This window comes from Cibotium barometz, chromosome 58, assembly GCF_041138505.1.
Source record: "Cibotium barometz isolate CiBa-2024 chromosome 58, ASM4113850v1, whole genome shotgun sequence".
Lineage (NCBI taxonomy): Eukaryota > Viridiplantae > Streptophyta > Polypodiopsida > Cyatheales > Cibotiaceae > Cibotium > Cibotium barometz.
This window is the reverse complement of record NC_141103.1, coordinates 14,906,647-15,050,825: the sequence shown is the minus strand read 5'-3', so window position 1 is coordinate 15,050,825 and position 144,179 is coordinate 14,906,647. Positions and strand designations below refer to the sequence as shown.

The window sequence follows — 144,179 nt, the reverse complement described above, 5'->3', positions numbered from 1 at the left end:
AATGCTTAACCCTATAAGGTGCTTCCTCCAATGGGGATATCTAGTATGCCACCAACTAAGCCAACAATCCATGGCTAGTAAGTTTGCATCAAAGACTTTACCATTTATCCCACCACGATCTAGTATTTCAAGAGCGCCTCTTCTTCACTCAATGCACAACGCCACTCATAGCATAGTTGCTTGTGCTCTTCTTGAAAAATCCTAACTAGATATTATATTGTATGGATGTTTAAGCTTTGTTCCCAATGAAAAAGACAAGAATGCTCATCATGACCTTCCAATATATTCTTTGGTCCATTATTATAGACTATCCTAACTGCCCTCCAATATATTCTTTGGTCCATTATTATAGACTATCCTAACTGCCCTCCAATTGGCTCCAGCCTCATCAACCAAAACATCTGGTTTTTTGGAAAACCTTTTTGTACCATAACATTGTTAATCATTTCCCAGAAAAGATCTTGTGCCACTATGTTCTCCTCTTTCATTTCGCAAGTCGCAATTGTCAGGAGCTCTTGTAGGCTCCATGCCATCATATAAACAGTTAGAAAGTAGTTCAAAATAAGTTCAAAATTTTGAAGAATTTTACAAGACCAAACTATACCTTGGATCAGCAATTGTTATCCATCCCCACACATGCCTGACATGATCAGAACAAACCCAATACCTCCTCAAATCATCGTCTCCCATTTGGCGCATACGGTTCACTAGATCTAAACCTAATGTGGGCCCTATGGTTGACATTTTAAACATATAACATCGCTTTGACTCAAAGCTTGCCCAAGAAAATGACTACCATGGAAGAACTCAAAAGCGCATTGTCTCTTCAATTCTAGGATACTGTTTTTTAAAATCAATTTGGGACTAATTAGATTTGCACTGACTATAGCATTTAAGAATGTTGTATCAAGACATCCATGTGTTGACGCTATCTTGGAACATACACATTATGAGAATACACATCTTAAGTCTCTTTGACATGGGAAGGTCCAAGTGCAATATGTTTTATCTTTCATCATAACTCATATTTTTTTTTTGCCATAAGATGAATGAAGTGGGCTATGTTTCTTTGTCCTTTGTGGACAAAGTGTCTCTCATTAAGGTGCTTGGACTAGCAAATAAAGAAACAATTATGAAGCACACTAGAACCATGAACAAGGCATGGATGGAAAAGCATGCCTCGACATAGAAAAAAAAGGGTCACCCATCTTGGTATAGCTGCTGCGAGCTTCAAAACTTTCCCAAATAAGTCAATATTAAATGAAATGGGAAAAATCCCATTCCCATTAAAAACATGGGCATGCGGTAAATCTTCAAAAGCTTTTATCAAAACCCCCTCATATGGCATATCATTCGAAAGTGCTTGAGGAGTAGAATCTAGATCTTCGATCTCTGACAAATTTGGAGTTTATATGTTTAAGATATAGCAAGAACAAGAATAAAGTGTCATTCCCAAAATGTAGAATTTTTTTCATTTTATCTAATATTGAATTAAATAGTATTCCAGGATGAGTACCTCACAGAGCCACCCGATATTGACCCCCTAGTAGAGAGCTTGCCTGCAAATGAGTTTGAAGAGAAATGGATAATTGTATTTTATAAAGATGAAAGAAAGTGGAGGCATGCTACTAGGCGGGCTGGCGGTGATTGCAAATCTTGCACAAGGAGAAGGTTTCTTTGAGAAAGAAAGCCTACACTCTTCCCTCTTTGTCTATTTGGTAGGCAATGGCATTTTATGGTTTTAACGTTGCGATTTAATTTTGGTGTTGTGTTACAAATAACTAGTGCAAGTTAATTGGGATAAGAAACGAGATTGTTTGACAGAGGGTAGGCTATACAGCTTGGCATCTAGCTCATTGCCAAATGACCAAAAAGCACAAATTTTAGATATTTTGATTAATGGCGATTCGCAGAGGTTGAAGGACTCACAAATCCCTAAAAGTAAGTAATAATTACTTTCTTTTTTTACTTAATATATACAAAGTACTATATTTTATTTAAATAACAATTTCAATGGCAACGCAGTAAATGCAAGTTTAATCAGGGATTGTCTTAGAAGAGAAGTCATATGGCATGAGATTGGAGCACATGGTGTGGCCGTCCTTGTAGGAATATCAGAAAAGTACAAGGTAATTTTTCCATATACATTTTGAAGGACCTCGTTGAACTTAAGAGATTGTATTTTGGGAAGCTGTTCGAGAAAATGGTGGGATCCCTGAAGAAACAAGGCATGGTAGCTTCAAACCCTGTTGTCATCAAAGCTACCAAGCGTGCTGTGTTTAGGTGTGTAACATTCTATAAAGCTTACTTACTACTTTATTATGCTCTTATATTCGTAAACTAAATGGAAACAATTATATGTAGATGGATTCATAAGTACCATGCGGAGATATATTGCAGATGTGCCTGCAATCTTAAATGACTAGCGCAATCCACGACATGAGAGCACTAAGTATACATAGTAGCAACTTTGAGACCTTTGGGATGCAGGGATATACAAGAGATGCCCATTATTCCTTGACTTTACAAGTGGAAAATTTCCCAAGAACGAGAAGGAGATGTATACTCGTGCTTGTAAATCAAAGCACGAGTATATACAAGAGATGCCCATTATTCCTTGACTTTACAAGTGGATATTGTTTCTTATATCTTTTCGAATTAATATTTCTATACTAGAAGTCTACATGACCAATCACATGTTCAAGACAAGGGAAAAGGTCTTATGAAAGATGAAGGGGATGATGAAGATGAAAAGAATGATGAAGAGGATGATGATGATGAAGGGGAAAAAGTGACAAAGAAGGATGCAACGAAGGAAAAGAAAAAAGGAAAGGCACAAGAGGAAGAGGACCACTTTGATGTTCTTGCATCAGAGTATGATGAAAGTGATTCTAAAGGATAGCACTCGAAAGATCGAGGCAACCCCAAAAGTTGCAACAACACAGGCAGCGGGACACTCTTTTACTCAGTGATTCATTAGTTTTATTACATAGTTCGGATACTAATGTAGATGAATAGGTTATGGATCTAGATAAGCTTGGCAAGAGGTGAAAATCCAAATGCACCATTGCAACATAATAATCCACCTAGCCTAGGTGTTATGACCCCAATCCAAATGAATTTGCCAAGTATGATTTTACTCATTAGTAATGATAATGTAGTGTATATGTTTGGTGCATGCACTCACAACAAAATGTACACTTTATAGGTGTATCTCATCGTATGGCCTTGATAGTAGTCCTTGGTGTTCCGAGCGAACATCAAAGTGCTAGTTCCTCTACTGTTATAGAAGCCTCAACGCTGACATATGTAATAACCAATTGTGAACACATATGTAAGGATTATGAAGATGTGTCTTTTATATCATGTAATGACAATTAATGTGTAACTCTTCTCAACATGGTGTAGGAGGACATGATTCTCCAAAGATGATGACATTTGTTGGGAATCCTTTGAAGATAGACCATGCAATTCAGAACCAGGAGTGTCCATAGGAGCTAGTACGTCTTTTTGATATGTTGCATATGGTGAAAGAGGGAAACCAGACCTTTAGCATTAAAGGTGTCAATACACGCACAACATGTGATTGTATTGTAGTGAGGTTGCCCATAGGAGGTTCCGTTTATGGCTACCTCGATGACATTGCCCCACCATGGGAACTTTGTACATATGAGTGATGAGATGATTTTTCCATCATTAAGACCTTAAGTATTGTTGTGTATATGTTAGGTGCAAATTCTCACGTTTTATGTCTATTCCATGTAGATGGAGAGGAGCCTTTATTGCTTCAGATTTGTGAGACTATCCTATCCTTAGATACCCTAGTGAATGTGCGATGTACAACATAGATTGGAAAGGCGTTTGGACAAAGGTAGGCAACACTAACCATAGAGGTTGCCATTAAACATCACTTTTTGTTACAATAAATCATCTCATACTCTTATGTAGACATATACCCTCATCGCTCTGCTACCTTCACAAGCATAGTTGGAGTAAACCATACACAACCTTTCTCACCTGATTGTATCATTGATCCTTGCACACTAGGGAAGACACCCAATAAGTTCTCCAAATTAAGGGTTTTACATTTTTTGTGGAATTAAGAGAGATGTTTTATTTGCAAGTGGATGTCAGCATGGATATGACTTTTCAGATAGCTTATTGAAGGGTCATGCAAAAGAAGGGCAAGTGATAATAGAGCTTTATGCAGGACGCAAAGATTGCGCTATGGTAGCACATAAATTAGGCATGAACATTGTTTTTATTGATCTCGAAGAGAACGTTGTGGAGGGTGTCTTTGATGAAGATTTCACTATAGTGCAATAAACATATTTGTTTGTGAATATTCAAGTGACTTGGTTTAGAAATTGTTTATGATTATGTCATGATCTTATTTTTCATATGAAAAAAGAGAGAAACAGGGCGAGAGCAATGCATGTTCGGGTTTTGCAATAACATATCATGTCGTAAAAAGCAATAAAGAATTGATTTTTTTCTATTGTGTGGATGAATAAGGTAGTGTTAAGTTTCTAGACTCAAAGGATTTGTATGCAAAACATGAGTTAAGTGTACTATGTTGAGAAATGAGGAGAGAGAGAGAGAGAGAGAGAGAGAGAGAGAGAGAGAGAGAGAGAGTGAGCAAAGAGAAGGATAGAGAGAGATGTAGATATAGAGTGCGAGTGAAGAGAGAGAGAGAGAGAGAGAGAGAGAGAGAGAGAGAGGATAGAGATATTGAGTAAAGAGAAGGATAGAGAGAGTGAGATAGAGAGGACAGAGAGAGTGAGCAAAGAGATGGATAGAGAGAGAGGGAGGATAAAGAGAGTGAGCAAAGAGATGGAGAGAGAGAGGGGGGGAGGATAAAGAGAGTGAGCAAAGAGAAGGATAGAGAGAGAGAGAGAGAGACGGAGACGGAGTTGCTTAACGTTGACTTAGAGGGCTATACACCCAATCGACGGAGAGACTTAAACCCGGTGGGTTCATGTCATCCCAAGGGCAATTCCACTAGCCAATCTACCACACTTGGGCGACAGAAAGGTAGTTGGAAATGTCCTCTTTGTACACACACACCCACGGAGATGGAGTCGCTTAACATCGACTTAGAGGGTTATATAGCCAATCGACGGAGAGACTTGAAACTGGGTGGGTTCATGTCATCCCAAGGGCAATTCCACTAGACAATCTACCACACTTGGGTGAGAGAGAGAGAGAGAGAGAGAGAGAGAGAGAGAGAGAGAGAGAGAGAGAAAAGAGAAGGACAAAAAGAGACAGAGGAGGCTATAGAGAGTGAGCAAAAAGATAGAGAGAGAGAGAGAGAGAGAGTGAGCAAAGAGAAGGATAGAGAGAGTGAGAAAAGAGAAGGATAGAGAGAGAGAGAGAGAGAGAGAGAGAGAGAGAGAGAGGAAACAGAGAGTGAGCAAAGAGATAGAAGAGAGAGATAGAGAGGAGGATATAGAGAAAGAAAGAGAAGGAGGATAAGAGGAAAGAGAAGGATAGAGAGAGAAGGAGGATAAGAGGAAAGAGAAGGATAGAGAGAGAGGGATGGTAGTAGATAGAGAGAGTGAGCAAAGAGATAGACATAGAGAGAGAGAAAATGTTACATTCCCGTAACGCCGCTCTACGGGCGTTACCACAAGAGGGGATGGCCTCTGGCTCACCACCCAGCCATAGAGGAAGAACGAGGATTGCCCCTCATCCCCCAGGCTATATAGTGTGTGGCCTGCCGTCCACACTAGCCTGGCCGCCCATGACTACGCATGGGCGTCCTCTCCCACTGAACCCCGAACATGGCCATCCGGTCTGCCGTCGGTCACACAGGCATTACAGCCTACGTGACATTACCCCCCCCTTAAGAAGAGTTTTCGTCCTCGAAAACAAACTGGGGAAACCTTTTGGAAATTACACTACGGCGTTCCCAAGTTGCCACTTCCTCATCCCTATCTGTCCATTTAACAAGTACCTCCTGGTACATTTATGTCGGGTTTGTCTGTCTCGATACCCAAGAATCCTTTCCGGTTCATGTGGTATCTTTGGTGGAGTGATTAATTCCACCAAAATCCTTGGAGAAACTGCGTTCTCTAACCCATGAACTGATTTCTTCAGTTTACTGACATGGAAGACAGGATGGACTTGAGAACTCTCCGGTAACTCAAGTTTATATGCTACGTCCCCAATCTTCTTAAGGATTTTAAAAGGACCACAATATCTCGGAGAAAGTTTATTACACTTTCCCGTTTTCATGGTTTCTGACTGCGCAGGAACCTTGAGGAATACAAAGTCACCTTCTGCAAAGGTCACTTGTCTGCGTCCTTTATAGGCAAATGTTTAGCGCGTTTCTGTGCGCTACGAATGCTCTTGCGTGCAGCTTTGAGCATATCATTCATATCTTCAAGGAACTCCTTGACAGATTGAATCTTCTCCTTTTCCAGGCCTACAGCCATCGGAGATCTCGGCTGGAATCCATACATTAACATGAATGGTGTAAATCCAGTCGCTGAGTGTTTGGAGCTGTTATAGACAAACTCCAATAAGGGCACTCTTTCCAATTAGATTGCTTCTTACTAACATAAGAACGCAACATATCCTCGAGTATTTGGTTAACCCTTTCTGTTTGACCATCAGACTCCGGATGATCTACCATACTCATACTCAGAGTAGTATCCAACTTTTTGAAGATTTCCCTCCAAAAATGACTGTTGAACTTTCTATCTCTATCCGACACTATATCTGCGAGCAGGCCATATAGCTTGTAGAGATGTTCAATAAAGAGTTTTGCCAAATCTGGCGTTTTAACAATTTACTTCGTGGCAATAAACTTTGCCATTTTAGTTAACCTGTCCACTACCACCCACACCGAGTCATTCCCTCGACTCGTCTTGGGTAAACCGGTAATGATATCCATGGAAATGCTTTCCCATTTCCCTTGAGGAATCTCCAGCGGATGGAGTAGTTCTCCAACCTTAAGACGTTCATGTTTATTGACCTGGCACTTACTGCATTTCAGCACATAAGTTTGGACGTTCTTAAACAAACTAGGCCAATAAAACTGTCTTTTTTACTAGTGCATAGGTCTTCTGAATCCCAGGATGACCCGCACCACTTGGACTATCAAAACTATACCCCGAAGGCTCGGCTAGCCTCTCCGGACTAACTCTCGATTCGCTACCCGCCGCACCTACGGCCAGTCTCTCCGGACTAGCATTACGTGCTGGCAAAGAAGGTGGGCGAGGCTATGACAAAGTGCGTGCGCGTACAGCATGCCAGACCTTTGTAAAGACAGGATCATGCTCACACAAGCCATGATCATGTTCACACAAGCCATGATTTGGTATTTCAACCAAAACCTTAAGGCAAATTTCATGCCTTGATTTTGCATCATGTCATTAGCACAAAAGCTAATGTACTGGAGAGCACTCTAGTAGCGCAAGTTCTTAGACTATGCTACTAGATATTTGTAGACTACGCTACCATGTTGCATCACCAACTTGTTAAAACTTCTCCTTGGAAAGCTCTACGGCCATAGGAAATAAACTAGAGCTAATCTAATCATGCATCACAAGGATTAGTTCCAAAGCTGAGAGATATTTTCTCTCTTAGAGTAACATCTTTGCACAAGCATATGCTCTAGAATCTTGTTGAGTTTCTAACTACCATCAATCTACGGATGGTTAAACTCCACTCTAACTCAGAGTAAATGTAAGTTTTGAAAATTTCCATTCAAATATAACAATCAAACTTCCTATCTCTTATGCCATACTATATATGCGGGCAGACCATATAGTATGTGGAGATGTTTGATAAAGATTGTTGCACCACTACGGGTGTCTCGAGTTACATCCAATCACTTACAACTCTGTTGCTATTACCAGACACATCCCTTCAAGTATTGTCTGGACTCACACAACTATTCCAGTTTATGTGATATTTGAGGATATCCCTCCTTTCCCTCAAGAAAGGTTTTTGTCCTCAAAAACTCTACTCTCAAGCGGACTACGCGCTAGTGTCATAGGTCCAAGAACAAATCTAGACCGTGTTTAATATCATATGTTATATTCTTGAGTCCTTCCAAGAAACTTTTAAACATCTTGCAACGAAGATGTGGTATAGTGTCTACGCACATATGGTGGTACTATTGATAAACTGCTTTGCAACAGATCAGTGGTTTCACACTTGTAACAAAGTGCTTCATTGTTGCATATTATTACCCTTCATAAGTGGTTACACACTTATGAATCATTTGGGTGGGTTGTACCATCCATCAAGAAAATTCCAAACTACTAATAACCATATTATCAATCCACAGATAATGACTGAGCTTGCTGCGAAGCCATAGGTTGCTAGATAATTGATGGTAATTACACACGCTCAATGTCTCATTACATCATACATTCAATATAAATGCAAACATCACAGTACTTCGTGATGATGAATTTAGGAATTTCATCCTATCCCTGTTTGGTGTTGGTATGAAGTATAACTATGAGAACATTATTTGTTGCCTCCTCATTATAGCGGCAAAGCTACCTACCCATCACAGGTGGCAATCTCTACCAAGCTATAACCAATGACAAGCAAATAAACGAGTACTCTTGTAAGAACTTCATAACCATATCTCACACCAGACTCATAATCACTACAGATTAAATGCCAGGGCTTGCAAAATTGAATGTTATCTGATAGGTAGAGGGGATCATCAAACTACGGATGACCTCGACAACTCACTAGGGCTAGTGATGTGTAACTTTTAAGTTACTCCACTCTCCTTGCTTATTCCATACCATTGAACAAATCGGTCCCTCGATTTGAGCAACGTCAACATATTTATGAGTACCTCGATACTCATGGATTGTGGTTCGGTAATTTAAAATGTTGATCTAGAGTATCTTTCACTCGAGGATCTTAATTTTATTAGCAGTTATGTATTAGTAGTGAGTAACTACGTACCCACTATCATCACACTAGTAGCTCCATACTAGTCTGTGAGTAACTCCGTACCCAATGGTGTACCTCCCCCGAGTGGGAGTACCATATACTCCCATCTATAACAAGATGCTTAAGTCACTTACTACTAAGAAGTGACTACATAAATTGACCCCTCCATTGCACATTGCAGTACAATTTCTGGTATTACAACACGAATTTTTGGACGTCCTTATCATAGAGGTCAACTTAAAAACTAGTGCATAGGTCTTGTGGAGTCTCGGCTGACCTAACCACACCACTGGTGACTTCCTACAAAAAATGTGGCGCCGAAGTCACCACCTATGTACTTTAACTCCGTAAAGTACATGGTCTTCATTTATCATCTATGGAAAGTTGTAAAACATTCCTGCGATGGATTTTTATCACCCTAAAATTATTGTGCACTATTTTAGTGTGAAGAGCTTTTTTCCTGGGTACCATGGTTCACCCCAAGCTCATCTGTTGCTAAATTCTCCGATTTAACAAAAGATATGTCTGCCTCCGAACACTCCAGTTCAGCCCCAGACGTTGAGTTTACTTCTTAACACTCCGGTTAAGTCAAAACTCACCAGATACAGTAGGATTTACCACTAAGCTCTCCGGCTTAGCCTCCTATCCTAACTTAGCCCGAGTTTATGTACACTTCATATGTCGGATCCGATACTAACAACAACTAGGCTCATCTGGAGTGAGATACTACTCACTATTGCCATGTAAAACCTTATTAAATCCTAGAAATGCTCCACTCATTTCCCAAGGGTCATACGACTTATAGGGTTTACACGCACATGAACTTTGTAAGCAAAATAGCCTGTCATGCAATATTACAATTGCTTATGCAGGAAAGTAATATATTTCCCAAATTCATATGGTAGCAACTAAAATGTGCTCACAGCCGCACACTTATGTTGAACATAGGCAAGACTACGCTTGCAAAATGCTATAGGGCGTCCCCCATGCATGAAACTGTCCAACCAAACTAGTCTTACTGCTAACTTCTAGATTTAGATCACTCTGGAACTAAATCACTCTGTTAGCACTAGTACACCCTCATGGTCTTGCTACCTAGAGCTTCTCCGAACTCTGTAAAACTAGGTTTTATCCCAACTTATGGCTATATTTGGTAATTTGCAAAGTTCAAATTTTATCTTGCACACTTTATCACTACAGACAAGTGTACATACAGACCTGCCAAAGAGTCAAGTTACATGCACAAGCCTTGGCGTCCCATTCCACCAAGACTACAATCGATTCCATGAGAATTTGATGTCCCATACCATCAAATTACCACCAAACCAATTGATGTGACATATAAAAAGGCTCTTTCCCCCCTCGAAAGATCACCACCAACTCTCGAGCAGTGGGATGTCGACGCATGGCAATAAAAAAGAAGAGAAAACCATGCTAGTAAGTTTAAGAACAGTCCTCTTCGATCAAATTCTATAAGGGCATTGAGCATTACATCTCAAGACTATACCCCTTCAGATTTACCTTTGATTTCTACAAATCAATCCTAAATGCTATTATTATCTAGGCGTATGGTAATCCCTCAGATTAGTACTCCTAGATAAACTATTCAATTGAGTACTGCTAGCAGCACTGCTAGCCCCTTTATCCCAAGTAATACATATTTAGGGATTACTTTTACCAGGCAATCACGTGACTAAATCAAAGTAGTCACTACTCTCTAGGCCCAAGTAGTGACACTATTTTGTTACTTTTAACAAGGGCCAGTTTGCCTCTACGGGCCAAAGCTCTCTTATTGCTACAAACAGTAAGCAACTTGTTTGGACACAAGGCATAACCACATCAAGACTACGCTTGTACATGGTTCTCATTTGCCAAAGTTTATCACAATATTCTAGCAACTGTTAAAAGATTGTGAAGGGTTATGAGCACTACGGCTCAATTAGGCTTACCTTGATTTCTCGTTATTAGCTCTTCGTCTAATTTGGGCACAATTGACGCCATTGCCGGTCTACTTAGCCCAAGTAAAACACACCGCAGTTTTAGATTTACACTATAGCCAAACTACGTGACTTTGATGGGTGCTCAATACTAAGTCTATGCTCAGCTTAAATTTAGTCTCTCTGAACCATGTGTGATCACCACATGTGCTACTTTCGAGGCGCTACAGCCATAGACGTGTTCACTAGGCACAACGGCCATAGAACGGCTCTCTCTCGAAGGACTCGGCACTACGGCCGTGGGATTTGTCTCTCTCTTAGCACGCGGCGCTACGGCTACGTGCGATGGGTCTCTTTCGTGGAAAACGGGCACTACGGCCACACGGCACGACGGCCGTGTTGGGTTTGTTTCGTGGGGTATACCGTTGTTTTGTGTTTTTCTTTAAAAAAAAAAAAAAATAACGGGCCAGGCCGGCCCTCGCCGCTTCGGGCGTGGCCGCCCGCCCGTGGGGAGTGTCCTTTTGGCCGAGTCTGGCCATCGCTTGCTGGGCTGGCCGCCCGCTTCATTTTTAATAATGAATAATTTATATATATATATATATATTTATTTATTTTTTTCTTTTCGTGCGCTGGTCGGCTGCCTGATGGTCTGTTGGCTGCCTGGCCGCCGCTGGGCTGGCCGCCTACCTGCCTGGCCGCCTGGGCTGGGCGCCTAAGGTTGGCCACCCGCCTGCCTGGCCGGCTGGCCGCCCGAGCTGGCCGCCTAGCTGGCCGCTGGGTGGCCTGGCTTTTGACTCTTTGCTTTGGAAAGGCAAGCCCATCCCCTTCGCACAATAACCCTCACCGTAGACAGTGAGTCCGTGGGCTTCTGTTCTCTTCGGCGACCGTGCCTCGGGTGTCATTGTGGGCGCTTTCTGTCGGACGGCGCTGGACAACGCGCCCACCTTAAAACACAGTGTTTTCTGGCCATTGTCGTGGGGCTGGTGTCGCCCCCCCCCACACACAGTTCAACGAAATGCTTTTCGTTCCAGAAAAGCTTCAGCGAATTCTTTCGCAGATAAGTTTCATTACCAAACGAAAAATATATTCGCAGATAAGCTTCAACGCAGGGAAAAAAAAACAAGAAGCTTACCTACAATTTGCTTGCTGTGTGTCACGGGGAGAGAGAGAGAGAGAGAGTTCTTAGTGTTACATTCCCGTAACGCCGCTACGGGCGTTACCACAAGAGGGGACGGCCTCTGGCTCACCACCCAGCCATAGAGGAAGAACGAGGATTGCCCCTCATCCCCCAGGCTATATAGTGTGTGGCCTGCCGTCCACACTAGCCTGGCCGCCCATGACTACGCATGGGCATCCTCTCCCACTGAACCCCGGACATGGCCATCCGGTCTGCCGTCGGTCACAGGCATTACAGCCTACGTGACAGAAAAAGAGAGAGAGGGGAGAGTGAGACAAGGAAGAGAGACAAAAGCAACAAAAAGGTGTGAGATCGTTTTGGAGAGAGGAGAGGAGAGGAAGGGAAGATGGTAATAGATAGAGAGAGAAAGGGAGGAGCAAGGTTGGTGGTGGAAGGGGCGGGGGGTGGGCTGGGCTGCTGGGAGGTGGTGGATCGAAGGTGGTGGTGGGAATAGTTAGAGAGAGTGTGTTTGAGTAGAGAGAGAGGGCAACCAAGAAAAGAACCCTCCACCGAGCTCCCTTCGTAACCATCCCCCATCTTGAGATATTCTAACAACTGTTAAGCAATCTCATCCTCTGCCACTTGGCTCATCCTATAAGGTTCTATACTCACAAGCTGAGATCCTGGAAGAAATTCAATCTTATGAACCACTAACCTATTGGGTGGCAAACCATAAGGCAATTCAACAAGAAAGACATCAGCCAAATTCACCTTATTATCTTCTAAAGCACGTGTCTCCCAGCATCCAATTTAGACCGCAAAATCGCCCTTAAGAAAAATCAAAATGATCCTCCATAACAAAGGACATAATATGACCCTTCTAATGAACAAGTACATCATGGCTAAAGAACCATTCCTTTCCTAGAAAAACATCAATCCTATCTAGATTCATAATCAAAAAATCTTGGGGCTCCATTTAAGCTTGGGTATAAAGTGGCAACTGAGAAACCCGTCACACAATGGACATGATCACTTGGCTGCATCTCCACTCTCAACTTCTGCACAAGTTTGGCATTAACAAAGTTTTGAGTACTACCAAGGTAAAAAAGTATGTGCACAGTCTTCCCCAATACCAATCTATACATCTATAAGATCATTAGGATCGAAGACCAACATGTTAAAGTTACATACCATGCAGGCACTAATCTAGAACTCCAGTATCAAAACGAAAGAAATTTTAGGGTTACCTTTTACGTCAGCTACCTTGGGCACTTTCTTCACATGCAAATAACTTGCTCTAATATGGCCCTTTCAGCCAAAATAAAACACCCGATCTTTGAAAGTCCAAAGATCTTGGTGGGTTTTCTTCTCTTTCTTTGGATTGGAATCACCCGAAGCCTCTAGCTTTTATTATGTGAAGCCTTCCCAAACCTAAACTTGAGTTTACATTGGGAAACCATTCAGAAGTGTTTGGAGTGTGAGGTTTCTGAGATACCTGTTCTAAGTCTGGCTACCCGTGGTTTCCTCATGAATCCTAGCATACTTGATGGCATCCTCAAGCATTGTGCTATGGTTATTGGTTATTCCTCATTTGGAGTTTATGATCCTGAACAAGTCCATAGATAAAGAATCCACATAAAGTTGTAGCATCCATGTGCCCTGCTAGAGACAACTCTCTAAACCTTTGTAGATATATGTCAAAAGACATGTTGGCACATATCCAAGTCTATTAACTTGGACACAACGTTGAACGCATCCTCTACTTGGAGTAACTCATCGTAAAATTGCACCTCAAAATCTACCCAAGCAGTGGGTTTGTCCATTCTCTCCACTAAGTAAGGGCCTTCCCTTTCAAGATACCCCTCACCATCTATATCTTCCGGGCATCCAAGAAAGGGTGAAACTCAAAAAAGTGCACATTCTAATAGTTGAGCCAAGAGTCTATAGCCTCATATGTCCATTCCTTGTGCTCGCTCACAAAAAAATCTTGGTGTGAAAGAAAGTTCTATGAAAACTGTGCACAGAGTAGGGGTTGATCCAATCACTGCCCTCAAAAGGAGTAACACCTGCTCCCGCAAGCTCAATATCAAGTTGTTGCAAATCTTCCCAGAGTTTGGCCATTTTCTCCTCAAAGTAAGATTTCTCAACTCCCTCAACCTCCTCTTGCTCGAACATAACAAGCTCCACATCGAGTTGAGGATGCTCCTCATGGTCCGATAGATCGTCATACGAAAGAAAAGTTCGGGCTCCATAGAGGTAGTGAATAAAGATGGTGTTGCAAGAAAATTGTGTACCAATTTTGAATTTCAAAGAGAGAGAGAGAGAGAGAGAGAGAGAGAGAGAGAGAGAGAGAGAGAGAGAGAGAAACACTCTTCTTACGCGAGAAGAATGCGAGAAAGTATATAAAAGTTGCCCACCTACCGATGCTCCAGGCACGAAAGATGGAAATTGTGTTGTGAATCCACATAGCTGGACATTTCCAAAGTTTTGTCACACCCGTCAAAGCAGACTAGGATGAGCTATACCCCCCTTGACCATTGTTTCTATTAGTGAAAAAAACATCACATGTCCTTTCTACTAAAAATGATAGAGCTGTCTTTTTTAATAGAGATATAAGGTATTAATGTCCCCCCTTTCTTTTCACATTTTTCCTTAAAAAATATAGGCCTTTGCTTTTCTAGCACCCACCATGCTTTTGGTTTAAAAAACACACCTCTAAAAAAACATGTTATGCCAGCTTTCCTCTTATTGGTTGCATGTGCATGCTGTGCTGCCCCTCTTGTCTCTTTCTTTTTCCATCACCTTATTGTAGCCAATACCTACCTGCTTATATGATGTATCTGTTGTATGGATAGCAGTATAGCGCATGCACCACCTACACTATTACAGAGTTGTGCTATACTCATTATACAACGAGCAGCTTACAACTGTGTTGATGCCCTCCTTGTACACACTGTCTCTATGCGTTGTTGTAACTCCTATTTCCCTCCCTCGCACACGTATAACTATGTCATCATAACCATGATGAAAAAAATATAATTTGTCAGCAAAGCAATGATGACTACAATGCAACATCAACCAGAGAAAAAAGGGATTTAAGGTTTCTACGCTTTAGGGTTCCTGGGATAGCATACCTCTCCCCACACATATGCATCTCTCTCTCTCTCTCTCTCTCTCTCTCTCTCTCTCTCTCTCTCTCTCTCTCTCTCTCTCTCTCTCTCTCTCTCTTGGAGCTACCTGTGGACAAGTAGTTTTTCATCTATTGGCAACAATCTTAGTAGCATACAATTGGCCAGTTAGCCAGTGTTTCATGCACGAAACAAAACACATAGAGGTCCATTATCACTTTATTAGAGAAAGGTCTTGGCAAAAAATGTTGATCTCCTGTATGTCAACATAAAGCAGCAGGTAGCTGACATTTTCTCCAAGGCCTTGGGAGAGCAGAGAAGCTTCACAGATTTTCCACTATGCTTACATTCTTAGAGATGAAGTTGAGCTTGAGCGGGAGTGTTGAGATGTCAAGATCAACACAACCTAACACTCATGATCCTCCACGTGGGTGACTTTTCAACATTTACACCACTATTGCATTTGGTAGCTGACACAACGGATCTTTGCCAATGATTCTACAACTAGACTACACCTACCTAGTCCAACCGAGTTATGGCATAGTTTTCTTGCTAGCTCACCTACTTGGCATGTTCACATTATGGACCGCGTATACATAGTACTCTAGTACTTATGCTCATTTTCAGAAGAACAAGTAGAAGAAAATTTTAGCCTTCCATCTTTGTGTGTGTTATCCATTGTCGTGTTGTGTGAGTGTGAGTGTGCTTGTTGCAAGAGCTCAAGCTCTCTCTCCTCCCCCAATCTTTTCAGTCCCTAGCTAGCTAATCTCCCAAACACTTTAGTCTTTAGGGTCCCTAGCTAGGTTTTTTTATTCAATCCATGGTGAATAGTTTAATCTCTTAAACACTTTAGTCTATAGGGTCTCTAGCTAGGTTTTTTGATTCAATCCATGGTGAATACTTTAATCTCTCAAACACTTTAGACTATAGGGCCCCTAGCTAGGTAATGTTGCAAATACTTTAGTCTCTATAGGGTCCCTAGCTAGGTTTTTTCCCTTCAAATTATGATGGGATATGCTTTTAGGCTCTACTTCCATTAAATATTATTTTGAGCAAGCCATCTTGTGATGTACCTAGACAGAGGACCCTGACAGATTTCTTTGGCACCAGCACACCAGCAACCCAGCCCACACACCTCCTGATACTTTCTCCATTGGGCCATCAGGGCACCGACCACACTCCCAGGGAGTCACCACTGATAGAATAGTTATCTTATGTCGTGCTCATCGACCACGCCCACCAGGATCCCGACCACGGCATCCTCCACCATTGCCAGATCAGAGCCATTATTGCTCGGCATCGGAGGCACCTACCTCGCTTCTATGACCTCTCCATTCTAGACAGCCCCATGGCGGAGATACTTGATCTAAGGAGAGGGCAACACTTCAACTAATCAGCATACATGGATCTACTTGATATACATTTTTCAGTATTTTCTACTCAGCATCATCTCGGAGTCTTATAGTTCTGTTCTTATAACTGTAGGACAATCAGTTTATTGTACTTTTTAGTCTCATTTAGTTGTTCTCTTTGATGAGAAACCAACTTCAGATGTACTCTCAGTTTTGGTCTCATAGGCAACTATGGCCTCTTAGAGACGTTAATATATCATTTTATTTCATTTCTCTCTCTCTCTCTCTCTCAACTGTAATAGAATGTTCCACTTGTTGCTGAGTGATGTCAATCCAAACTACTACTCTCTATGCATAAAATTCCATCTACCTTATCGATGTGGTACTATTTGTTGAAATTAGAGCAATGTGATGAGCTATGGTGAATCAAATACTAGAATCAACATCATTAACAAAGTGATTAGCAAATAATTAAGATATAATTAGTGATTAGTAAATAATTAAGATGTAATTAGTGAAGAGTAATTAGCTAATAACTTAATGTAGGCATGGATAATCAAAAACCAGCAAATTCTCATTAGGCCAATGCCTCAATTTATAGAGTTTACATCCAAGCATCTAATCCCACTGATTTCTCCTTGATTCACTCCACCTCTCCCTGAATATCTCCACCTCTTTTGCTTGATTCTCTCCACCTCTTCACTTTTCCCAGAATATCTCCACACTTCCTAAATCTTCTCATGCTACCCTTTATTCTCTCCCAGTAGATTCTTCTCACCTTTTCACAGGTTCTTTCACATTTACACATTCTCTTTTACAGCCTCTAACCAAGGGCTTGTTCCCGCACACACCCTATTCACTTGTATATTTCAACACCTCCCCTCAAGTGAATACTCCTAGAACACCTGGACCCTATACAAAGTTTCTCTCTTACTTGATAGTCTGCGACCAGTGTCTAGCACTCCTCTCAAGTTAACTTAGCACACCTGGACCCTGTACCAAGTTTTTCTCTTACTTGATAGCCTGCGACCAGTGCCTCAAGTCCCTAAACTCATATCCTTGACACTCTCTCTCTCTATGTGTCCAAGGCTTACTATAGTTGCCTGTGCGACCTTGACTAAAGTGCTCACACATACATCTATCTACCACGTGGCCTACATCATCGGTGGCTCAAAGGTGGTTTTACTTTGTTGGGGCAGGTTACATTGGGTTGTGAGTCTCTCTCTCTCTCTCTCTCTCTCTCTCTCTCTCTCTGAGATTTTCACATGGCTCCTCACTCTTTGGAGCCTCACATCTTCTCTTTTCTTCAGTCTTCTTGTCGTGGTTGGCAGCTTCTCTCCACGCGTCCATGTCTTTCTCTTCTTTCAGTCTTCTTGGGGCAGCTTCTCTTCTCGTGTCCATGTCTTTCTTCAATGCTTCCTCTAGATCTTCTTGGTGTGGATCTTCTTCTTGGAAAGAGATGTTCTTTTTCTTTCATAGCTGGGGCCATGAGCTTGTATGTCAGGTCTTCTTGCTCCATGTGAGCAACATGTTTCAATGTTTTGCTGATAGTTCTTTTGGGCTTTTGATGTTTATCTTGTATCATTATGCAATGCAAACCCAAATTCATGCGGGAGGTCTTACCTCTTGCCTTATTCTGGACAAGGGCAGTGTCCGATCCCATATTTACACTGATGTAATGTGCCCAATACATAATGCGTATAGCATTCATTCTTATGCACATTCCCAAATGCAACTCTGGCTGTGAATAATCTTGAATTTGAGTGAGATTTACAGGCATTAACCAAGGGTTAAATGCAAAATGATGATTATCACAATTTTATCAGCACAATTTTACCAAAAATTACATTAAATCAAGGGTAACCAATTTGTACGGAATGGTTGGAGTATCAAACCAACTCCGAATTGCAATCTGAAGTTATAGGGATCTGTGTCAGATACCTAATGGTTAATTTGAACCCTCAATTACACCAAAATACAGTGATTAGCACTGATTAATCATTGATTAGCAAATTAAGCCACTATTTTGTGTGCAAAAAATAGAGTATGCGGGGAGTCCAGATCTGGTGCCTTAGACTTTAAATGAGCTCAAATGCTTTAAAGCCATCAATAGCAATGAGTCTAGTAGAGGATTAAGCCAATAAACACAAGATTTGACCAAATATTGAAAGCTTAATCTCTGTTTTACCAAAGTCACCTGCTGCAGATTTGATGAAGAGCTTGGATCTCACCAGCTTGTAGAGCATGCTTGAAAACCCCTGGAGCTATGAGGAATTAGAGCAATTTGATTGGATGAAGCAACAATGTCAAAAACTCCTCAAAAAAATGGCACCTGCTAAAAATGCGATTTCTCCTTCGTTCGCTGGCGGTTTGCGCATCTTTCTTGACTGACTAGAGCACAATGCTTATGGCTAGCTATGGTTAGAAGCACTAGACCTAATTTAAAGTGTGCAAGGAGAATGAACTCCTCCACTGGCTGGGGGTATAGAGGTGAGTTGAAAAATAACTAAAAATTGGATTATTTTCTAATTATCTACTAATCTTGATTAATTAGATAATGGGCTCATAAACCTGATGGATTCTAGGTATGGCTGTGATACCATGTTGAAATTAGAGCAATTTGATGAGCTATGGTGGATCAAATACTAAAATCAACATCATTAACAAAGTGATTAGTAAATAATTAAGATGTAATTAGTGAGTAATTAGCAAATAACTTAATGTAGGCATGGATAATCAAAAACCAGCAAATTCTCATTCGGCCAATGCCTCAATTTATAGAGTTTACATCCAAGCATCTAATCCCACTGATTTCTCCTTGATTCACTCCACCTCTCCCTGAATATCTCCACCTCTTTTGCTTGATTCTCTCCACCTCTTCACTTTTCCCAGAATATCTCCACACTTCCTAAATCTTCTCATGCTACCCTTTATTCTCTCTCCCAGTAGATTTTTCTCACCTTTTCACAGGTTCTTTCACATTTAAACATTCTCTTTTACAGCATCCAACCAAGGGCTTGTTCCCGCACACACCCTATTCACTTGTATATTTCAACACTATTCTCCTTCGAAACCTTCACCCCTCATTTTCTCTTTACTCTCCCCAATCTTGTAGCATTCGTCATCTCTACATCTCACTCCCACTTGCTCAACCAACTGAGAAACTGATAGACAAATGATTGATAGAGCATATGAACTAATGGAATTGTATCTATTTAGATTGCCCCATTCTTGGATGTAAACATTGTTTGAGTGCACTTGCTTGAGATATTTTTCCTATAAACATTAAATGACTAATGTTTCTTATGCTAACTCTTTCCTAAACATGGTATCCATGTACTGCATTCATAGCTTTGCTACTACGGACATGGCTATGGTTGCTAATGCCAACTCTTCCCTAAATAAGGTAGCCATGTATTTCATTCAATAGTTCATCTTTAGCATCACCTGTTGTATCCATGAAATTTAGTTTTCTAACATATTTTTCATTATGGATGGATGCAGATAATATGGAGATTAACCTATAGTAAAGATCTTTGATGTCTTTGTAAATTAAATTCATTTTAAAATGATTTGTGGTGTTCATAGCTTATCAATAGTTATGTTAGTTTAGCAATGCATTTCTAAATTAATACATACAACCTTGTGTCCACATGCCCAAGATTTGTCAATGTATACAATGGATACAAGACCACACCCCCTAATCAAGCAAATATGTAAGACCTCATACTATCTTTGGACCATCTCCCAAAGGAACTCACAACATGGACATGCTTCTCACACATCCAAGAACACTTATTCCAACACACCCTCTCACGTCATGGTTTTGTGAAGCTGATGTAGATATTTTATCGATGTTCATTATTAAGATCTCTCTAGGATCTCTTTATGAGGATCTGCCATATAGATATATACAATCCATGCTCCAAAAGTTTTAATGAAACCAACTCCATGTCTGCCTCAAGTAATATTTTTTGGAACATCACTAGAACTTCTCATCAAATATACCCTAAAACATTCACAAAGATCCCCCTCAATATTTTGATACCACAGTTGGACATGTCACTCTCGGCATGTGCCCCCCAACACCATATCCCTATGCTTACCCAACTCAACCAATCCTCACTCCACCACTGAAGGGTTTAACTACCAGCTTAGGATAGTAATGGAAATAGGGAGGGGAGAGCCATAGGGGTTGTACCAACTTAGGATAGTAATGGAAACAAGGAGGGGGTAGCCGTAGGGGCTATACCATGAGTCTCACATGGAAATAGGGAGGGGATTAGAGCTAAAAGGGGTTTCACCACAAGTTGTTCATGTTGCAATGCCTAAACAACCAATAAGGTTAAACTATTTTGAATTACTAAGGTCATACAAGATTCAAGCTTTAAATTACTAAGCTCATGCAAAGATTCAATGGTATAAGAGATGCATGAAATTTGTGGTCGACTAGACAACAAGTAAAGGTGGTGCCTTTAGCCTCACCATGGAAGTAAAAATTGGATAGTGATTTAGATCACTCAATCTTGCTAAGGATAAGGTGGACTTTAACACCTTAAATATAGCCTTCATGGATATTCCCAATAAAATTGGGTAGTGATTTAGATCACTCAATCTTGCCAAGGATAAGGTGGTCTTTGACGCCTTAAATATAGCCTTCATGAAAGGAACCCGGTGGAATCCTTTAAATATAACCTTCATGGATATTCCCAATAAGGAACCCAATGGAATCCCTTAGATTAGCTCTATCTCATCATGTAAAACAATTACTGAATCCTTCATTACATGAGTGTGATATCACACTCATTACATGAGTGTGATATCTACACTCATGTTGTGTGGATAAAGATAAATTCTCTCATGAGATGCTGACAAGGAGATTCTTAGAAGGAATCCAAGATTCAACTTTGCACACCACATTATACTCAAAAAATCATACATCCATTGAGTCATTTTGTGTCGAAGTGCAATAAACTTTTATGTGATAACTTCATGGAAACTCCCTCAGAGAGCTCCTTGAGTGGACCATGCCAAAAGCATCTTCTAACATAGTACAATCGAAGGCAAGCACAAAAGAGAAGGAGCCACCGACAATACCATCAGTAGAAGAACTTGCTACCCAACGAATGGTGGAGGGTTAGGTTGGGTAGAAGAAATTGGGAATGGTGGAGAGTTGGGTTGGGAAGAGATATAACACGGGCCAACCACATCTATACCCTAGACATGAGTTAGCCTAGTAGCCAATTTTCCACGCTAATCACACATGCACATACTTCCCTGACTTGAAACAAAAACTAGGAGGTCCTTAGTGTGCTCATTACATGAGAATGGGAAATCATGATACAACTCATTGTTACAAGAATCAGCTTATAAGGCAATGCCACTAGCCTTACACATGCCCAAGCAGGGCAACCCTTGGTGTTTCCCTGCTCCACCACAAGACCTTTGATTCCCTGCTACACCATCCTCTCCTAGTGCAATGGACAATGCTTACCTTAACTTGTCGTGGTGGGGAACTTGTTGGCATCTAAGCTCGTATCTCTATAGACTCCAAGCTATTCTAGTGGTAGCTAGCGCCACTCTCTTGCCTCTCCTCAAGTTATCATGAGGTTTTCTTTCTCCATACAAGGACACGCACTCCTCTCTACTCTCACACTCAAGAACATAAGCATAAGAGGAATGTAGCTCTCTCTCTCTCTCTCTCTCTCTCTCTCTCTCTCTCTCTCTCACCATATACACAAGAAACCAAGGAGATAAGACTAGAATCAATTAGCACAAAGGGGGATTGTGTCTTTCATGAGAATGTTGTTATGTATACAACTAGCCCTTATTCACACAGGCACCCAAAACTTAATGAAAGATGAACTAAAAGCTTACAAGATACACAGTTTTGTGGCATTGCTAGCCACTCTCATAATTACAACATTTATAGTGCCATTTCATGACACTTATTATGCTATCTCTCTTATGTAATGGAGAGATGCTAAGTTAACCCACAATGGGGTTAACATCCCTCCCTACCTGATGGAGATTTTATCCTCTCAGAATCTATTGTTGCAGGGTGTGTTGCCCCATGTATTCTTTATAGCGGCTTTTTCTTGTTGGGAGGACACAAAGGGTTTGGAAAAGAAAGTGTAGTGACCTCTAGAAGTTTGTATCAATCATGTCTTCAAAGGTGGTATGCATATGGCAAAGCAGTGGTCACAATTATTCACATTCATTCAACTAAGCATGTTTCTGGTCTTTTTCTAGGAATCCTTTTCCTGTTCAAAATGTACCCCAAGATTTTATTTTTTGAGAACCTAGACATATACTTCATAGTTCTAAAGTTAATTATGTTCGTGATTTCTCTTTTTGATTAAAAATTTATCCATGATTTCTTGATGCATTTCCATGAATATTTTCTCAATGCACCCCTATGAATATTTTCACCTTCTTTTCTCTATTTTTCTAAAATGAATTATCATGGAAATTCCTCTTTTAGCATAGACTTCAGAGAATCACAGAGGCTCAAGAAAGAGAGGCTACTACCAGACATGCCCACAGGAGGATGTAACAAGGCGCTTTAAGGAGTTGGATGTTACACGGATGGTCCGCGAAATAGCCATATCAAACGTCCTCAGGACCAATGACTCCCATCTACAAGAATTGGAATGCCAGTTGGCAATATAAGACCGCAGTCAAAGATAAGAGCCTACGGATGAAATGTGCCTACTCCTTGAGCGAGCCTCAGAGATGGGTCAATTGGCGAGTAACCCCTCGGGACCCTCCTCAAACTCTTACTCTATTTTTGTCTACACTAACCCTCTCCTTACTTTAATATGATATAAATCTATCTGAGGACCTAGGCCTAGGTGAACTAACCCTCATTAACCAAAATAATAAGCGTGATGCTAACCCCACTATCATAATGGGAATTTTGCAGGGGAGATATAGTATTAACTAATCCACATGATATGTACTTTTACCCATTACACCCTATTGTGTTAAACCTTTGTAGTTGGTGTCGGGTATTACAAAACTTTGAAATCCTGGAAAACAGTGTCAAAAAATTAGACCTGTTTGTTCGAGATGACATTCCTGAGACACCGGCCAACTACGAGGTGGTAGCACAAAGTTATGGATTATAAACCATGGGTGGATAGAAGTCTACAATACTCACCGGCACTTAAACTTATGAGAGTCTTCTTTATATCACCCTTTCAGAATTTTAAAACTGTACTATAATATCTACATACATTTAGAATCCATGTTAACCAATGTACTTTACACTTTTGATGCCACCTATATTGAATATCCTAACATAAATCCTGAGGATATCCCTGAACTGCAAGATTTTATGAAATCTCACAAACCTAGCTACCCACCCCCTAGTTTAGGTCATGGTCAAGAAGAGACACCATCTTCATCTTCCATCGCCACTTACCCAATATATTATAATGTCACTAGTAAACTACTTAATCCATATCCTAATGCCCCACCTACTAACAAGTCTTAGGCCAACTGCATCTTTTCTACTCTCATCCCTCAACATATAGATTTTCCCACTAACCCTCTCAGCCCCCCCCCCCCCCCCCCCCCCCCCCGAGGAGATACTGGCACCTCACCCATCTCCCCAACGGCAACCTTAGGAGGTACGCCATACTATCCCCCAAGACAATATTGAAGCTTTTACTGATGAGATAAAGTTTTGGAGTCATTGTCTGGTGCAGAATATGAAGGCTTCATTCGAGCTGGCAATCCACTACTAAAGCCAAAGCTGATGTTCAAGGTGTTAATGCAAATAACACCATTTGAGCCAACTCGAAGAATAATACCCGAGGCCTACTCTAAGGTCATGCCAACAAAACAGCATTATGTACCATACCCTTTACAAGCACCTCACCTAGATTTAGAAGAACTACTCCCTTTGGCTGGAGAGGGTACATTGTGGTCTAATGTGGCACGACAGACAAAATTAGCGAATCCACAATTAGTTAACCTGCTGGAAGTCCGAATAGTTAACCTGCTGGAAGTCCGAATAGTTAACTTGCTGGAAGTCCGAATAGTTACCTTCATGTGATCAGTTATTACTTTCACAGGCAGAGGAAAGCTCACCCAGTCCACACACGAGGGGGCTATGCAACTATCATCACAGATGATGCACATCCCAAGTTAGAAAATTTTGGAATACAGTCGGCGGACTAGAGAAAGGAATTCTTAACAATTCCAGAGTACATACATGTCTATATGTGTGCACCACCAACTCAACGAGTTGACCCATTATACATGCCACTAAAGAGAAGATGGACTCCACTAGAGTTTCAGGAGGCCAAGTAGTGCGACTTGCATGTTTGTTACAACTTCCCAATCTTCATGCCAGCAACCTTTACAGACATACGGGAGCAAAGAAAACAGATGCTCACTTGGATACAAGCATAGCACTGTATCTCGAACCTAGTAATCGTGGCCAGTGTTAGATTCATAAAATTACTCGTGGTCCTGATTGATCAACCCAAAGAGCCATATGATGGATATGAAGCTAAACAACTGCAATTCGACATGAGTCAAGGTCCATTTGACAGGGACATGATGATGTACTATCATCGCCTACGATGTCTTCCTGCCTACATGCATGTCACATTCGAGGACATGGTGGACACAAGGTTCCGGCGCTCACACTCAGCATTCAGAAGAACCCTCAAAAATCTTTAATCACGCCAGAATTTTTACCATCATGAGTTAAGTGATCAGGTCTTTCGACCTAGGTAATAGGTTATGAGGACAGAACCTACATCAGGTAGGGGGGGATGTTAATCCCATTTTGGATTAACAAGTATGCTCCTCCAATTGAGGACATTAAGAAGTGTCATGAAAAGGCACTATAAAAGTTGTACATTATGAGATATTGGCCACCCAAGGCCTTAGTTAAGTAAGTTTTGAGCATCCAAGTGTGAATAAGGGCCAAATGTATATAAGGCATTTTCTCATAAATGAAAAAGACACAATCCCCCTTTATGCTATTGAGAGCTCTTCTTTGTGTCTTGAGAGAGATTGAGAAAGAGCATTCTAGCATTTGTGACTCTCCTACGCTTGTATGTTTCATGCTTGTGTGTGGGAGAGTGAGAGAGAGTGATTGCCTTATGCAACAGTGTGAGCGACTCTACGGTGACAGTGTGGAGGTGGAGCTTGGAGGTTTAGAGCTTAACAAGTGAGCTTGGAGGCCTCAAGGGACTCAAGTTCGAAGCATTGGTAAGTGCCCGACGACAGTTGTGTTATATTGCTCTTCCTTTAGGTGAATGCATTGAGTTCCCTATGGGAGGTGTGGTAGCCCATAACAACATCATGCATTTTTGCATAGTGAGTTACAAGAAGAAGTGTATTTGGACCAGCCACATGGTTATAAAGATTTGAGTCACATAGATTATGTGTGCAGTTGCGTAAAGCCTTGTATGGTCTAAAACAGGCACCGAGAGCATGGCATGATAAAATCATAGAGAATCTTGTCACCATTAGCTTTAATATGGTAGATATAGATCATTCTCTCTATATGTGAAAAGAGTGATAAGGGGATTGTCGTCATTACTATTTATGTGGATGACTTGATTATTTGGGGGTGACAATGAGTAAGAAGTTGAGCATGTGAAGGGTCTCCTCAAGTAGAAGTTTAATATGAAGGATTTAAGTGAGCTCAAATACACTCTTAGCATTGAGGTCATCAGGACGCCTGAGGACATATGGTTGTCACAATGATAGTATGCTTTGGACATGTCCAAATATGGTATGGGTGGTTGTAAGCCCATTTTTGTACCGTTAAATTAGGATGGAAAGCTGAGTGCAAATAGATATTGGAGAATCTCACTATGTATAGGAAGGTAGTGGGTAGCTTGATCTACATGACAATCACCAGGCCAAACTTAAACTACACAGTTGGGTTGGAGAGCCAGTTTATGCAGGTTCCTCGAAAACCGTATTTGGATGGTATGATGCACACACTATGCTACATGAGGTCCATAGTGGATTATAGTCTCTTCTATAAGGTTGGTATAGAGTTGCAAGTGTATGGATACACTGATACAGATTGGGTTGGTAGCATCTTAGATAGAAGATCAACTAACAGATTTATGTTTTCCTTTGGGAGTGGTGATGTTACTTGGAGCAACAAGAAATAGTTGACAGTTGCTTTGTCGATTACAGAGGTAGAGGACAGGGGTGCTACGATGGTAGCATGTGAGGTAGCTTGGTTATACAAGCTACTTGGAGATTTAGGGCTGCATGTGGACAAGCAGGTTGACATTTATTATGACCACCTTAGTAGCATACAATTTTCCAAGAACCCAATATTTCATATGCGGACCAAACACATAGAGGTCCACTATCACTTCATTAGAGAGAAGGTCTTGGCAGGAGATATTGATCTTGTGTGTATAATATCAGCATATAGAGGAGCAGGTTGGTGACATTTTCACTAAGGCCTTGGGCGCTAAGAAGCTTCGCAAATTCCTCAATCAGCATGCTTGGAATCTTGGAGATGGAGTTGAGCTTGAGGGGGAGTATTGAGATGTCAAGCTCAATGAGAGCTGACACTCACGACATACATGTGTGATCATTCCACATTTACATCACTGGCATGTTTGGTAGCCAATACGGTGGATCCTTGCCCGTGATTCTACAACTAGACTACACCTACATAGTCCACCCGCCAAGTTATGGTAAACCTATCTTTCTAGCTCACCTACTTAGCGTGTTCACATTATGGACTTCTTGTACATAGTACTCTAGTACTTATGTTGGTTTTCACTTATCTTTTGTAGACCTCTTTTGAGTAGAGAGTAGAAGAATATTCATAAATTTTAATTTTAATGAGAATTCAATTTTAATGAGAATGACACTTTTGAAATAAAAATAAATCTTTTATGCATCTTTCTATGCGCATAAATTCAATTTTAATGAGAATGACACTTTTGAAATAAAAATAATTCTTTTATGCATCTTTCTCTGCATAAATTCAATTTTAATGAGAATGACACTTTTAAAATAAAAATAAATCTTTTAGATTGCACAAACAGAAGGAATTACTCTTTTAGAATGCACAAACGGAAGGAATTACTCTTTTAGAATAACCTAATGATAAACTTTAGTTCCACAAAATTTAAGAAAATTTTGCCATAACCTCCTTTGTATGGCTGACCATTTCTCAATTTTAACATTCAATTTATGACTTGAATTGATCCAATTTGAATTCTAATATCTCTAATCTACTCCGTTTTCCAAAAATTAAGAGAGTAAACAATGAAAAGAGTTTAATCAATCATTTAATTAAACTTTCTAAGATTAAGAAGGGCTGAATTGTAAAGAAGAGAAGGGGGTGGCCTTTCCATCAAGGCATAGCATCAGATTTTAATTCAAACATTTTCAAAGCATAAAATTTAATTCAAACATTTTCAAAGCATAAAATTTAAGAAAACCATGGATTTAAAATTCAGAATAAGTAAGAATTAAGCTTACATGGAGTTTGTAATCTTTCCTTTAGCTTGAGGGATTGAGGGTTCTACTCTTATTTGTAGCAAGAGTGGCCACCAGTTCTTTTGGAGAGGATTTAATAAAAAACAATTGAATTATCAAGTGAATTCAATGTATTTGACTTTGGGGAGTAGAGTACGTTGCATAAACACTATTAACCTTTTATAAAGGGGGAGGCTTCTATTTATAGGAAAAAGTGAGCCTCTAACCAAGCAAACTAATTCTAGAATTTTTCAGATCAGTTTGGTCACTTTTTGACCATTTTTAGGTCAGTTTAGCTTACTTTTTGGATCTAGTTGAAACAGGAGAGATGAAAATATCTCATTATTTTAGCTTACTTTTTGGATCTAGTTGAAACAGGAGAGAGGAGACATGAAAATATCTCATTATTTGTGAGTTTAAAACTCATCCACACATGTGAAATAGGTGCCTCCTTCATGAGGGGAATTCCCCCACACTGAGGTGTCAAAAATGCATCATTTCCTCTAAATATCTCTTCTTTTTTTAACTAATAACCTTGTCCTTAGTCAACTCTTCATCTTATGTGAGCATTTACTCATTTTTGGGGGGATTTTCTTTTCTTCTTCAATTTATCTCCTCTCTCTACATTTGGATTAAACTTATTGGTCCATAGGAACCTTAATTCAAAATTTTAAAAAAATTTGGACCCTCAAGCTAAGGTCCTTTTTACCTATTTTCAATTTATTCCAATTGTACACTAGAAAGTTCTTTTTGAATTTCTGTTTCAGGGAAAATCATTTTAATAAGAAGGGATATTTTCCATCCAAAGATATCTAAAAACTGAATTACCCCTCTAGAACATTTTCTCTTTCTAGGCCAAAACAGATAGAAACAAGATCTGTTATTATTCTGAAAAGGAAATTGATTACAAGGGGAGAAACTGGACATCTTGAGGGGCTGGGTGAGGAATCTTACACATTATGGACTTCTTGTACATAGTACTCTAGTACTTATGTTGGTTTTCACTTATCTTTTGTAGACCTCTTTTGAGTAGAGAGTAGAAGAATATTCCAACCTTTTACTGCTACATAAATTTATGACATTCTTGGCTTCTCGGTTGATCCACTTTAGCCAAATCGCTCTGATACCAACTGAGATCCAAATCCCCACCGCGCAACGAATTTAGGGGTGCTAGTAGTGAAAGTAGAACTTCTTGCATGGAGTAGGGTCCCACACTCGGGGCCTCACCCACACGGATATCCGAAACAAGAGACTAATCCATCGGTTCTTCCAAAACTGAACTCGAAAAAACTTCCCTTGCCCGGAAAGCATGGGCAATTCCTCCAGGATAAATTTTTCTCTGAAGTAGTCAAAAGCCCTAATAGAACTGATCTGACCAAACCCGTAGTATCAAAGTCAGATCAAGGAGAAGATTGCACTTGGATCATAGAGACCAACGCTTTTTTCCTCATTGAGAGGCACAGCTGTTGATTCTTTTCCATAGAATAATTTTTATTCGAGATTTACTTCATCTATTGTACCATAATAGAATTGAGTCTCATTTTAGGAATGAATCAGTCCAGCCTAACCCCATCCAGTCCCATGGGTTAGCCAACCACCCAACCACTGTAATGATGGGATCCAATTAAGAATTCGGTTCGGTTTTGTCCCGGGTATCAGGGAAAAGAGTTCCCAGGCGCCCTAGCCGGATATTCATGCAAACTTAAAACTAGTCACACCACTTACACACCCAATATAAAATTGCCTTTTTCACAGAATCGACATCTTCTAAAAACAATCTTTTAATGAAACCATTGTGTCACTGATCATAATCCTCAAAATCTCCGGTTGAATCCTTATTTCCAATCATTCCTTCATCGGTGTACCTATGGCATCATTGATAACCAGAATGCTTACCACCTATCCACTCAGGGGCCTTTTCGATAGTTCTTAGCTCATAGTAACCGGTAATATATTCATATATCAAAAATGGAATCTCCATTGAAGATCAGCAAGATCAACCAAAACGGATCCATATAAAAGAGCCATGGACTCATCCGTTGAGGACCAGCAAGGTCAATCAACCAGATCCATACCCGAATTCAGAAAATAACTCTTACTCCTTGTTTCAATATCTTCCACGACGCACATGTGGGTATCGTCAGTGACCTAGAGCCCGAGCACCGTATGGTCAGCACCCTCTAAGATCCTTCGCAACAATAGGTGACCTAGCGCTTCACTCATAGGCCGCTTCCTTGGTCCCTCATCCACCGTACCGGAAGCTCACCATTTTAATTGAGTCAAGACCTCAGCCGACCTTGCTACACGAGACGTCCTCCATTGACTCTCTGTCAACTGTTGCAACTTTATCAGATTAGGTCTCCACGACCTCATTCATAAGACGGTCAAAATGCTTCTCCAACATTCTTGACATAAAACAGTCATTTAAAAACAGTTCAAAAATACAGTTTCTATAATGAACTCTCGTCTTTCCACATTAATCAACATTACTTAATCCACATTCATTTCATATAAATTCCCATTCTCCTCCAATCACATCATTTTCCATCTCATCATTTCTTTCCTCAAATATCCTCATCAGATCTCATCCACTCAAATTTACCCATATCCACATCTCATCACATCATATTTATTCACATCTCATGCATTCATATTTACCCGATTCGCATCAGATCTCATCCACTCATATTTATTCACATCTCATCCACTCATATTTATTCACATCTCATCACATTATATTTATTCACATCTCATCCATTCATATTTACCCGATTCGCATCAGATCTCATCCACTCGCATTTACCCATATCCACATCACATCTCATCCATTCATATTTACCCAATTCGCATCAGATCTCATCCACTCGCATTTACCCATATCCACATCTCATCACACATCACATTCATTCACATCTCATCCATTCATATTTACCCGATTCGCATCACATCACATCACATTCATTCACATCCCGATTCACATGATATCACATCCATTCACATCCCATATCATTCATTCACATCTCGATTCACATGACATCACATCCATTCACATCCCAGATCATTCATTCACATCCCGATTCACATGACATCACATCCTTTCATATCCCAGATCATTCATTCACATCCCAATTCACATGACATCACATCCTTTCACATCCCAGATCATTCATTCACATCCCGATTCACATGACATCACATCCCATCTATTCATTCACATTTATATGATTCGCATCACATCTATTCATCTCATTTTCTCATCACTTCTATTCACATCTATTCATCTCATTTTCTCATCACATCTATCCAATCATCTATCTGATTCGCATCACATCTCGTCACATCTATTCGTCTCATATTCTCATCACTTCTATTTACATCACATCTATCCAATCATCACTTCTATTTACATCACATCTATCCAATCATCTATTTGATTCACATCTTATCTTATCACATCTATTCATCTCATATTCTCATTACTTCTATTCACATCACATCTATCCAATCATCTATCTAATTCACATCTTATCTCATCACATCTATTCATCTCATATTCTCATCTATTCATATTCTCATCACTTCTATTCACATCACATCTATCTAATCATCTATCTGATTCACATCTTATCTCATCACATCTATATATCTCATATTCTCATCACTTCTATTCACATCACATCTATCTAATCATCTATCTGATTCACATCTTATCTCATTTTATAGATTTTTAATTTGTCATCCCTTAACTTGATCCACTCGGTCAAGAGTTAACAGTAGCAATCTGTTAGCACAATCCACTAATCTCATAGTGATTTGCTAAAGTCATTATCATCATTCCAGTTATGAACATCAATACAGGGACTCGTCCCATTCATCCTCATTGTGGTTTTGCTCAGTTTATCGCTTTTCAACCAAAAATTCAGGAATCATCATTTTTCAATCAGAATCCAATTCAACTCATTAGTTTTCAGTCAGAATTTTAAAATCATATCAACCACATTCAAATTCATCATCTGGATAGCATTTTAGCTTATAATTTCAAGATCTTAGATTTACTCGTATATACTGCCCCAGTAATAAAGAGCTGCAGTTATACCCTTGGTATATACGGGTTAGTCACGGTCTTTGGAACTATAAGGTAAATACCATTATGTCTAGGCCTCAAGCAAGTCACGGATTCCATATAATTGCAATACTTCCATCTAAAGACCCAATTATCAATTTAGGAATTTCATTCTGAATATCAATTTGTATGAGTTTCATCACACAATTCCAACCTTTTACTGCTACTTCATAAATTTATGACATTCTTGGCTTCTCGGTTGATCCACTTTAGCCAAATCGCTTTGATACCAGCTATTGTAAGATCCCAATCTCCACCGCGCAACGAATTCAGGGGTGCTAGCAGTGGAAGTAGCACTTCTTGCACGGGCGGGGTAGGGTCCCACACTCGGGGCCTCACCCCCATGGATATCTGAACAATAGACTAATCTATCGGTTCTTTCAAAATCGAACCTGAAAAAACTTCCCTTGCCCGGAAAGCATGGGCGATTCCTCCAAAATAATTTTTTCTCTAACGTAGTCAAAAGCCTTAACTAACAGAACTGATCTGACCGAACCCTTAGTATCAGTCATATCAAGGAGAAGATTGCACTTGGATCATAGAGACCAACGCTTTTTTCCTCATTGAGACGCACAACCGTTGATTCTTTTCCATAGAACAATTTTTATCCGAGATTTACTTTATCTATCGTACCATAACAACAAAATTGAGTCTTATTTTAGGGATCCATCAGTCCAGCCTAACCCCATCCAGTCCCATGGGTTAGCAACCACCCAACCATAGAGACCAACGCTTTTTTCCTCATTGAGACGCACAACCGTTGATTCTTTTCCATAGAACAATTTTTATCCGAGATTTACTTTATCTATCGTACCATAACAACAAAATTGAGTCTTATTTTAGGGATCCATCAGTCCAGCCTAACCCCATCCAGTCCCATGGGTTAGCAACCACCCAACCACTGTAGTGATGGGATCCAATTAAGAATTTGGTTAGGTTTTGTCCTGGGTACCAGGGAAAAGAGTTTCTAGGCCCCCTAGTCGGATATTCATGCAAACTTAAAACTAGTCACACCACTTACACACCCAATATAAAATTGTCTTTTTCACAGAATCAGTATCTTCTAAAAACAATCTTTTAATGAAACCATTGTGTCACTGATCATAATCCTCAAAATCTCCGTTGAATCCTTATTTCCAAACATTCCTTCATCGGTGTACATATGGTATCATTAGTAACTAGAACGCTCACCACCTGTCCACTCAGGGGCCTTTTCGATAGTTCCTAGCTCATAGTAACTGGTAATATATTCACATATCAAAAATGGAATCTCCGTTGAAGATCAGCAAGATCAACCAATGGATCCATATAAAAGAGCCATGGACTCATCCGTTGAGGACCAACAAGGTGAACAATTTCCTTCCTTGCCTGAAGACGTGGTGAGGTGCATACAAACCCGGGTGTGGAACAAACAAAAGCAAAAGTTTTTGCCTTTTGGGGTGGTTAACGGTCCACGAAGGGTTAGAAGAATTCTCCATTCTCCAAGAGTCCTATTATAAGCAATTTCATGCATGTGGGGTTTGTGGTGGTGGGTCGTCACAGGCATTGCATTAGGAAAACCAGTGGATGAGTGGAGAAGATTTCAATTTTTAGAGGCCTACCCACAGTTATGGCACGCGTTTGAGACTTCGATTGGGAGAAAGATTAGGAGTAGGGATGGAAAACACGGAAGAAGGAGTGCATCCTCCCAACCCACCAAATTCTCCTAGTACAAATGGCACTGATACAGATGGCAAAACATGAACATGACAGGATGCAAAAGAAGCACCTGAGTCAATCAACCAAATCCATGTCCGAATTTAGAAAACAACTCTTACTCCTTGTTCCAATATCTTCCACGATGCACGTGTGGGTATCGTCGGTGACCCAGAGCCCGAGCACCGTATGGTCAGCACCCTCTAGGATTCTTCGCAGGTGACCTAGCGCTTCACTCATAGGCCGCTCCCTTGGTCCCTCATCCACCATACCGGAAACTCACCATTTTAATCGAGTCAAGACCTCATCTGACCTTGCTATGCGAGACGTCCTCCATTGACTCTCCGCCAACTGTTGCAACTTTATTAGATCAGGTCTCCACGACCTCATTCATAAGATGGTCAAAAAGCTTCTCCAGCATTCTTGACATAAAACAGTCATTTAAAAACAATTCAAAAATACAGTTTCTATAACGAACTCTCGTCTTTCCACATTAATCAACATTACTTAATCCACATTCATTTCATATAAATTTCCATTCTTCTCCAATCACATCATTTTTCATCTCATCACTTCTTTCCTCAAATATCCTCATCAGATCTCATCCACCCGCATTTACCCATATCCATATCTCATCACATCTCATCCATTCATATTTACCCGATTCGCATCACATCACCTCATATTTATTCACATCTCGATTCACATGACATCACATTCTATATCATTCATTCACATCTTGATTCACATGACATCACATCCATTCACATCCCAGATCATTCATTCACATCCCAATTCACATGACATCACATCCATTCACATCCCATATCATTCATTCACATCCCGATTCATATAACATCACATCCATTCACATCCCAGATCATTCATTCACATCTCGATTCACATCCCAGATCATTCATTCACATCCCGATTCACATGACATCACATCCATTCACATCCCAGAATATTCATTCACATCCCGATTCACATGACATCACATCCCACCCATTCATTCACATTTATCTGATTCGCATCACATCTCATCACATCTATTCATCTCATTTTCTCATCACTTCCATTCACATCACATCTATCCAATCATCTATCTGATTCGCATCACATCTCCTCACATCTATTCATCTCATATTCTCATCACTTCTATTCACATCACATCTATCCAATCATCTATCTGGTTCACATCTTATCTCATCACATCTATTCATCTCATATTCTCATCACTTCTATTCACATCACATCTATCCAATCATCTATCTGATTCACATCTTATCTCATCACATCTATATATCTCATATTCTAAACACTTCTATTCACATCACATCTATCCAATCATCTATGTGATTCACATCTTCTCATCACATCTATTCATCTCATATTCTCATCACTTCTATTCACATCACATCTATCTAATCATCTATCTGATTCACATCTTATCTCATTACATCTATATATCTCATATTCTCATCACTTCTATTCACATCACATCTATCTAATCATCTATCTGATTCACATCTTATCTCATCGCATCTATTCACCTCACATCTCATCACCTCTATTCACAGAATTTAAACATAGAATTTAAGAGGATCTTAATTTTTGATATAAAGACTCTTTACGCATCTATTTATGCATAATTCAATTTTAAGAAAAATAACACTTTTGAAATAAAATTAAATCCTTTATGTATTTTTCTATGCATAAACTCAATTTTAATGAGAATAACACTTTTGAATTAAAAATGAATTCCTTTATGCATCTTTCTATGCATAAAATCAAAGTTAATGAGAATAAGTCTTTTGAAATAAAAAGAAATTTCTTTATGCATCTTTTTATGCATAAAATCAAAGTTAATGAGAATAACTCTTTTGAAATAAAAATAAATTCCTTTATGCATCTTTCTATGCATAAAATCAAAGTTAATGAGAATAACTCTTTTGAAATAAAAATAAATTCCTTTATGCATCTTTGTATGCATAAATTCAATTTTAATAAGAATGACACTTTTGAAATAAAAATAAATTCCTTTATGCATCTTTCTATGCATAAATTCAATTTTAATGAGAATGACACTTTTGAAATAAAAATAAATCTTTTAGAATGCACAAACGGAAGGAATTACTCTTTTAGAACAACATAATGATAAACTTTAGTTCCACAAAATTTAAGAAAATTTTACCGTAACCTGACCATTTCTCAATTTTAACATTCAATTTATGACTTGAATTAATTCAATTTGAATTCTAATATCTCTAATCTGCTCCATTTTCTAAAAATTAAGAGAGTAAACAATAAAAAGAGTTTAATTAATCATTTAATTAAACTTTCTAAGATTAAGAAGGGCTGAATGGTGGCCTTTCCATCAAGGCATAGCATCAGATTTTAATTCTAACATTTTCAAAGCATAAAATTTAAGAAAACCATAGAGATAAAATTCACAATAAGTAAGAATTAAGCTTACATGGAGTTTGTAAGCTTTCCTTTGGCTTGAGGGATTGAGGGTTCTACTGTTGTTTGCAGCAAGAGTGGCCACCAGTTCTTTTGGAGAGGATTTAGTCAAAAACAATTGAATTATCAAGTGAATTCAATGTATTTGACTCTGGGGAGGAGTAGAGTAACAGTGCATAAACACTATTAAACTTTTACAAAGGGGGTGGCTTCTATTTATAGGAAAAAGCGAGCCTCTAACCAAGCAAACTGATTCTAGAATTTTTCAGATCAGTTTGGTCACTTTTCGACTGTTTTTAGGTCAGTTTAGCTTACTTTTTGGATCTAGTTGAAACAGGAGAGAGGAGAGATGAAAATATCTCATTATTTGTGAGTTTAAAACTCATCCACACATGTGAAATAGGTGCCTCCTTCATGAGGGGAATTCCCCCACACTGAGGTGTCAAAAATGCATCATTTCCTCTGAATATCTCTTCTTTTTTTAACTAATAACCTTGTCCTTAGTCAACTCTTCATCTTATGTGAGCATTTACTCATTTTTGGGGGGATTTTCTTTTATTCTTCAATTTGTCTCCTCCCTACATTTGGATTAAACTTATTGGTCCATAGGAACCTTAATTCAAAATTTTTAGAAAATCTGGACCCTCAGGCTAAGGTCCTTTTTACCTATTTCCAATTTATTCCAATTGCACACTGGAAAGTTCTTTTTGAATTTCTGTTTCAGGGGAAATCATTTTAATAAGAAGGGATATTTTCCATCCAAAGATATCTAAAAATTGAATTATCTCTCTCTAGAATATTTTCTCTCTCTAGGCCAAAACAGATAGAAACAAGATCTGTTATTATTCTGAAAAGGGAATTGATTAGAGGGAAAAAAACTAGACATCTTGAGGGGCTGGGGGAGGAATCTTACACATTATTGGGGGAGGAATCATTACACATTATGGACTGGGGGAGGAATCTTGAGGGGCTGGAGGAGGAATCTTACACATTATGGACTTCTTGTACATAGTACTCTAGTACTTATGTTGGTTTTCACTTATCTTTTGTACACCTCTTTTGAGTAGAGAGTAGAAGAATATTTTAGCCTTCCATCTTTGTGTGTGTGTTATCCATTTTTGTGTAAGTGTATGTGCTTGCAAGAGCTCAAGCTCTCTCTCCTCCCTTAATCTTTTATGAGGGGCATCCGGTCTCTTTGTTATGGTTAACTAAATCGTTGGCAGTCATCGTAGCCTTTAACAAATTTAACCACATCACCAAACAATGTTAGATACCATAAGCCTGCTTAGAGCACCTTTCATACTGTCACTTCCCTAGCGAAGTTCCCTAGCGAAGTGTCCTCTAGCAATTTCGGAGTGTGCTTCCTTTATAATTTGTATAAATTCATCTTCATATATGTAGCTCTGTAGAGCATCATCTTTATCTAGCTTGTAGAGTTGATATGATGCAGCTAGCTTGATCAATCATCGTTGCATCTTATCTTTATTCAATGGTCGATCTTGCAAAAAACCACAAGCAAGGTATTATGATGTAGCTAGCTTGATCAATCATCACATTTTATCTTTATTCAATGGTCGATCTTGCAAAAAATACAAGCAAGGTTTTATGAGATTTCCTCACTCCACTTAGGTACCATGTCAATTTTAAATAGGCACACATCGTGGAGATCATCATCCATTCCTATGGCAAGCTCACCATTAGGAAAACGATCAGCTAATTCCCTTTATTACAGGCAACTGTAAAGTCAAACTTCAAGAGTAGGAGCAACCATCTTGTAATCCTTCCCTTTATTACAGGCAAATGTAAAGTCAAACTTCAAGAGTAGGAGCAACCATCTTGTAATCCTTCCCTTTATTACAGGCAACTGTAAAGTCAAACTTCAAGAGTAGGAACAACCATCTTGTAATCCTTCCCATAGTGTAGGGCTTATTAAACAAGATATAACAAAGCCTTCCCATAGTGCAGGGCTTATTAAACAAGATATAACAAAGCCTAGTGGTCCACAAAGAATACAAATTTGTTGGCTAAAAGATAATATATATACTTATTCACAACATAAACCATGGCCAATCCTCCCCTTTCTATGGTAGTGTAACTCATTTCCGTCCCATTGAGTTGCCTATAGTGGCAAAACAAAAGGGTAGTCCAATTAGTGTTCCCTTGGTTGTGCTAGCACACACCTAATGGCAAAGTTTGATGCATCAATATGCACATGAAAGATTATGTCCCAGTTAGAGGGTCTCAAGTCTACAAGTAGTCGATATAATGGCCATGCAATCTCGGTATAAAATCCTACGAACATTCTATGGTACCCAACATGTCCCATAATATACTATGAATATTCTATAGTACTTGACATGTCCCATAAGCCTCTGTACTCCCTTAAAATTTGTGGGTGGTCGAAGTTCTAAAATTAACTTCTCTTTGTTGTCATTTGTGGAGACACTGTTTTAAGACACAATATGTCCCAATATAATACCTTGTTTGACTTGAAATTAAAATTTCAATGGTTTTAAAGATATTCAATACAACCGATACCTTTGAAATACTTTTCTCAATCAAGCTAGGTGGTTTGTCCACTTGAAGTGAGCACACAAGTCGTCAATAAAGACTTCTAAACACTTTTGTAGATAGTCCTTGAAAGCTATGCACATTAGCTGTTGTAATGTAGTAAGGGCATTGGTTAGTCCAAAGGGTGTAATCTGATAGGCAAACATGTCTTCCATCATTGTAAATGTGGTCTTGTGCTAATCCTTAGGTGCGATAGACATAGTTATATGCAAAGAATCCATCTAAAAATCCATAAGCCTCTTCGCTAGCCTACCCTTTCTAACACATGTTTGTTAACGGGTAGTAATCTTTCCACGTGGCCACTTTTTTAGGTCGGCACATTCTTGTAGCTTCCCATTTTTTTTCCAGCACAATGATAATGGGTGATACCCAGTTAGTGTGCTCAATTTTATAAATGAGCCTTGTTGTAATAAGTTTATCAATTTCCTCTGGCATATAATAATAATACTTGGGGTTCATTTGATAAGGCATTTGCCTAGTTAGCCTTGATCTCTACTAGGTGATACCCAATCAGTGTGCTCGATTTCATAAATGAAGCCTACTGCAATTGGTTTGTTAATTTTCTCCTACACAATAGCATAATACTTGGGGTTCATCTGATAAGGCCTTTGCCTAGTTGGCCTTGGTTCCTTAATAATAGGAATCATGTGTTATACCACTTCTGGTGGTGCTCCCTTCATATCATGTATTTCTAGACAAAGTAATCCTTAAAATTTTTTAGGCGCTCAACCACTTTCCTTTCTTCTTCAAGAGTCAATGAACACTGGTTTGGGCTCCTCCCTTCATGTAGCTAAGTCCACCTCTTTGACTTTAGCGGGTCCATCATAAGAGATTCCCTCTTGCCCCTCCTTAGGACATTGGGCTCCAAGGTGGACTACTATCCATTCACCCATATGTTTTGTAGTGGTCTTTAGGTTGAATACCTTATCTTGCTCTGCCTCCTTTTGGGCTAATATCTTCTTGCCTTCTTGCTCTACCTAACCAAGGCCTTGTTTTGCTTATGCCTTTTTGACTTAGAAAGAAGTGGCTCAACTTTTACTAGGGCTTGGGGTCCTCTCATGCGCCTTACCAAAGGTCATAATCTTTTCAAGATCGTCATCCCAATTTTATAAGAATTCTTCGTGCACTATTGTGGCCTCAACCAGTGTGCATCTGTCCACTGGCTTCGTAGCATGTTGTTACGTCTAGCCTGGTAGTGCTTTTGCCTTAACCATCTTCTTACGCGTTTTCCTCTTGTTGGCGATGCCTCACTATCAAAGCTTGTTGTCAACTTTGTTTCAGACATTTCAACAATAGTCCCCACGCTTATCATCGTAACAGAAGTCGAGTTTGTTTGTCATTTCATCCCAATCCATGTACTTAGTTACTTGAGTAGGGAATATATCGATTGTTGTTGACAATATGTGCATCCAATTTTCACTAAAATTTGGTGGAAGTGATGCATACATCAAATCCTCCTCCTTAATCTTATTGAGCAATATCTGTGATTTGCACACTTGTACTGATGTAGTGGTGGTCAGTCAGACGACTGACTCATTTCCAAAGAGGTTACCGAGTCTTCCAAGATTGTAAGTCCACCTTTAGAACTTGGGCATCTTTTTGTGAGTAGATTTTATCTAAAGCCCAATCATGCACTAATCTGGCCTTCCTCATAAAAGGTATGCTAAGTATAATATTATAAGAGTCTGGTTGGCGTAAGAAGTCTATCACTACAACTGTGTAATGATAGTGGAATAAATTTGGTTTCCATAAGCCATTTTCACGATAAGCTCTGTTTGTTCTAATGTTGGTTTATCCCATTATTCCCAGCATCTCTTGGTAATAATGCTCACCCTTGCTCCACCATATCTAGGATTACAATTGCCTGGTACTCGTTATGATAGATAGGGATAGCTATGTTTATGTCATCATTTCCATGTGGTAATGCCCTAACTAGTTCACTGGGATTTGTATAAACTTGGGAGTGTTACTTTCTTCTCTCAAATGCTGTGGAGTCTTAATTGTGTGTTCTTGTCCAAGTTTGAATCATTGGTTCCAAGGTTCCTTTAACCAACTCTTTTACATCCCTCCATAGGGTAGAATTACTATACGGACCAAGGGTCCAATAGACATTTTCACCTCTGATGACAAGAATGCCGTCAGGCTAGCTACATCCTGTGGTACACGTGCTACTTCACTATCCCTTACCAGGCTTCTGATACCATTTTCAGATCGAGGAGTATAAACCTCTTCCATGGTTTCAAACATTCTATTCATGAGGGCTTTCTCTGACTCATTCTAGGAGCCAAGCTCCTCTTATTCATCCCCTTGTTATGTAGAATGTCCGATTCCTTTGTTTGTATCCGATCCTCTCTAGCGTATACTATTTCAAGGATTTTATTATTTTTAAGCTTTTACTCACTTTCCCCTTGAGTCTCTCCTAGCAATCCCTTGGCTATTTCAAGTTTTTCAATTTTTGTTTCTATGTTAGAATATTCTCCTATGCCTTTTGGGATTGTTGGCCTTTTTAGAGCCATTTGTTTAGGGATTATCTGTATAGGGACACTTTCTTGACTTGACCCTGTTGAACTTGTTTCTATTGTCCCTTCATCCGAACCATCCTAGATTAGGACCATCACCCTTGTCTATCCTTTTTAGTGGTCTCCTCCTATCCTTTTTAGAGGTACGAGCCGATGATTGACTAGTGAACATCCACCTTATCTTTTTTCATTTGGGCATGTGTTAGCACATTTAACTGTGCTAACAATTAAATGTCCCTTCATCCGAACCATCTTGGATCAGGACCATTATCCTTGTCTACCCTTTTTAGTCGTCACCTCCTACCCTTTTTAGAGGTAGGAACCAATGACTGGTGAACATCCACCTTATCTTTGTTCATTTAGTGGGTTTGGGCATGTTTAGCACATTTAATTGTGTTACAAAGCATCTTGGTCAAACATTAAGCAAGTGGAGGCTTATTGAAGGATTGGTGGAAGTTGATGCTTCCCTGCTTATTTAAATGTTGGAGCTATGATAGAAGCAGAAGTACCTAGTTTTTGTGTGGGCATTTTGCTACCTTATGAGGTCCCTGACAATGGAAGCAACGTATTGGGGGTCTCCAAGTTATTATATTCATGTCTCTCCCCTTCCATTGGACAAAGGTTTAAAATACGAGCACTGGTGTTTCTCCTTGCATGACATAGAAGTTGGGCACAATATCCTGTGGCTCCTCATAATAGTCATGGTTAAGTTTAGACTCGTGCAAATCGTGGTTATTTGATCAAAGCCTAATTAATCACGGGTAATCTTTGGTGGATGTGGTTGTGGTGGTAGGATGGGTGCTGGTAAGGGTATGTCGGGTACTTTATAAATTCCTCGTGTGTACCCTTGTCCTAGCAAAGGTGTAGGTCTCGTATTACCATGCTGGGAGGTTGGTAGTGTTGGTAGGGCTAGAGTTAGTCTAGCTACCGGCACTTGGGCAAGCGGTTGAGCATCATATCTATACATTGATACCTCATGATTTCCAAGTCGCACAATATAGCAACGGTCTCGATCGGCATTCATTGTTTGTATGATTTTGTCTACATATTGAACACCAGACTAACTAACTCCCTTCAGGGGTAAAGAAAAGGATAAGGTGTGCCATGTGGCACATCAGCCAGGGAGAGAGATATAGACCCTAGAGAGATTCATGATATATGGACTCTGAGAGATTTGAATTTGAATTTGATAGTTCAATCCCTACGCACGCGAAGAAGTGTGGGCTACTAGTTATTCTAGACACAGTATATACCAGCAGTCCTAGGTTATTGGCTGGATTGATTTTGACTGGCTGCAAATCCACACAAAAAAAAATTGGCATGTAAAACATTATGGTTAGCCTCTTTACTGATAATTTTGCACATAAAACATGGGATTAAATGCATGTTAAGAAAACAAGCCTGGTGGTTCTGGTTGAAGCTTGGCAGATGGGCGGCACGAGCAGAGCACAGACGGTAGATTGAGGCCCATCTTTACCTAACCATTGTCTTGATCTCACATCAAACAAAAACCTTTGGCCTCATCGCTGCTGACCTGCCCCATGTGCCTTGAACCCCTCGCTCCCTCTTCTGCAGTAACGCATCCCTCGTCCCCATAAATCTACCTTCAAGAGCAGCTCCTCATCAACTGCTGCCTGCACTCTCACTTTGCATGATCCCATATCGTCCCCAAACTCTAGCGCATCCGCATCCGCACCTGCATTTGGAGAAACCCGCATGCACTCAGAGAGGGAGCAGAAAAGGGGAAATTACATAGCTTTTTGTGTTCCAAGAGGGGAGATTTAGAGAAACCCACATAGTTTTTCGCATTCGCAGAGGGCAGATTTTTCCAGAGAAGGAGAACTTGAACACAGATTTTGCGTTCCGAGAGGGAAGATCCGGGCAGAGAAGAAAACACCACATATTTGAGACGGAAAATTTAGGACAACCCACATAGCGTTCCTCTCCAGAAAAGCTATGGAGGCCTCATCTTTCCAAGCTTCCTCCCTGCTTTCCCCAGCCCATCGGAGCTCTCTTCCTGTTGCTAACCCTCGCGGGCTTGCCTTCTGCGGCCTTCACAGACACTTTATCGCCATCAAGAGCTCATCTGGCAAAGTGGGTTCAAGTGGATTAAGGCCCCATAAGCAAGAGAAGCTTGGCTCGCCATCGCAATGGAGGGTAATGGCTTCCGGCAGCAGTAACAATGGTATCCCTCAAGCTTTTGATTATGATGTTATCATCATTGGAGCTGGTGTTGGTGGGCATGGCGCTGCATTGCATGCAGTTGAAAAGGTAAGGAAAATACTCTTCCTAAGGTTTCTCACATCTGATTTATGGATAATTTTATGCCTGGAGTTATGTGTTGAATGAAAAGCAATAAATCTAAGGGTCTGTCTGAAATGGGGTACATTAAGAGCAATTACCCTAAAGGTGTGGCTGAACCGGGTTATTTCCTTATTCATTCATGAATTGAAAGCATCCATGCATAGCAATTCAAGATTTGGTTAAAACATTTGGCAAATTGAGTTTATAACAACAAACTAATCAAGGTCAGTGCGTTTGTGCAAACGAAATTTCATAGCCCTCAAATTCAAAGGTCATGTGAGTTTATCGATCATATGCACAGGGTTTGAAGACAGCCATAATTGAAGGTGATGTTGTTGGAGGAACTTGTGTGAACAGAGGCTGCGTGCCGTCAAAAGCATTGTTGGCTGTTAGTGGGCGCATGCGAGAACTTCAAGATGAGCATCATCTCAAGGCTCTGGGTATCAAGGTACATATTGATTTGAAGATTTTTCATTTTTTTATTAGATCAAATTTGTGTGTCCAAAAGCTTAAAAGTTAGTTTTTTTCACTTCAAGGATGGACAATATGCTTTTAAACAAACCTGATATCCTTGAAGTAAAGTGCTCAAGGCTATCCTCTTGGCCTGCTTCTAGTTATTTTAGTCTCCTTAGTACTTGTTTTGTACCTCATGTCATAGAAGGTTGGGTTTTGCACTTGTTGCGAGCCCTTATATTGGCCACTCTTAATCACACCCTCCTACGTTCAAGGATCAACATAGAGGGCTCATATGTTTGTACAGAGTCATACCCTAGTGGACTTTGAAAGTAGTTTCCACCTTTTGTGGTGATGATGGTCATCTTCTCATGCAATTTCTGGTCAGCCTTGAAGTTAAGTTGCTCTTTTTTTTGTTTTTTGGGAACTAGCTGTATCTTATTTAACATGTGAGAATAACCTTGACTTTTGGATGTGTCAAACTGTTTACATGTTGCGTAATGCATGTTTTTGTTAGAAGCTTTATAATGCATGTTTTTGTTCGAAGCTTTATAAGCTAACTCTCACAAAAGCCAAGTTTGTCTCCTTTTCATGTTAACCATGGGAACTAAGGTGACTATGTTACTCTCTCTTACTCAAAGAAAAGTGAGAAGTTTGCTATTCTTTATTACTCAAAAAAGGATGAGAAGCATCTTGAGTTGTGCATGTTTTCAAGATTCAAACCAAAATGCTATATTGTCCAGACCTTTCATGAGAAATATTGACATATTTTATCATCCTTGAGCTTAGTGACACGTGATGATCCTTGAGCATCAGTTATGTTCTACCATTCATATTAATGGCACTCTGATGATTATTGAGCTTAATGACACGTTTGCTGATCCTTGAGCTTGATTTACTCACATGTTTGATGATTATTGGACTTAATGGCACATTTGATTATCTTTGAGCATCAAGTATGCTGATCTCATGCCAAACGGCAGGTAGCAGAAGCAGGATACGAAAGGCAAGCAGTAGCAGACCATGCAAACAATCTGGCGACACGCATAAGAGGAAACCTTACAAATTCGATGAAAGCTTTGGGGGTGGACATTTTGACTGGCGTCGGAACAATTGTGGTCAGTAGTCCCATTCTCATCGTGGACCTATTGTGGTCAATAGTAACACAAGGAGGACCTATGTACTATGCTTGTAATACGTGGGTGCATAATATGGATTTTTTTGAGCTTGGGAAATAGCATATACACAAAGGGTAGAATTGTTTTTTTGGTACAAAATCTTACATAAAAAAGGCTCTTTACGTTCATATCTTGTGTAAGAGGGTACAAAAATTCCTTGCAAGAGGTGTATACAAGGGTATTTTGTATGGGGCCATGCATGTATGTCGCTTTCGCTTTCCTTAAATTTACTAAGTGAAGCCTCCTTGTGCAATCAAAGGTCCTCAAGTCTTCTTGATTTTTACAGTAATTATCTATTTGACCATTGTTTTGAAACTATATAATCTCAACTTCTTAGTGTGGATTTTTACCTGGTCATTCAGGGTCCGCAAAAAGTCAAGTATGGAAAAGTTGGCTACACAGACAAAACTGTGACTGCCAAAAATATTATCATTGCTACAGGATCTGTGCCTTTCGTGCCACCTGGAATTGAGATTGATGGTATGTGAGTGGCTATTATGTTGGATTGTCATTGGCTCAAAGGTGGTATATAAGTATCCACATTCAAAGATTGTTGAAGACATGAAAGTTAAAAGAGAGACTGTAATTTGGCTTAATAGGTACTTGCTGCAATCTTCTTTTTCTCAGGTAAAACAGTCTTTACGAGTGACCATGCCCTGAAGCTGGAGTGGGTCCCTGATTGGATCGCTATTGTAGGCAGCGGCTACATTGGACTCGAGTTTAGTGATGTGTATACTGCGCTTGGAAGTGAGGTTAGTTTCTATACCATGTTTTGTCCTGGCCATGCATATCTATTAGTCTCCATCAGAACTATCATGGATGGTCTTGAAGGTTGGAAGGCCATCTTTATGCTAGCCGAAACTTTACTGTATGGCCTGTTTGATGGAAGAATTGGCTTCTGCTTACAACCTTACACTCATGGCGCGACATGAGCACATGCATGAGCTTGTGCTTGTTTGAATGCTATACCTATTAGCTTGTTAAAAAACCATTTTACCGTGTAAAAGGTAAACCTCATGTTTTTTTTTTCCCAAAATCGTGCTCACCCTAACCCAACCACAGGCCTGATTAGTCTGGACCATTACTGAGAATTGGAGAGTTAGACTCAGTGATGCACTTGAATATGAGGCCTCAAGAGCTTAGATGCATCCCATACCACACTCAGTTTATGTGCACACTTACTCACTTATGTAGGCTCAAAGGCACTATCAATTTGCTTGCTTTTATGGGATTACTAACTCCCTCCCCATATAGCCTACTGCTAATCCATGTCACACCTTGCATGAATATAACATAGCCCATATCTGATCCATGCCGACTATGTAATAGCTTAGTGGTTTGATTAGGCATGATGTGTTTCATTCTTGAAAATTGAGAGATTGGATGACCATTTAATGTCTTGATGTATAACAGGTTACTTTTATTGAAGCTCTGGATAGCCTTATGCCTGGGTTTGACCCAGAGATAACAAAACTTGCACAAAGGGTTTTGATCAATCCACGCAAAATCGATTACCATACAGGAGTTCTTGCCAAAAAGGTGATTTGTGCTATCATTGAATCGATTATGGATTCTGTTACTTGATTGAGGTCTGGTTCCATTTTTTTCCTGAAGAGGGTTTATGATGATTGCAGATCACCCCAGCAAAGGATGGGAAACCTGTACTCATTGAGTTGGTTGATACAAAGACCAAGGAGCCCAAGGACACTCTAGAGGTAACCATTGCCTAGTTGTTTTGCCTATTGCAATTAGAGGTAGCAGTTGCATGTTAAACAAAAATAGAGGAACATCTTTTATATGTGATTGTAAATGGAAGAATATATATGTGATCCTTAATGGCACATTTCTATTTCTTTTTTATGCTATAAAAGGAGTTTAGGTCGCTGTTTGGCTTGATTAGTTGACAAACTTTGAAAGCCAAATTTTGTGATGATGTACAGGTTGATGCAGCTCTTATAGCCACAGGTCGTGCACCCTTCACCAAAGGATTGGGACTGGAAAATGTACATTATGATACCTAGCTTCTATAGTGTGCATGATGTCTGCTGTTCAGGGAGGGGAGTTGATGTGTTTACTTGTAACTCAAATTGGCAACTTTGGTTATGGCATTGATAACATGAATGAACTGCACAGGTTAATGTGGTCACCGAGCGAGGTTTTGTTCCAGTGGATGAGCGGATGCAAGTGATTGATGCAAATGGTGATTTGGTTAGTCACTCGTCAAACTTTGCTTCACCTTACCCATCTTGTCCTTTATCTGCCTCCTCAGTACATTTTGCTGTAGGTGTTTTGAAGATTTGAGAGATTTTAATGCATAACATTAGTTGAGTGAATTGGAGCAGCAGCCCCTGCTAGCTGGCTCCCCCCTCCTCCTTCCCCTGCTCCGTGTGTTTGCCTTTCCTTCCTCACCTACAGCCGTGCTGTCTACCTGAGCCTAGCCCCAATGCACTTGCCAGCTCCCCTACCTTCCTTCCCTTCTTATAGGCCCTTCTCCCTGCTCTCCACCTTGTCTTTCCTTCGTTTCTGCTTCGTCCTTGGCCATTTTGAGTTCCCCGCTCCCCTTTTTTCCTGCTCTCGTGTTTTTCTTCTCCGGCCTTCTCTCCTCCTCCTGTTTTTTATTTCCCCACTTCCTGCCACTCTTTGGAAGGCACCTGAGGTAGCTGTGAATGCTACTCTGGTCTTTCCCCCTTCAGAGGACTCCATGGTAGCTGCTCCATTTTGCCTCACCGAGGCTGCCCTCAACTGCCCTTTTTCTGGTGGGGACCTCCTGCTTGTTGTCTTCCGTGGCTACTCTGGAAGCCACCACCTTGTTTTGTTTGTAAGTTCGTTGGCAACATACCCCCCGGTTGGCCAGATTGAATGCGCAGGTGTCCATACAGCGTATGGTCACATGGCAGCCGTACAGGTGGTGTAGGTCATAGGCAGCCATACAGCAGTGTACGCTCAGGTTTGGGCATCCATATAGCAAGTGGCAGCAAAGGGGGCGGCAGCGGGGTGGCATGAAGAAAAGGGGAGCGCTTAGTTTAGCACAAACGTTTCCTAAGTTTGGGAAAAAAACAAAAGCACACAATGATTTTTATTAAAAGCCTTCATATTTGAAGGGAAAAGCGTGCTTGTATTTAGCGTCAAAAATAACACACACAGAAAAAACACAGCCTCTCATGCACCTCTCTAAAGCATTAAAAAAGAAACACGAGAAAAAGCTACGACCTGTTTTTCTATGTTTTTCTCTCTTAAGTGCTTATAAACAGTCAGCCCCTCTCTCATAGTTGCATACAGGACAACAATCATGATGAGAGTCAATACCAGTATACTACTATTTGCATACAGCTCAACAGCAGGTAGCTAATAGTCAGTATGGGAAGACGCGAACCAATCCATCATTTCCTTGGTGTACAGGGTGTTTTTTTCTGCCTCAAAGTGGGAATTTTACCTTTCTTTTCTCCACTTTCTTTCTCTTCCATACTCAAAGCATCGACAACCCAGTTCAAGCTTACTTTCTTTTGTTTCAAGGGTGATGAAGTGGAAGCGGTGGAGAAAGCCTGTTTTGATGCCGAGATGGAAAATGTTCGGGAGGAGATTTGACTTTTGAGGGATCAACTCACGCTCGTCCAGCAGGTTGTGGCGAACCTGCCTCCTTTCATGACCCCTAGCTTGATTGCTCCTTCTCACACTGCTGATATCTTTGTGGGTGATAAGGAGGAGAGGACATAGGAGTTTGTTGACTCTTGGCTGAACCGCTGGAACATTCACTTTGAGTTCCACCCTTTTCTGGATAACTGGAAAATTGAGATGGTTCAGGGCTTCCTGAAAGGGAAGGCCTTGACTTGGTGGAGTGATATAAAGAAGAAACACTTACTTCCTCTCTCCCCCCCCCCCCCCCCTTCAATTTGACACCCAAGCCTAAACGAAAGTTTAAGTTTGGGAAGGCCATCTAGAACCAGAGTGAACCCTGTCCTAAGAAAACCGTGATGAAGAAACTTTGGAATTCTGATAATGTATGTGATAGCAAAACCAATTCTTACAGGTCTTATTAAAAAATGTTATTTCACAGGTTCCTAGTCTGTTTTGCATTGGAGATGCCAATGGAAAGATGATGCTTGCACATGCGGCCAGTGCACAGGGTATATCAGGTGTGTGGGCAGGATGCGTTGTAAGCTTGGGTGCTAATAAATTCTTGCTCTCAATCAATTCTCTACATCAGGAATTGATGCCATTACTAGATTTCAAGACATGCTTTACAGAATTTTTCAATTTCCACTTTTTGCAGTTATTGAACAAATTTCCGGTAGCAATAATGTCCTCAACCATCTGAGTGTACCAGCTGCTTGCTTCACACACCCAGAGATCAGTATGGTTGGACTCACTGAGGTATGTGGGATAAATAAAGCTGTTGCTTTTCTTTTACAAGTTTTCCACTTTTGGTTTGTTTTTGGTCTCTTAGTCATGCATATTGAGCTACTCTAATCAGAAACAAGAGAGCAAGGACAGTCTCAATATGATCATCTCAAAGAGTTCTTCATTTTGACTGATATATCTCAAGTGACTTGCTGTTCCATCAGTGCAATCTATCTTTTAATATAGCCTTGGGAGACTGTTATGTGGCTCAATTGACAGTTCTTTGATTTCCTTCTAGGTTTGATGGGAAGGTACTAGTCAAATGAGGGATTTTGCTATGTGCTTAGAGGGTATAACTAAGCCAGCTTCATTACGAGGCTAAGCTTTTTTAAAGCTGTTGCTTGCCTTTATTATTGACTCCAAGCCTGTGAGTGAGTCGATTGCTCAGTATCAGGCATCTGTAGAATCCCTGGGAGATCAAGGGATTCACAGATGCCTGACCAAGCTCTAGCCAGACACTTGGATAGTTGGCTCCCATGCCTGGGGTTTGAGCGATCAAGACCCAGATCAGACCATGACCAAACTCTAGCCAGACACTTGGATCGTGAGCTCCAATGGCAAGAGACACCCGGTTTTGGGTGATCTGCACGGTCGGTGTGAGTCTAGCCTCAGGTGCAGGGGTGCTCTGGGTAGAGATGTGGTTAGGCGGTGAGCCTGCAAGCAACCCCTTCGACTTGTATGTTTGTACACGATGGTCATACGGGCTTGTACAGGATCTGGTGTCTGTTTCAGTTGGAAATCTGGATCATATGTTACCCCATTAGATGGTGTGCCAAAAGAAACTTGGAGCTTTAATGTCTTGAGTAGCTCGGATTTTTGTTTGGGCATTTGAAGGAGTTTGAGTAGAAATTACAGGGTTTTGAGTGGTGTAATTGGATCAAGGCTCAAAGAAAGCTTAGGCTGGATTGGACGATCTTGGTTGTCCATCCCTGATGGGCAGCTGGAATGGCCTTCTGCTGATGTGCAGGAGCTGGTTGGTTGTGTAGCCAGCCTTTAAATATGGTAGGAACAAGGTTGGTTTGATATGGCCCAATAAACTTGCTTAGGTATATGACTAGGAATATGCTGTCAACAGTCAGTTTGTTACCAAATATGTTTGCTTGACTTTTTTCTGTACTCCATGATTTTTTATGTGAATGGTTCATGAAATCATGCATTCAGCCTCAAGCACGGAAAAAGGCAGAGGAGGAAGGTTTTGAAGTAAGTGTTGCCAAGACCAGCTTTAAAGCCAACACAAAGGCTCTGGCTGAAAATGAAGGTGAAGGCATTGCTAAGGTTAGTTATGGAATTTTCGCCTCAAGGATACAGCCAAAACTTAAAACCTGTATTCTAAGTTTATATCATATCAAGGCATGCATAATTGCTTTGTCAAACAGTGCGATTGTGCATGCATGCATGCATGTGTGTGTATGTGCACGGTTGTGCCCCCCTTATGGTAGGGGTTGGAGTGTCCAGTGTTACAATTTAACATGCCTATGTCATCATAACATTTTGCAGTTGATCTATCGACCAGACACTGGAGAAATCTTGGGGGTGCACATTTTCGGGCTTCATGCAGCTGACTTGATTCATGAAGCTTCTAATGCTATTGCTCTGGGGACATCAATCAAAGTATGCATTGCTTTACTTTTGGAGAGAGCTTTTTGAATCATTTTATGATATTATGGAACTAACGTGATTTATTTGATGCAAGATTCTTATTACTGAACTTCCTATTTTACTATGTTTGTATCATACAGGATATCAAATTGGCAGTGCATGCACACCCTACTCTGTCAGAGGTTTTGGATGAACTTTTCAAGTCTGCCAAGGTGAGCTGATATTTTGGGTTTCTTTTTTTAAAGCAAGGGCTGCATGTGAGGACCTTATGGACAGATGTGAACTTGTCTTTGCAGGTCGGAGAGCACGCTTCCGTGGCAGCAAAAACAGAACCGGTTGCTGTTTAAGAAGATGCACTTACATCAAAGCAATGTGGTGCATTGGAGTCTCACTGCAGCACCGACAAAAATTTTGGTAGCATTAGTTCAATTCGAGTCCTTTTACATTGTTGTTGATGTTGTGGAGTTATGGCCAAGCAACTGGTGATGTTTACCTTGCTTCGGGGGTGAGCATATTGTATTCTTCTTTATAAGAATGATAAGGTTAGCTTTTTCTAAGGACGGGAAGCCATGATGATCCATGGTTGTCACACTAATTTTCTAGCTTAAAAACAAAGCAGGAATGCTCTAAAAGGGTGTGCTGCTATTTGAGCATATAAATAGGCAGAGTTGATTGTTCAAGGGCTCAGATCAGCCCTTAAGCAGGCCCCTCATTTATCCTTAGACTAATAATAATCAAGTTTAATATTATCTTCATGGCTTGGTCCCCTCTTTAGAGCTATTTCTAGGAATTGAGCTTTATACCACATTTATTCTTGGAACTAGACACACACTGCATCTTGTTGTGTATGGTGGTCTGTATTTTGTTGCTTTAGTATTTGGTTGCAAATTTCAAACTCAACAAGCATGCAGTTTGTTTTGTAAACTTAAACACTTGTCATCATGCATCCACAATCATATTGTTTGGTGTGAACAAACAGCCGTGGTCATTTAAGAGCCAGACCTCGACAAGTTTGTGAAGTGCAAGGTGTTGACAAGTATCCTCTTGAACTATGTTGTCCTAGGAGATTACATTTGATGTTATATACATCAAGCTAGGTAGACTCCTTCCTTTACATCAAATCTTGGTAAACTCCCTTACATCACTTGCACGTTTGTTATAGCCATATAGTAGAACTTTAGGATGTTTTTGGGTTTATACCATTGCCATGGCAAAAACATAAGTATTTCTCTTCTACTAGAATGGTAGCTCATATGTATGTTTCTTGGGTTATGGCAATGCTAAACATCTCCATTCCTTTATTTTGAGTTGACCTTCATGACAATGCTACACAGCTCCATTTCTTTGACTGAGTTTGCCCAAATCAAAAAGTAGCAATTATCTTCTTTAGAATATGGCTCAGACAAAGAATGGTGGAGCATTTTGGAGTGTCAACTCAAGGTCATTGGAGATGGGACATGCACGAAATTTGGGGCACCTTTGAATGGGGCAGCATTTAGGGGTATGGCATCTTGTGATGTAATGAGTGTTAAGATGTGCAATGTAACCTTGATGGAGATACAAGGGATTTGCTTTTTGGGGGTGAGGTATCTTGTATTGAGTGTTGAGATATGCAATTTGTGGTCGATGGAGACAGCTTGTATTGGGTGTTGTAATATGCAAATCAAGGTTGATGAGAAGAGGTCATAACATGGGCATTGAATTTTTTTTTGGCCAAAAATTTGTGAATTGGGTGAAAAAGAGGTGAGGAGCACTAGTACTTTATCTTGAGGTTTTGAAAGGATATATCCAAGAATGATGATTGTGTTCTTAAAGACGAGGACATATAGTCAAGTGGCATAGTAACCTTGATGCTATGATCCATTGGGATCTAATCTGCGAACACACTAATTTGTCCCCTTTTCTTGTGAGTGGGCTTTTCCATGGAGTAAGGTGTGTTTGTAGTGGACTTGGGTGGATTTTACAAAGTCTGTGGGGGATGGGTGGATTTTTCAAAGTCCATGGTGGACTTGGGTGGATGTACGGAAGCATATTTGTCCAAGTGTATGTGGTGGATGGGTGAATGTACGTGAAGTGGGTGGATGCATAGAGTATTTTTTTCAAAGTGTTGGAGCCATGGATCGCACCCCCTCCTCCCTCCCCCTCCAAAGTGTTGGAGCCATGGATCTCGTAAGGATCTCGTAAGTGGCATAGTAGTCTTGATGCTATGATCTAGTTTGCCACCACATCGATTTGTCCCCTTCCCTTGTGAGTGGGGTTTTCCATGATGTAAAGTGTGTTTGTGGTGGACTTGGGTGGATGTATGTAAGAGTATTTGTCCAAGTGTATGTGGTGGATGGGTGAATGTACGTGAAGTGGGTAGATGTATGGAGGAGTATTTTCACTTTAGTGTTGGAACCATGGATCCCCCCCCCCCACTTGAACACCCACCCTCCAAAATGTTGGAGCCATGGATTCCCCCCCACCATCCCAAACCCCTACTTGAACACTTCACCCCTTGGCCTCGTGTGTGCCTCCCTCCTTGTGCATTTGGACACTCACCCCTTGGCCTCGTGTGTGTCCCCCTCCTTGTGCACTTGAACACCCACCTAACTCCACTTTTCTTTAGCTCCCTCATCCTTGCAAGGGTTGATTTTTGGCGTGTCAAAAATGTTTCATTAAAAATGTCTTTTTTCTTAAGCAAAACGTGATGTTTTTCGCATCAATTTTCTCATTTCATCAAAAACCAAATTAAACTAAGCATTGCTATTATTAAAGTGTTGCTTTCTCAATTGCTAAAAAGTATGTGCACATGTATTGCTTTCTCAATTGCTACAAAAGTCCCCATCTTGGAAAATGCACTCATGTGATTGCATTTGGAGAGATGCCCTCAAGTCAACATTTATTGCTTCTAATTGACAATGCACATCTTCGCACAATAAAGAGTTATTGCACCCCACCAACTCATTCATTTAGAAAGCAAAACATATAGGTATACATATCAACCAGTGCAATGCCAATAATCCCATCCCTTTCTAGCAAAATTGGTTAGATGAACATGTATTTCTTGACCATTGTACACAACCTTTCTCCTACCATAGGGTTGGTAAAACTTGCAAATGCAATTCTCACCATCATGCATTGCATTACCTTGTTGTCGGATGCACACACATATGGTGTCTCGCCTGTATTTGGGCAAAGTAAGGGTGGCCTTTCAAAAGCTGTGGTGCCTCTCTAATTATAACTAAATCTTGAAAATTTTGAGTAGGTGTTTTTCCTTCTAAATTAAACAAGTTCAAGGCTAAGCTAAACTTATCTTTTCTCGAACCTTGGCAGTGTGGTGCCCATCCGTTTGGCATAGAAGCCCACTGTGACAAAAACTGCCCTTGTAGACAAAGGTGTGTGCTCGTTGAGCCAATAAATAGGCTTGAACAATCGATAGAGCGACTCAAACTTGGGTGGGTTCATGTCATCCCAAGGGCAATCCCACTAGCCACTTTTGCCCCATGATGGGCGGCAGAAAGGTAGTGAGATTGTCCTCTTTTACACACACCCATTCGTAGAGAGAGAGAGAGAGAGAGAGAGAGAGAGAGAGAGAGAGAGAGAGAGAGAGAGAGAGAGAGAGAGAGAGAGAGAGAGGTTACCAAAATGTAGAGATGATAATACCCAAAATACATATTCCAAAATAGGAGATAATAATCAAAATATAGAGATGTAAATTCCACCCCTCCAACCTAGGTCTTTCGAGGGTCCAATCAGTTACTGACTTTCTCACATAAAAATAATTTTAGTTCAAAGTGAAGATTAGATCCAATATTGATCATTCATTCCTTTTAATTTAAAATCCACCGAAGTAAAGAACACAAGTACTTAATAACAAAAAGTAAATATTTTTGTTCAAAATGGCATCACAAAATAGGTTTCAAGATCCATTTATTTTCCCACATGCAACACAAGCTAAGCATTCAATATTGATAATCCGTTCCTTTTAAATTTCACCAAGTAAAAAACACAAGTACTCAACCCAAATGTTAATCCTTGTGTTCAAAATGGCATCACAAAATAGCTTGTTGAGATCCATTTAATTTGCCACATGCAACACAAGATAAGTATCAATATCGATCACGCCTTAAAATCTATGAAGTAAAAACACAAGTACTTAATAACCAAAATGTAAATCCTTTTGTTCAAAACGGCATCACAATATAGATAAGGTCTGTTTATGAAAAAGGTATAATGTACTTAAAAATGTCTCAAAATGTGAACATGTGCAAATCTCAATAGCAAACATGAATTCCACTCATGAGAGTATCACCACATAATCATAATTTTATATATCAAATCATCCACAAAAACATGTAGGTCCACAATGGAGGTAAAAGTGTCTTTTCTACTTCAAAGGTGGATCCTACCTAATTTTGTACTCATGGCCATAAAAGACTTCATAGCAAGGCAACAATTTTTTTTAAAAGAAGAGGAAATTAAGTGATGACACCCAAGAATTTGACAAGAAATACATAAAAGCATGTTAACAATTTCACCAATCTAAGGGAGCAACAAGCATGAGTCCTCGTCCTCCATGATGCCTCCAATCCAAGATATTGGCCTTAGCAAAGGCCACAAATACCCTTTGTGCATGTCCTTGTCACCCTTGACAACAATGCATTAGTAGCTCATGTATAATTCTTCCTTCCTGGTATACCCACTCCAATCTTCAAAACCATGCCACCCAATGGACATAAAACCTCTAGAAACATAAGCATGAAGACCATTCCACCCAATGGACATAAAATTTCTAGAAACATAAGCATTTCTTTCACACTCCTCTCTGACAAGAAGTATTGCCTTCCCTTCTAGATCAAGAAGAAGAGGTTATGCATCAAGGAGTCCAACCCTTGCTTGAGCTCTTGCTCTATCTCGAACTTCATGATATAAAAGACTCCATCTAGCCTTCTTAATTCTATAAAGTGAAATGCACTTACCTACATCCCATTACACAACATGAATGAAAATCACAACATAGTAATATATGGTCTAATAACAAAAGACTTACCATAGATAATATATGGTCTAAATAACAAAACACATACCATAGGATTGTGGATCTAGATCTAAATCTAAGTGAATAAGTGTCTTACCTTAACAACAAATCTGATGTTATTGGCAATGGAGTAAGGCTAATGACCCCTTTGTGAGAACCAAACCCTCATTCTCAAATGTTAAAGTTTTTCCTTAGATTATGCACCTATGTGTTACCAACACCTGTATAAGGGGAACACTAGGTGTAACCTTTAGTCAAAGTCATCCCAAAATATCCCTCCCAACAACCTCTATAGAAGCAAGCATTATATGCTCGTATTCACCCTTCTCATGACTATCATTTGGTTTTTACTCGTGCCTTGTCTTCTTCACCTCCATCATTGTTTTTTAGTGCCATCAATCTCTTCCTCCTTGTCCTTAAATTTCATTCATCTTATTTCCAATTACTTTCTCGAAGTTTTCTTCTTCCCTCTTTCTTGGGCCTCACCAGACTTTCTCCTTGTTGTTTTCTACATTGCAAACAAGAATAGTCTAAAAAGTTCCACACAACAAGTCCCAATACATTTACACAACATTCATTTAAATGGAATTTGTCAAACTTGTGGGCACAAGGACCACATAACAGTATTATGCAACTAGGCATTTATCAAAATCAAAGAAGAGCTTTCCGAAACAAGTATAAAGTTATGGATATAATCTATGTGATTCAAAACAATTCCCCAAAACAAGGAGAAAAAAGTTACGAATAAAATCTATGTAATTCAAAAGTTAAGGAATCATTGGTTGAAAGCTAGTTCTATTTGTAGATCCCATCAAGCCTTTTTGTACATCATAGATAAACTACCTATGACTAGAAGATTTGCAAGATGGCTACTACTTCTATAGGAAAGTATTTCTCGAATATTGAAGCTCGAGTTCCAATACACTACTCCAATTCATCTCTCAATATTACGTGTTTTTAGAAGAAATTCTATGGACAAGTAGTGATGATATTTACATTTTTCAAGTAACTAGAAAAATACATAAGAAAGAGGAGAAGTTGGCTAATGAAAGTCGCCCTTATTTAATTGTAGCTAGTTAGGCATACAATATGTGATTAGCACAATGTCAAAATCCATAACCATTGTCAATAATGACGGAGACAAATCAAGGTCTTAAGTGGTAAGACACTTTTTTAAAGACTAATTATAGTTAACACTACTACAAACCCATCTTTTGAGGTTCTTATCTCTAGAGAGGAAAGCACATCCATATCTTCATCACATAGTTACTAGTGTCAGCGCCTTAATTTGTTTAGTGGGAGGTTACGTTTACTACACATCATATGAAACAAAAGATTGAAATGGTATCAAGTGGTGTACATTTACATCCCTTCCTTTTAACCAAGCATTCCTAATTATCCACCTGCTTGGCACGATTTGATTATGGGATGCAACTAGGCTTAATTCAGTAAAATTTCACTTCAAAACATACACAAAATCCATTCAAAGGAGGTTACTATTATATTGTTCTGACACCTAAAGCTAACAAGCTCCATGCGAGCTGAGTTCACACTAATTACAATTACATTCGGCTGTGGAAAACTTGCCCAGGTACAGAGGTGTTAGATGGTGAGTTCAGCCAACTTTTGGACACTTGGTCACTTCCTTCTTGCATGAATTGTGATTGTTTGGAGAGCTCCACCTTTTTCTCAGTGAGAAACTTGGCAAAGCGCAATCCTTTCTGCCCACTCAGCTCGGTCTTCTGTTCATGTGAAGTGCTGCTATCCCTGCTGGGCAGCTTAGATAAGAAGGGCAAGACTTGAGTAGACCTTGGAGGTGTAGGAGGGACCAAGGCCCAAACTGCTGAGAGCTGTTCATTACGCCTACCAACTGCTAAAAGAGAGGATGCATCTTTCATGTCTGAGCAGGTAAAAGCACAAGAGGCAAACAAATTAGATAGACATGGCATTCCTTTCTGTAAGAAGACAAAACATGAATGATGAGTTTGCTGCACCCACCTCCAGAAGCATATGAAAAAATTGGCTTCAGAGCTGCATATGGTATACTAAAATTAAGATGAGGAATTACAGTGCCCCCACTGTGCCTCGCATTACTGCAAACAACCTCAAAACATGTTAGCACCTCAGATATTTCATTTATTTATTATTATCATTTATTTTTTTATTTTTGGGGTGAGGAGGGGGGGGGGGGGGGTGTTTGGGGGTTGGGTGGTAGGGTATGGTTACAAAGCCACTAAAGGATGATGTCACTCCACAGACACCAGAATGTGCTGCAAAGCTGAAGTCAAAAACCTAACCTCGTAACAAGCCCCATCATGCGTCCATGTTCATTCACTACAGCCCCTCCACTTGCCCCAGGATGTACAGCAGCTGTTGTCTCTAGCATTGCTGGTGACGACTCTACTCCAGGAGAAGATCCAAGTTGAGACATACTCTCAGCCTTTACTACTCTAGAAACCACACCTGCACTAAGAGAAGGGCACAGCTCTGCAGGCAAAAAAAATGAAGAAAGCGGATGAGCTCTACCTCCACAAAGCATAAAATCCTGATACAAAGATTGCAAGCAAAAAAATGATGTGCCTAATTACCTGACCGAGGACCAAACAAGCCATGCCCAATAACAACAGCAGTTGTGCCTGGAAAAGGGTATTCTTCTTCAGGCTTTATTGGTAGTAAACCAGCCGGCACTGTGTCAAGCTGCAAGAGAGCAATGTCTAGAGGTCCCCGTGAGATATAAACCGCCTTGGCATCATACCAAGAGCGGGGAAGTGGATGCTCCAGCCTTACCCTTATTTTCCTGTAACTTCTATAGTTGATTTCTAAAGATGGCTGAACAGCCACACCATCATTACCTGCATGATTTACAAGTTCATCTGCCTGTGCAGTCATTTGCAAGCCTAGATTTCCAACAGAAAAAGGCATATCTATCTTCTCTATAATATTTTCAAAGCTCTTTGAAGAGTCAGAATTAGCCATACATGTACTGGTGACCCGTCTTGAGTTCCTCAGATCATCAGTCTCAGAGGTATTTGCTAGGACTGCCAGTTCTTTTTCACTTTGAGACTGAGAGAACTGAGTTTTCCCAAAACGCCAAGGTTCCAGCAAGTGAGCATTTGTAAGTATAAGACCCTTGTCATTTACAAGCACACCGGAGGCCCATGATCCATTACCAACTGTGACCAAGACAACAGAGGCTACAGCCTCATCAAAACTTGGCGATAAGCACAGCTGCTGCCTCCTGCCATGATAGCCTGCATGTTGGCCCAAACTACTCACCCAAATGCCAAGGTTTGGAGCTTTGATTACTCTTCCTTCACAACTCACAGGCTTTGCATAATCCTCATGCACTACTAGGGAGCATGCTTGCAAATTTATCCCAATATCTCGTAGAGCAGGTGCAAGAGCCTCCCATGTTATCACCAACTACAGATTACCCAGATGTGGTATCAAAAAACAATCAACTCACATTGGAATTCGAAAGGAAAGTAGTGGCAGAAAACCATCATTTTGGAATTTGTGTAAATAATTACCTGTACTTCTGCACCACCACCTCGTTGCCGTAAAGGTCTAGCAAGCATCCCTACAAAAGCTCCATCCCCATTGAATGCGGGTGCACCTTCCATCCCTGTATTGAGTGCTAAATTCCCTTAAAAATGTGTGTTTTAAGTGACATGAGAGTCACCAAGACCATGTAAAATAGCGTATTACCTGGAAGGCATCGCAAATCAGCCATCAAAAGGGAAGTCTGAGGACATGTGGGAGGCCAGCAATTGGCAGTTATGCCCACAACCATGCTGCTGACCACCACTCTGAATTAGTCCGGGTAAACTAAAATTTGACGGCTAAAAATATTTTCAACTTTAACCACAGCAAAAGGCATTTGAAGCTATTAACAAACCTGTTAAAGAAATGTAGTGGGGATAATGCACCAAATGGAGATCCAACAATTAGAAGAAAATCCCCTCTTTTGCATGGCTTGGCCAAAACCATTCTAGGCATTATCTGCATAAACAGGAAGGCCCTGAGCAGCAAACCAGGGGACGACAAGGTTATGTAGCAACATCGAAATCTACAACATAAAAAACTATATGTGATGTAGCATGCCTATTCACTGTTCACATGAGCATCCATGAACACATACGTGTGGCGCACACATGCTTGCACCGCAACACAAAGCGAGAGAGAGAGAGAGAGAGAGAGAGAGAGAGAGAGAAATGAAATGAAATGTTATATTAACGTCTTCAAAAGGCCATAATGACCTATGAGACCAAAAAGTTACATCATGGTGGATGGCCTATGAGACCCAATACATAACATAAAGACCATACCGGGTCTAAGCCAAATTTGCAATCCAAAACAGCTTGACCCCACTCTAAATGAAAGATTGTCTAGGCAACAGTGCATTTGCATTACGCATGTTTTGCCTGAAAATGACTTGCATGTGTGAACTTGTTTTCTGTTCTATACAATGCCTAGATTTTAATGCTTGTGAATGTCTGTGGGGTCCTAGTGACTATTGGTATAGGAGAGTGGTGAGGAGAAGCTATGGAGGCTTGAAAGGAAACATGGCTATGGCATTGAAGCAAAGGGGGAGAGAGAGAAGAGAGAGAGAGAGAGAGAGAGAGAGTAAGAAAGAAAGAAAGAAAGAAAGATTTTATTGACGTCTTCCAAAAGACCGAACTCGGCCTATGAGACAAATCGGAGTACCTGTATGGGGTATCCTCTGTCATCCCAACAAAATGAAAAAGGGCACAAATTTAGAGACAAGAGAGAGATGTACATGATTACAAGATGTGATAATTGATTGATTTTTTTACATGCACCTTTATAGGTTACAAAGATTGCCTCGGTGACATCACTACTTACGTCAAGCGCCCACAAATATCTAGATATTATTTCATACCCCTCTAAGAGGTGGTTCACACACAAACAAGACACTAGCACTCTCAAGCAATACCTTGATCCCAACAAAAATAATTAAGGCATTGGGAAAAACAGACTAACTTGGAAAAATTGGACATTTGAAAAACCTGGGCATTGGGGAAAATTGAGAAAATTGGAAAAAATAAGGAGAAGTTTAAAAATTGCGACATTGGGGGAAATTGGGCAAAATTGGAGAAATTGGGCATTGGGAAAATTGGGGCATTAAGGAAGAGAGAGAGCACCTCGACTTAGAGCAACACAGGGTGACGGTGCGTGTACAACGAGAAGATAAGGAACCTTAATAAAGAAGATAAACATGTTTTTAGGGTGAACGGGATATACCATACAGTACAGTACGGATCTTAAGGGAAAGCAATTATGCATAGGAGAGAGGGGAGAGAGAGTTGAGAGAGAGACAGCACATGCTCGGCAGGGAGGCAGCAAGACGGCGGATTCAAGAGGCAGAAGCACACATATGGATTGAGTGCAAGGAGCAAAAAAGAGGTGCTTGACAACGGACAATGTACAGGATAAGTCAACATGTTTTTTTTTTAAATAACCTTTGGGATGGTTTGGTACAGGTACCGCACTGCACGGAAAGTAACTACGGTTAGGTACGGATACAGAATGCAACTATACCACCATACCTTTATATCTGGAGTGTGCATGCTCAAAACAGCAATCCTTGTCGTTGCAGACGCTAGATTATCGATGCTACTTTCCCCATCTTTGACAGCACAGAAGTCGTAGCTTTTGGAACGCAATGCTTGGTCACTTTCCTGAGAAGTTTAGCAAGAAATAATGTGAATTAACATGGTCTGAGTCTGTAATGATGACTATTCCCATATCATGGTACCATTCAGCCAACATAAAACCAAGGTCAAATTATAACATCTAGAGGTCTTTACTTTATGGGATAATGGACTTGGTCCTTGCAATCGAGAAGTGTCCACATGAGCTAAAGCCCAGCCTACTTCCCAAGCTCCATCTGAGCTGCCACCATGCGCATCCAACAAAGCCTGTAAAGCTGTTCCAGCTAAAGGTATATCCACCTACTAACCATAAAAACTGAAAGATCAGAGAGAGCATCCATTTGAACTTCTATGTCTCATCCCCAAAACAAAACAATATATGATCAAACAATTACTTACCAGACCAACAAGTTTGGCTGGCAGCCAAGCAGAAGTGTGCTTTGAATGATGATAAGCTCCGTCATTCAACTGGCCATGCAGCTGACTCTGCTCCAAACCAAGAAAGTGTCTTAGGAGTGTTAGATTAACACTCTAGTATGGCGCCCTTAAACGATAGACCACCTTGCCCATGGATGACCAACGGATGCATCTCATACACCCAGCATCCATGAGAGGGTTCCACAGACCACTATCCACCTCTAAGGCTACACTAGTACCACACCCACACACTATTGACTCCAACTCAGTTATGTGCACACCCACTCACTTAGCCCCAGGCACTATTAATAACCCTACTTCCATGTGATTATTAACTAACTCCCAAGATGGCTACACCTTACATGACCCATAGAGTAATAACCACACTCCATACTTGATCCGTGCAAGAATTACACATCATTGGCCACTAGCATGAAAGAGTGCACAGAGCGGAAGCAAAGTGGCACTAGAATGTGCTGAACAGAGAGTGCAAGAGAAAGAGATATGGAGCAAACTATGCTGAATATACTGAAGCAAAAAAGTCCCAAGCAAGAGACACAGATAGTCTCATAAGTGAAGGAGCAAAATATGTACAAGATTGAATGAGAAAAGAGAAGCCAGCACCCACTATTTATAGTAAGGGAATGTTGGCCGACTGGTAAATGCCAAAAAGGCTCGGAAAAATCCCAAAAAAATAGTAAAAAAGGGGTGGCCAGTCCACAAGCAAGGGCCATGCAAAAGGGACCAAATGGGCACGATAAAAGAGCAAAATCTGGGGATGAATATGCTAACACCCCCTCTCAGCACCAGATGCTGAACAAACTCCGAGAATCCGAATATGAGGAGCCAAGGAAGCCTGAGAAACCGGCTTGGTGAACAAATCTGCAACATTCTCCGCAGGAGGACAATACTCCAAACGCAAATCTCCAGCAAGAACCCGTTCACGAACATAGTGATACTGAATCTCAATGTGTTTCGTATGAGCATGAAACACAGGGTTCTTGGCGATGGCGATGCAACTCTGATTGTCACTCCAAAGAAGAGTAGATCCAGTAGGAGGACAACTGAGCTCCTCCAATAATCTCTGCAACCATATTGCCTCACATGCAGCATAACAAACTGCACGGTACTCCGCCTCAGTAGAGGAAAGCGCCACAGTAGGCTGCTTTTTACTGCACCAAGAAATGGCTCCAGACCCAAGTGAAAAAACACAACCAGTGGTCGAACGCCGTGTATCTGGATCTCCAGCCCAGTCTGAGTCAGACCATCCAACAAGAGTGCATCCTTGGCCATAAAAGATGCCAAAATCGAGAGTGCCACGCAAGTACCGAAGAACTCTGAGAGCACACCGCCAATGCTGCTGACGGGGTTTGGATGAGAAGGAACTCAATAAACTGACTGCGAAGCATATGTCCAATCGAGAGTAGGTCAACCATACCAAACACCTGACAAGAACCCGATACTGTCCCTGATCAGTCCCTAGAGAAGCATCAAGTGAAGAAAGCTTCTCACCAATATCCATAGGAGAAGATACTGGTTTGCACCCAGTCATCTGAAATCTGTCGAGAATCTCCCGAGTGTACTTCCGCTGAGAGAAGAAAATGCCCTTCGAGGTCTGCCAAATCTCAAAGCCAAGAAAATAATGCAAGAGACCAAGATCCGTCATCTCAAACTCTCTCTCCAAAGCATCCATAACAGAACGGATCCGCACAGAATAAGAACCTGTAAAGATGAGGTCATCAACATAGACCACAATGATAACAATCAACCCCCTCTCAAGGAGGATATAAAGGTTCGAATCTGCGTGAGAACGGCGCAGGCCGAGCTTTTGAAAGAACTCATCAATCCGCTAGTACCAAGCCCGTGGAGCCTACTTTAGACCATATAAAGCCTTCTTCAGCCGGTACACATGATCCTGTTTGCCCGGAACAATGTAAGCTCTCCATTCAGGAAAGCCGACTTGACGTCCATCTCAAAAACAAGCCATCTATGATGTCCTGCAAGTGCAAGAACGGTACGAATGGTAGTCATCTGGGCCGTCGGAGCGAAGGTCTCATCAAAGTCGACACCAGGGCGCTGAGCATAACCCTTGGCAACCAACCTCGCCTTGTGCTTGTCCAAGCTGCCATCAGCTCGAAACTTTGATTTGAAAATCCAACGCATACCAATCACCTTACGCTGCAGAGGCCGAGGCACCAAAATCCAAGTGCCATTTCGTTCGATAGCATCCAGCTCTGCCTGCATAGCATGACGCCAAGGCTCATGTGAAAGAGCCTCGTCTACAGAAGTGGGATCAGAAGGACCATTAATAATTGTAGACATAAGAGCATAATTAACAAACATGTTGCCCTCATGAATTTGTTTCCCTGTAACTCTGGAAGAACGCCAAAGAGAACCACGCGGAGGAGCAGAAGGAAGCTCACGTAACCCAGAATCACGAGCTGTCTGATAATACCAACCAGGTACTGATCTGCTCGAACTCGCCGGAGGAGCAGCAGGGTCATCATCATATGACTGAGTATCCTCAGCTGGAGGTGTAACAGAAATAGCGAGAGCAGGAGGAGGAGGAGGAGGAGGAGGTACAGGAAGAAGAAGCTCACCACCCCCCTCTGAAGATGTAGGAGTCTCGTCAAACACCACATCACAGCTCACAACAACTTTACCGGCCTGAGGATCATAAAGACGATATGCCTTGGACACAGTGCTGTATCCGAGAAAAGTCATGCGCTGAGACTTCGAGCCCAACTTGGAGCGGTGCTCCTTAGGCACATGAACATACGCGGTACACCCAAATATCCAACAGAGGGCTTCTCACCATGGAAAGCCTCATATGGAGTTTTGTCGGGAAGAGCAACAGTAGGAGACCTATTCTGAATGTAGACAGCAGTGGAAGCCGCCTCAGCCCAGAAACGTCGAGGTAATGAAGAATGCTCAAGCATAGCACGGGCCATCTCCATAATGGTTCTATTCTTCCTCTCGGCAGCTCCGTGCTGTGATGGAGTATATGATGTAGTAAGCTGTCTCCGAATGCTATGTGTCTTGCAATATTGCTAAAACTCCTGTGATGTGAACTCACCCCCTCTGTCGGTCCTGAGAGCCTTGACCGAGTGACCAGTCTCTTTTTCCACCTTAGCTTTCCAATCACAGAAGTGATGAAAAGTCTCATCCTTGGTCTTCGATGGAAACGCAGAAACTGATAAGTTCATAAGTTGCTTTTCCAACACCAAAATCCGACCCGGAGACTTAATCTCATAGAGATCTGCCAAAGCCTTCCAAACTTCATGTGCAGCATCTGCTGTACGCACATGAGAGAGAACACCATCCTGACAGTTCAACATCAGAAAGGAGACAACGCGTCGATCATTCGACTGCCAAATATCAATTTGTGCCTGAGTCGCACCACCGGAAGCAAGGGTGGGAGGGGTGGCATTGGCTGGTGTAACAAGCCAATCCCAAAGATCCACGCTATGCAAGGCTGATTTCACCTTCACCTTCCATAGGGTGTAGTTGGAACCATCCAACTTGGCAGACTCAGCAAACATATGAAGAGAAGTCGATGCAGCCATCACAAAAGCTTGGGCTCAATCTCAAAAAATGCACAAACTCTGAAAAGACCAGAAGTTGCTGTCCAGAAAACGCAGCAGCAAGGGCTGTGGATCCAGAAGAAAAACGCAGAGGAGAAGGTGCTGAAAACAGGGCTGAATCTGGGGCAGCAAAGAGGTTGCTAAACCGGGAGCAATGATACCATGAAAGAGTGCACAGAGCAAAAGCAAAGTGGCACTAGAATGTGCTGAACAAAGAGTGCAAGAGAGAGAGAGAGAGAGATATGGAGCAAACTATGTTGAATATACTGAAGCAAAACAGTCCCAAGCAAGAGACACAGATAGTCTCATAAGTGAGGGAGCAAAATATGTACAAGACTGAATGAGAAAAGAGAGGCCAGCACCCACTATTTATAGTAAGGGAATGCTTGCCGACTGGAGCTGATAAACAGGCCGACTGGAGCTAATGGACATGGCCGACTGGTAAATGCCAGAAAGGCTGGGAAAAATCCCAGAAAAATAGTACAAAAGGGGTGGCCAGCCCACAAGCAAGGGCCATGCAAAAGGGACCAAATGGGCACCATAAAAGAGCAGAATCTGGGGATGAATATGCTAACATAGTAGGAGACAGGAGGAGAAGCAGCTGAAATTCACCAAGGGCGGCAGCACAATAGAAACCACCCATTTGCATAATGCATGGGCGAGCAGCATGTGGCCAAGAAGATTGGGAGGAGTGCGCAAGGCTACTGACCTGCTCAAAATCCTCCATGAGAATATCAACTTCAGCACCAGGAATCAAAATGGGGGTCCTTTGAAACTGCAAGTTATAAAATCTAAAATTAACCAAGTTGCAAGCTAGTATACTCTCATTCATGGAATCAGTTTTAACAAAGAAAACCCTGGCCATACTCGTTAGAAGAAAAGATAACAAATGCCATATAGTTTCAAATATACCTGAGTTGTAGGTCCCCTGAGAGGAATCAGTATACTCTCATTCATGGAATCAGTTTTAACAAAGAAAACCGTGGCCTTACTCGTTAGAAGAAAAGATAACAAATGCCATATAGTTTCAAATATACCTGAGTTGTAGGTCCCCCTAAGAGGGGTGCTTTCTGGAGGAAAGGTTCGACAATGGATGCACATGTTAATACTACCGATGAAGAGCTGTCTCTTTCAACAGCTTTACAACCATCATGCCACAACCATCCGGATGCCGAGAGAGTGGTATCTCCAGACCTGGTACAAAAAAGAGAAGTTCGGTCATAAGAACAATGCAAAAAGATTACTATTTTGTATATGGGTTAGACCTAAGGCTGGTGATAATCAACCTTATCACTTGTGAATAGGTTGTAGGGAAACATGGCATGGACGCATGTCAACACAAACCTTCTCTTACATGTATTTGCCTTTATAAAGACCTAAGGCTGGTGATAATCAACCTTATCACTTGTGAATAGGTTGTAGGGAAACATGGCATGGACGCATGTCAACACAAACCTTCTCTTACATGTATTTGCCTTTATAAAGATACTCTCTCCATCATTTATTCATTTTGTGGCTCTTACCTTTCCAAGGTGTAGCCAATCCTGATTATATAGATCAGCGTTAGGATTTAGCAATATAAGCTCTCACCTTCAATTGGTAACAGAACAAGTCACTTTAGGTTCTCTGCTGATTTCCTGTGTTTATAGTTTTTTAAGCTTTTGTTTAGAGCTCACATCAAAGCAGCAAGGGTCATCCTTTCGCAAAAATCAAACACCGCTCAGCATTTTTCAGCCTGGAAAAGAAGGCCACAGCTCCAACAGCAAAGCATCTCTAAAGGCTCTTTTAGCTTATTATTTAAGGATCGTTGCTCAAATCTGCTTTGTACTATCATCTCAAGAATCCAGAGCAGTAGACTTGAGGCTGTTATTTAGCCTGAGCCAAGGCAGCAGGACATGGCAGCATTGATTTCCCTGCAGTGTTTTTGGCCTTAAGCAAGGCCATCAAAAAGACCTGGAAAAGCCAGATCAAACTGATGCAAGGTAAAGGCAAAGTTGAATAATATCATATCGTTTAGTCCACATGGCACAGCGGATGCATTGCAGTGACTCTTCCTGCGTGCGGCAATTGGTGTCTACCTCAGTAAAAGCTGCAGATATGAAAGGGTGCAACACCTGATCAACCATGTAACCTGATTCCTACTGTATATTGATGTACAAGAAAAAGTTTGACTGTTTCTGAGGTACAAAATGCTACTGACAATGTGGATCCCAGTCTCAGCCTGTTATGCTGCTGTAGACCTCAACGCTCAGCCCAGCACTCTGCTGCATATTGTTTTTCAGAGTGCCCATACTTCCCATAGCTCCTAATAGTATTGAAACGGTGATTGAGAAGATAGTTGAAGACAAGCAGGAGGGGACTCTTTGAAGACAGAGGGAGGCTCTGTACAGGAGGAGGTTGTTACATGCGAGCCTCAGAACACACCTTTGCTTTGTCTTTGTTCTAACACCAATGTGTGATGCATTGTGGAAGTGTCATAAAGAGGTGTATAATTAACTTGGTACGTTAATCACAAAAGCACCAACAAAGAAGAGAGAGAGAGAGAGAGAGAGAGAGAGAGAGAGAGAGAGAGAGTGCATCAAATGCCCGATTCCAATACCCACTCAAGGGTCCCCACCTTGCGATGTATTTGCTTTTATTACTGAATGTCATGTGCAGTCTCTCCCAAGTGTGACGTGGACATGCTTCTACCCATTGGCCAGCTCACAAGTCGGGTATGTGGCCAGATTCATGTGATTGTAAGGGCTATTGTCCAAACACCCACTGAGCAGCTGTAAGGGCTTTTGTGCCAATTCTTTTTAATATTGTCCAGATGCCCAATGAGCAGCCCATTCTGGACAAAGTTATTAGGTTTTTGTGTGACCACACTTAGTTGGAAATTATTATTAGGGTTGATAGAATGTAGCCAACTCACCAACATTAAACATTCATTATGCATAGGAGTCTAGGCCTTAGCCATATTTATTCATTGATCAGTTAGTCATTGAGAGCTCAGGAGCAGTGCTACCACTCAGTATTTCTATTCAGCATTGTATATACCTCATGTTAGTAATACTTACTAATACATAGTAGATTAGGTCATCTCTCTCTACTGTGTATTGTGCATGAAGAAGAAGCAGTTTATTGTGCATGGATTTAAGTCTCTGATTAGGCACTTATTGCCATCCATCAATCATAAACATGCTTCCGCAAGAACCCATGTTACATTTAAGTTGAAATATGCATAAATTGACCTAAGAATATATTCCTTCTTGCTACATTGAGCACTTGATGGACTTCTCACTTGAGCAAGAGGCACACACCTGCTGAACCAAGCAAGCATGGTGTTGACTCTTCCTATACTTTATTAAGTCATGCATACGTTCTCCTATCATGCCTTCCTCCCCCTCATCTCAGGACTATCATAGATGTACTTGATCAACTCATGGTCGGTCAAAACAACAAATTTGGATCCATATAAAATAATGTCTCCAAATTTTCAATGTGTGAATCACTGCATATAATTCTTGCTCCTGAGTATGCCATATGACCTGGGTATCATCAAGTTCCTACTCTCAAAAGCCACACCTCCTTGAACAAGGCAATCCCTATCGAGCAATCACTGGCATCAATCTCAACTGCAAGGATCCAGTAAGGCCAAAACAGGTGAGTCGTTCACCTTAAGCTTGAGAGTACGGAAAACCTCTTATTTTACATAATAGGACCATTGCACTTTCGTCCCCATCCTTTGAGGAGCTTCGTGAAAGGAACATTCAAATTCGAATAATGCAAAAATGACCGATGTTGCCTCACAATCCAAGGAACTGGCCAAAAGGTGAATTCCAAAAAAGCCCCAAGTTGTCTCACAGTCCGAGAAATTGGCCAATCCAACACCCTCTAGATCCACTCAAGATCTATGCTCATATTGTTCCTTGAAATCCGATGACCTAGGTATATAATTTCCTTGCAAAAGAACTCACACTTAAAAAGTTTTGCATGCAATCGTTCTCGCCTTAGAATCCCCAAGACAATCCGGCGATGTTCAACATACTCATAAAGGGTCCAACTATTAATATCATTCATCATCTGTTGAAAAGTAGTAGGAGAATTCGTGAGACCAAAAGGTAATACGAGAAACTCATAATGGCCATATTTGTTACGAGCTGACAAGGAGGCAAGTTTACTTCTCGCCAATTTAACCAATATTGTGAGCTACACGGCATGCAAGGGGGTTTGCCAACATAGTTACAACCTCACATAATAGCGTGGTGGAGCGCAAGAATCGAACGGTGATCAAAGCTATGGGCAGAGACAGCAGTGCTATTGCTGTTTACATTCTCAATTGGTCCACTGCTATACTGTTGTTCCACTGTAGACTCCCTTTTAGGCCTACCTAGGAAGAAAACCCTCGATTTCACACTTTCGGGTTTTTGGGTTGGATGCATTTGTTCATGTACTTGATGGTGACAAGGGGAAGCTGGACGCTGAGTCCAAGTACCATATTTTGGATGGTTACACCTCAGAATCCAAAGGTTATTGGCTCTACAATCCTGTTAACTTCAAAGATCATCGTTAACAGGGATTTGGTGGTTGATGAGCCTTCATCTTCAATTGCAAAGACGGGGTTTCTAGGGCTGATTCAACTCAGCCTCTCCTTGGTTCCTCAGTGGATCCTCCTGTTCCTCTTCCTCGACTTGAACCGGCACGTCCTCTAGCACCCTAGAGGAATCATCTGACAATGATCAAGAGGAGGAGATTTCGGTGGATGCTCCACAGCAAGCTACATCTTAGGAGCAATGTTCTACTTTTGAGGGGGGATCTTGAATTCCCAATCGGTTCTACCAAACATTACGGGACTCAGGGGTAGCACGGTTGTCTTCACCTGCAGTAAGGGGTCCCCATCAATCGGAACGGTTGCGTACCACGACATCACCTCAGGATAACCTATGCGTCAATTATGCATTGCTGTCACGTATCCAGAAGGACTCAGAACCTACTCATATTGGGGAGGCACTCTCCAAACCGACTTGGAAGCACGCCATGGAAGCAGAGCTTGACTCTATTGAATGGAATCAAACTTGGGAGCTAGTTCCTAGACCGACAAAGCAGAAAGAGTCAAATGGATCTATAAGACCACATACAAATCGGATGGGACTCTGGATAAGCACAAGGCCAGGCTTGTGGCCAAAGGCTATTCTCACAAAGGTGGCATGGATTTTGGTGATACTTTTTCACCAATTGCTTAGATGGCAACCATACGGACAGTTCTTGCTCTTGTTGCACACTCTCATTGGCCCATCTTTCAGATGGATGTCGAGTTGGCCTTCCTCAACGGGGAGCTAAAGAAGGAAGTTTATATGGAACAGCCCCCAAGATTTCAGGTTCCTAGCTCCAAAGGTATGGTCTACATGCTAAAAAAGCATTTGTATGGTTTGAAACAAGCCCCCAGGGCTTTGTATGAGAAGATTGCTTTCTTTCAATAGGAGGGTTTCAAACAGTCAGCAACTGATCCAAATCTCTACATCTTTCTCGAGAAAGGGTTGAATACTCTTATCGTTCTCTATGTGGATGACTTGATCATCAAAAGAACCCATACAGCACACATTGCTCACACAAAGGTTGCCCTCAATAAGGAATTTGAGATGACAGATTTCGGGTTGCTTCACTTCTTTTTTTGATTGGAGATTTTTCAGCACTCAGATGGCATATTCATTTCTCAACAGCAGTATGTTACAGAGCTGAGCCTGAATGCTCTGATACCAATGTTGCATGCGCGGAAGCCTTTGCTGTACTGATTCACAACCCTAAGCTTGATTAAGAACAAGATGTTGAAATAAATATAATTAAGACAAAGAAGAGAAGAAAAAGAGAGATTGATGTCAGGTTTTCTTGTATTTAATATTGTACAAAAAGGTGACTGAATATATGTACACCCTTGGTCTGCCCCAAAGGGGTTATCAGCCCACTAAGCATAGTCCCAAGAAGGTGTACAATTCCAGCAGAAGAATGCAGCAATGTGGTAGATGGAGTGGCCTGCAAACAGGAGAAGCTAGAGGAAGCATTCCCCGAGGGTATGTACCCATAACCAGTACATCATTAAGCTCTCAGTTCAGTTCCAAAGGCCTAGCACTCTTCAACAAGACTTGGAATGTTGGTGTTGGACTCACACACTCACACACACAGAAACCTGCACATTAGGGTTAGGTGCAAGAAAAAGAAGCTAACATAGAAATGAGAGAGAAAGAAAGAAAGATTTTATTAACGTCTTCCAAAAGACCGAACTCGGCCTATGAGACAAATCGGTGTACCTGTATGGGGTATCCTCTGTCATCCCAACAAAATGAAAAAGTACTGAACTAAAAAGCTGACTCTGGGTGTGCAATAAGTGCAGTGAGTAGGGGAGGGGATGGAGCTCTACTACTAGGAGAATGCAAAGCTATATGCATGGAGTATACAATCACGATATGCAACCTAGCTAGCTTCATCCTGTACCATACTGGGGGTATAAAATGGTATACATCAATGAAGGGGGTGTCCACAGCTCCCTGAAGAACATGCCTGGGTCTGCTCTAAATCGAGCCAGTCGCTCCGCACCCTCTCTGTGAAACTGAGCTCTGATCTCTGTCATCTCTCTCTGGTATAGGCGTGGTGTCCGAAAGCCAGTGTCATCTGTCTCCTATGGGCTCTAAGTGTCTCTGCTCTCTGGAGAGTAATTCCCTGCTGTGTAGGGGCGGGAAGAAGAAGCTAACACAGAAATGAGAGAGAGAGAGAGAGAGAGAGAGAGAGAGAGAGAGAGAGAGAGCCAAAAGTGTGTGAGCCACAAAATGCAAGTCAACCCTTGCATGTGTGTCACATCCATATAATATAGAAGTACAAAATATTATATGTAGAGTGTCCTTTCACACTTGATATCCAAGGGTACAAAGTGCCCTTGGTTAAGCCCTGTTCACACATAGCACTACCATTAGTGAGCATATGCCTACAAATCCCCCCTGTAGTGAAAGTGTGAACCTGTACAAGGTAGCAGATCACTCTTTGTATGAGAGTAAGCCCAAAGCTTTGTGGAAAGCTTCAAACTTTTCTCGAGGTAAAGCCTTTGTGAATAGATCTGCAACATTATCCTGTGTAGGGCAGTAAGATAAACTGATCTCCCCTGCATGTAACCTCTCTTTGACATAGTGATAATGAATCTCAATGTGCTTAGTACGTCCATGAAATATGGGATTTCGTGCCACGGCCATAGCACTCTGGCTATCAGTGAGAATGGTGGTGGGTGTCTGCTGACACTCATGAAGATCAGCCAATAATCTCCTCAACCATACACAATCTACTGTAGCTGTGACGACTGCCCTGTACTCAGCCTCACAAGTAGATGTGGCAACAGCGGGTTGCTTTTTGCTCAACCAAGATATGCATGAACTACCAAGAAAAAAGCAATTCCCACTGGTGGATTGCCTTGTATCATAATCACCAGCCTAATCTGAATCACTGTATGCATAAAGCTGCAAGGTGCCCCCCCTGGGATAGAACAAACCAAGATCCAGGGTACCCTGAAGATAACGAAAAATGCGTTTGACTGCTTGCCAATGCTTTGTGCATGGGCTATGCATGAATTTGCTCAACAAAGACACCCCAAAAGATATATCTGGCCTAGTGTCACACAAGTAAATGAGGCATCCCACTGCCTTGCTGTAAATGCCGGCCTCAAAAGGCTCGCCAATATCATGCGTAGTAAGCCGTACACCTGGTTCTACCGGAGTAAAAATGGGCTTACATTCAACCATGTGAAACCTTTTTAGCAAACTTTTTATGTACTTAGTTTGTTGCATAACAATGCCATCATCTGTATGCATAAACTGTATGCTGAGATAGTAGTGTAAAGGCCCCAAATCTGACATATCAAATTCAGCTTTCAAATCAGCTTTGAAATCTGAAATTTGTGCTTTGCTAGTACCTATAATGAGCATGTCATCTACATACAAGATGACTATGAGAATATCGGCACCGGTTTTCTTCACATACAATGTGCTTTCAGCTGGACTATTCACATACCCCTGGCTGGTAAGATGAGCATGTATTTTACCATACCAAGTTCTTGGAGCTTGCTTTAACCCATACAATGCTTTGTGTAACCTGCATACTTTATGTTCCTTACCAGGAACTACAAAACCAATGGGCTGATTTACATATACTTCCTCCTGTAAATCCCCATTTACGAGTGCAGTTTTGATGTCCAATTGATGCACTTTCCATCCTTTATGTGCAACCAATGCAATCAATGATCTTATTGTAGTCGTTCTCGAAGTAGGAGCAAAAGTCTCCTCATAATCTATTCCCTTTTTCTGGGAGTAGCCCTTAGCCACAAGTCTTGCTTTGTACCTGTCAATAGTACCATCAGACTTCCTTTTGACTTTGTACACCCACTTTGTTCCAATGACATGCTTGCCTTTCGGCAATTCCACAAGATCCCAAGTATTGTTCTTCATGATAGAAGAGATTTCATCTTGCATAGCTTGCACCCAATGCTCATTCTCATGTGCTTCTTCATAAGAAGAAGGCTCTTCTGAATCAAAGAGACCACCCATGGCTAATGCAGACTCCCCATGATGCATATTCAATGCATGGCTAGAACTAGCCCTTGTTCTACCTGTAAGTGGAGCTGCAAGTTTGCTTTCTTGCAAAGTTTTTAGCAACCATCTTAGCACTGACTTGGCTGTGTCTATGGCTGTTTGCTCTTCCCTAACAAGATCTTCCACTTCTTCCATAGAAGGGGGCTGAATGGCTAGTTGTTCCACATGTTCTACATGAGGATTTTCTTTTTTTTTCCGAGAAAAGATCCTTTCATTAGTTATAGAAAAAACGCCCGTAGGGCTACAAAAGATCTCTCCTGCTCATAAGAGAAACAGAGCAGTGAATACAGCATGGCAGCCCGGGGGACTCATGGCAAGGACCTTGGCCACACTCTGGGCGGTCTCAAACTCGATCTGATAATGTCCCCCGCCCAGAAGCTGTACGTCCAGGATCTTGCCCACATCTGCAAGCAGGCGGGCTTGGAGAAGATCCCGGATCTCCCCTCTGCTGGGGCGAGTGCCGACTATACGGCAGATGGTGGAATGGGCCTGAAGGCGTTCCACCTCTGCGGTGAGGCTCGCTTCCTCTTCCGGCGAAAGAGAAAGCCTGATGGGGGTGTCCTCGGGGGCGGGCGAGGGGGCTGCTGATGAGTCCCTCTGAGGCGAGGCGGGAGGAGTCTCCATCAGAGTCTGAAGCTCAGGCGTAGGCGAGGCGAAAGCGGAAAACCTGCAAGAATTGGGCTGCACACAGGAAGGCGGAAGACCGGAGGAAAAAAGAAACAAAACCCCCAGGGGGGCGGAGGTCAGCACGAAAAGGAGAGGGGGGGGTAAAAACGGCGAAGGAAAAGCATGGGGGGGGGGGGCGGCAGCTGCACGACTGAGGGGCGGGGAGGAGAATGCCGGTGGAAGGGGGCGATGCAGAGGCGAAATGGGCGAAGAAGGGGATGGGGCGAGAAGGCGAAGAGGCGAGGAGGCGAGGAGGCGAGGGGGCAAGGAGGGAGCACAGCAACGAGGGAGGGGGGGCGCAACAGAAAGCAGGCGAAGGGTGGCGGGCAGAGCACCGAGGGAAGGTGGCGAAGGAACAAAAGCAGGCGGGGGGGGGCAAGAGCACAATGGCGGGGGGGAGAGCTGGTGTGCAGGTCGCGCAGGCAGGAGGCGGGGCGCAGCTTCAGCGAGCAAGCGTGGCTTAGGTGGATTATCTACATGAGGATTTTCTTGTGTAGGGACTGGCTGATCTGAATCCCCCCTAATTGCAATGGGTATTAGCCCATCAAACATGTCATGTATGCCTGTATCATTACTTTTATACAAGCTGTACATGGGCTGTTCTGAATTTTCAACAAATACCACATCTCTACTGACAAAAATCCTGCGTGTTGTTGGATTATAAAGACGGTATCCTTTGCTCTCATTGCTGTAGTCCACAAAAATGCATTTCATTGCTTTGTCATCTAGCATTGTTTGGAGTTGTTCTGGCCATAAGCATAAACTCTTCATAAATGCAAAGAAGAGCGAGTTCTTCTTGTCAGAGATACATTATCTTGGGCATATTGTGTCCAAAGATGGAGTGCGGATGGATCCTGCAAAGATTGATGCAATTCGGAATTGGCCCGAATTGAGTTCGGTGCATGAGATCCGTAGTTTTCTTGGATTATGCTCTTACTACCGCAGGTTCATTTGGCACTTTGCATGGATTGCTTCTCCTTTACATGCTTTGACAAAGAAAAAGGCCGTGTTCAAATGGACTAATGTAGAGAGAGATGCATTCCTCAAATTGAAAGATGCAACTACTCATGGTCTAGTGTTGATCATTCCGGATTTGCAAAAGCCTTTTTGGGTGGAATGTGATGCAACTGGAAATTGCATAGGAGCTGTCCTTAATCAAGAGGGACATGCCATGGCTTATAAGAGTCGTAGATTGCATGATGCAGAGCTATCTCTTGGCATTTATGAGAAAGAGCTCTTGGCTGTAATTCATGCACTTACTATATGGAAACATTACCTTCTTGGGGTTGATTTCACTGTGAAGACAGATCACCAGAGTTTGAGGTATTTTCTTACTCAAACTAAGTTGTCACAGAAGCATATGAGGATGGCCAATTTCCTCTCTATGTTTCATTTTCAGATCTTGCACACCCCGGGAAAGAAGAATGTAGTGGCCGATACATTGTCACAAAAGCCGTATATAGCAGCTATCTCGGTTGCCTCTCATGGGGACTTGTCTACCATGCGTGATTTGTATCATACAGATGCTGATTTTGCCACTATTTGGACTGATTTGATGGCTGGTCATGCACATGCCTCATATGTGATCAAAGAGGGTTATCTCATGAAAGATAATTGCCTATGTGTGGTGTCTGACATGAGGCAAAAGGTTTTGGATGAGTGCCATGCTCCTCCATATGCTGGTCATAGAGGCATAATGCCTACTACGCACATGATTGAGCGGTATTTCTTTTGGCCAGGTATGCAAAAGGGCATAGAGGCACATGTACGTGCATGTATCACCTGTCAAAAAGTCAAATTTGATAGGCAAAAGGCACCAGGTTTGCTTCAGCCATTGCCTATTCCCACGCAGCCATGGGAAAGTATTACAATGGATTTCATTATGGACTTGCCACATACCCGACAGGGTAATGATGCAGTTTGGACAATTGTGGACAGGTTTAGCAAGCAAGCTCATTTCTTGCCGATCAAAAAGACCATCAAAGCTGAGCATATGGTTAAAATATATCTTGCACAAGTGTTCAAACATCATGGAATGCCGAAGTCCATTGTGGGGGATAGAGATCCCAGGACTACAAGTCTCTTTTGGCGGGCCTTATTTGATAATATGGGCACCAAATTGGTTCTCATCAGCTTATCACCCTCAAACGGATGGGCAAAGTGAGGCTGCAAATTCAGCCGTGTTGGATCTCTTGAAATGTTATGTGGCGGATCACAAGTCTTCTTGGGAGAAGTACTTACCACTTGTGGAATTTGCATACAACAACACGGTGCATGCATCTACGGGAAAGGCCCCGTTTGAGATTGTTTATGGTAAGGTGGTTTTGCCACCCATCCTTCGCACAAAGAATGAGATATTTGCAGCTGATGAGTATGTACGAGACTTGGATATTGCTTTTACTCAGGTGCGGTCAGCCATTGCAAGGTCACAAGACAAGCATAAAAAGGCTGCCGACAAGCATAGAAGGCAATTGGATGTTAAAGAGAATGATTAGGTATTGCTGAAATTTGAGAAAGCAAGACTTGCAAAAAGGCCTAGCAAAGAGGGTGCATATCCTAAGCTTGCAACCAGGTACTATGGGCCTTTTCGAGTGATCGAGAAGATCAATGAAGTGGCTTTCAAATTGGCTTTACCTAGTCATTGGCATATACACAATGCTTTTCATGTGAGTCTCCTTCGCAAGTATGTAGGGCCGGAGCCCAGTGAAATGGTCATTGAGGATCCACCAGACGTGGATGAGCTTGAGGAGATCTTGCAGCCAAAGCAGATTGTGTATCACAAGGAACGCAAGCTGCCTGCAGGCAAAGTTGTGAGGCATTACCTTTGAAGTTTAGGAACTATCTTCCCATTGATGCTAAATGGGTAGATGAAGAGTTCTTCAAAGATTGCCCGCATGTGCTTCAGACATATTTGGATGCTTTTCAGTTTTTGCGGACAACTGTTTAGAAGCCGGGGGGGATGTCACCATTTGGCCACCCAATTGGTCCACCCGTGCTTTCTTATCAATGTACATTGGACTGGTGTCCATGGCAGTCGTTTATGCCAGGGATTGATGCCACTCATGTGATACTGTAGACTTGGCTTTCCGTTGGGACTTGTGCCTCCGTGTACATGCTCGGAAATGCTTGGTGGATTGGTGTTCCATTGGGTTTGGTACCTCGTGTACTTGCCTGGAGCACGTCTATTTTGGTATAGTCTCATGAACGGGGATTGTCCATACCAATGCTGCATTGCATAGCATCTTTATGCGCTTGCCTACAAATGAAATTGCATGCTGTTTTCATGCCTGCATGACCTATGTGTAGTTCCGGGCTAGGGGACGCCTGCCCGTGAACCGTGCGTGTGAAACTGTCTGCTGACATGGTTGTGTGGCATGTGAACAAGTGGTAAGTATTACCCAATCTAGGCTCAAATAACCCTTAGGATTTAGCCAATATTTATAAGTGAGTGCGTTCCCACTTCATTAAAGTTTGGGCGCCTAAAAGTCACTTATAAATTATGACCGCTTCCAAGTTCACACTCACTGAAGTCCCGAGGCGGACAAGACTCAATGTCCAGGACCTGATCCTCCCCTTTTACTCATAAATGGGCATCTCCCATGTCCCTTCACCTGATTGGACCCCAATTCACTTACTTATTAAGAGAAAATTTGAGTTTTCTCTTCATGAAGACTTTTGGAGGCTGAAAACTCTGTTTTTCCACCATTTCTCTCCATTTCCAAGCTCTCCATAGCCATACCCAACTTGCTAGGGTGTTTTCCAAGCTTCCAAGAGTGTTTCCAAGTGCTAATCACTCTCCTACTCACTCCCAATGACTGAAATTCAGTAAAACAGCTCTCATTTTTACTGTAATTTCTGGTATTTTTCCTGAAAACTCTAATTTCAGCCTTCCTTTCTCAAGTTGAACCATAGGGGAAGCTTTCCCAAGGTTCCCTTTATCCTCTTGAAGACTTTTGTCGCGAAGAAAGGTGACAAATCAAAGATCTCAACACTCCAAGGACTTCCATCGCGAAGACTTCCGCTGTCATCGACTCTACTTGCTATTGGTAAGCTTTTATGCTTAAATATGGGAGCAAGTAGCAAGAGGGAGAAACCGGATTACAAGATCACATACCCTGTGTAGTGTTCTCTTGTCCTACGTGCTCTCTTGCAGATTGTTGCTACCATGTGTTGGTGGAACAATAGAGAGCAGATGGTAGGGAACGTGGACACTTGAGAGGGTAGTGTGGGTTGCAAGTCTGCATCGACAACCACTTGTTTGCAATACTGTATTCATACGCATTGGTATGGAAATCTGGTCAGAAATGCCCATGACACTATGTACTTGATTCTCCCAAGATCAATATACTTTATTTGAGGGAGGGGTCGACCGTTCCGGCTCATTGTGTGTCTCTTGTCAATTTAGCAATTTTCTTGTATTTGAGCAAGTGTCTATCAAATCTTAGTGTATGTAAGTGTATTGATTAGCATTGTGTTCAACCAAGTTACATACACATACACACGTCACATGCTATGCGTATCACGATCGGCCGGCTCACGGTATCCTCCCACTGTCTCAGAGTAGAGACTGGCAGAGCTAAGGATATCCCACATGAGGAGAGGACATGCACAATATGCATCACTGGAGCAGTAGAGGATGAGGCCCATTATATGTTTAGTTGCCCGGCTTACTATGAGATATGGGGAAAATTCCACTGCCTCTTCTGAGAGGGATTCGGACCACTCACACAGGCGATACAATTTGAGGATCAGAGGTGCTTGGGCATGTAGTTGATGGAGCTCAAATGACACAAGGATGTAGTGCTGAGGCAGCATGCTAAGAGACAGCCCCAGCTCCGACAAGACACCTCACAGAGAGCCATCACAGATTTCTTTGTGGTACACACATCCACATCGGAATCCACTCCCCACAACAATTCCTCTACTACCACATCAGAGCCCACCACCCATACCCACGCTCTAGCTCCACGCCCCAGAGGAGTTCTTAGCGAGAGAGCTCGATCCATTCTGCGAGCCAGACGTCCCTGACCCAGAGCATCAGGACCCTCCACCACACAAAGACAGATTTATGAGGTTCTCCGCCGACATGACACGCTCCCATCACAGAGGCCTGACATTCACTCCACCATCAAATCGGTTCTGGCCGAGGTGGGTATCGTCATTAGCTGATCACAGCATATCTCACTCTACACAGGATCATCTGTTGATCACATGTACTGTCAGATGTTTTCATTTTACTTTTTCTTTCAGTTTTCCATGGCTCAGTATATCCATGGTACCATTGTATTACTTTTGGTCTCATAGGCCCTTGGGGTCTTCCGTAGACGTTAATATAACTTTCTTTCTTTCTCCCTCCTTTGTCTACTGTGATCGCTTCTGCTTGTGCACACTTTTCACACTTCCAATACTTTATTTCCATATCAAAGTCTTGCATCAACTCAGCCCACCTTGCCTTCCTCCCCCTTAACTCAAGTCTATCACATATAATCGTCAAGCTTCTTGCTTTCAAATGCCAAAGGTTGGCCATCTTGAAACAATGTCGTGCCTATCGTGAAATCACTAGCATCTGTCTCGACCACAAATGGTCTCCTAGGATCCGCAAGGCCAATACAAGTGCTTCCTTCATCTCAACCTTGAGAGCTCGAAAAGCCTCATCAAGCTTCTCGTTCCAAGAGATCGGGTTGTCCAACTTACAACCTCTTTCTCGAAGGAGGTCCGTGAATGAAAGGTATGGTTAATTGTGAATAATCCCTCACCAGCTTCTTAAGAAAGATGGTGAATCGCAAAAACGACCTAAGTTGCCTCACAGTCTGAGGAATTGGCCAATCTAAAACCTTATGTATCCTCTCATGATCTATGCTTATCCCATCTGGAGAAATCTGATGTCCTAGATTTATGAGTTCTCCTTTGAAGAATAGCTGTATAGTTTGTAAGAAATAGAGATATGATACACACTATGGCCTAACACCTCAGTCTTCCAATGCTTAAACTTTCATTTATGTTGCGATCCTGCTTGGTCTGACCATGACGGTTGTTGGGATTTCTTTGGTTGTTTCTTTGCCACTATCTCATTGGAAATCTTGGCATATCGGACAGCATCATCCATAGTTTTGCTTCGATTATTCCTGATTTAGAGCTGATATCCATCAAGCAATCCATCCACAAAAAATCCCAAAATATTGAATAGGATCCATGTGAGTTGCTTGGGCGTGTAACTCTCTAAACTTATGTAAATATGTGTCGAAAGGCATATTCTTCATTTTGAAGATTTTAAACTTGGACGCAATGTTGTGCTCATCCTCGGCCTGCAAGAACTCTTCTCCAAAAACTCTTTCAAAATCTACCCACATAGTGGGCTTCACTCGTAATTCTTTCCACCACGCAAGGGCTTTTCTTGTCAGGAACCCCTAGACCATCTGTATCTTCTTGTCCTCAACAAAAGGATGGAACTCAAACCATCTATGAAGCTAGGAGTCAACTGTCTTTTGAGTCTTATGTTTCTGCTCCCCCGTATAGGGCTCTCTAGAGTAAAAGAGGGTGCAACTAAAGCTGTCCCAGCTCCCCCTTCCATCACCAAATCCGCCAATGCTGCTTGCATAACAACACTGGTGTTCGTGAGGCCTGGAATCTTACACTCAAGCAAGGTCATCCTTGCATCAAAGTCTACCTTAGTGACTAGGTCATTGATCATCACATTGTCATCTTGATGGTCATCATCGAGTTGAACATTCTCATCCATCACATGATCTTCCTGTGCTTCATCAGCCATGACAATCCCAAGCTGATTTGCTGCTGCCCAAGGAAAACTTGCGTGTTGAGATGAAGTGCTGCAAAAAAACCACTCTCCCATGAACCCGCTCGTGGAAGCTGGCTGAGTACTCACAGTCCTCTTAACCAAGGAGATGGACTCTTGGTTGGGAGAACAAACCCCCCTTTTTATATGAAAAAATCAAGGAGTTAAACTTGCTTTTGGGTTTTCCCCTAGAAAACTAATGTGCTTCTCAGTTTTAATTTAAAAAAACCCATGTGCCTTTATTTGACTTGTAGCACGCACCCAAAAAACATCTTTTTTTTTATTTATTAAAAAAACGATGCTGCTTTTCCTAAAAGGAAATGCTGGCCTGTTTTCTTCCAACCTGTGCATGCTTTCTGCTTGCGCATGTTTTTCTCCCCCTGCTCAAACAGCGTTGTAGCCTGCATCCAGCCTGCCTGGCTGTTTCTTTTCGCTGCTGACTGGCTGCCCAGGGTGCTGCGCTGCCCTGGCTGACCTGGCCGCCTAGTCTGGCTGCTGCGCAGAACAGCCACCTCCAAGACTTGCCCTACAACTGGCCTCCAAGACTTGCCCATCTTGCCGACCAATGCACCACAGCCAATTCAGGCCTCTACAGGGTACTTGCTTCAAGCTTAATCACGCATTAAAACACATGAAGGCATCCATGGACACGGAGGTGGCTAAAATGGAGGCTATATCATATGTGGTGGCAACATATGTATACACCTTGTCTCCTATAAAAGGACCATTATTATAATCTTATGAGTATGCCTAATCTTTCAGTCCATCTCTTGCCCTCTTGCTAATCACTCTTGTAAACCTTGTGAGTAACCCTAATCTCCAACATTTGGTATCAGAGCCACTGTCCCACCACTCCTGTGTGCCTCTATCTACTTTCACTGCCGCTTCAAAGCTTGCGCGGCCACTTCAAAGCCAGCCAGCCAGCCACTGCCTTAGAGCTGCTTGCCCTCCCCAAAGTGAGCTTGGCCACCATTTTGGGTGGAGCTAGTGCACAACATACTGTTTCCACCCAGACGAGGAGCAGCACCGCCAGAGAGTGTCACACGTCGGTGGCTCTGGTGCCAAGCTGGCCACCACCCTCAGCTGGCTGATTTTGTGGCAGACTTGCCCTTGTCCTTGTCCTCCTTCTTGGACAAGCAGTCCTTATACAATTGTCCTTTCTTTCCATACGAGTAGCAACGACTCTGAATCTACTTCTACACTAATGCTAAGGCATGATCCGGATCAAGAGACAAAACCTTTAACTTACCCTGTGTCATGAGGATTGATTCCTCTTCCAATAGGAGGGAGCCTAGCTCATCAACATCTAAAAGATTGATATGACCTCCTTTGTCATACAAGGGGGAGCCATATCCACAACAATATAAACACCACCGCTGCAAGAAAACCGCCTCAAAAACCTTGAATCTTGTAGTACAGCTAGGGTTAAACTTACGCAGGCCAACTATGGAGGCTGAAACTCCATGGTGGAGTAATGAAGGGGGGAGGGAGAGAGAGAGAGAGAGAGAGAGAGACTCAATGCTCCGGAGAGTATATATGCACTACTCAATGTGATGTGACTTGCTTGATATATAATGAAGTACAAGCCCATGTATATAAAGGCCTTTCCCAATACCAAACCATTTGACCTTATTTAATGCATGTTTATCCATCCTAAGAGGCGATTCACATGTAGACAAACACACATACACGTGTGACGTAACTCTCTATAAGAGAGTGTACACACAATTTGGGCTCACTGGCACCACGTAATGCAAAAGATCACAGTGGCCATATCTGACGTGATACAACTGTTGGAATGGATTCTTGTCCTCCGCTTCTCACGCTGCCATTGTCAAAATACGCAGCGGAGATGATAACAAAATCTGAGACCACAAGAGCAAGTAGAGTGCAGAAAATAGACAGCACAAGAGAAGGAGAGAGATAGGCGTGTAACTCTTCTCTATACACAAGATCCCACAATGAAAACAAGATACAATGAGTGGGGGGCCATGGGGCCATTTTATATGGCCCCATATATGCAGTCGGCCTGCAATAGGGACAGCCAACAGGACATAAAATGCCCACGACCAGTGAAAATCACCAGTCGGCCAGCTTCTCGGGGTCGGCCCTCACACGTGTGGAATCGGCCAGCAGCAGAGAGAATCTGGGACTGCCTGTGACCAGTTGGCCAGCATCTGGTACATCCGACAGGTCCTACACTGCCTTCCATACCCTAGAAAAATAGGGAAAAATAGGGAAAAATCGGAAAAAAATACGGGGAGTGAGGAAAAATAATAAAACACCTACAAAGGACGGGCACACCCACAACAGAGGCCCTGGTGTCTGATAAAGACAGGAGATGACTTCTAACACCCCCTCTCAGCTCCTGGTGTGAAATCAACCCTAGGGAGCTGGAGTGCCGCCTGAGCGTAGCCTGAGGTAGAGACTTCGTGAAGAGGTCCGCCGCATTATCCTCCGTCGAACAATAAAGTAGCAAGATGTCACTAGCCAAGATCTTCTCACGTACAAAGTGATACTGTATCTCTATGTGCTTGGTCCGGGCATGGAAGACCGGGTCCCGAGCAATAGCTATACAACTCTGGTTATCACACTGGATGACTATGGGCTCCTTCTGTGGAAACCCAATCTCGCCTTCCTATCAGGATCATACAATTTGTATCCCTTGGAAAGAGAATTATACCCCACAAATATAAGCTTGCGGGATTTGGAGTCAAGCTTCCCCCTCTGCTTCTTCGGAATATGTACATACGCATCACTCCCAAAAACATAGAAGTGCGAGACATCAAGTTTCCTGCCAAAGTATGCCTCAAACGGAGTCATATTAGGTACTGGAGTCGTTGGAGACCGGTTGAGGGTATGGACAGTTGTTGCCACAGCCTCTCCCCAAAGTGGACGAGGAAGATCACGATGCTCCAGCATGGTCCTTGCCATCTCCACCCACAATCCTGTTTTTGCGTTCTACAACTCCATTCTCTGAAGGCGATCCTGTATTAGCCAGTTCCCTCTTGATGCCATGATCTGCACAAAATCTGAGAAATACATTCGAGAAGAATTCACCCCCTTAGTCAACCCTGAGAGTCTTTACCTGCAATCCAGACTCTTTTTCCACCATCACATGCCAATCCTTGAACCGTGCAAAAGCTTGGTCCTTCTGTGAAAGAAAGTAGACCCACGTGAATCTAGTACGGTCATCAAGAAGCAGCATAAAATAGAGAGATCCTCCCACTGATGGTGTCTGCTGAGGTCCACACAAGTCAGTGTGAATCAACTCCAATGGTTTTGAAGCTCGCCTGGAAGCCTGCTTCCGAAAGGATTCCCTGTGCTGCTTACCACGTATGCAAGAACTGCAACGTCCTTGCTTGCTGCCAACATTGGGCAAGCCAACCACCATCTAGTCCCGGAAAGCTTGCCGCCGCAGTGCATCCACATTTAAGTGGCCAAAACGAAAGTGCCACATATCTCCGACCTGAGAACTTGTCAATGAGGAGAGTGCAGAGAGCTTGTAGATACCATTCTCCACACCGCCTTCCCAAACAACCTGGCCAGTCTCACGGTCCCGTAGAGCAACTGAATGCTCCTCAAATTCCACTCGAAAGCCAGTCTTGCATACTTCATGCACTGACAAAAGATGAAAACCAAGAGCACGGACATAAAGAACACGGGAGGCATACTTGCCCCCCTTGCCGTCGAGAATAATCTCCATCCGGCCCTCACTGTGTATCGGAATGGTGAGTTGTCGCCAATGAAAATGCGACCTGACTGCCGTTTCAAATCCAGAAAGAAGTCACGGGACGGAGTTATGTGCTTGGAAGCACCACTATCAAGAATCCATTCCTAGGTATCCTTTGTGGTGAAGCCAACTGCCTCCTCGCTCAAAGGCGATGAAGCATCGGAGTCCATCATCTCTAAGTGCACAAATGCAGGAGTCTTTGCAGCTCAGGCTGAAGAATCAACACTCTTCCCAGTCCGCTTAGGACACTTCCTCCAATAGTGGCCTTTCTCGCCACAATCATTGCAGAACCGCTCGGCCTTCAGTTTCTCTCGTTCTATATCAGGCTTCTTCTCAGAAGACTTCTCCGGTGAAGCCTTCCCTTTGCCCTTGTTGTTATTCCGGCCTTTCGGCCGTTCGCCAACTAAGGCCTCCGAACCTCCGCACTGAGGAGGGTTCGTGAAACGTTCCTCCTGATCTAAGACCATGGGCACAAGCTCCTCCCAGGTAATGGTGCTGAGCCTGCCCACTAGTAATCAAAGAAGAGTAGAAAGCGGAATACCGAGCACGCAAGTGGGACAGCAAAGTAATGACCATATCTTCTGATGATATCTCCTTCCCAGCTTGGAGGACTTCCTGCTCAAGGACCTGTAGCTTGCTAATGTGCACCCGCGTCGTCGACGACTTTGCAGGGTTCATAACCCGCATCTGCACTTCCAAGGAAATCCTCTTCATGGGTGATACCCTGTTATAAAGAGAAGCCAAGTACTGCCATATGCCTCTGGCCAGCGTCATATGCTTTACGTGACTGATTACGTGTGGTGTGTAGTTGAGGAAGATAGATGTGTATGTGAAGAATGGATGTGAATATGTATGTGAAGAATGGATATGGATGTGTATGTGAAGAATGGATATGAATATGTATGTGAAGAATGGATGTGAATATGTATGTGAAGAATGGATGTGGATGTGTATATGAAGAATGGATGTGGATGTGCATGTGAAGAATGGATGTGAATGTGCATGTGAAGAATGGATTTGGATGAGTATGTGAAAGAATGGATGTAGATGTATGTGAAAGATCGCGTTTTTTAAGTAGGGTACGATTTAAGATTCCTCTCTCCAGCTTTTGAGGTGTGCAGGTGTAAGAACCTCCCCTTCTGATCTTATAATTATTCCCATCTCTGAAATAAAAGAAAGATCCTGTTCTATCCTGTTTTGGCCTAGAGAGAGAAAATGTCTAGAGGGAGGTAATTCAAAATTGAGATATTTTTGGATATAAAAATCCTCCTAGTATCTAAAATGGTTTCCCTTGAAACAGAAATTCAAAAAGAACTTTTCAATGTGCAATTGGAAGTTATTGAAAATAGATATAAAGGACCTTAGCCTAAGGGTTCAAATTTTCAAAAAAATTTGGATTATGGTCCAATTAAGGTTCCTATAAACCAATAAGATTAATCCAAATGTAGAGAGGAGATAAATTGAAGAATAAAAGAAAAATCCTTAAAAAATTGAGTAAATGGTCACATAAGATGAAGAGTAGACTAAGGACCAAAGAAAACAATTAAAAAACTGAATTTTGACACCTCAGAGTGAGAATCTCCCCTCCTTTTTTTCTCATCATTACTCCCAATTTTTAATCAATTAAATGAGATATTTCATCTTTCCTCTGTTCTATTTCAAAACTAGATCCAAAAAGTAAGCTGAACTGACCCAAAAATGGTTAAAAATTGACCAAACTGATCTGAAAAATTCTAGAATCAGTTTGCTTAGTTAGAGGCTCACTTTTTCCTATAAATAGAGGCCTCCCCATTTGTAAAAGCTTAATGGTGTTTTATGCACTATTCCTCTACTCCTGTCCTGAGCCATCTACATTGAATTTTTTAATAATTCAATTGTTTTTTCCCTAATCCTTTCCAAAGTGAATTGGTGGTCACTCTTGCTTCAAACAAGAGTAGAACCCTCAATCCCTCAAGCCAAAGCAGAGCTTACAAGCTCTATGTAAGTAAATTTTCTTACTTGTTAAATTTTAAATGTATGGTTTTCTTGATTTTCATGTTTTACAGTTGATTGAATTAAATTCAAATGCTATGTCTTTGAGGAAAAGACCACCCCCTTCTCTTCTTTACATTCCAGCCTTTCTTAATCCTAGAAAGATTAACTATGGAATTAATTAAACTCTTCTTATTGTTTACTCTCTTGAATTTAAAAAATTGTGTAAATTAGAGTTCTATAAATCTAATTTGGATTAATTTAAGTTAAATAAAGAATGATAAAAATGAGAAATAGCCAGCCATACAAAAAAGGTTATGACAAAATTTTTCAGAATTTTGTGAAAAAGAAAGTTTGTTTTTATGTTATTCCAAAAGAGTAATTCCCACCATTTTTACATCTAAAATAAATATTCTAATTACTCTATATACATATTCACCAATAAATATGCATGGATATCACTGATATTAATTATTAAAATTAATTTTATGTATAGAAAGATGCATAAAAGAATTATTTTTATTTCAAAAGTGTTATTCTTATTAAATTTGATTTTATACATAGAAAGATGCATAAAGAAATTATTTTTATTTCAAAAGTGTTATTCTTATTAAATTTGATTTTATGCATAGAAAGATGCATAAAAGGAATTATTTTTATTTCAAAAGTGTTATTCTTATTAAATTTGATTTTATGCATAGAAAGATGCATAAAAGAATTATTTTTATTTCAAAAGTGTTATTCTTATTAAATTTGATTTTATGCATAGAAAGATGCATAAAGGAATTATTTTATTATAAAAGTGTTATTCTTATTAAATTTGATTTTATGCATAAATAAGATGCATAAAAGGAATTTTTTTTATATATAAGTGTCATTTCCATTGAAGTTTATTTTTATGCATAAATAGATACATAAAGAAATTTTATATCAAAATTAAAATTCTCTTAAATTCTCTGTTTAAATTCTATGAGTATTTGATGAATTTCTATCGTTTTATATTCACACGGATTGGAAAAAAAGAAAATCTAAGAAATCTATCGAGATCGAAATATTCAGATAAATGATTAATTTATTTCTCATTGAAATTCGTAACTATTTTAGAAATCAGTTAAGTGAATATTCAAAGAAAGAAATTCAATAAAATAGTAACTCAATTATCAAACCTTTTCGAGAAAGATAGTTCAGGAAAAATCTTATCCGACTCGAACATTGAATCAGATTATGACCCAAACCAAACTCTTTTGTCAGTTTCGAGAAAGGAAGGTGTGACTAGATTAGAAAAATACCCTCAAAACACCCTGCTAAATCTGAAACTAAGTTTGAGACCCTTCGAATTGATCTATGGATCAAGGTTCTGAATTCGAGGAATTCTGGTATGAAATTCAAAATTCCGATCAAGAAGTCTTGAGGATACTGATTCAAAAAATACTCCTTGTATTCAAAAGAAAATCAAACTTAAAACTTGCATAGATGTGAATAGATGTGATGAGATAAGATGTGAATAAGATAGATGTGAATGAATGGATGGATAGGATGTGAGGAGAATCGGGATGTGAATGAATGAGATGTGATGACATGTGAATCAGATAGATGTGAAGAATGGATGTGAATATGTATGTGAAGAATGGATATGAATGTGTATGTGAAGAATGGATGTGAATATATATGTGAAGAATGGATATGGATGTGTATATGAAGAATGGATGTAAATATGTATGTGAAGAATGGATATGGATGTGTATGTGAAGAATGAATATGGATGTGTGCGTGAAGAATGGATTTGGATGTAGATGTATGTGAAAGAATAGATGTGAAGTGATAGATATGAATATATAGATAGATGTGGGTAGTCGTACATATGAACGATTGGATGGATGTGTATGAATGAGATATGATGTGGATAGAAGTTGTTGGGTGTTGGACTCACACACTCACACACACAAACCTGCACATTAGGGTTAGGTGCAGGGTAGAGAAGCTCACACACAGAAATGAGAGAGAGAGAGAGTGAGCCAAAAGTGTGGTATCCACAAAATGCAAGTCAACCCTTGCATGTGTGCCACATCCATATAATATAGAACTACAAAATATTATATGTGTCCTTTCACACTTGATGTCCAAGGGGAAAAACCACATGGGAAAAAAATGTACGCATATAATCCACCGTTGGCTTTCGGCTATACCAAGCCTCAAATGGTGTTATGGTTTTCAAAGCTTTTGTTGGACACCTCTTCAACACATGAGTTGCACACATTATAGCTTCCATCCAGAATTTGTGAGGCAACTTTTGTGCTTTCACCATGCATCTTGCCATCTCCATGAGAGATCTATTTTTCCTTTCAGCTACACCATTCTGCTGCGGTGTATAAGGCACAGTACATTGGTGTTTGATGCCCTTTTGAAGCATATAATCCTTGAATGCATTTGACATGTATTCTCCACCTCTATCTGAGCGAAGTGTTTGGACTTTACATGCACACATATTTTCAGCCATTGCTACAAAGTGTCGAAAGCATGTAAACACATCTTCTTTTGCTTTCAAAGGGTAAGCCCAAGCAAACCTGGAGTAGTCATCAATGAATGTGACGAAGTAAAGATGCCCCCCTATGGATGGTGTCCGCATTGGACCACATACATCACTATGTATGAGCTGTAATTTATTTTCAGCTCTAACAGCTCCATCTTTGGGGAATGGCTTCCGATGCATCTTTCCCAAAATACACCCCTCACATACATGTCTTGGCGGAGACTCAAGAGGCGGCATATTATCAACCATATGATGCTTCTGCAAAAGCATCAAACTCTGAAAATTTACATGCCCAAAACGAGCATGCCATAGCTCTGCATCATGCATAGCAGGAGTGTGGGCAGCCACTGTATTTGCATCATAAGTGCGCTTGTCATAGCTGTCCAGCTTATACAAGCCTTTGTATCGTGTTCCAGAAGTGACTATTTCATAACCCTTTGATGGGTCTTTTACCAAACACTTCCCATCTTCAAATTCAACCTTTAAACCTTGATCGTTTATGGCTGAGACGGAGAGCAGATTTTTCTTTATTCCTGGAACATACAATACATTTTTCATACATATATTGGCACCATTGGCTGCAATAAGTATGACATTACCAATTCCCTTTACTGGATATGTGGTATGATCTGCACATGATACAGTGCGGCCATTTGAAGCATAATCCAAGTGCTGAAATACATCTTTGCATGAAGTGATGTGGCTCGAAGCACCACTATCAAAATACCATGATGCATTCTGTCTGTCAGATGCAATGCAAGACATATCAGTGTTCGAAGCACTTGGTGTGTCACTAGTGCATGTGACCAAAAAAGTGTACTCTTCCTGGATTACATTAGCTGATTGCTTTGCTTTGTCATCCGAAGAGTCTGCTACTGCATTGCCTGCTTCTTTCTTTTTCTCTTTTGCAATCCTTTTCCTACATTCACTAATGTAGTGTCCAGGCTTATGGCAGTAGTGACATTTGCCCTTCTTTTTGGGCTTGTTTGCATCCCCTTTGTCAGACTTTTCACCACTAGAAGAGGGCTGTCCATGACCAGCCTTGCTAGACTGTTGTCCCCCATGCTTAAAGCTCTTTGCTTTACCCTTATCCTTGGCTGTAAATGCCTTTTCTCCACCACGGTTGCTCGATATGTTTGCTCTTGTTTGCTCTTCCTGCAAGAGTAAACCCACGAGCTCTTCAAAAGTGACGGGATCACCACCTCCTCTCATCGAGAGGTTGAGAGAGGTGTGAAAGCCCAAGTAGGAAGGCGGTAAAGAATGAAGAGTGTTGGTGACCATCTGTCTGTCTGGGATAACCTCATCAATGTTGAGCAATTGTTCCTGCAAATCTTTCACTTTGGTGAGATGATCTGCCATAGAGTCACCCTCATCCATAGAAAGAAGATCCAATTGCCTCTTCAAGTAGGCAACCCTTGCCTCGTTGCGTACCTGATACATTGCTTCCAATGTGTCCCATGCAAGCTTCGATGTCTTGCATGAACGAATGTGCGGAATAATAGTCCTTTTCACTGAAAGGGCTATCAATGACATGGCCTGTGCATCTCTAGAGTCCCATCTTTTCTGCTCTTGTGTGGGAGCAGGATCTACATCAGGAGCTCTTTGAGCACCTCCCCTTTGAGGCGTGGCTGGCTGAATGGTATGTGGGCGTGTGTCATCACCGCACACGATGCCCCAAAGCCCTTTGGCTACGAGCAAATTACGGATCATAAAACTCCAGAGGGAGTAGTTAGATCCATCCAGCTTGTCCTCCTAGGTGAGCACACCAAATACATCTGTAGCATTTTGTGCCATGTCAACAAAATATATCTGCAAGCAAACCAAGCACTAATGTGCACTGCCAGGCAACCAAATGTCCTGTGCAAATGTATGCCTGCAAACCAAAGCAAGTGTAAACCTGCACCAAATTGTCCAATTACACTCAATGTGTATACATACGCGACAAATCGCAGCTGTAATGCCCAATTACATGCTCCAATCAGAAAATCCCCAATTTTTATGCACTCCAATCGCTTCAATGTGCATCTAATTTGCCAATTTCCTCAAAAGCCCCAAATTTCTGCAAATGTATGAGCTTCAATTTGCCAATTTTGACCTCAATTTTGAAAACCCCCAAATTTTTGCAAATAAGAGAGGTTCAATTTGCTGATTTTGACCTCAATTTCAAAAACCCCCAGATTTCATCTGCAATTTCATTGTCTGCAAAATCGGCATATGACCTGCACTGCAATGGCTGCAGATTTTGTATTTGGATTTGATAAAAAATTTTGACAGAGAAATACCTTCAAGCTTGCAGAGTGGCTGGGAGCACACAGCTTGAAAAAGAACTTGGCGATGGAAGAAGTCGTAGTCATTGCAGGTGGCGAGCAGGCAGAATGTTGAGTCGTGCAGGCGGAATGTTGAGTAGTCAAGCGAGTGGGAGGTGTGCAGGTGTTGTGCGGGCAAGAAGCGCACTGCTGAGCGCTGGAGTCGGGTGCTGGAGAGCTGGAGTCGCTTGCAATGGTTGACCAGTAGAGGCAGCAGGTGTGGAAGATGCGCACGCAACTGCCAAGCCAGGCGCAGGCGAGGCGGCGCTGGAGACCCTGCGGCAGCGGAACGGACAGAACTGACGGGTTCGTAGCGCTGGGCGAGTCGACGGCGACGGAGGCCGAACGGGACGGAACGTCGACGGAGCAGAGACGGCCGCCGGGTCCAGACGGTCTGAACGGAGACGTCGGCTGCTGCGACGGAGCGCAAGGTGCCGACGGAACGAAGACGCCGGACGGAAGTGGTCTGCCGGATCGTGACGCAGCGGAACGGTCGCCGCGTGGACGGAGCGTTGGTGTAGTGCCGGAACGGAACGGAGGTAAGTGTCTGGCGTTCTGGGCAGCCGGCCGAGCGCTGACGGAAGAACGACGGGCGTCGACGGAGGAATCGCGGCTGTAGCGCTGACTGAGCCGGCTGCAGAGGAAGCGCCGCCTGGGAGGCTGGGCGGAGGTGGTGGGCTCCCCACTAGTGCCGCCCGTCTCTGGCGGCCGGATGGTGGAGCAACTGGACGGAACCGACGGCGGACGGACGTCCGTCGACGGAAAACACAGCGTCGACAGAAATTCGCAGTCGACGGAATTTTGCAAAAATTTTTCCAGCAGCAGTTCTCCAAGGCCAGCTCCCAGCTCCCTGCTCTGATACCAAATGTTGGGTGTTGGACTCACACACTCACACACACAAACCTGCACATTAGGGTTAGGTGCAGGGTAGAGAAGCTCACACACAGAAATGAGAGAGAGAGAGAGTGAGCCAAAAGTGTGGTATCCACAAAATGCAAGTCAACCCTTGCATGTGTGCCACATCCATATAATATAGAACTACAAAATATTATATGTGTCCTTTCACACTTGATGTCCAAGGGGAAAAACCACATGGGAAAAAGTGCCCTTGGTTAAGCCCTGTTCACACATAGCACTACCATAAGTGAGCATATGCCTACAGAAGTGATGTGATATAAATTTATAATATGGATAGAATGTATGTGATGGGATGGTTATGAGAATGAATGTGATGGATGTAAATGGATGTGATGTAAATGAATGTGATGGACGTGAATAGATGTGATGTGATGTGAATCGGGATGTGAGTGAATGAGATGTGATATAAATTGGGATAGATATGAATGGATGATATGTGATGTGATGAGATGTGAATATGGGTAGATGCGAGTGGATGAGATCTGATGCAAATAAATGAGGAAAGATGTAATGAGATGAAAAATGATGTGGTGAGAATGGGAATACTTATGAAATAAATGAGGATTGATGTGGAACAATGTGGAATGACGAGAGTTCGTTATAGAAACTGTATTTGTGACCTATTACGTGTGGTGTGCAGTTGAGGAAGATAAATGACCGGACCCTGGCGTTGGCGATCCCACATCTGTGCCTGTGTCTCGCGGTCCTCCTTCATTGACAGTAATTCCCCTTCCTCTGCTTCCGGCCGTGGAACCCCGATAGCGATGAAATCAGCAAGGTCATATAACTCCAGCACAGACTCCATCATCACCTTCCAGATGCCGTAATTGTTCCCGTCCAACTGACGATCCACTGCGAACGTGGGGAGAGTTGGGATCTTCACATGCTTCTCAGCCATCGCGGGGATGTAACTGAAAAGGATGGGTGGGTGGGAAAAAAAAACTTTAAACCCGCAAGTGGCTGTCCAGCAACTTAGCCCGCCTTCCTCTTGCTACTTCTCTTCCCGAACAATCCCTAACAGTCCACCAATCAACAACGTAACAATCCCCCTCTTGCTCAGAAAACTCCCAAGATCTTTCAAGAGCCTAGGACTCTGATACCATGTCAAAATACGCAGCGGAGATGATAACAAAATCTGAGACCACAAGAGTAAGTAGAGTGCAGAAAATAGACAGCACAAGAGAAGGAGAGAGATTCTTCTCTCTACACAAGATCCCGCAATGAAAACAAGATACAATGAGTGGGGGGCCATGAGGCCATTTTATACGGTCCCATATATGCAGTCGGCCTGCAATAGGGACAACCGACAGGACATAAAATGCCCACGACCAGTGAAAATCACCAGTCGGCCAGCTTCTCAGGGTCGGCCCTCACACGTGTGGAATCGGCCAGCAGCAGAGAGAATCTCGGACTGCCTGTGATCGGTCGGCCAGCATCTGGTACAGCCCTCGACAGGTCCTACACTGCCTCCCATACACTGGAAAAATAGGAAAAAATGGAAAAAAAAAATACAGGGAGTGAGGAAAAATGATAAAACACCTACAAAGGGCGGGCACACCGACAACAGAGGCCCTGGTGTCTGATAAAGACAGGAGATGACTTCTAGCAGCCATGTGGCAGTCTATTATCCCGCATCATCAAATTAACCCCTCTATATAGGGCAAAATGCCCTTGGTCTCTCCTCATCCCCCACCTTTATTGGTGGTCTCATGGGATGTTTGGGTGGGGTGACCCAGCCGGTTGACAGCCATCTTCCACGTGTTGCACCTCTATTCGCATGCTCCGCATTCTTTCATGGTATCAGAGCCTCGTCGGCTCTTGCTCGGCTTCGAGCTTCGCCTCCAAGGGGGAGGTTGCAATGGATTCTTACCCTCCGCTTCTCACACTACCATCTAGCAGTTTATTATCCCACATAGTGGGTTGGAGTCAAATTACTCCCTTTATATAGGGAAAAATGCCCTTGGTCTCATGGAATGTTCGGATGGGGGGAACCCACCTGGTTGATGGCCGTCTTCCGCGTGTTGCACCTCTGTTCGCTTGGTGCTCCACGCTCTACGTTCTTTGGTCTCATGGGATGGTCGGGTGGGGGGAACCCAACCGGTGCACCTCCGCGTTCTTTCACAACAAATCACAATCAAGCTTGCAAATGAAGCTTGACCACACATAAGATTCCTCAGCCCTTTTAGACTACCCCCCTGACACAAAACAAGGTAATTCAGGAAATTATGAAGCCTTTTATAGCTCAAGGTGATACAAACATTTAGGCGAGACAACACACTCAAGATTATTTTTCAGATTTTGGGGAACATCCCGAGCAGAGAACCCAACTCAAACACATGAAGGGTGGCTAGATCAGATAGTTCAGCAAAAAGGGCTTTATGAGGTGCAGCTATAGAAATCTCTGGCTTTTCTAGTTTTTCCTCCTTTGAATCTTTATCTCTTGCCACCAAGTTTGCATGATTTTTCTCTTGTTCCTTGGCCATTCTCTTGAAGCACTTGTCTTCAATATGCCCCAGCTTTCGGCAATATGTACACTTCACTGTCTTGCCGGTGAATTTTCTTCTTTGTTTTGAGAAGAAGCTTTTCTCCATGTCGAGGACCACTGTGTTTTGGTCTTGTAACCTCCTGTCTTCATCAAGAAGGACTGCTATCATAAGTCATCTCTCTAGACACTAACTGTAGAGAGCACTTCTTTGAACTTGTCTATGTCCTCAAGACTAGAGAAGAGGACAACCTTCTTGTCGTCTTCATCAATGTTGGCAGTGAGGGCACCAAGTTGTTGTAATAAAGAACCAATAGTGCTCTAGTGTTCTTGAAGTGTGTTACATGCACTCTACACTATAGTGCATGGTGACAAGATGGCTCGTCATCATCAGTGCAACATTATACAATATTAGTACCCTTTACGATGATATTTGTTGTACGTCATGACCTCGTTGTAATCCTCAGTCCAGGATATGTCAGGAACGAGCTACGTAGGTCATTCCTTAGCCGTAGTGAGTCAGTCATGCCCTTAACCCACTTGGAGAGAATCATTCATGCATGTAGATGCATGTAGCGTCAGTAGAAAACTTAGGGTTTGCATTAGAAAGCATTCTCCATATTGCATATCATTCATCCATTGCACATAGACCATTGCAGAAGCCTTGAAATAGCATCTGGTATTTTAAGGATATTTATTAGCATTTATCTAGCATTTTTTTCATATTTTTCAGTATTTAATACCATTATCTATCATGTACAAGTCGTGTAGCACTTTATGCTACAATTGGCCAGCATTAAATGATGCCAACCGACCAGCCCATAGTTAGTATAAATAGCCTTGCTTTTGCACCATTCCAACCATCATCACATAATTCAACAATCAAGCATCAAGCGTTGGCAGTCCTCAGCCCTGGAGCATCATCGCTTACAGTCTCAGCCACGCATCAGCAAAACGCAGCATCCCTTGTAGCCGGACAGCCTCAATGCTCCATCAACCTCACGTTTTTCAGCATACACACCAGCCGGCCAGCATACATGCTTCATCTTCCTTGCATTTTCAGCAACTAGCAACATTCAGCCCGCATACAACTCATCGTTTTTCTCCAGCCACTTTGGTGAAGGTAAAACTCAACATTCTCATTCATTAATTGGGTAGAGTGCATAGGCTCGAGATCGGTCATTATTGGTGCTTCTACAGCCGTGTACAATTCAACCCGACTCTTGGTCCTATAAGATCTTGCGTTTGGCTTATTGTCAGTCCAAAGTCATTCTCTTCAAAGTAATAAAAGCAAATACTATTCCGGTAACGGGATAGGGGGCCCTTCAGTGGGGCAATTCGGGACCCAATCTGGTATACAGTTTCTCTCTATCTCTCTAAATCTCTTAAAGTTTGCAGTCGTAAAAGTGGATTGCTGAACTTGCGAAACTCTGGATACAGAAGGCGGTGTGAGACTTGTGAGACAGGATCCTTAATTACAAATACTTCCGCTACATGTTACAAAGTGAGTGTTGCTCCATTTTTAATGTAGAGTATTTTTGTTTTAAGAACACTTTGGAGTTATTAATTTTATTGCCAAAGAGATTTTCCAACTTGTTCCATACCTCCCTTGCAGTTTTGTCGAAGTCGATGTGATGTATCAAATTATCTGCAAGACCCAAGCCACTATGGGCAAGTGCCTCGTCATTGCGGTCCACCACTGCTTCAACATCTAGAGAAGTGGCAGCTCCCTCAAGCTTCTCATCTCATCTACTCCTTTCAAGTATGTTCCACAGGCTCTCTCTCCTACAGAGAGGGAGAGACACCTACAGAGGCAGATTACAGACTTCTTTCAACCAGAGATTGAGCAGTCAGGCCAGCAGGCATTGCAGCTAGCCCCACCGCACCAAAGGTACACTGATTGATCGGGCTATAGAGCTAGGGCGGTCCAAGCGCCCCAAGATGAGAGGCCCATCCCGACACTGGCGAAAAACTACAATAGAGGATCAGGACCATACTAGCACGGCATAGGAGACGTCCAATCAGAGTACTCACCATGGAGAACATTGAGGATATCCGCCATCGACCGATGAGAGACATCTTTGGATAGTGATGTATATGATGCTTACCTTTGTTGCTAGAGTTTTCCTTCCCAGATGTTATCAATTAGGAGCTCCTAGTACCTTACTTTTCCTCATAGTTGTTGTTTCAGTTCCAATTAGTTGTTTAGTTGTTTTAGCTTTTCTTACACAGACATTGTATCAGATCCACCATATGTTGTAACCTTTTTGGTCTCATAGGTCATTTTGGCCTTTTGAGGACGTTAATATATCATTTCATTTCATTTCTCCCGAAAGACCCATGAACTGGGCACAACAGCGACCAAGTACTCCCGAAGGAGCCCAGGTACGGTGGGACTTGCCCTCAAACGCACCCACTAAAAACTCTGTATACCCGATGGGTTTCCGGAAAGGAATTGCCCTACCCAAGTTGGGCGTCGGCTCGAAGGTGGCGTCCCCGTCATGTAGGCAGTTAAGTCTCCCCGAGAATGCTCTTCGTGTCTACTTTAGGCGATATTGACCATACTTGTTACCAAAGTGCTCTAAATGTGCCTGAAGGTTCACGCAATGAAGGTTACCAAAGTGCTCTACATGTGCCTGAAGGTTCATGAGGATAAGTCTCACTTTGGTTTGCAATGTCAGCAAATTTTCTCCAAAGCAGTGATAACTGGTCTAGGCAAATCCATGATGAGTGAACTAGTGATAGGTCTTCAAATGCAAGTCAGAGAGCTGCAGCAGAGAGAACTTGGCTAACCACAATAGAGGTGAGAAGGACACGAAAGGGATAGGCACTTTGGATCAATGAGCAGTGGGAAAGCTAATTTTTGAGAAACCCCCAAATTTAAAGCATATGCAAGTCTTTAATTTGATGATTTCACCCTAAAATCAGAAAAGCCCTAAAACTTGGTTGATGCACGGGCTTCAATTGGCCAACTTTTGCCAGAAAATAAAAACCCCCAAATTTCTGATTGTGCAAGAGCTTTAATTGAAGGATATTACCGTTAATTTGGAGAAGCCCCAAATCTGGTTTTTTTTTTTTTAATGAACAATGGTTGTCTGCAGGTACAGTCGAGTTATTGGTGAAAAAGCGGCTGCGTGGAGTTGAATTCGGTCGGCGCACTGCAGTGGATGACTAGATGGAACGACTAGATGCCAACGTCCAGTTGTTCAGCAAAGCGCTTGCTGGCTGAGTTAAGCAATGCTCGAAGGCAGCTGTTGGGAGGAGTTGAAATGCTGATAGATGGCACTGAGGTTGTGAGCGCCGTTGATGGAGCAACACCAACGTGACGTCGAGCTGCTTGCCCCCCTATTTGCAAAGAGGAGGCGCAATTAAACAGCTGGAGAGGTTGTGCCGGGAAAATCAGGGTGACGGCGAATTCAGTTAAAACGGTGGAGACGGGGACGATGAGTCAGCACCGCAGGTAAGCGAAAGCAAGATGGCCGGCAAGGCAGGTGTTGGATGGGCAACAACAGAAGTGTTGCTGCATGGAAGAGCCAGAGGGAGCATGGCGCAGGATCCAACGAGGAGAATCTCAACAGCGGCTACAACTAGTTCTGTGAACCAACGGCTACAACTGGTTCTGCGAACAGAGCGGTGGCTCGCTAGGTGGTAAGTGGTGGTGGCGATGAAGCGACAGTACTCAGGTCGGAGTCAGCTCTGATACCAATTGTAGGACAGCTAGGGATAGACTTACACAGGCCAGCTATGGAGCTCATGGTGCGATGGAGATGGAGAGAGAGAGAGAGAGAGAGAGAGAGAGAGAGAGAAAAGAAAGAAAGAAAGATTTTATTAACATCTTCCAAAAGACCGAACTCGGCCTATGAGACAAATCAGTGTACCTGTGTGGGGTACCTCTGTCATCCCAACAAAATGAAAAAGTACTAAACTAAAAAGCTGAATCTGGGTGTGCAATAAGTACAATGAGTGGGGGGGAGGGGATGGAGCTCTACTACAGGAGAATGCAAAGCTATATGCATGGAGTATACAATCATGATATGCAACCTAGCTAGCTCCATCCTGTACCATACTGGGGATATAAAATGGTATACATCAATGAAGGGGGTGTCCACAGCTCCCTGAAGAACATGCCTGGGTCTTGGGTCTGCTCTGAAGCGAGCCAGTCGCTCCGCACCCTCTCTGTGAAACTGAGCTCTGATCTCTGTCATCTCTCTCTGGTATAGGCGTGGTGTCCGAAAGCCAGGTGTCCTCTGTCTCCTGTGGGCTCTGAGTGTCTCTGCTCTCTAGAGAGTAATTCCCTGCTGTGTAGGGGCTGGGAGTGGAATGGATCTCTGAAAAAATGTAGTAATCGGTGTCTGTCGCCCCCCCTCTGAAGCTGTCTGAGCCTGTAATGATGTCTCTCTGTGACGCTGTATGTCTAGAATGAATCTCCCCAGTATGCGCTGGTCTGCTGCCTCATAGATCTGGCGTAGGGAATGTGGCTCTCTGAATAAAATGGGATCTCTCTCTCTCATGGCTGTATATGCTCTACATCTACATACATAATGCTCCTCACTCTCCACCTCCTCTTTGCACAATCTGCATACCCTCTCCTCTCGGGAGATCCGTGCTGCTCTACCAGTCTCGATCTCCAATCGATGTGATGAAACTCTAAGCTGACCAATAGCCACTCGGGAGCCGTGTGGTGAAAAGCCCTCCATGTATCTAGGCCTCTCTATAAATCCATCATCAGTGATACTCATGAAGTGATCTCTATAGTATAGCATCTTCAGTGGAAGAGGTTGTGTAGGCGATATCCATGTCTCTCGTGTATAGAGCTGCCATAGGTCCTGTCTCAATACTCTGTTCCTCTCACTATGAGAGAGACGGATATGTGGTGCATCGCTGTCATACTGGAATGGTGGTAGATGATCCATGTCTAGGCCATGCTGTGAGAACCAATGTGTGACCTGTGCATACCATGATCCTCTGTCTCCTGCCTCAGCCAGCTGTCTAGATGCCTCAAAAGCTCTGTATGACAATCTGTCCTGTGGCATCTCTCTAAATCTGCCTGGCAGGCATATAGTCTGGAATATGGCCTCTACCATCATAGGAGGCGCAGCAAACTCTGCTCGGATAATGTCATGAGGTACTGACGGTTTGCTGCGATCATGCGTGCCATCATGAGGACCTGTGGTCTCTCTATCTGTGTCCACCAATGGGTAGCAAGGCTTGGCGCCCATACCGCTGCTCCATATATCAGTGCCGGTGTGACTAATGTGTCAAATAGCCACCCCTTCGTCTGGGGCTCCTAAAAATGCACCTGGTGGCACTCTCTCTCTAGCATAGCCAATGCTGCATATCCCCGTGTCAATCTAGCTCTGGCTGTTGAACCCATGGTGAAGCGCGTGGCTACTGCAGAGAAGGTAATCCCTAGGTACACGTATGATGTCACCACCTCCACCTGGTGTCCTGCGAGAGTGAATGTCAGCTGACTCCTACCCTGTCTCGATGTATGAAAGACCATAACCTTGGTTTTCCCAAGGTTCATAGTAAGACCCCTCTGTGTGCAGAAATCATCGAGTGCATGTAGATGCTACTGTAAACCTCTTGGATACTCAGACACTAATACAATATCATCAGCATAAAGCATAATATGTGCTGAGGTACCTGCTAGATCGACTCCATCTCCGCCTCCCCGTGTAATGAAGTCAGCCACCTCATCAATGTATAACCCAAATAGCGTGGAGGAAAGTGGGCATCCTTGCTTCACACCAATGGTGCTAGCAATAGTCTCGAACATACCTCCTCGGCATCTGACTCGCCCAAAAACCTGCTCATATAATGCACAGATGCCCCATGTCATATCTGCAGGTATGTCAAGAGACTGCAAGCGCTGAAAGAGCCTCTCTCGTGGTACTGTGTCAAATGCCTTGCGGAAATCCACAAAGCAGCAATAGAGCTTTCTCTTCCTCACTTTGGCCTGATCAATCATACATCTCAAAGTGAATACATGGTCAGTGGTAGAGAAAGCTCTCCTGAAGCCTGCCTGCCCTGATGAGCGTAAACCTGCTCGCTCAGCATATAAGCCAAGCTCTTGCTCCAACATTGCACCATAGAGTTTGGCCAACACGTGGCCAACCATAACCGTCCTGTAGTTGCTCGGATCGAGCATATCCCGTGTTTTGTGGATCGGCACAATGGTGTGCATTGTCCACTCCGCAGGCAAACCCTCTGCTAGTGCCCTGTTAAACAAGTGTGCAAGAAAAGGAGCCAAAGAATCTATTGCATATATGAGATGCTCATCCTGAAGGCCCATATGGTCACGGCGGCCCGTCCATGCTGTAGGCGGCGGATAGCTTCCTTTACCATCGAGTGGGTAAAGAAGCTAGCTGTGGTAGGTCAAGGCTCCTGTGGCTGAGGTATAGGTGGCTGCTGTGGGGCGTGGCCCTCTGCATATGTGTGCCATGTCTGTGGGGTCTACAATGGGTGTCAGTGTCCAGGGCTCTCTGAAGTGCCGCCATGAGATAGGGCTATCTCTACTCATGAAGAGATGAAAGATCTCTAGCTCCTGTATCTCTGCGAAGGCCCGCCTTTTGCGGCGAGTAAGTCTCCTCATCTCTCTCCTCGACTCCTGCTCTGTGATGGCTCCCAAGGCTCTCTGTATGTGGAGCCGTGAGTATAGGGCTCTACACTCGTCATCATACCATCTATTCTGGGGCATAGTCCCAGATCTCGCAGACTCTCCTGAGTGGACACGATGTGGGAAACTCTGTAATGCAGCCGTGTGTAGGAGTGATGCCAGCTCGGGGGCTGTAATGGTATCCATTGGTGCCAGGGGATCCATGAGTAGGAGCCCATCCCCTATCTCCTCTAGATCCACAAGGTGGAGGATCTCCATGTCATCATAGTCATACACCTCACACTGTCTGCTCTGTGTGTGGGCATTGAAGTCACCCGTAAGAAATACTTCCCCTAGTGTAGAATAATGCATAATCTCCTCTGACAGACAAGTGTATGGCGAGACTCCTGTCTCCTCCTCCTGTGGCATGTCCTCTGTAATGACATAGGAGGATCCTGATGGAGGAAAGTAACATAGGGCTATGTATATAACCCTGTCCTGTGAGAGCTGTAAGCTGATCCACATGTATCTGGCCTCTAGATCCTGTGCTACCACTCTCAGTCTCTCCTGTAACTCCTGTCTGAATAGAACTGCTACTCCCCCCACCCTCTCGTGGTACCCTGGCGTGTGGTCCTCCTGTATGCTGACTCCCACTGGAATCCCTCTACTCGAGGTAGCCCTCTCTCTGGGCTCTGATGTGTCTCTGTCAGAAGTATGATGTCTCTCCCCACCATAACATGCTCTAGTCGTCCAGGCTGCACCCATAGTGAACCATTACAGTTCCAGACTGCCATGTGTATCTCTGTCAGTGGCCTGGTCTGTGTCCCATAGGCCCCAAACCGGTAATCCATGGGCCGGCCATCAATGATGACCCGACCATCTCGATAGAAGGCCTTCTTGCCTTCTCTCCTCGCATGTAAGACTCGTGGCATGCAAGCTCTTCTATGCTCGAGCTGCATACTCGTGAGATCATCATCCAAGAAAATAGCAGCCCCCTCTAAGCCTCGTAGTACGACCCTCTTCCTCATGAAAGTGACCCTCTACGTCTCTCCTGCAAACTGTAGGATGAGGGCTCGCTTGCGTGTTGAGTCTTTCCTCGCTCTCCATGCTTTGGTGAAGGGGAGAGGGTCCTCTTCCTTGTAGCCTAGCTTCATGCATAGAAGCTGTCCATCTTTCTCGGGAGTGGAGTTGGGTGTCTCGGCTATACCTGTGACTCGAATGTTGAGGCGGCGGGCATGCCTCATCTTCTCCTCCTCAATGGTGGTGTGAATGATTTGATGTTCTTCCCTTTGAGTCTCCTCCCTCACTTCTTTGCGGATGTTCTTCTTCACCACCTCAACCCATCCTGACTGCTTGGCTTCAAGTTTTCCCTCCATGTCCTTTGCGATCTCCTTGGAGATCTCTTCTTTGATGGCCGTGAGAGTGTTCTCATTGATCTCCCCTTCTTCCTTCTCGGTGTTCTTGATGGCTACCAGTTCCACTTTCAATGCACTCACCTCCTCCTTGAGTGCTGTGTTCTCTTGTTCAAGGCCCGTGATCCGTGCTTCGAGGGCCATGATGTGCCGGTGTAGTTTGTTCTCCACCTCATTGAGGTTGGAATCGGATGTCTTCTTGTTCTCCTTGATTAGTGCCTTCATTGCCGTCTCGAGGGCCTCGAGTTTCTCTTGGAGACTCCAGGCCATTCCTCAAGATTATTCTACAGCCTTTCCCACACAGGCAGGGAGGAGAGAGAGAGAAACAGAGAGAGTTATGTTGCTGCCTTGGGGGCCTGAGCAAGGGTGGGTGGGGTGCAGGGCCTACTGGACACGCAGGCGGGCCAGCATAGCGCCAGCGAGGCGGAAGGGCTGCTGGGCGGCAGTAGCGAACAGGGAACAGAAGCGGCGAAGCGGAGCAAGGGTGGGTGGGGAAAGGGGGGCACAGGGCCTACCGGACAGGCAGGCAGGCCAGCATAGCGCCAGCGAGGCGGAAGGGCTACTGGGCGGCAATAGCAAACAGGGAACAGAAGCGGCCAAGCGGGCGGCAGTGGGCGGCTACGCACAGAGGCGCCAAGCGAACAGCGAACAGGGAACAGAAGCGGCGAAGCGGGCGGCAGTGGGTGGCTACGCACAGAGGCGCGAAGCGAACAAGGAGGTGCGAGAGAGAGAGAGAGAGAGAGAGAGAGAGAGAGAGAGAGAGAGAGAGAGAAACTCAATGCTCCAGAGAGAGTATATCTGCATGACTCAATGTGATGTGCCTTGCTTGATATATCATTTCTTGTTGGTGGTTTCCCGGAGATTTTTGTGCATTGTTTTGCTTCTGCCCAGCCCCTTCTTTCCTCAGTTTTTTGAGGGGGCTGATTGGTCCTCGTGCTCTTATCCGTTGGATGTACTTGAGAGAAGTCTTGGATTGTTGAGATTTGTTGGGAAATTGGAGCTTCAGGTGTGTGTACACTCTTATAGAGAGTTAAGTGTATGTGTGTGTGTTTGCATGTGAATCGCCTCTTAGGATGGATAAGCATGCATTAAATAAGGTCAAATGGTTTGGTATTGGGAAAGGTCTTATGTACATGGGCTTGTACTTCATTAGGAAAGCCGGCATAGAAGAGAAACTGTCGAAGCTGCTTGTTGGACCACACGCGAAGAAATCACCTTTCACTGCTGTCCAAGCTGTAAAAACAGCCCTCACACCACGAACTACTGCTGGAAATGCCGGTGGAGGCAAAAAACACAGCCAATTGTAGCTTGCCCCTTGACGCCTAGCCAGAAGCTTTGCAACAGGGACAACCCACAAAAGAAACGCTGATGTGGAAGACACTTATGAGAAGAAAAACAGACACCTGTTGAAAAACGCAGCAGCACTTCTTGCTCAAAAAAAAAAAAGCAGATAAGGGAGGGAAGGGGTCACCTAGAGGTGGAGAGCCAAGACCTGGACGTCTGATACCATGTGAAAGTGTGCATAGGCAAAAGCGATCACAATCAACAAAGGAGAGAGAAGATATATATATATAGAGAGAGAGAGAGAGAGAGTGTGTGTGTAACAATTTGGCCCTCCGAACTCTTTTTCAAATGGTGGAACTCTTCCCGGACACATGGACAGGTTGGTGAACACATGGGAACAAGGTTCTTAAAACTGGCACAGGAAAAAGCACCAGTCTTGGTCAAAAAGCACGAAAAAGCAAAAAGTCAATTGTGTTGACCAAGAGCTGAGGGCATCATTGGAAAGAGAACATCAAACTGGATCAAAAAGCAGCTCCAAGGCCAAAAAGCAAGGCCCTGAAGCTAGAAAAGCAAAACAAACTATGAAAAAGACCAAAAGCAAAGCAAAAGCATCACTTTTTGGCAAAAAGCAAGACTTCCCCAAGTATAAAAGAAGCATGAGCCTCTCTTGAGCATCAAGTTGAAGAAGAACCTCTTCATCTCGTTGCCATCTTCGTTTAAGCGTGGAGATCATCTTCTTCATCATCATCTATGAACCAAATCATGGAGTTTTTCATCGCTGCCCACTGATTTCAAAGCGCCTCCATCAACTGCAGTGCCACGGCATCATCTTTCCATACAACTATACAAATCCATACAGCCAAACTGAATTGTACAAAAATGTACGGGCAAAAAATTTCAAGAATCCTAAAAATTTCAAAAACCTTAAAACTGCTCCAAAAATCCTAAAAACTGCTTTTTGGAGGTTTTTATCGCCCGAAAACCATTAAAACAAGTTTTATATCAGTTTTCTTGCGAGAAAGAGCTTTTCCATGGTTTTCTCCATGGAGAAGGCTATAGAAGTTGTGGAGATTACTCATGGGATGAGCGAGTGTTTCTTGTTGGGTGTTGGACTCACACACTCACACAGAGAAACCTGCACATTAGGGTTAGATGCAGGATAGAGAAGCTCACACAGAAATGGGAGAGAAAGAGAGAGAGAGAGAGAGCCAAAAGTGTGGTATCCACAAAATGCAAGTCAACCCTTGCATGTGTGCCACATCCATATAATATAGAAGTACAAAATATTATACGTTAGAGTGTCCTTTCACACTTGATGTCCAAGGGGAAAAACCACATGGGAAAAAGTACCCTTGGTTAAGCCCTGTTCACACATAGCACTACCATAAGTGAGCATTTCAAATCAGCTTTGAAATCTGAAATTTGTGCTTTGCTAGTACCTGTAATGAGCATGTCATCTACATACAAGATGACTATGAGAATATCGGCATCGGTTTTCTTCACATACAATGTGCTTTCAGCTAGACTATTCTTATAACCTTGGCTGGTTAGATAAGCATGTATCTTATCATACCAAGCTCTTGGAGCTTGCTTTAACCCATACAATGCTTTGTGTAACCCGCATACTTTATGTTCCTCGCCAGGAACTACAAAATTAATGGGCTGATTTACATATACTTCCTCCTGTAAATCCCCATTTAAGAATGCAGTTTTGATGTCCAATTGATGCACTTTCCATCCTTTATGTGCAGCCAATGCAATCACTAATCTTATTGTTGTCATTCTCGAAGTAGGAGCAAAAGTCTCTTCATAATCTATTCCCTTTTTCTGGGAGTAGCCTTTAGCCACAAGTCTTGCTTTGTACCTGTCAATAGTACCATCAGACTTTCTTTTGACTTTGTACACCCCCCATTGATAATGCAGACTCCCCACGATGTATATTCAAGGCATGGCTAGAACTAGCCCTTGTTCTACCTGTGAGTGGAGCTGCAAGTTTGCTTTCTTGCAAAGTTTTCAGCAACCATCTTGGCACTGACTTGGCTGTGTCTATGGCTGTTTGCTCTTTCCTGACAAGATCTTCCACTTCTTCCATAGAAGGGGGCTGAATGGCTGGCTGTTCCACATGAGGATTTTCTTGTGTTGGGGCAAGCTGATCTGAATCCCCCCTAATTGCAATGGGTAAAAGTCCATCAAATATGTCCTGTATGCCTGTATCATTGCTTTTATACAAGCTGTACATGGGCTGTTCTGAATTTTCAGCAAATACCACATCTCCACTGACAAAAATCCTTCGTGTAGTTGGATTATAAAGACGATATCCTTTGCTCTCATTGTTGTAGCCCACAAAAATGCATTTAATTGCTTTGTCATCTAGCTTTGTTCGGAGTTGTTCGGGCACATGTGCATATGCCAAACACCCAAATGTACGCATATAATCCACTGTTGGCTTTCGGCTATACCAAGCCTCAAATAGTGTTGTGGTTTTCAAAGCTTTTGTTGGACACCTGTTTAACACATGAGTTGCACACATTATAGCTTCCATCCAAAATTTGTGAGGCAACTTTTCTGCTTTCACCATGCATCTTGCCATCTCCATGAGAGATCTATTTTTCCTTTCAGCTACACCATTCTGCTGCGGTGTATAAGGCACAGTACATTGGTGTTTGATGCCCTTTTGAAGCATATAATCTATGAATGCATTTGACATGTATTCTCCACCTCTATCTGAGCGGAGTGTTTGGACTTTACATCCACACATATTTTCAGCCATTGCTACAAAGTGTCGAAAGCATGTAAACACATCTGCTTTCGCTTTCAGGGGTAAGCCCAAGCAAACCTGGAGTAGTCATCAATGAATGTGACAAAGTAAAGATGCCCCCCTATGGATGGTGTCCGCATTGGACCACATACATCACTATGTATGAGCTGTAATTTACTTTCAGCTCTAACAGCTCCATCTTTGGGGAATGGTTTTCGTTGCATCTTTCCCAAAATACACCCCTCATATACATGTCTTGGTGGAGACTCAAGAGGTGGCATATTATCAACCATATGATGCTTCTGCAAAAGCATCAAACTCTGAAAATTTACATGCCCAAAACGAGCATGCCATAGCTCTGCATCATGCATAGCAGGAGTGTGGGCAGTCACTGTATTTGCATCATAAGTACAATTGTCATAGCTGTCCAGCTTATACAAGCCTTTGTATCGTGTTGTTGGGGTAAAGGCGTTATGCCCACCCTTATAGTGTGTACAAGCCCATAAGTTATAGTACATAGTACACTTAGTACTTTTAATGTACTAAGTGCACTATGTGTACTAGTGCAATATACATGTGTGATAGGGGAGTCACACACTCATGCTTTTCATGAGTTGACTTATCCCCACAACTCTCTCTCTCTCTCTCCCTTGCTTCTCTGTGTATGTCTCCCATGAATGAACTCTAACCTAACCCTAATTCAGGTTTATCCTCAACAACTGGTATCAGAGCAAGGTCTTCCCTCCCTCTTCCCTCTTCCTGCCTCTGTGTGAGCTGCTGGTCGTTTTTCTTCTGTGTGAGCCTATCAGAGTCGCAGCAGGCAGCCAGAAGCTTGCAAGAGAACAGAGGAGAAGAAGTCGAATACAGGACTGTCGACTTCAGGCTGGGCGAGCACGTGGCACAAGGCTAGGCGAAGCTAAGCGAAGTCAGCGCTTGGCGAAGGCAGCAGTACAAGGCGTATTAACCACTTCAGCGTGGAGCGAAGAAGGCGCCAGGGCGAGCGTTGAGCGTTCGCAGCCAACGAAGGCTTTCATGCGTCAACGTGGAGCGAACACAAGGTGGCGAGCGTTAGATTCAGGCGTGTAGCGTCGGCTGGTCCAGAAGCGAGCGAAGGCAGCAGTCGTAGCGCTAGGCGAACGTCGAGCGTGTAGCACCAGTGCTTGTCGAAGGCAGCAGTACAAAGCGAAGGAGTCGGCTGGCCACCTAGGCGTGAACGAAGGCAGCAGAGCGAGACTTGTGACGCACACCTCGTGGCTTTACGCCTGCAGCAGCCAGGCGGAACAGGCATCTTACCGCCGGAGATGAAAAGGGTCCTCACCTCTTCATCGCCGGCAGAAGGAGAAGTCAGGGCCGAGCCCCCAGCAACAGCGTCTGCCATCTCAACTAAGGCAGCATAAAAACAGAACCTGCAACGAGTCAGCAAGAAGAGCCCCCCCCTTTCACCTGCAAGTATCAGAAATCAACACACAAGTCAGGATCAATCAAAATCGACTCCTGCAAACCTCAAATTCAGCCCGAAAATCAGAAAAGCAGAGGTATTTTGCTTCAATTTTGGGAATTTCTCATCAATTCAATTAATTGAGCAGGTACAGGTGCATAATTGCTCAATTTTTGAGCAAAATTGGCAAAATTGGGTGACATTGGTCACATCCCACGTCAATTGGCAGGAAATCGGTGACATTGGTCACATTTGCAGTCAATTGGCAGTAAATTGGGCATTGAAATTTGGGGCTTTTGATGTAAATGTGCAATTAAGCACTCATACATGCTGTATGATGTGAAAAATCGCACATTTGGGCAAAATTGCAGCAAATTGCAGCAAATTGCAGTGCAAATCAAGGGGCTTTTGTGCCGATTTGGTTGATTTGCATGCAGGCAATCGCATTTGATGCTGTGGATAATGTGTTGATGCCTTACAAGCACTCAATGATCAAGGGGCTTTCATGTATTTGATGTATATGTGGCCAGGGGGAAGCATCGTGAACACTCTGGATGCCTTCATGTGCGTCAATGTACCATGCATGATCAGAAATTGATCTCAAATCAAGGGGCTTTTCAAGTTTGTATGCTTGTTGAGCTTGGCAAAGCAGCAGGCAAGACATTTATGCCTTGAATCCTCAGAAATCAGCTTGCAGTCAAGGGGCTTTTGCCCAATTTCTGTTCGGAACTGTTGTATGCAGTATACAGGACTGTAAAAGTCTGATTTTCACTCATTTGGACAGCCAGGAGAGCATTTATTGCTACTGTACCTGCTGGTACAGATTTGGTACAGATTTGTACATGTTTTGGCATGGCTGTACACTGTTTTGAGTGATCAAAAGGTTCAAATTCAGCTGCTGAAATTGCCGGTACAGGTTTAATACATCATTGGTGAGCACTTGGTACTGCTGTACAGTACTTTGGAAGGGCAAAAGAGCACATTTAAGGTGCTGTCCAAAATCTGCAGCAACCAGATTTTGGTGTTTTCATCACAAAAAGTGGGAGAAAAGTTGCATTCTTGCTTCCGCAGTGGGAGATAAAGCTTGGGAGAACATTTGTGAGCACTTTGTGTGCTTTGGGTGCAGTGTTTGCACATCTTGGGTGCAGTGTTTTGCACATTTGCAGGGAGTCAGGCATTACAGGTTGCATTTTGCTATGGCAACCACAGGTGAGAGCTCTTCATTGCTTCACATCAAGAAGCTTGAAGGCTCGCATAATTATGATATTTGGCAAACCCAGTGCTACAATGTGTTGCTTCAGAAAAAGCAGCACAAGCCAATCAAAGAAAGGGGTGTCATGCCCGCTTCTCTTACAGCTGAAGAGTGGGAAGATATGGATGAGCTGGCAAGATCTACTATCATGTTGTCTGTGTCAGACTCGTTACTTTTCAGCATTCGTGAAGAGAAGACAGCTTGGGGAATGTGGCAGAGATTGCAGGACTTGTATGCCCAACAAAGTGCCTCAAGCAAAGTGTATTGGTTGAAGAAACTCATAGGTCTTCAGATGAAGGAAGGGGCTTCTATGACAGCCCATCTCAATGAGTTTAATGGTATTGTCAGCCAGGTCATCAATCAAAAGTTGGCGATGGACGATGAGTTCAAAGCCACCTTTTTGTTATGCACTTTGCCAGAGAGTTGGGACACATTTAGGACAGCCACTAGCAATTCGAATTCTATGCTGTCATATGCAGATGTTGAGGGTGCTCTTCTTCAAGAAGAGATGAACAGGAAAAACAACTCTGTTGGAAAGTCCAATGCAATGAATGCACGTGGGAGATCCCAGCAAAGGGGGAAAAGCCAAGAAAGGGGAAGGAGCAAGTCTCGCTCCAAAAAGGATTTGGAATGCCATTATTGTGGCAAGAAGGGACACATCAAAAAGCAATGCTACAAATGGAAAAATGATCAAAAGGAAAAGGGAAAAGGCAAAGACAAAGAGAAGGATGAAGCCAAAGATGTAAAGCCAAAGGGCAAAAGTGGAGTCAAGATCGAAGAAATCAATGTGTCACATGCAGGTGGCAGTGAGGATGAGGTCCTCTTTACGTCTTCACTTGATGCCCATTCACTTCTTACAGGTGGTCATGGTATGCACTCATGGATCATTGATTCAGGTGCCTCCTTTCATGTCACAGGTTGCAGAGACTTGTTTGTCAGGTACACTGCTGGCAATGAAGGAGTGGTTTATTTGGGTGATAACCATGCATGCAAAATTCTTGGCAGAGTTGATGTGAGGCTTGTATTTTCAGATGGCTCACAGCTTATGCTCCATGATGTCAGGCATGTGCCTGAGATCAAGAAGAATCTGCTTTCTACTGGACAGCTTGATGATGCTGATTATGTTACCACATTTGGTAGTGGAAAGTGGAAGATTAGTAAGGGCTCACTGGTTGTTGCCAGAGGCTCTAAGGTGGACACTCTTTACTTTATGCATGCAGGTGTTTGTCACCATGCTAATGTAAATGCAACCGAGCTGCCGGAAATCTCTATGTGGCATAGCCGGTTGGGACACATGAGTGTCAAGGGAATGGAGCAATTGTCTCGTTTGGGTTACTTGCCTTCTCTAAAGTTTTCAAGTTTTCAGTTTTGTGAGCATTGTATATATGGTAGGCAACTACAGTGCCCCCACAAGAAAGCTCTTGGACAAAAAGATGCTCAGTTAGAGCTTGTGCATACAGATGTATGTGAGATGCCTCAGCTTTCTTTGGGAGGGGCAAAATATTTTGTGTCTTTCATTGATGATGCCACACGCAAGGTGTGGGTTTATCCTCTTCGTTTGAAGAGTGATACTTTCTCAGTGTTTCAGAAGTTTGTTGCTCTTGTTGAGAATCAAACTGGCAAAACACTGAAGGCTTTGCGTTCCGACAATGGTGGAGAGTACATGTCCAAACAGTTTCAGGACTTTTGTGATGCTAAAGGCATCAAGAGGGAGCTCTCTACTCCTTATGATCCTCCACAAAACGGGACAGCAGAGAGGATGAACAGGACCATACAGGAGAAGGTCCGTTCTATGTTGTCGCATGCTACATTACCTCATGGTTTTTGGGCTGAAGCTGTTATGACAGCCGTTCACCTTATAAACAGGTCACCTAACACGAGGCTTGGTGGGAAAGTGCCAGAAGAAGTATGGACAGGGAAGCCTCCGTCATACAAGCACTTGAGAGTGTTTGGTTGCGTTGCGTACGTGCACATACGCAGGGAAATGCGCACCAAACTTGATCCTAAGTCTCACAAATGCATATTCCTAGGATATGGTGACAGAGGTGAAATGGGGTATAGACTTTGGGATCCCATGAATAGAAAGATCATACGCAGCAATGATGTCATTTTTGATGAAACATGCATGTATAAGGAGCCTGCAAGGCAACAGGAGCCTGGCAGAGTCATCTTTGATGATGATGGACATCATGGACAACAACAAAGGGCTGTAAATCAGCCATTACAGCAGGAAAACCAGCCCTTAAATGGTGCTGAAAATGGTCCAAATGGACAGCCAGAGATGGCAGAAGATATCCCTATGGATATACCACAGTTAGAGGATATACCGGGCATGATTTTTCAGCCTTATGGCATGGAACAGGAGCCACCAATGGGTGATATGCAGGCTGGACAGCAACCTGCAAATGATGGTCATTGGGTACGGAGGTCCACTAGACCCTCCAGAGCCCCTGACAGGTTTGTTCCAGGGGTTGACTACTTGATGCTCACTGACTGTGGGGAGCCCTCATGTTACAAGGAGGCTTTACAGAGGGTAGACAAGGCTCTTTGGGAGCGTGCCATGAAGTCAGAGATGGATTCTCTGCACAAAAATGGAACTTGGAAGTTGGTGCCTTTGCCTGCAGGCAAGAAGGTTTTGCCATGCAAGTGGGTTTACAGGCTCAAAGTTGCATCAGATGCAAAGCCAAGATACAAAGCCAGGTTAGTGGCTAAGGGCTTCAAGCAGGAATATGGTGTGGACTTTGATGAGATCTTCTCTCCAGTGGTCAAAATGACCACACTTAGAGCTGTGTTAGCTTTGGTTGCACATGATGATCTGGACTTGATTCAGATGGATGTGAAGACTGCTTTTCTTCACGGTGATCTCCATGAGGAGATATATATGCAGCAGCCAGAGGGTTATGCAGTAAGTGGAAAGGAGAAGCTTGTATGCAAGCTGAAAAAGAGTCTTTATGGGCTCAAACAGGCACCAAGAGAATGGTATCATAAATTTGATACATTCATGAAATCTCAGAAATTCAGGAGAAGTGACATAGATCACTGCTTGTACACCAAGAAAGCTTTGGATGGCAGTCTCTTGATTCTCATTCTGTATGTTGATGATATGTTGATTGCCGGGAAATCTCGTAAAGAGATGGATGCCTTGAAGCAGAGGCTGCATCAAACCTTTGATATGAAGGATTTGGGTGATGCTAATCACATCTTGGGTATGCGGATACTTCGGGACAGAAATCAGCATGTGTTGTATTTGTCTCAGAAGGAATACATTGGCAAAGTCTTGCAGAGGTTCAATATGGACGGGGGGAAGAAAGCTAGTACTCCTTTGCCTCCATATGTGAAACTCAGTGCTATGGACAGCCCACAGTCGGATAGTGACAGGGCTGATATGGCCAAGATTCCGTATGCTTCAGCTTGTGGCAGTCTCATGTATGCCATGGTTGCTACTAGGCCGGACATTGCATTTGCAGTGGGAGTGGTTTCTAGATACATGGCCAACCCTGGCAAGAAGCATTGGGAAGCAGTGAAAGGTGTCATGAGATACCTGAAGGGCACACAGGATTTGTGCATTTGCTTTGGCAAACAGGATGCATTAGTGCATGGTTACACGGATTCGGATTATGCCGGTCATCCAGATAACCGGAAGTCTACTACCGGTTATGTGTTTACATTCACAGGAGGTGCTGTGTCATGGATATCCAGGATGCAAAAGTGCACTGCCTTATCTACTACAGAGGCCGAGTATATTGCAGCCACAGAGGCTTGCAAGGAGGCATTATGGCTATCTCGGTTAGTGGTTGATTTGGGCTATACAGGGGATATTCCATTGTTGCATTGTGACAGTCAGAGTGCCATCCAGTTGGCAAAGAACCCTGTCTTTCATGCAAAGACGAAGCATGTGGATGTGAAGTATCACTTCATCAGAGAGGTGATAGAGAACAAGCAAATTCAGCTTGTTAAGATTCACACGGATGACAACCCGGCTGATCTGTTGACGAAGAGTTTGCCTCCGGAGCGGTTCGCTCATTGCAGACACTTGATGGGCATTGGATGAGGCCATTTTCAGCCTTGATATGGCCTTGTATATTATCATGTACATGCTGATTTTTCTTTTCCTTCATTTAAGGGCACTTTGCCTTTAAGTGGGAGGTTGTTGGGGTAAAGGCGTTATGCCCACCCTTATAGTGTGTACAAGCCCATAAGTTATAGTACATAGTACACTTAGTACTTTTAATGTACTAAGTGCACTATGTGTACTAGTGCAATATACATGTGTGATAGGGGAGTCACACACTCATGCTTTTCATGAGTTGACTTATCCCCACAACTCTCTCTCTCTCCGAAGTGGATTGTAACCAAAGATGTATTCTGATCTGTCCTATAGGTCAGCTTTGGCCTCGACAGGACGTTAATATATCTTTCTTTCTTTCTTTCTTTCTCCCTTGCTTCTCTGTGTATGTCTCCCATGAATGAACTCTAACCTAACCCTAATTCAGGTTTATCCTCAACACGTGTTCCAGAAGTGACTATTTCACCCTTTGATGGGTCTTTTACCAAACACTACCCGTGTTCAAAATTCAACCTTTAAACCTCGGTCGTTTATGGCTAAGACGAAGAGCAGATTTTTCTTTATCCCTAGAACATACAATACATTTTTCATACATATATTGGCACCATTGGTTGCAATAAGTATGACATTGCCAATTCCCTTTACTGGATATGTGGTATGATCTGCACATGATACAGTGCGGCCATTTGAAGCATAAACCAAGTGCTGAAATACATCTTTGCATGAAGTGATGTGGCTCGAAGCACCACTATTAAAATACCATGATGCATTCTGTCTGTTAGATGCAATGCAAGACATGTCAGTGTCTGAAGCACTTGGTGTGCCACTAGTGCATGTGACCAAAAAAGTGTACTCTTCTTGGATTACATTAGCTGATTGCTGTGCTTTGTCATCAGAAGAGTCTGCTACTGCATTGCCTGCTTCTTTCTTTTTCTCTTTTGCAATCCGCTTCCTACATTCACTTATGTAGTGTCCAGGCTTATGGCAGTAGTGACATAAGCCCTTCTTTTTGGGCTTGTTTGCATCCCCTTTGTCAGACTTTTCACCACCAGAAGAGGGCTGTCCATGACCAGCCTTGCTAGACTGTTGTCCCCCATGCCTAAAGCTCTTTGCTTTACCTTTATCCTTGGCTGTAAATGCCTTGTCTCCACCACGTTTGCTCGATAAGTTTGCTCTTGTTTACTCTTCCTGCAAGAGTAAACCGACGAGCTCTTCAAAAGTGACGGGATCACCACCTCCTCTCATTGAGAGGTTGAGAGAGGTGTGAAAGCCCAAGTAGGAAGGCGGTAAAGAATGAGGTGACCATCTGTCTGTCTGGGATAACCTCATCAATGTTGAGCAATTGTTCCTGCAAATCTTTCACTTTGGTGAGATGATCTGCCATGGAGTCACCCTCATCCATAGAAAGAAGATCCAATTGCCTCTTCAAGTAGGCAACTCTTGCCTCGTTGCGTACCTGATACATTGCTTCCAATGTATCCCATGCAAGCTTCGATGTCTTTCAAGAACGAATGTGCGGAATAATAGTCCTTTTCACTAAAAGGGCTATCAATGACATGGACTGTGCATCTCTAGAGTCCCATCTCTTCTGCTCTTGTGTGGGAGCAGGTTCTACATCAGGAGCTCTTTGAGCACCTCCCCTTTGAGGCGTGGCTGGCTGTATGGTAAGTGGGCGTGTGTCATCACCACACACGATGCCCCAAAGCCCTTTGGCTACGAGCAAATTACGGATCATGAAACTCCAGAGGGAGTAGTTAGATCCATCCAGCTTGTCCTCCTGGGTGAGCACACCAAATACATCTGTAGCATTCTCTGCCATGTCAACAAAATATACCTGCAAGCAAACCAAGCACCAATGTGCACTGCCAGGCAACCAAATGTCCTGTGCAAATGTATGCCTGCAAACCAAAGCAAGTGTAAACCTGCACCAAATTGTCCAATTACACACAATGTGCATACATACGCGACAAATCACAGCTGTGATGCCCAATTACATGCTCCAATCTGAAAATCTCCAATTTTTATGCACTCCAATCGCTTCAATGTGCATCTAATTGGCCAATTTTCACAAAAGCCCCAAATTTCTGCAAATGAAAGAGGTTCAATTTGTTGATTTTGACCTCAATTTTGAAAACCCCCAAATTGCAAGCAAAGCAACATGCCCAATTTTTTCAATTTGTCCTGAAATGGAGAAATCCCCCAAATCGCCTGAACCCTTCACTGCATGCACTATAGTGTCTGCAAAATTGCATCTGACCTGCACTGAAATGGCTGCAAATTTTGTATTTGTATTTGGAAGAAAAATGTGTACAGAGAATACCTTCAAGCAATGGCAGCACGTGTGAAGCAGGTACTAGGCGGGGAGCACACAGGCGAATAGAGCTAACGGGCCAGCAGCCTGGCTAAGGCGTGCAGAGGGGTCCGAGCAGCAACAGCCAGGCGCGCAGGTGGAGCGAGAGGGAGCCTCCGGAGCTGCCAAGAGCGCAGAACGACGGGGAGCTGAAGCGCAGGGTCGTCGGCGCGCGAATAAAGATGACGAGGCAGGCGGAGGCGGCAACCGTGGGCTAGCCGCACGCGTAGCTGCACCAGGACCCGGCGGCGGGCAGCCGTGGGCTAGCACGGAGGGCGCAAGCAGGTTCACGGGGGCCTGGAACGGCCTGGAGTCGTCGGCCTGGTCGCGTGCGGAGGTCGGACAGGACGGACGACGGCCGCGAGAACGGGATAGCAATGGCGACGGCACGTCAGCTACCAGCGAGCGGAATGGAGCAAAGGCAGCGAACGACACAGGGCGGCCGGGACAGAGATGTGACAGCGCGGCTGTGGGCGGCCGGAACGGAACAGAAAGGCGAGCGGGGTCGCTGCTGGGCGACGGCGGCCGGAACGGAACCGTGACGGCACGGCTCTGGGCGGCCGGAACAGATCGCTGACGGGCGGAGGCACTGTTGCCGCCGGCTGGAGAGGGAGGCGCCGCCCGTGAGCTGAGCGGCGGTGGTGGGCTCCCCACTAGTGCCGCCAGTTTCTGGTGGCCGGACGGCGGAGCAGCGAGCGACGGACGGAACCAGACAGTCTGGCGATGGAAAAGCCACAGGCTGCCGACGGAAATCCGCGGGCTTCCTTCTCCACAGGCAAAATTTTCAGGGCCAGCTCCCAGCTCTGATACCAATTGTTGGGTGTTGGACTCACACACTCACACACAGAAACCTGCACATTAGGGTTAGGTGCAGGATAGAGAAGCTCACACAAAAATGGGAGAGAGAGAGAGAGAGAGAGAGAGAGAGAGAGAGAGAGAGAGCCAAAAGTGTGGTATCCACAAAATGCAAGTCAACCCTTGCATGTGTGCCACATCCATATAATATAGAAGTACAAAATATATAGTGTCCTTTCACACTTGATGTCCAAGGGGAAAAACCACATGGGAAAAAGTGCCCTTGGTTAAGCCATGTTCACACATAGCACTACCATAAGTGAGCATATGCCTACATTTCTTGGACTTGGACATGGAGATCTTGCACAAAGAGCTTGAACATGGAGCATGAACTTGGACATATAGCTTGGGCATGAAGCTTGGACATAAACATGAACTTGGACATATAGCTTGGACATAAAGCTTGGGCATGAAGCATGGAACTTGGATATATAGCTTGGGCATAAACTTGGAGCTTGGAGCTTGGACATGAAGAACTTGGGCATAAAGCTTGGACATGGAACATGAAGCTTGGACATAAACATGGAACTTGGACATATAGCTTGGACATAAACATGGAACTTGGACATATAGCTTGGGCATGAAGCTTGGACATAAACATGAAATTGGACATAGAGCTTGGACATAAAGCTTGGGCATGAAGCATGGAACTTACACATGGAACTTGGATATATAGCTTGGGTATGAAACATGGATCTTAGACGTTGGACTTGGATCTGGACTTGGACTTGGATTTGGACTTGGATTCATTGGATTTGGATTTGGATGTTAGATTTGGTTCTAGCCTGGTGAGAGATACTTGTGGGTCATCCCCATGGTGTGCTCGGCATCAAAGATCTCGTGCCTCGACATCGACATCAACTTGGATATCCTGCATCGACATATCTGTTTGTTTTGTATTCATTGATTGTATTGATCTTGGCCAGCATGCCCGTGGATTATTCCTGATTAAATTCCTAAAAGGAGGCGGGGCCTGTTCCCCTCTCAATGTGGTGTACTGTGCAAGATCCCTATTCCCTTCTCTCTCCCCTCTCTCTCTATATCTTTATCTCTTGGACCCATGGTTGAGTCTATCACTGCACGCCCCGCTGGACTTAGAGAGAGAGAGAGAGAGAGAGAGAGAGAGGGAGTAGGCAATGATCAAGTTCTTATCATAGCAAAGAGGTTACAATGGTAGTATAGCCAACAAATGGGCGATAGACAATATAGATTGAGACCGAGACTCGGGACATTTGTGAGTGTGGTAGGTGGTCGGTTCCTTAACCGGAATAGATTGTTGTTCTCAAATGAGAAGGTTTGTGTATCTAGATAACGCTGAGATTAGGAAAAGAATCCTGTGTGAATGTCATGACGCTCCCACGACGGGTCATCCAGGGGTAAAGCAAACCTATGATTTTGTAGAACGGACGTTTTAGTGGCCTAAGATGAAGGCATATGTTGAGGACTATGTGGTAAAGTGTCGTCAATGTCAAGTGAATACCTTAGGAGTGGAGGTAAGTTACATCCTCAAGAGGTAAATGGGAGAGTATTTCCATGGACTTCATTGTAGGTTTACCACAGAGGAGGCATCATGCTATATGGCTGGTCGTAGATAGATTGATGCAAATGGCACAATTTTTACCAACAAAAGTGACAATGAAGGCAATTGAATTGGCGCAATAGTTTGTTGAGCAGCTTTTCAAGTTGTATGGACTACCTTTTGATATAGTCACTGATAGGGACTCGAAAAAGTTTTCTTGACATTTCTAGCAACTAGTTTTCCAGAGATTGGTGACTATGAGTTCCTCTCATCATCCTCAGTTTGATGGGCAAACAGAGAGGGTGAATCAAGTTTTGAATGATATGCTTCGAGCATACATACCCAAGAAACCATTAGATTGGGAGAAGTACATCCCAATGGTTGAGCATGCCTATAACAATGCTAAGCATGCGACTACTGGTTACTTTACGTTGATGTACAGATACTAACCTAGATCTCCAGTTACAGTTGGACTTAAGGGTAATAAGATTGATGCGCGAGAGATTTCTTAGTAGATATGCTAGAAATGGTAGTAAATGCACGTGAGGCTATCAGAAGTGCAAAAGATCGTGCACGGTTTTTATGCTGATAGACAACATTCACTGAGGGAGTTTATCGAGGAAACGCTAGTGTATTTGGGAGTGCCCAAGAGTTCAATGACGTCATGTACGAGGAAGGTGGGGAAGTTATCCCTTAGACATAAGGCTATTAGAAGTGCACAAGATCATGCATGGTTTTATGCTGATAAGCTAGTGTTCATCGAGGGAATGCTAGTTTATTTGAGAGTGACCAAGAGTTACATACAGGGAAGATTGGGAAGTTATCCCCTAAGTACTATAGACATTAGAGGATCTTTAAAAAGATTGGTGAGGTTGCTTATAGACTAGAGTTCCCTCCGAATGTGAAAGTTCATCCAGTATTTCATGTCAATCAACTAAAAGAGATGCTACCCCTCAAGAACTTGTTGAGTTTGAGGACTTGTCATTTTGTTCCACATGAACCGAGAGATTTCAAGGAAATGCTACTTAGGAACAAGTTGAACCCTAAATATAAGATTAAGTGGACAGATAGGTGAAGGACTCAACTTGGGAGTCAACAGCTAGTTTGAGTAAGCGCTTTCCTAATTTCGTTTAAAAGTAAATGTTTGAAGAGGGGAAGAATGTTATGTACCTCAACACTAATCTACGGATTATGGGATCTAATCCAAGGAGGTTAGGGAGTCCCAAGATTAGGGATTAACAAGCAGATACTTGGCTAGGGTTCCTAGATTGATAAAACAAGCTTAATGGCCTTTTATAGCAAGTTAGCTATTTATTTCATAGTTATCACCATATAAGTGAGAGCTTGGGTTATTATCAGACATAGTTGTGTGGATGCACCACTAAAGGTCAGGCTTGGACCAAGGGAGCAAACATGCTCATGCCACACACATGGCGAGTATGTAGGTTGGTGTGTTGAAGGCCTATAGGCAGGCTTTGATGGTATGGAACACTGGAGTTAGACACGGGCCTATGGGATTGTGCAGAGAGCCCTAGTCTTGGCTCGAGGGAGATCGATGGATGCCGATCGTGGTTGGGAGGTGAGCTAGCCTACTACCTCATGATTTGGTTTAGGACTACCCTTGGCTTTCAACTATGTTCAGGGCAGATTTTGGAAAGGCCTTTACGCTATTGGTTGCTATCCTATGACAAGCTGTGCCCTGCACTCATACATGTGTCACAGAGATACCTATTCTTTATTGTAACTCACGCACATCCACCGACTCCCGTTCTCCATGTGCTTCAAAAGCACTGAAGCTCCCCATGGAGTTTACTTTTGTGAATTTGTTCATCTTGAGATATTCTAAAGCAATCTCATTCTCTTCCAACTCGCTCATCTTGTAAGGTGCAATACGCTCACATATTGAGACCCTAGAATCAAATCAATCCTATGATCTACCGATCAACTGGATAGAAGACCTTGAGAAAATTCAACAAGAAAAACATCTACGAAATCTCCTTGATTTTCTACCAAACATCTAACTCAACCATTTCAAATCACAATTAACATTAGATGAAAGGGGATCAAGAACACACTGAAACACTTTATACTCAAAATTTCAAATTATATTATATTATGAAGTTCTACTAAATTTACAAATCTACATGGATAGTAAAACCATCCCTTAACTAAAATAACATCGATCCTATCTAGACTCATTATCAAAAAATCTAGGAACTCTATATAATCCTCGATAGATATTGGTAGTTGAGACACACACCGGTCCCAAATATATCCATGTCCCGCCGCCAAGTTTACATGATGATCACTTGGTTGCGTCTCCACTCCCAACTTCTACACAAGTTTTACATTAATGAAGTTGTACCAAGGTTAAAAAGAATATGCAGAGTCTTCCCAAACTCCAATCCATATATCCATATTAGATCATTGGGACCGAAAAATGACATGTTGAAGTTACATTCCTTGCGGGCTCTATGATCTAGAACTATAGTATTAACGGGAGTAATTTTGGGGTTACCTTTCACTTTGATCACATGAGCTACCTTGGTAGCCTACAGACAACTCGTCTTCATAAAGCCCTTCTAACCACAAATGAAACACCGACCCTCCCGAATGTTCTAGAGATTCTATTGGTTCTTCTTGTTGGAGTGGAGACAAGGTAGCAAGCAACACACACATGTAGCAGGCAAACAAAGATACATAGAAGCACAACACTCAAAGTAGATTGATGAATATACAAGTGAAGTGACATGATAAGATCGCTTCCACACTCCCTCATAAGAGTATGTACACATGCTTGGGGAAAAAACCTCCTAAGGAGAGAAAAAGTGCTCCGACCCATTATTAGCCTAGGCCCTATGTCCACACATCACTACCATATAAATGGTTACCAATCCCCCTTGTAGTGATGATGTAAACATGTACACACATTTACCACATTGTCCTGTATAGAGACATAAGCCAAGCTAATCTCTCCAGCAATGAGCCTCTCCCTGACATAATGATAATGCACCTCGATGTGCTTTGTGTGAGCATGAAACACTAGGTTCCTCGCAAATGGCCAATGCACTCTAGTTGTCAGTGAAGATGGAGGTGACAACTCCGTCTTTTGCCTGCCCAGGCGCAACTCGCCCCAACCCATGCTCTCACATGCATGCAACGCTCCCATCCTTCCTACCCTAGCAATGGCACATACTGACAACAAGTTCTTTTAATATTTGGCACACACAAGACTTATGAGAGAGTGATTGTCCCACTATTTGCAACAGTGAGCACAACTTTACCGACTCCGTTCACTAGATATGAGGAGTTGTTTGCACATGTGATTGTGGTAGAAAACAAACCAGGTTGAGAAGTAATGTGCTTATTGGCACCACTATCAAAATACCAGACACGTACACAAGTAAAAAGGGTGTCCCACTCTCCATAGTTGCCCCTCTCTCCTGAATGGCACTTTCATTCCCCTTCAACCCTTGAAGCCAATCACCACCCCATCTATTGCCCTTTATACATGGCTGCACTAACCCATTTTGACTCCTGAATCAGCTCTCTTTCACCCCATTCTGCACTCTGATCAGCCCCTGTTCTCTTCCTCACCTGCTATACAGCCAGTGCTACCCATAACTGCCGGCTGAGCCACCATTGCAGCGCCCAGCTCAGGTTCCTTGCCATTATACCAGCTCCTGTTTTCTGCCCATGATCTGGCTCCTTTTGCTGTTGCTATTTTGACTACAGTGGGCATCTAGTATATCCCCTTGAATTTGACCTGAAGGCTGCCAGTGTTCAACACCATCTTGAAGACCCCCCCTTGTCTCAACTCAACAACAAAGGGGAGGAGCGAAGCTTGGAAAGGAATTGCTTATCACTACCATCATGGGATGGCCTGCTTCTCCAACATGCTAATGATGTACGGCATCAGGCGGAGGTACTAGGTAGAGGACTCTTGGGGACGGGCATTATAGAGAAGGGGAAGCCAGTGAGGTCTCTCGAACATCGAAGCATTAAGGAAAGGATCTAGGAGAACCTGGGTGTTTCTGGGCTAGGAGAGATCACAACACCTTGTGACTTTCACTTTTGGGGAATCTGGTGATCATGCCCGATTTCCCTTGGAGAGATATTCATCATTGACACCACCATTGTATTTGTCTACTTGTAGAGAGTTTCTTTTGGAAGTCTAGTGACCTAGAGAGGTGCCCTGCTTGTACAAAATGCCCCCTTGATAATATAAGGGGTCGCCCCAATGCTGTGTACCTTTCTTGTGGTTTGTGCGTGGTTGTTAAGTTTTGATTGCATAACGGTTAAATGGCTCCAAGGTACATGCTCGCCTGTGACAACAGCACCTTAAGTATGAAGGGCAGCCAAAATGGGGCCAATTGTCAACAGTTAATATCAACACAAGCAACCATGAGTAATGTCGTAGGAATGTTGGAAGATGGGGAAGGATGGGGATAAGAGGAAAGGGGGAAAAAGGAGGGCTTTCTAGTACAGTTTCCCCTTTCTAAACCACATCAACAGACATCTCATCAAAGCATGATTTCATAGTGTACAGACGACCTTAAAGCCAGGCAGGACATTAAACCACATAAGGGATAAAGGCAGGAGGCCTAGGCTATTGTGCACTTCGAGGAGCCACAGCCTTGTTAGAAGTAGGCTAGAGTGTTGCAACCTTTGAAAGTCTTCCATCTTCTGAAGCTTTGTACCTTGTTATCGCACACCTACAATCTATTTGTTTCGTTTGGGTGACCTTGTAAATTTTCCACTGTCATATTTGACATATCAGGCACCTTTTCCCAAAGGCTGCCATGTGGCCCCGCCTTTAATTATTCTTAGGGTTTACTGTTAAGTGCCACAAGCTCATTAAAGCCCATCTTGACCCAATTGATTGGAACATCCATTGATTTGTAGCTATTACAAACTTGATCTCCTTATTAAGCTATGCAATACTATGTACATACTCAGAATGATGAAAAGCATGATTCTGCATCTTCCTCCCTTTGGGGTCCTGGAAAAAAGGAAAATACAAGGCTTTGTAAGTATCCTACTCTGCAAAAATTGGAAGTTACAAGCCAAAAAGACAAACAGGTTGTAAAAAGGGTAGACACTTGATTATCATTAGCAAATAATGTATTAATCGAGGCAAACCATTGCACCAAATCAAATGGTTCGCCCCATGTTTCTGGTCCACCATGCCTATCCTTTTCAGGATATCACAGTAGGACACCTCCAGCTCCACTCCTGTTGCTTCCTCACCCTTCCTTTCTCACAGAGGCCCACCAAGACCAGCTTCTTTCATTGTTGCTCTCTCCCAGTAGCTCTTTCTCCCACCTATGAGCTGCCTTCTCCCTGCCAAAACAGTCCTCGGCCAAGCCTCTCAGCCCCACCTCCCAACTCCAGCTACCTTTGCCTCAACAGCGACTGCCTCAGCCTCACCTATGCTCCTGCCCTGCTTTGCTTCTGCCTCTAGCTTTTCTCACCTCATACCCTCTCTCCAAGCAAGAGCATCCTTATGTTTTCCTGCTCACCCTTCCTTCAGTCTTCATTTCTGTCCCATGCTGATTCATGGACTGGTGGCAAAAGTTGGACATGGAGCACACAGACAGGTATTTACATCTGACAAGGGTTTATAGACCAACTTCAGTAACATTTTGCTTCTGTCTCTCTGCTTGCAGAGTTTCCAGCAGAGTTCAAGAGGATTGAACAGAATTATTCAGAGTCCATTAGGCAGTTTGGGCCCATGGAGCATCCCTTAGGCTCAGTTCTGTAGGCCAAACATTTGGTCAACCTCGTGTCTTATGCTCAACACATGTCCTTAGTTTGGACTCGACCTCATCATACAAGAATGAAGTTTGAGGCTGAAAAGATCAGATATTCACAGAGCAATCCTTGTCCTCACCTCAGAGAAACACACCTCAACATTATTTGCTTTGTCACCAAGCATATTTTGCTCTTGCTAGGTCCTTTAGGGGCACCAGGACTCTTTGTTGCTTAAAAAGCAAGGCCTTTTCATTGCTTGGGCCCATGCTGTCAGAATATGCAGCGGAGATGATGACCAAATCTGGGAACACAAGAGCAAAAACGCAGGCAGAAAAAACAGCACAAAAAGAGAGAGATGTAGGCGTGTAACTCTGCTCTGATATACACAAGAAGATCCCGAATATGATACAATCAGTGGTATGGGGGTGGGGGCCTATTTATATGCCCCCACAAGTGCAGTCGGCCTGCTCAAAAAAGCTCCACGACTGCATATGCAGTCGGCCAGCAGCATGCACCCAGTCGGCCAGCTCTGAGGAGTCCACGACTGATCAAATACAGTCGGCCAGCTCCAATACACATATCAGATGTAGTCGGCCAGCATATAGATCCTCCTGCCAACTCAGGGATGCCTCCCAAGCCACAGAAAAATGGGAAAAAATAGAGGAAAAATACGGAGAGTGGGGAAAAATGGGAAAACACCTCATAAGGGCGGGCACACCCACAACAAAGGCCCTGGTGTATAAAACTAGACAGGAGATGACTTCTAACACCCCCTCTCAGCTCCTGGCTGTGTAACCAACCACTGGGAGCTGGGGTGCCGCCTGAGCAAATCCTGAGAGCGACTTCGTGAAGAGGTCCACCGTACTGTCCTCCGTCGAACAGAACTCCAGCAAGATGTCATCAGCAACAATCTGTTCACGAACAAAGTGCCTCTGGATGACCAAGGGTTCCTCCAGTGGAAGCCCAAACCTGCAATGTAACCTCCTCCTGCTCCATAAAACTGCTCCTGGGCCATAAGTAGATCTCCTCGTGTCCGGATCTCCTCCCCAAACCGAGTCACTCCAACCGCGGAGTCGAACTCCATCCAACAATCCCCCTCCTGTGTACAAGAGTCCATGATCCTTCGCATGCCGCAGAAACCACAGGAAACGCAATCCTGCCTCCCAAAGAGACATCTGCAACCAAGAGCTCAACTGCCTCATCAGGAAGCTCCCGTCCAATCCAGTGTCCATCAACCAGATCAATGAACCATACAGCTTCTGAGTCATAGAGACATCACACTGCTCACAAGGATCAACACCTGTTACGGTGCACAAGCAAGTCCTGGAAACCTGATGAAACCTGTCAACCACCCCCTCTGAATCCGGAACCACAAAGCCTGGAGAAACCACCTCCTTCTGCAAGTAAGCACCTGTCACCTGCCTGGCTTTCCGAAAGGTCCCCGTGGAAAGAACATCCTCAACTACTGGAAGTTCTATGTCCCGAACACGACGAGACATCAGAGCATAAGTGACCTGTTCAGCTTCCTCTGACTCACGAACACAAGAACTACCAACCTCAGTACTGGAAAGTTCCTGCCAACTGCTGCTATCTACTGGCAAGCTATCCACCATCTGGTCTCGAAAAGCCCGCATCTGCAGCGTATCCACACCTGAGTAGCTATTACCACACTGCCACTCATCACAATCTTGAGGACCTGGGAGAGAGAGTGCTGAAAGCCTGTAGACTCCATTCTCCACTCCACCTTCCCAAACCACTTGGCCTGTTGCTTTGTCCCGGAGAGCAACAAAATGCTCATCAAACTCCACCCGTACGCCAGTCTTGCAAACCTGATGCACTGCAACAGATGAAAACCAAGTGCCGGAACATACAACACTTGGGAGGAATGCTTCCCCCCTCTGCCATCGGGAACTATCTCCATCCTGCCCTCACTGTGAACTGGGATAGTGGACGTATCCCCAGTAAGAATATGACCAGAAAGCCTGCAGAGATCCTGTAAACCGGAACGGGAAGGAGTCATGTGCCTGGAAGCACCACTATCGAGAATCCACTCCCGAGTATCCGTTGCGGAGAGTCCTCCAATCTCCTCCCTGCCTGAAGAAAATGAAGCATCGGTGTCCATCACCTCCAGGTGCACAAAAGCCGGAGTCTTCATGATTGCTGAGGAGTCTTCACCCTTCTCGGTCTTCCGCTTGGGACACTGCCTCCAGTAGTGGCCTTTCTCGCCACAATCATTACAGGTCCTCTCTGCCTTTAGTTTCTCGCGGTCAGCGTCGGACATCTTCTCAGAAGACTTCTCCGATGAAGCCTTCCCCTTGCCCGAGTTACGGCCTTTCGACCGTTGGCCAGTAAAGGCCTCCGAACCTCCACCCTGAGGAGGGTTCGTAAATCGTTCCTCCTGGTCCAAGACCATGGGCACAAGCTCCTCCCACGTGATGGTGCTGAGCCTGCCACTGGTAATCAACGACGAGTAGAATGCTGAGTACGAAGAGGGCAAATGTGACAGCAACGTGATGGCCATGTCCTCTGACGATATCTCCTTCCCAGCCTGAAGAACTTCCTGCTGAAGAGCCTGCAGCTTGTTAATATGCTCCCGCATCGTCAACGACTTTGCAGGGCTCATAACCCGCATCTGTACTTCCAAGGAAATCCTCTTCATGGGCGATACCCTGTTATAAAGTGAGGCCAAATGCTGCCATATACCTCTGGCCAGCGTCATGTGCTTGACATGATTGATTACCTGCGGTGTGCAGTTGAGGAAAATAAACGAACAGACCCTGGCGTTGACGCGATCCCACATCTGCGTCTGGGCCTCCCGGTCCTTTCGGGTTGACGGTAACTCCCCTTCCTCTACTTCCGGCCGTGGAACACCAACAACGACGAAATCGGCGAGATCGTAGGACTCCAGAACGGATTCCATCATCACCTTCCATATGCCGTAGTTGCTCCCGTCCAACTGACGGTCCACCGGGAACGTGGGGAGAGTCGGGATCTTCACATGTCTCTCGGCCATCTCAAACAGATCTGCCATAGCGGGGATGTACTCTGAAAAGGGTGGGTGGGTGGGAACAAAGAAGAACTGATACCTGCAAGTGGCTGTCCAGCAAATCAGCCCGCCTTCCTCTTGCTTCTCCTCTTCCCGATCAGCCCAAAACAGTCCACCAATCAGCCACAAAACAACCCCCTCTTGCTCACACAAATCCCAAGACCTATCTAGAGCCTAGGCTCTGATACCATGTCAGAATATGCAGCGGAGATGATGACCAAATCTGGGAACACAAGAGCAAAAACGCAGGCAGAAAAAACAGCACAAAAAGAGAGAGATGTAGGCGTGTAACTCTGCTCTGATATACACAAGAAGATCCCGAATATGATACAATCAGTGGTATGGGGGTGGGGGCCTATTTATATGCCCCCACAGTGCAGTCGGCCTGCTCAAAAAAGCTCCACGACTGCATATGCAGTCGGCCAGCAGCATGCACCCAGTCGGCCAGCTCTGAGGAGTCCACGACTGATCAAATACAGTCGGCCAGCTCCAATACACATATCAGATGTAGTCGGCCAGCATATAGATCCTCCTGCCAACTCAGGGATGCCTCCCAAGCCACAGAAAAATGGGAAAAAATAGAGGAAAAATACGGAGAGTGGGGAAAAATGGGAAAACACCTCATAAAGGCGGGCACACCCACAACAAAGGCCCTGGTGTATAAAACTAGACAGGAGATGACTTCTAACACATGCAAGCACAAACTGTTAGCTTGGTCCTGTAAATGATACCAGCACTGGGCCATCCACATTTTCCATGCCTGTCGAGTATGTCCCATTTTTGTGAGTCAACAGAGGGATTCACCTATTGCCTTATGCAATTCAGAGCATGTCTCATTTCCCTTGGTAGTGCAGAGAGGCCTTGATGGTGCCCATTTGATGCAGGTTCTGCATGATAAATTGGTTGGAGGGGACCAAGGACCACTGACAAACATTCTATACTGTTCGGTGAGATTGAAAGTTTTTTTCGAGTAGCAGCAAGCTTGAATTGGCCCTACCAAGCAAGAGTAAACCTTCTCCATACAGTAAGACCTTTACACCTACCTCCCTCTTTGCTAATCCTGCCAAGGGTGATGTTTCTTGCTGCCTTCAGGCATAAGGACTTTAGGGAGGTGGGGGGGGCATGGGATGGGATCATGACCGCCCATTGTATGGACGGAATCCATCCAAGCCCCTGCCCAGGGGATGGTCCTTAGTCGATCTATGTAAAATTAAGATGCATACATACATACAATAACACATAAAGTCAGGTTTTTCAGCATCGATATTCCTGGAGAGATTCATTAAATTTGCGTGTGTAAGTTACATTAATCTTAGGATTGACAAAAAGAAAGAAGAAGAAAGAGGATGAAGAAGCTTACAGGGCCATGTACCCGAACCATCACTGCAGCAGCGCGAGCTGCAACCGTGACCTCTCGCGGCACCATGACTCCTGACCCTACTCTGGGCAGCTCTCTTCTGCTGCTGCTTCTACGCAGGGGTGCTGTCAGGAACCCACCATAGCTTACAGCCTTCCAGCGAGCCTCGGAAGGTTAGCTGCGAGAAGACGAAAAGGCTCCCAAAAATCTGCGCCCAAAAAGCAGGCTCGTGAGATCCTTCAGTAATTAGCAGTAACAATTTTTACGCTAAAGTCAACCGCATCTGACGTGGCATTTCTATCCTCGAGGCTGTGCTCAAAAAAACTATTTTATCAAAAATTGGAAAACCTTCATATATAAAATTAAGAAATTATCAATGAAAGCTTTTTTTTATTTTTGAAGGTATTTGTACTATATTCCCTCAAATTTTGCAACTATTGGCACCTTCAAGCTATAAATTTGCAGGCATTTTTTTAAATTTGAAGGTCATATTACACTAAACCCGGGTTTTTTTCAAGCAATGCCTCGAGGTAGTGTTCGATGAGACAATCACAACCGTTAGATACACACTCTAAGGTTACACATTAAGGTCATGACACTCTTTTTTTGTTGGGAAGGTGTATATGTGCATGCCGTGTGTGCCGTCCATCGTGTAGTCCCTGGGTCCTCATTGTGGAACCTGACCATTCTACCAACTGAACTACATGCCCGTCGGCTTAGGTCACTACACTCCTAAAAGGAGGGGACTGTGCAATACAGTCACTTGCCAATCTATCTTCTTTCTTTTACCTATATTGTCGCTCAGATTTTAGCAAGTAGAGTTTTTTTGGACCTGCCCGATGCAAGACTATGTGGGTTTTGGTTTGGTTTGTCAACGATCATAGGATCCAATGGTGCTCATTTTTTTGGATAATTTTCTTAAATGCAAATCCATTAAAGGAGACCATCATGGTACTAAGGAAGTGAGTTGCAAAAAAATTTGATAGGTTTACAAAATTAATGCTTCTTATGCTTAGTACCTATCGTCAGGAGTGCAAAACAACATGAAGGGGTGGGATCCATGGCTACACATGAGAAAGCGTGGGACCAGCAGAGGGAAGCGCCAAGAAAAGCAAGAGACTTCAACACTAGTAGCCACACTATTCCCAATAGGTAAATTCTTGCACCATATGGCATAAGATGCACAGTAGCCCTACGTGAAACTCAAAGGCCTAAGGTGAAACTCATAGGCCATACCTAATCTACACTAGTAAACCCATGGTAAACCATAAAGAAGGTGATATATAGCAAAAACACCAAGAAAAATGAACAGCAAAGTGGTCGTTCTATTCACACTAGGTAAACCCATTCATTTTGAGTTGAGGCACTTCATTGTATGGTGGAGGGATAGGCTTCTATTAGGCAAGACATCTTTTACAAAGGGAATTTGCAACTTCTTTACACTTGTTTACCAAGGCATGTGACGAAATAAAGTATGTGGATTCATTGCCAGTCCACAATAGAGTGCATGCAATCACTAGCCAACAAAAAGTCACTTCAACGAGGTAGGGGCCATTGCAAAGTTATGGAGTACTTTTTCTCTATGTACATGACTTAATCATATTAGAGCTTATTCCAGCCCCTAAGAGCTTGGGTGTTTAAATGTCCAAACCATCATAAGGTTCATTTGAAAGTGAGTATTAGAAGAAGTTAATATTTTGGCAAGATTTAGCAAACACATATGTTGTTTTACTCAAATTGTGTGATAACAGAGCACCAAGTCAAGGGTACGAAAAGATTCTACAACTTTGAACAAGTTCTATTATAGAGTATATTTTTTAGGCTTAGGAAAAATTATAAGGTGTGAAAATGAGAATAGTTTTTTTTTATTGCTTTGTTTTGTTATTAGACTTTATAGAAGTATGTGTTATAATATTCTACACCATTTTAAGCTCTTTTTATCAATATAACTTTATAGAGGGATGTGTTTTAATATTATACACCATGTTTTTAATAATTGAAGAAGGGTGTGTTTTAAGATTCTACACCATTTTTTAAAAAATGAAGATGAAAACATGCTAAAAAAAACTAGTTTAGACTTGGCCGAAATTGTAGCAACTTAGAGTAGGTACTTGAAATATAAGTACTGTGACATAGAATGGAAGAATCACTTATGTGATGCATCAAAAGATGGAGCTCTCGATTATGGTATGAATTATGATGGAAGATCTTTTTGAAAAGCCATCAATTACTAAACTTTGTCTTTATAAACATTTTCTACATACATAAAGGTAGCAATCTACATTGTAGAAAGGAATTTCCTATAAATTTGTATGGTCTTATATAATAAACTTTGACTTTGTAAAGAGTTTAGAAAATGATACATTGCAATCATAACAAGTAATAGTCCTCAATGATATATTGCAATCATTACAAGTAATAGTTCTCAATGATTCCACTGACAAAAAACCTTAAGTGACTTTAAAAAATGCAAGTCATGGCGGAACCACATTGAGAGAATATAGTTGGATTTTTGTCACTTGTGAGACTAGGGCTAACCATCGATGGAGTGAATCCATATCTTTTATGCCATGGCATACATGCCAATTGTATCAAGAAAGGCTGTCTTTTCCTTGGCCCTTTTACTCACAATACCACAACGTAAAGGTACATGAATGTGTATATGGCTCCATTATAGATAAGCTAATAATGTCATAAGGTGTACAATTACAAAAGATTATAAGTGCATACTTGTGAATATACCTTATATGCCATACAGTGTACGATTACAAAGATTACAATTGCATATAATTATAGAGATTATAAGTGCATACTTGTGATTAAACCTTATATGCCATGAGGTGTACAATTCCAAATATTACAAGTACATACTTGCAATCTTATATGCATACTTGTGATATCACCTTATATGCCATGAGGTTTTTAAGTGCATACTTATAATCTTATATGCATATTTGTGATTACATCTTATGTGCCATGAGGTTTATAATTCCAAAGATTCCAAGTGATTACTTGTGAAGAAATAATCTAGAATGAAAAATATTTTTACAAAGGAACAAAGCTCTGCGTAAGAAAGAAGAGGATTATGAAAAAATGCATAGCTTGAAGAAATCAACGATGAAACCCTACACATAGAAATAAAAAAGTGGTGAACTTTTGGGAGAAAGAGAAAATAAGTTGATCAATTGTGATAGCAAATAAAGAGGATCCTTGAACATGCTATCAATTGTGATAGCAAGTAAAGAGGGTTTCAACAAGGGAACATACAACACACTAGATGAAATGTTAAAAACTACATCTACTAGTACTACATTGGAAATAACCCTCGAGAGTCTACATACACTTGGTTAGGGTGCTTGATGCTTTCACAAAAAAGAAATTTTGTTGTGCTGTGTCGAGAGGGATTGAGAAGCATGAGATATTATACAACCCGCGGAGGAAATACCATCTAAATATGACGGGAACATGTTATTTAAGTTTCCATATGTAGAAAGAAAAAGAATAGGTCTCTGAATGATTTTGATAGGCATGTGTGGATTGAGAGAGGGTTTAAAGAAATGGCGAGGTTAAGAAGGTGTGTTGAGACACCTCCAGTGCAAGAATCTTATATGCACGAGTTTGAAGAGATCGGATGAGAGTAATGAATAACATTGGCACGAATGCATGTTGACCCTTGCCAGAGACCTCTATGGCGTCAATGTCAGCCACCGTATTATTTTAATCTCCTTTGGGCCACATGCATTGGAATGGCCATAATTCACTAGAAAACCATGTATTGTATATTTTATGTGTGTGCTCGGCGCTTGTCTATTAAAGGCGCACAATTGGATCCTAGGTTGAGAGTACTATTGCGGATTAGGTGTTTACACAAGCTAGACGGGCCAAATGAGCCCTAGGACCTAATTTTTTTCTTTGGCCGTCCAAGAGTGTAAACCCCAACAGCCACACATAAGAGGCAAAATGTAACTCTCACCATTCATTCTTTTATGCATAGCTAATAGAGTTCTCTTCTTCTCTACTCTCTTATACTATTACTTGCTTACCTTGTGCTTGTTTGAGCTCTTATGTGTGCTTACTTGCATGTGTGAGATAGAGAGAGAGTGTGTAAGATAGAGTGGTGAGGAGGGTCAAGCTTACATTGGAGTGCAGTGGGCAGTGGTAGTGTTGGAGTGGAGCTTTTGAGTGCGGTTGTGTAGCAACATCGTCTCCTATGAGAATACTAAGTGACCAGCTTTCATGAGGTGAGTAACACACCCCAAATGTACATTTGTTTATTTGCTAGGCCACGGTAAATTGGTTTCTCAGTTGAGCTATTTATGCTCTTGAGTGTGGTTGGGCAAAATCCCATGACATTGGGTTGTTTCCTACGTTCTTTCTATGGCGCGAAGGCCTCTCATAAGTGGTGCCATTGTCGAGGAATAGCCCCACTGCATAATAACAATGCATTTTGAGAGCTAGTTAATGATTAAATTGATAAACTTCTGGTTTTTGCAAGAAAAGAGTAGATAGGAAATCTAAAAACAAAATGATTTTACTACATATTCTTGTTTTCGTTGCATTCTTTTGTTATGTTAGGAATTTTGTGTTTAGTTTTTTCATATTGTCATGAAATTGTGTGTTCTTTGATTCCTACAATTCAAGTTTTTGGGGTCAATTTTTACACTTTTTGTTTTCTCTTATTTTTCAATTTTACACTAAAAAATGGTAAATTGGGCTTTGAATTTAAGGAGTTAAGGTGAAATAGACCTTAAAATTGATTTCGGAACACAGGTTTTACCCCAATTTGAACTCCTCACACAAAGAAATTTGATTAGAAACAACGATTTGGGGTAGGATTTGTAAACTAGAATTATTTATGTGTTTTGCAAGTTTTTTGCATTTTTGCATTAGTGCAAATCATATAGATTAACCTAACTTAATCCACATGTAATTTGGACCACAAGTTGTAAGACTTTTGGCTGGCCGCATTTAATGTATGGAGGCTTTAGGCCCCAAGTCAAAAAGGGAATCTTGAAGAACTCCAAAAAACCTCACCACCCCTTTTCAGGTAGTTGTGTGGTGAAACTGCAAACCATAAACCACAAACCAAAAACTGTAAACCACAAATTGGAAACCGTAAACTACAAAAGTAAAAAGCAAAAAAAAAGAGAAAAAAGAAAAAAGGGGAAAGGGGAAAGGTAAGACCCACGAGCAAAAAAAAAAGAGAGATTTTTTTTTTGAAAAGTGCACGCACAAGTTTCCTTATAGGTTTTAGATCATGGCGATCATTTTGGCGCACTTGATATAAAATCCCCAAAAAAAAATCCCATAGGGACCCACAACTATAGGAAACCTTCTGCTCGACCTAAAAAAAGTGCATGCATAACCCTTCCTAAAGTGTCTAGAATTGTTTGAAACCCACTTTGGACAAGTTTCTCTAATACCCTAAACTAATTAAGCTTTAGACTCAAGCACAATTAAGTTACAAGATCGAGACTTGTACTCATGAAGAGGTTTGAGAGCTTGCTTCATGTTTTATTGCTTGAAATGGCCCCCTTTTATATGAGAAGGTTCACTATTGGGCTTGTACATTGATGTGGAATAATTCTCAACTGTTCTCTCTAGCTTACATGTCACCTCAAATCTCAACACCCTCCCTTGATGGTGACTTGACCTATCTTTGAGGTCTAGAGGTCATCTCTAAGAGTGAGGTCCCTCCCTTAATAGAGACTTGACCTATCTTTGAGGTCTAGAGGTCTCTTCAAAGAGCAAGGTTACAAATTTTGGCTATTTCTTCTACCTTGGCTAGATCATTGGTGTGTGAAAGGGTAGGACATACAATGGTTTTAGAGAAGATTTTTGGAGCTAGAGACATCTTGAATTGCATTTTCTGTCACGAAGTGATCTTCTTCCACATATTTGTTTTCTTAATTCTATTTAGAGTAGCAATGTTCTTCCAAGTGTCCAAACTTTCCACAAGCATTACAAATTCTTTTTGGTTTATTTTTGAAACGACAATTTGCAAAGATGTGACCAAGCTTGCCACAGTGATTACATCTGACAGCTTTTCCTTTTCCTACATACAAAGCATTTTGATTTTTAAGTGTGGACACAAGAACATCATAGGGGCTTTTGTCAACGTTGTTAACAAGAACTGCAACTGCTTCATCCTCTTCAATATTCTTCTTGATTCTTGCTAGTTGTTACTTGAGTGCCTTGAACTTGTTGATGTGAGCCGCCATTGTGTCAGCTTCTTGTTTGTCCAATCTGTAAAACTGCATCAAAATGTTAATCTTGGAGCTCTTGGTTTCGCTTCCAAAGACTTTGTTGAGTTCCTCCCATGCTTTCTTGCAATCTTTTATCCTTGTAATGTGATGTGTGACTTCATCTCCCAAACTCTAAGCTATTATGCCAAGTGCTTTGTGATTGTTAAATGTGTTAAGTGATGTGCTATCACTATCTTCACTAGGCTCAATTAGATCCCATAGCCCTTTTCTCATTAGTGTGTACATGGTTTTCATTTTTCCCATGCTCCCATGCTCACAAGCCTAATGTGGGTTAGCCTCCTAGTATATGCACACATAATGTGTATATAACATAGCACACATAATGTACATATAACATACTTCCCCTCTCTCAAAACATTGCACTCTTGCAATGAAAAGAAGGAGAACTGCGTTGAACAATCTCAACCGACTCCCAAGTCGAATTCTCAATTTTCCTATCTTTCCACCTTATTTTAACCTCAGGGATTAGTCAACTACAAAGTTTCCTTTCCTTGAATTCAAGTACCTTATCAGGTTCATGTGGAACATCGGATAATTCATCGACTTCAACGAGTTCTTAAGGAGTAACTGTGTCATCCTCACCTCCCAGTTTCCCTTTCAATCTATCGATATGAAAGACTGGATGAACTCTAACAATTGGAGGTAGTTTTAGTTCATACGCAACCGTGCCAATCCGATATATAACTCGAAATGGACCACAATATCTAGGAGATAAATTCGAGCATTTTCCCATTGACAAAGTCTGAGAATCTTTAGGAACATTAAAATAAACCAACGCTCCTGGTTCAAAAGACCGAGATGAGTGTCCCCTATCAGCATAAAACCGTGCCCTATCATGAGCACTCCTGATAGAATCCCGAGCTTCGGTCAGCATTTCCTGCATATCTCACAAGAAATCCCTCGATGCATCAAGCTCGATGTCCTTAAGAGACCGACATCAATAGGTGCCCTGGGTTAATACCCATACATAAGTATGCACGGACTAAAATAATAGCCGTAAATTTAAAACTGTTATAGGCAAATTCCATCATTGGAAGATATTTCCCAATATGATGATTTTCTAGAGACATATGCACAAAGCATATACACTATAATCTGATTCATACACTCTGTTTGCCCATCAGACTGCAGATGATCAGAGTAATTCACATTCAAAGTAACTTTCTCATTGTAAACCATTCGGAATAAAGTAGGAAAGCATGGCATTATAACAGCAGAAACCAGGGATTCATCGGCGCCCCGACATACCCACATCTGCATATAGAATAATCGACGTCTCGAGTTACCCATATCAACATAGAGAATCATCAACGTCTCGATGAGTCACATATATCCATCCGTAAACCTATCGGGTTGATTGTGTAAATCACCTAAAGTACGGAACTAGAGAAAGAAATGCCAACAAAGGAAGAATCCAAATTTCCTTATCCGAACACAACAAGATAAACTTGTTTGAACTCTAAAGAAAGAGATTTCAACAAGTGAAAATGCCGACGAGATTACCCTCATCAAAACATGCAGGCTATAGATAAAACAAGTTTATCTAGAGAATGCCCACACTATAACTTCTAGTGAATTTAGAAAATAAGATTGTCTATGAATGTTGAGGTCAACATGCTAAGTGATGTCATCAAAGCAACAATCTTGAGTCCAAATTATCCCATAAGATAATATATGTAAGGGATCCCTAGCGTCCCATACCACCATGATACCACCCATACATACCTTAACAATTTGAAACTCCCTAGTATGCCGTCTAGGAAAATATGAATAAAATCCTGTATAAAAGGAATAAGATGGCCTTATCCAGACTTTCACATACTAAACCTGTCTCTATATACTTGAGACTACATCAAGGAATAACTCCTTCTGAGTACATCATTAGAAAAGAAATTGAATTATTGGCGCCTTTCTAATGATAACTACCCAAAACACAATAAAGTTAGGGTAGAAAAATAACTCACCTAGATATATAAGCAACTAGGTATCCGAGTTGGAAAATGTACAAGAGTACAAGAAATATACTCTAAAATTACGTGCAAAAAATCGAAGGCAAATGCTACCTTTAAAGCACATGTAATTATTCAAAAGATCAAAAGATCCTTATAAAATCATGGATAAAAGCATAGAACCTCCTTAAATCCATAAAAACCATAGTTGATCATAAAAATCAATGCATATCATCTAATGGACATAAATCATGCCAAAAGAAGCATTTAAATTGGTGGCCAACTCATCAATCTGGAGCATATGAACATTGTGTTGTCCAAATAAAACTTCAAAGTAAGAAAGTGAAACACATGTGTGTAGCACTCAATAAAAAACCCCTAGACACAAGTGATCTAGGCAGAACCTAATGAGTCCATATAAAACTTGGAAAATATCCAATAGAAATCCACCAAAACAAACCGATCAACTAACCCATGATAGAGGCTTAAGAAATTAAGCACAAACCACACTTTAATAAGTGCAAAATAAATTATCATGGAAAAGTGTCAAAGGTGAAACACACTTTGAACGCAAATTATAGCCATCAAAAGAAATTAAGGAACATGTCTAAAAAGAATGGCTAAACAATGGTAAAAAATCATGAATACATCGTTTAGAATTAATCCAAACATAAATATCCATAAATACGAGGTATAATCGTATTAATAAAATATGCCAATAACCCGCATCTATCTAATGTCAGCACGAGAAAACGTACTTCAACATTAAATAAACCTCAAAAATATTAAATTCTCAAGAAAAAGAATTTATCATGATTTTTTCTCAAATTTTCCCAAATTTTACAGGGCCTCAAAATATAATAATTTTGAATTCCACCAAACCTATCCTATGGCATTCCAAACCTATATTTTTCCAGAAAATTTTTAGCAATTAAATTTGCCAAAATACCATTGATATTTAAAAAATACCAATTTTTAGGATTTCTAAAAATAATTTCTAGAAATTTCCTAATTTTCCCTGAGAATCCCATCGTTCACGAAATTTCCAATTTCGCCCAACAATTCTCAAATCCAATGAAAATTTTTAATTTTAATGGATTTTTCTAATTTTCTAGTTCAAAAAATATATTTTTAAAGGAATTTGAATGGTCATGGGCGCCCAAATGGACACACCACATGCCAAACACCAACCCCACTTTTTTCCAAAATTTAAAATAACCTTTGTCTAATTTTCCACTAATTTTCAGGAATTTTTTGAAATTTTTAATCAACCCCGAACGCATTTAGAATACGAACGGTCAAAAAATTCCGGAATTCCAACGGTTTTTCCGGAATACGGAAAGCCAAAAGTTTTGGGAAAATGAAAGACAAAAAAAATTCGGAATGTGAAAGGTCAAAGGTTTCCGAAATACGGAAGGTCAAAAGTTTTTCCGGAATTCAGAAAGCCAAAAGGTTTTGGGAAAACGGAAAGCCAAAGGTTTTCCAGAAGATGAAAAGCCAAAATGTTTCAATAAGAAATTTCCAGAAAATTTTCATGGATTTTTTTCCTCAAATCCCAAATTTTTCAGTAATTTTCAGGCTTTTTCCAAGCTTTTTTCTGAAATATATTCAAAAGCCTTTTTTTGGAAATAAAAAAACTCATTTTTTCTTAAAAAAATAAAAAAAATGAAAAATAAACTTGATTAGCTTATTAGCCAATTTGATTTTTTAGGGGGGGGGCGTTTTTTCGTCGGCGGCTCTGCTGCGCAGCCCCCCCTCCCCTCGACGCCTGCGCCTAAGAGAGAGAGAGAGACATTGATTCTCTCTTCTCCCCTCTCTCCTCCCTTTCCTCTCCATTTCTATCTCTCCTCCAATCTCTTCTCTCTCTCTGTTAATCAGAGAGAGATTAGCTTAATCTTTGATTAAAGATTTTAATTAAACTTAATCATAATTATGATTAATTATGATTTATGCTTAAAAAATATCATTTTAAAGAGATTTTTCACCCGAAAAAGAGAAAGAAAAATCAGATTTGAGAGGCAGAGAGAGTCCCACTCACACGGGAGAGCATCTCATGCATCAACACGCTGTCCCCTTACTGAATTTCAGTAGAAATTGATAGAAATTTGATCGCATTCCCGCAGAAAAAACCCGCAAAAAATGTATAAAAATACATTTTTAATCATAAAAATGCTCAAAAAATTCTTTAAAAATTAGAAAAAATTTCTAGAAATTCAGGGAATCCATCCTACAAAAATATCCACCATAAACTTTATGGTATTTTTGTAAAAAATTCCATTAATGCTCGATTTTAACCATAAAAAATAGGGAAAAATAGCATTAACTCACGGTATTCCCCCGCAACGTCGATTCGTCCATTGAATTTTAGTTACACACGTTCCAATCACCATATCGATGATCCACGTGTAATTCATCAACACAAATCAACAAAAGATAACATTTTATTAGTAAATATTAAAATTTACTAAAAAAAATCAACAATTAAATAGAGATTGCTCTGATACCACTGTTAAAACCCTAAGATCTCTCTAGATAATTGTTATGCATAAAACATGCATAAATCAGGCATAAACTCATACACCCAACCACCCCCGAGCCCAAGGGATGCACACATGAATAATGAATGAAATACATCATACCTCTACCTTGATGTCCCATACCATCAAGAGGTATAACACAATCCAATAGCATGTAGCTATAGTGTGAAATGGTAGGTGAGTAGATATGGACCTCTACACAAGAGACCATAGCATAAGCCTCCAAGCCCTCCAAAAGCTTCCAAGCCCCCTTGAGTGTGCCCCATGCCCCTATTATATAGGAGGGCCCTCAAGTGACTCTTGACTTTCCATTCCTCATGTGTGACCCTTGGATGCCTGACCCTAACCTTAAACCTTAAGGTTAGTCCTAACCCATGCTCCACTAGAGCTTGTTCCCATGCTCCCATGCTCACAAGCCTAATGTGGGTTAGCCTCCTAGTATATGCACACATAATGTGTATATAACATAGCACACATAATGTACATATAACACCACAGTTGCCATGGTAGCCACCACCACTTTACACAGAGACCCCCTTGTGCCGACTAGTATATATAGTATTGCCATTCCAAGAGGGGTCACATCTCATTCTAATGCACCCATGACACATCCCTTCCCTAGAGTGAGTGTGCTATCAACTCCTATTGTGAGACCAACTGCACTTAATGCCCACATGACTAAACACATGTCTTATGTTGCACATCCACCCCCACATGGATTTAGACCAATGCATCCTCATAGAGTGCCACGTGTTGCACCTATCATTGCTCTCATTATGTTAGCACCAGCTCTATCCACCACAAACCAAGTTGCTTTTGCACATGCCTTAGGAAGAATGGTGGTGGAGAGCATAGCGCTTGTTTTGAGAGATGGCAATTGAGATATCCATGGAAAGGCACCCAAATAGCCAAGCTAACTCATAAATTCACTAGAGATGGTGATCCTAGAAGACATTTGGAGGTATTTAATCAAGTGTGTGAGCCGTTAGAACAAACTAAGGTTTCCAAGACCAATGCCTTTATAGTCTAACATTAGACGGCAAGGCTTGGGATTGGTATAAAACTCTTAAGGTCAAGGAGCCAGTAGGACACATGCCTTATGTTGCACATCCATCCCCACCTGCCAATGTATCCTCATGCAGTGCCACATGTTACATTTACACCTGCTTCTATCATTGCTCTTGCTATGCTAGCACCAGCTCTACCCACATACTCAATTGCTTTTGCACCTATTAGGGCACTAGTAGGATACATGCCTTATGTTGCACATTCACCCCCACCTAGATTTAGACCAATGCATCCTCATGCAGTGCCACATGTTGCATCTACATCTGCTCCTATCATTGCTTTTGTTATGCTAGCACCATCTCTACCCACAAACCCAGTTACTTTTGCACATGTCCTAGGAAGAGCTATAGTAGAGAGCATAGCGCCTGTTGTGAGAGATGGTGATCGAGATATCCATGGAAAGGCTCCAGTTACTTTTGCACATGCCCTAGGAAGAGCTATAGTAGAGAGCATAGCGCCTGTTGTGAGAGATGGTGATCGAGATATCCATGGAAAGGCTCCCTAGATAGCCAAGCTAACTCATAAATTCACTAGAGATAGTGATCCTAGGAGACATTTGGAGGTATTTGATCAAGTGTGTGAGGCGCTAGGAGTACAAAATGAGGTTTCCAAGACCAATGACTTAGTACGCTAAGGCTAGGGATTGGTATAGAACTCTCAAGGTTGAGGAACTCTTGAACTTCACTGCTCTTAGGAGATTGTTCTTAAAGCGATTTGTGCATCAAGGAGTCTTATGCGGTGTAGCTTCAAAGCTACATAAAAATGAGAGAGAAAAAGAGGAGTCAGTTTGGGATTTCATTAGCCGGCTCAAGCATTTCAGCTCTTTCGTTACCTTCTACATTGAACATTATTCGAATAATTAACTGCTTGATAAATTCATCCATGGGCTTAAACATGAAGCGATCTATAATATAGCTCAATCATTAGAGGAATCACTACATGGGATGAATTCATAACACATGCTATCCAACTAGAAGATAATCTGATGGTCAAGGGAGCCAAGGCATCGAATTCTAAATATGTTGCTTCCAGAGTCACAAGACATAGCACTTCTACAATCAAACCCATTGTCAAAAGGTAACACTTTAGCAAAGATAAATTTTACAGATTTCACGAAAGTACTCCATATGGGAATGAAGGCCAATAAAGCTCCAAAAAAAAAATACATATGTATCCAAGGAGAGAGCTTCAATGGTGATCAATCTATTGATAAGGACATTCGACCAGTGAGTGTCCAGCCCTAAGGGCACACTATAATGGGAATTGTACTTTTTATGGACGTTATGGTCATGAGGCTTCACAGTGCCACATGTGTTTACAAACCCTTGTTAATGCTTTCAAACTTGGGCAGTTGGATTTACCAGCTCCATCATTGCCCAAGCCATTATGCCTATTGTAACACCTCAGTCCAATGTTAAGCAAATACCATAGCAAACTATTACAAAAGGGATCTATGATGCTCATTATGTCCACCAATTTTGGGACCTCAACCTCCACCTTCAAGGATTACACCATTGAACCAAATAGGTTTCGAGGAGCCTTTTGAGTGTCCAGAATATGAGTTTGACTTGGATAGTGCGTCACATGTCGGCTGAGGACTCCACATAGCTTTATCCAAACTACTATGTAGTCGATGATGCAAAAGGCAGGGTCAAACCATACCAGCTAGCCATGGTAGAAAGAGGTCGAGACATCAAAAACTGTATTGTAAAAAGAATGCCTCTTCAATGCTATCATTGTCATGGACCACACTGAGTCTCTAAGTGTCCCATAAAAAACTAACCAATCACCCAAGTTGCATTTTCTAGCATGCCACCTGCAACCTGTAATTGTTATGGCATAGATCATCGGATCAAAGATTTCCCAATGAAAGTGGTAGTTGAAAATCAGCAGAATGGTCCTACCATCACACCTCTCAACATGATTGGAGTGGGTGGTCAAACTCAAGATCAATTTTGAGAAACTCTAGCCCACCTTTGAATGTAATAACAAGACTCATGGCTCAAAACACACCTATTGTGGAAAGAAAAAAGAAAACTAGGTTACTTTAGTAGTAGGATCTAAAAAGAAGAGAGGCCATGGAATAAAGAAATCCATAAAAGGGGGCAAAACTGAGAAAATGGAACAAGTGAACCTGGAAACACCCAACGAGCGAGTCTACATGAATGATGTTGCTGAGGATTCCGATTCAGTGGACACACAGGCTGGTTCTAAGAAAACTAGAGACACTAAAAAAAACCAAGGATACCAAAAAGGAAAGAATGCAGACTATCAAGAAACCAAACAAAGAGAAACTTGGTTCACACCCTGACATTGTAAAAGAATTAGAACAACTTCATGAGCTCAAGGATATGGTCACACATACTCAAGAGGAATTAGAACCAAGACCAAAACAAGTAAACATCTTTGACACCATTCATCCAAACAACCTAAAGTCTGTCTCGTAACCCATAAACCATTGGATATACCTAGTTTCATCCTTGAGGTCAGTCGAAACTCACATGTCCCAATGTTATGAGAATATATTTTAAGTCCTCTAGAAAAATATTATTTATCCCCTCTTGAGTAATTTGGGGAAGTCTAGATTACTCTTGCGTCATGCCGGCTAGGTTAATATCGTGGGTGACACCACTATAAATATTAATACGTGCAGTATATGATGTATGTTTGAGGCCACCTATGATTATTTCAGTTAGGTTTGTATGGTAGGGTGATTC

At 42.4% G+C, this 144,179-nt stretch overlaps 2 protein-coding genes across 4 annotated transcripts; one reads left to right on the top strand and one right to left on the bottom strand.

Annotated features, from left to right (window-relative positions):
- Positions 1 to 42,597: 42,597 nt before the first annotated feature.
- LOC147605945 (dihydrolipoyl dehydrogenase 2, chloroplastic-like) lies at positions 42,598 to 52,004 on the top strand. Of its 2 annotated transcripts, none has more exons than XM_086792847.1 (15): positions 42,598 to 43,588; positions 43,923 to 44,069; positions 45,058 to 45,192; positions 45,615 to 45,732; positions 45,880 to 46,004; positions 46,666 to 46,791; positions 46,887 to 46,967; positions 47,193 to 47,255; positions 47,386 to 47,460; positions 49,307 to 49,385; positions 49,523 to 49,623; positions 50,812 to 50,925; positions 51,148 to 51,261; positions 51,390 to 51,461; positions 51,546 to 52,004. In XM_086792847.1, the coding sequence occupies exons 1-15, from the start codon at positions 43,274 to 43,276 to the stop codon at positions 51,594 to 51,596; spliced, it is 1,716 nt and encodes a 571-aa protein (XP_086648973.1). In that variant the 5' UTR covers positions 42,598 to 43,273; the 3' UTR covers positions 51,597 to 52,004. The 2 variants fall into 2 exon arrangements, with proteins under 2 accessions (XP_086648973.1, XP_086648974.1); XM_086792848.1 differs by having other exon boundaries at positions 42,712 to 43,588; positions 43,979 to 44,069.
- Positions 52,005 to 57,690: 5,686 nt separating this feature from the next.
- LOC147605944 (glyoxysomal processing protease, glyoxysomal-like) lies at positions 57,691 to 129,911 on the bottom strand. 2 transcript variants are annotated; one of them, XM_086792428.1, is made up of 15 exons: positions 129,646 to 129,911; positions 124,441 to 124,487; positions 66,983 to 67,139; positions 66,655 to 66,720; positions 62,344 to 62,430; positions 62,101 to 62,244; positions 61,840 to 61,971; positions 60,168 to 60,271; positions 59,978 to 60,063; positions 59,800 to 59,894; positions 59,248 to 59,692; positions 58,858 to 59,121; positions 58,567 to 58,756; positions 58,268 to 58,362; positions 57,691 to 58,169 (listed from the first exon to the last, which is right to left on the bottom strand). In XM_086792428.1, the coding sequence occupies exons 1-15, from the start codon at positions 129,709 to 129,711 to the stop codon at positions 57,832 to 57,834; spliced, it is 2,316 nt and encodes a 771-aa protein (XP_086648554.1). In that variant the 5' UTR covers positions 129,712 to 129,911; the 3' UTR covers positions 57,691 to 57,831. The 2 variants fall into 2 exon arrangements, with proteins under 2 accessions (XP_086648554.1, XP_086648553.1); XM_086792427.1 differs by having other exon boundaries at positions 58,858 to 59,692.
- Positions 129,912 to 144,179: the final 14,268 nt, after the last annotated feature.

Excerpts from the sequence above, each read along its gene's own strand:
- LOC147605945 (XM_086792847.1), top strand. The coding sequence starts at position 43,274 with ATGGAGGCCTCATCTTTCCAAGCTTCCTCCCTGCTTTCCCCAGCCCAT. Across the intron at positions 45,193-45,614 it reads CTGGCGTCGGAACAATTGTG|GGTCCGCAAAAAGTCAAGTA; the intron begins GTCAGTAGTCCC and ends CTGGTCATTCAG. Across the intron at positions 45,733-45,879 it reads ACCTGGAATTGAGATTGATG|GTAAAACAGTCTTTACGAGT; the intron begins GTATGTGAGTGG and ends TCTTTTTCTCAG.
- LOC147605944 (XM_086792427.1), bottom strand. The coding sequence starts at position 129,711 with ATGGTGCCGCGAGAGGTCACGGTTGCAGCTCGCGCTGCTGCAGTGATG. Across the intron at positions 60,272-61,839 it reads TGCACACTCCAGATATAAAG|ATAATGCCTAGAATGGTTTT; the intron begins GTATGGTGGTAT and ends CTGTTTATGCAG. Across the intron at positions 58,757-58,857 it reads CTTGTTTGGTCCTCGGTCAG|AGCTGTGCCCTTCTCTTAGT; the intron begins GTAATTAGGCAC and ends TTTTGCCTGCAG.